Below are 121,896 nucleotides of genomic sequence, written 5' to 3' on the forward strand. Positions count from 1 at the left end.
TTATTTGTGTCCACTCGAGCCTTGTCTAAACCTTAACCAAACTCCGAGTGACAGTTTTTATGTGCCCAGAGGAAGATAAGATATGAACTGAGAAGTCTGGGATTGGAGCATCTCATTAATTGCATGGCCGTTGCTTGTTGTGTGATAACTGGGACCGCCAGTAGGTTTCATGGTTGAGAAGTCGGCCGTGAAAAATTCTTTGTAATCCAATTAATGGCACTCGTAGATGAATACTGTGATACTTAAAGAGACTCACCATCTATTTTCAGCCGTCACTGACAGCAGTACAAGGTAGTGTCCGTAACACGGACTACAGTGATATGTCTGCTGTGTACATCTGTGCAGTAGTTTACGACAAAATTGCATCCAAAGGGGTTTTCCAGGGAGAATACTATTGATGATCTATCCTTTTGATAGGTTATCAATAGTTGATCGGCTAGCCTCCGTCACTCGGGCCACGACCGATCAGCTGAGCGGGCGCATGTTGTCAGTGCCGCAAATACACAGAGGTTGGAGTGGAAGCAGCTCGCATTGATTTCAATGAGACACAGGCATGCAGTTATAAGTGCCGGCCACTAGACAGAGGTCAGAGCAGAGACTTCCGCTGCTTCCGCTCCGACCCCTGTGTAATTACAGCGCTGACAGTGACTAGCTGCTGAGAGGCACACCTCCTGTTATATAAATATATTATATATATTGTAGGCAGTTAAAGGGTGAAGTTGTGGATGGAGTATATCTCCCTCCCAGGCTCTTAGTCTGGACAGGGTGGAGATCCAGTCCATAACTTCACCCTGGTTCTCAACTCAGCTGTAGGCACTGACCCCGTTACTGGGGCATAAAAGGCTGCAGGCCTTTGGAGTCAGGGCCTGACAGCCTGAGGAGGAAACCCTCTGAGCACCCTGCGTGGTGCAGCATTTCACCTGTTATATTGCATGGACTTTTGTGTTGCTGTTTTATTGCCTGTCAAGTTGAGGAAAGAGCAACACCTCACTGCAAGGACCTGAGCACCCTGCGTGGTGCACCTGTTTTGAGAGGACTTCTCTATTTTGCTTTGCTTGGACTTTACCTTAAAATAAAACTGAAGCGAGTTTTATTCACTTTCTGGTCCATTGTGTCTTTGACACCCCCACCCCCTGGAGGACTTTCTTATATATGATGTAAGGGTACCCCGCTCCCATGACGTACCCTTACATCATGGGGAGGGAGAGGGTTAAGGAGTTAAAATTAGGGGCGGTATAACACAGCAGACCATGGGAAAGCCATAAACTAACTTAAGCTCTGCAAATATAAATAACCCCTCAAGTAACGTGTGTACAATATTATATAATATAAATGACGTACCCTTACGTCATAGGGATAGTGCGAGATCATAGCAGATCACGCGCTATCCCGCAGCGGGAGCCGGCTGTCACTAGTAGCCGGCCTCCCACTGTGACAGTGGGGGGGCATTAGAGATGCGCCCACCTACTGTTAACCCCTTTCCTGCCGCGATCTAAGTCTACTTAGATCGCGGCAGGAAAAGGGTTCACAGAGGGAGCGCTCTCTCTCTGTGATTTCAGCCGCCTATCGCGAGAGCTCGGCTGGTTGCTATGGCAACAGGATGCCAGATACTGGCGTCCTGTATTGCCATTGCCTAAGATGGCTATAATAAGCGATAAGGCATGGCAGGAGAGAAGTCCTGCCATGCCTTATCGTAGCGATCATTAGTGCTGTACACAAATGGTGTAAAAATGAAAGCAAAATAAAGTACAAAATATAAAAATGTAAAAAAGAAAATGTTAAAAAACCCTTTTATGCTTTTTCTCATATTAGCTTAAAAAGAAACCCCACATATTTGGTATCGACGCATCCGTAACGATGCGTATAATAAATTGAACATGCTCTTTATCCTGCACGGCAAAAAGCGTAAACAAAACCGCAAAAAAACTAGGCAAAAGGCTAATTTTTAGCATTTTGCATTCCAAAAAATGCAATAAAAGTGATTTTAAAAAACGTATGTACCCCAAAATGGTACCAATAAAAACTACAGCTCAGTTCAGAAACCCACATTTCCCAGCAACACTAAGGCGGCGAAATCTAGAGTTCATGCCTCTGGATACGGAGGCCAGGGTGGGGAAGATGGTGGACTCAGGGGTTTACGTCAGATGGGGGCCCTGGGGGGCAGCCGCCGGGCTCATAGATGCAATACCTACAGATACAGAGCTACTTGGGGAAAATAAAACCCAGCCAAGGATGGAACATAACGTACACCCCCTTCGAGGGACTATGTTGTGCTGTGGAAACACCCAAACATACAGTTTCACTTCTGTACAGACAGCTGTTGGAGGAAAGCCTGGAAAATCACCTACCCAGATGGATAGGTGCATGGGAGGAGGCATTGGGCCGGTCCTTCCCTGGAGAGCTCTGGGGCAGGGCGTTTCAGTTCACTCACAAAATGTCAATATCTAGCAGGCTCCAAGAGCTAAATTTTAAGCTAATGGCTCGATGGTATATGACCCCGGACAGATTGCACACCTTTCCTTTATCCTCGAATATTTGTTGGCGGTGCCATAAAGAAGTGGGCTCGATGCTCCACATCTGGTGGGAATGCTCCATGGTATCACCAATTTGGCAAAATATGAAACAACTATTCGTGAAGGTATGCAGAGAACCCCTTAACCTAACACCTGAACTGGCACTATTGTCAATTGCTCATGAGGACGACCCTCTGCTCAAAAAGGGCCTGCTGAAATTCTTCATCATAGCCACTAGGCAGGTGATACTCAGGTTTTGGAAGCAGAGCTTAAACATTCCCAGAAGTGCATGGGTGGGTACGATGGATGAGATTGAGCGGATGGAGAGACTCAGAGTAAGGGAAGGCCTGGCGGAATATGATAAGTTCTATCGTACTTGGGCAATTTGGATCGATGCGTGAAGTTCCCCCATGTTCTTGAGGTGGCTACATACAGGCACTTGCGGTTGACAGAGCAAATGTATATCTAATAATAGTAAATATGGAGAGTAACCTGGATACCTACCTTCGCCCCTCCCCCTCTCCCCCCATTACTTCCCTGTCTTAAAGACCCATTCCCCTATGTTAATGTTTTAATAAGTTACAATATAATCAAGATATTTTGTTAGTTTGATTCAAGGAGTTTTACGTTAAGGTAGAAAAGAGTGATATCTCCAATGCATCTATAATATGTACAGATTCACTAAAGAGACTCCTTTATATGTGATAATTGTACAAGCAGTGTTTACAAAATCAATAAAAACAATTTGAAAGAAAAACCCCCCCAAAAACTACAGCTCATCTTGCAAAAAATACCAAAAATCGTTTGGTCCTTCATGCCAAAATAGGCCATGTCCGTAAGGGGTTAAGGAGGCATTTTTTTAAAATGTACCATATAATGTACTGCAAAACTTTAAAAAAATTCTAAGTGGATTAAACTGGAAAAAAATTAAATTCCACTATCTTTGGAAGGGGTGGGGGTGGGGGTGTCTTGTTTTTACGGCGTACATACTGCAGCAATGACATGATAACTTTATTCTATGGGTCGGTACGATTACGATGATACAAAATTTAGATTTTTTATGTTGTACTACTTTTAAAAAATAAAATATATTTGGGAAAAAACACTTATTTTCTGCCACTGTCTTCCGTTATAACTTTTTTATTTTTCTGTCGTAGTTTTGTGGAAGCTTGTTTTTTGTGGAACGTTCTGTATTTCCTCTTGGTACCATTTCAAAGTACATACACCTTTTTGGTCATTTTTTCTTGCATGGCTTAAAATGCAATCTGCAATGACAGCCATGAAGGCCTTCAGAAGGCCCCCTAGCTGCCATGGCAACTAAACGGCACCCTGCAATCTCATTTCAGGTGTGGGTGGGGATAGGGAATTGCTGGGCCCCCGAACGTTGATTGGGGTATTTAAATGCCACTGTCAGAATTGACAGCTGTATTTAAAGGGTTAACAGTCGTGATCAGCCTGGTAAGTGCTGAGCGCAGCTGTTGTGGTGGGTGTTAGCTGTCAAAAACAGCCGGCACCCGCATTGTATGGAGCAGGATCTGTTTTTGATCCCATTTCATACAAACTCCAAACCTCCATGACGGAATTGTATGTCCAGGATCAATCAACAGATTGATAATTTACTCTTACTGTGGGAGTACTGGTGTCTAAAACTGAGCATTACATTGCCATCGTAAGACCTGTCGATATATCGCTATGGGTTTTATTGAATTTGGCTAACAGTACAGTTGATTTTCTACATGTATTTTCATGCAGATGGATAAATTGATCTTTGAACCATGGCATATCCCATTTATTACCCGGAATGGAGACCAGATTGGATGGGCGGGTTCATAGTCTCCATGTATTGTAGGGTGAGTACATAGAGATATAAAATGTCTTCATCTGACCCGCTAGGTTAGGGTTTACATGAAGGGTACACTGAATGGCCACTTTATTAGCGACATCCATTTAGTAGCATTTTGGACCTTCTTTGGCCTTCAGAATCACAGCAGTTTGTCACTACGTCCAGGTATCAGATCACCCCAGGTGTCTTAGGAAAACACTTCCCACACCACTACTGAACTGTTAGCATCTGACAAAATGGGGTTCATTGATTCATGCTGCTTGTGCCAAATTCTGACCCTCCCATCAGGAAGGTGCAACAGAAATCTGGATTCATCTGATCAGGCAATGTTTTTCCAGTGCTTAGTCATCCAATTTTTGAGCTCTTTTGCGCACTGAAGTCTCGTCTTTTTGTTTCTCTTAGGGCTTAAGCAGATGAATGTGCTTGCTGAGGTTTTTGATAAAAGGGTATTTTTCCCACTCAGAAACAGTGCCAATTTTGTCCATAGCCTGTGTTAGCTATTTCAGAGCCTTTGCTATAGTTTTGTATATTTTTCCTTGTTTGTGCAAGACTATGATCTCTTCTCTTACCTTTTTGGCCCACTCTTTTAACTTAGCCATCTTTCAAACATGCAATCATACATCACAGTCAACAAGGCCCTAGCCAGTCCAGCTATTTCACACGTTTTATCTCAAGCACACCTGATGCAACTAGTGACACCCTAGATTAGTTGCATCAGGTGTGCTTGATGCAACATGTGATTTGCAAATATGTGCTCTTATAAGCGATTCTGTTCAGAAGATTGAATAATTGCGTGATAATAGGCTGAACTGAATGTATATCTTCTTTTGACCTTACATACTATGTTAATTCTGAGACTGCAGTAGTCATTAAAAGTGGCATTTTGTGCTGCATTTGGAGAAACCACTTGTCATATTACTTGTGTTCAGCTATTTAAATTGTTCTTGTTTTTTTGCAAACGGCTGAAAATATGTAAATTTGAGAAATAAACCTAACTTGCAATGGGAGTGAATAATTTTGATCATAACTTTAGAGGAAGGAGGTTATACTACCTAGCAGAAACACAGCACAGGAAGAACACACAATCTCACTGATATGTATGCCAGCAATTGAATGGTTACACCTCTCTTGTATATGTGGGTTTAATAAGATCCCTGGTGACTTTTTGCATCACTGCAGTACATTGACTTGTGTTAATTGTGTTACCTAAGATTGTTTATTACATTACTGTGTGGAGGATGTGTTATTGCTTTCTTAATTCAGTTACAGAAATAGTGTTTATTGTTAGATTTCATTATGTTGTAGAAATAACATACTGCCCGATGTATCGCTTGATATGGAAAAATAGCGGGATGCAAGGTACCAAATGCGATGCACTGGAGAAGGACGCTGTCCTTTTGTATGCATCCCTACACTAGTTGTGTATATTTTTGGGTACCTTTTCCATACATGGATCACATGATTTTGTGAAACTATAGGATTTTTATTATTCTAATATGTCATATAGTATAATAAATTATTTTTCATATATGTTATATTCTATCTAAAACATTATTTAACAATATTCCGTTGTAGTAGACCTCACAGCATATATATACTGCAAACTTGTAAGAATTAAGACCTGTTGTAAGAAAGACTTAAAAGATTATTCCCATCTCATATATTTATGGTATATCCATAGGGCATGTAATAAATGTCTGATATAGTATGCGCGAATCCAAGAAACGGACCGTTGTCAAGAACTGGGGTTCCTCAATGCCCATCTTACCTAATCAGGTGACCATCGCATCCAGGTGGAAAATGAATGGAGAGGTGGCTGCATATGTGTGTCTCTCCATTCATTTCCAGTGGAGTTATGGAAAGAGCCGAGCAAGTATAAAAACCTATCCTAAAAAAATGTGTTGCCAATAAGGATGCGCATGCGTGAAAGGGGACAGCTGGTATGTTTGGGGCTTCCCTGGTTCTCCGGGTAGGTGTCTGTTCGGCAGTCATTGTCCCCTTGTAGTCCTGTGTGAGCACATGGCATATTTTAGTCTCATGGCTTGTTTCTGGACATACTAGTTTAGGAGAGGGTTGTATCTTCAAATAGACTCTGCTGGAGGTGCCACCATTAGACTTCACGGATGACACATGTAGGACCACAGAGACCAAATACCAGCCAAGGTAAAAGGGGTGTGGTTAGGGGCATGGCTTATCAAAATGTATGCTTTTACCTCAGTTATTCTAGTGGCCACAACTAGTAATTGTGCTCCTAATAGTGCCCCCAACAGTAATAATGCCCCCAGTTGTGGCCACAACAGTAATAGTGCCCACAGTAGTGGCTCATTTAGTAATAGAGCCCCCAGTTGTGGCCACAATAGTAACAGTGCCTGCAGTAGTGGCTCCAATATTAATAGTGCCCCAAGTAGTGGCCCAAATAGTAATTGTACATCTCCCAGTAGCCTCAAAAGTAACAATGCTTCGTGTAGTGGCCCCAATATAGTAATATTGCCTGCAGTAGTGGCCCCAATTAATAGTGTCCCTAGTAGTGGCCTCAATTAATAGTGTCCCCAGTAGTGGCCCCAATAGTAATAGTGCCCCCGGTAGTCATAATGCCCCGAGTTGTGACCAATACTAATAGTGACTTTGTTAGTTGTCTTGATAGCAATAGTGCCTCCTCCACATCCTGGACCTGCTACTCCACAGCATGTAGCATTAATATCACTGGTAAAAAAGAAATACCGGTGTAGTGGTCCAGAGTTAATGGGGCCCCTCCAGAATGTTCTATGTCTGTCTCGTGTCAGTGTCTTGTTTGTGGAGTGCATTTGATTTATGTGGATTGGATAATTGCAGGGCTGAAAGAGTTAATGTCTGGTATGTTCTGTCCTGTCTGTAAAATGTAACGTTATGTGTGTATCGTTTGGGGCCACATGATGGTGTTATGGGTATTATTGTATCTTGACGCCACCAGGAAGTCCTGGTGGAGACAAGACTGACAGCCCCCTGTACCTAATTGGCTGCAGACAACACTCCCCTGCAGGTCCTGGCAGGCCACTAATCTGCTGCTGTCCCGGCTCGCCTTGCTGATGGAAGTTGGTTGCTGCAGCCCCGATGGTGCTGTAAGTATCTGTGGCCATCTCCCGCTGCTGCCGCCATGCGTTGGGTCCCTGCTCCCGTGGTATTTGGTCCTTGTTGTCCTGGCTCCGCCCTGAAGGAAGGTCCCTGCTGCTGCAACTGTGTATGGGCTCCCTGGGGCCATGCTGTCCTCCTGCGCATACCCATACCCACACCATGAATCGGATTCCCCGCAGGAATAAGCCCCCCAACCCCGCTGTCTTTCACCGCAGAGGCTTCCCCGCCGCCGCCCCCCCCCCCCCCATGTCTGCATGTCACCTCTCAGCGTGGTGGGAAGCAGGGAGCCCACAGTGCGCAAAGCTCGACAAAAAGCTGAATGCAGGAGGACAGCGCAGCCCCGGGGGAGCCCATGCACAGTTACAGCAGCAGCGGGGACCTTCCTTCAGGGTTGGGAGCCGGGACAACAGGGACCAAATACAGCGGGAGCCTCGACAGCAGGCACCTAACGCACAGAGGTAGCAGCAGTGGCGGATGGCCACAGTGGAGCATTGTCTGCAGCCAATGAGGTACAGGGGGCGTCACCCCCCTGTCACTCTTGTCTTCACCAGAAGTTCCTGATGGCGTCAAGATACAAAAATAATAATAATAATAATCTTTATTTGTATAGCGCCAACATATTCCGCAGCGCTTACATAGACAGGGGGGAATACAGAAAGACAAAATACAAACATTACAGAACCACGGTTACATATAGTAATCAGTTGATGGAAACAATAGGGGTGCGGGTCCTGCTCCAACGAGCTTACATACTACAAGTAATGGGGTGATACAGAGGGTAAAGGGGCTGGAGATGTGCACAGTATGGCGAGGTGGAGAGTGAGCGATGCTATACACATAGACAATGGTCAGACATTTAGCCGTGTGACGGCAGAAACGGTGTGACTGCAGGAGCGGTTTATGATGGCTAGCAGGGATTGCAGTCAGTAGGTCAGGGAGCATGTTATCAGGCGGAGTACAGAGAGGTTTGTTTAGGGAATGCGGTATGCCTCCCTAAACAAACCTCTCTGTACTCCGCCTGATAACATGCTCCCTGACCTACTGACTGCAATCCCTGCTAGCCATCATAAACCGCTCCTGCAGTCACACCGTTTCTGCCGTCACACGGCTAAATGTCTGACCATTGTCTATGTGTATAATACCGTTGTTATGTATACGTATTTGCAGAATGTAAGTCTAGAGTAGTGTAGTCTGGTCTATTCAATCAGACAGTCAAGTCAGTAAATGAGCCGCACAGAGACTAGAGAGAGGTCGGTCTGTGTGTGGAGCATGGAGGAGGCCGAGCGCCTTCCTGATGCTCAGCCTGGGTCTGTTCAACCCAGGAATCCTCAGTACTTTTGCTGAGTGCTGAGAGCAGAAAACCGCTTCATAGTGAGAGGAGGAGAAAGTGTGAGTGTTTGCTGGTGGAGAGAGAGAGAAAGAGAGTACCAGGAGTAAAGAAACCCATAGATAACTTGGACTGTGGATGGTACAAATACCCCTGAGCTCCACCGAGATATCCTACTTGTAAGCTGTTATTTCTTCAACTGTTCTGCAAGTTGTTATTGACTTTATTCAAATGTTTAAGTAAATTGAAAAGATCAACCATTCCCGGTTTTGTTCCAAAATATACTCTTCTGGTGCTGGACTACTTTATTCATCTACAAGCCTGTGGCATCACTAGTGACAATTGGACTACAGGTAACCTCCGGTTACTACCCCTGTGATCTTTCCCAGCAGTAACGTGGTCAGGTCGAGCTACCCATAGTGGGAGGAGATGGTAGAGCCCCGTGACAAGGTCTTTCCCTCCCCCGCTGTCTTCTTGGCTATGGGCCTGCTCCTCGGACGCTGCACCGGCAGCAGTCTTTGGACTTAATTACCAATCGGTATGATGAGTTACCAGCTGGGCGGCAACCCTACCTATATCTAGAACACTGGAATTACTCGGTCTTCTAGGTAAAATAATTGGTCTGGTCCTGACAGTCCGCATTAGCGGTGGAATAGCAAAATGTTCATACCCGTTTACTAGTATGAACCTCAAAGAAGACAGGCGGGTATTGTTGGGAAAACGTGGGCTGAAGGAAAGTTAACTCCTAGTCCACAATTCGGTTTCCTCTTTTCTGTTCACTGGAGGCAAATCTGCCCAGAGGGCAAGTATTGTAACACCTGCTGTCTAAATCAGGAGAGACTCTTGTAACAAAACTCAGAAGCTACCACCAATATGGTTGAGTTGATTAGGCTCCATAGACTATATTAGAGCCATCATACTAAAACCGTGAACTAGCTGACTACAGATATAGCAGGCTATGGGGGGGGGGGGGGGGGGGCATTTTGTGAACAGCTCAAGGCCTATGGGGGCACTTAATTTGCCACTGTAAGCACCAGTGTGCTAGGAAGGTTTTTCAGCCACTGAATGACAACATGAATGTTTCCATTTACTGTAATTATAGATCTTAAAACCTGTGATTAATTGATACATTAAGTATATTGAAAAGTTGTATGTATTTGCATATTTCCAAATGTGATAATTATAAGATTATGGAGGAGGCTGGGAAACATGATGACGGTGTTTTTCTTTAAATATCAGAATGAGAAATTATCAGAATAAATCTTTTTTTAAAACCCATATGTATTGACTAAAAAAGAAAATATCTGGTTCATGCACAGAAATGCAAATATATGCATATTACTCATAATAAATAACAGTTGTCGGTACGCTCCAGAAATAGACATCAGACTTTGTATGAACCATAGAGGAAGATCTTTCGGTTGCTATGGGGCCCATTGAAATAGGGGGTTCATCGTTGGTTATCCTATCCATTTTACTACAAGAGAGGCAACAGCTGTGCCGAAATTCTCTTTACAGAGAAACTGCAAACAAGGGGTAGGGGAATTGACCCAAGAGTAAGGGCCCCTTCATACGAGCGTAAGCGTACCCTGTTATACTGCCACTAGCTTAGATACAAGATGTGATACAGAGGGCATGGAGGCTCTAGTACCCTGTTGTACCGTCGATAGCTTGGATACAAGATGTGATACTGGTGTGCAATGAGGCTCTAGTACCCTGTTGTACTGCCTCTAGCTTGGATACAAGATGTGCTACGGGTGGGCATGGAGGCTCTAGTACCCTGTTGTACTGCCTCTAGCTTGGATACAAGATGTGCTACGGGTGGGCATGGAGGCTCTAGTACCCTGTTATACTGCCACTAGCTTAGATACAAGATGTGATACAGAGGGCATGGAGGCTCTAGTACCCTGTTGTACCGTCGATAGCTTGGATACAAGATGTGATACTGGTGTGCAATGAGGCTCTAGTACCCTGTTGTACTGCCTCTAGCTTGGATACAAGATGTGATACAGAGGGCATGGAGGCTCTAGTACCTTGTTGTACCGTCGATAGCTTGGATACAAGATGTGATACTGGCGTGCATTGAGGCTCTAGTACCCTGTTGTACTGCCTCTAGCTTGGATATAAGATGTGATACAGGCGGGCATGGAGTTTCTAGTACCCTGTTGTACCGCCTCTAGCTTGGCTACAAGATGTGATACAGGGGGCATGGAGACTCTAGTACCCTGTTGTACTGCCTCTAGCTTGGATACAAGATGTGATACAGGTCGAGCATGGAGGCTCTAGTACCTTATTGTGCTGCCTCTAGCTTGGATACAAGATATAATACGGGCGGGTATGGAGGTATACAGGTTCCATATTTATCCTGCTGCACATCCGTCCACATTTGCTGTAACTGAGCCTATAGATTGTGTAAACTCGTAGGCTGTTGAAGTTGGCATCCCAGATGGTCCCACACGTATTCTATTGGTGATAAATTTGGTGACTGGGCAGCCATGGAGGTGTGACAATATTGTGGAGACATTCTTGTGACCCCCTTATGTGTGCAGCCCGGCATTATCCTGCTGGAAAATGCCTCTTGGAAGCCGCCATGAGAGGAACACATGTGGCTGCAGGATGTCCTGAACTTATCGCTGATCTGTCATTGTCCCTCGTACCACTACTAGGGGTGACTGACTGTCATATGCGATGAACCCCCAGACAGCAAAAACAGGATTGAGGTGCTCACCCCCAGGTCTCCAGACATGAATACGGCCATCGTCAGTACCCAAACGAAACCTGGATTTGTCTCTGAAACCACCCGGTTCCACTTCGTAGCAATCCAGTTCTGTTGTTCACACCACCACTGCAAACTGAAGCGACGATGGAAGGATGTCAAAGGCAGTACATGTTATGGGCTCCGTAAGATCAAATGTCCTTCAGCGAAGCTCCTGGAAATGGTTCTGAGAGACTTAATGACCTGTAACGATGGCGCCACCTGTCTCCGGATGATGGACAATGAAACAGTTGGAGCTGCTCATGCTTGTCGGACGATCCTCTCTACTGGTTGTCGGTCACCTTGTGTGCCCTCACAAATCCACTGGTCCCAACACCTCCTTACAGTAGAGTCACAACAGCCCAAGTAGCCGGCAATTCGTCAATCGACCATCCAGCTTCTCGCATCCCAATAATGCCTCCCTCTCAATCTCTGTTAACTGGGTGAAATCTCTTTAATTCCATCGTAGAGGCAACTAATGGTCAACAAGCTCTACACAAGTGGAAGAGGTTACTACTACTGTGTTTCCCCGAAAATAAGACAGTGTCTTATATTAATTTTTGTTCAAAAAGGTTTAACTTTTTTACATGTATGGACACTATTTAAATTGACTTTTTTAAATTAACTGTTAGCAGGGCTTAATTTTGAAGTAGGGCTTATATTTCAAGCATCCTCAAAAAGCCTGAAAAATCATTTTGCATCCTCAAACATTTTGGAAAATCATGCTATGTCTTATTTTCAGGGTATGTCTTATTTTCGGGGAAACAGGGTAACAAGGAGCCTCTGAGAGCCTTTTCATAGGCCAAGGGGGGAACCACTTTTAGGGCCTCCGGTGACAAGACCATTCATCTAATCACACCGCAACTCCAATCATTTGTATATCAGTCTGAGATGTAACTGCATGCCGAGTTTTGCAGCAAAACAATAACTTCTGAGTGCTTGATTTTTTTTGACAAATAGTGTATTTGCTATGGAGCTCCTTGACGTTTAGTATTCCACTGGTTGCTGTGTTTTTGAAGGTAATTAATGTAATGGTGTCTTGTCCCTCACTGCAGTGCCGAACACATGCAGCATTCAAGCAGATGAGATTCGTGATGTCAGCATGTTGTGATAACCTCCTTCTTGCGAGATTCTCAGGCAATTTAACTCATCAGATCTGCTGAATGTTCAACACAATAATAAGGAAAGTGATCTACTTCATTTTCAGCTTTTAGCTTCGGCCATATTGGCTAACCAAATGATTTAGGCATAGCTAGGGTTACCATCTTTGTCACCAAAAAATACTCGCTGATGTAAAAGGGGAGTGGCTTAACATGACATGTAATTTTACCTCCGTTTTCCCAGTGCCCCCTATAGTAATAGCTCCCCCTCTCAGTAGCCTCTATAGTAATAGCACCCCCTTTCAGTAGCCTCTATAGTAGTAGCAGCCAGTCTCAATGGCCCCAGTAGTAATAGTGTAGTGGCCCAGAGTTAACGGGGCCCTCCATAATGTTAAATGTTTGTCCTGTGCAGTGGTATTGTCAGTGTCTTCTATGTTGTATGCATTTGATGTGTATTGCACCTCTGCAGCACTGAATGGGTTAACGCCTGGGTTATGTCTGGGAAATGTATCTTGTTGTATGTCACGTAACTGTGTTTCATATATATGTTGGTGAGGATGCTAGTGAGAGAGTTGTTGACCCTTCAGTTTAGAGTCTGTTGGAGTCAGTCTTGCAAGTGAGCTACACAGACACTGTCTGGTCTGTGTGGTACAGAATGGAAGAGGCCGAGCGATGGTCTGAAGCCTGTCCTGGGCCCACACTACCCAGGATGTGCCAGTGCCACTACCTGTACTGGGAGTGAGAGCGAAAGAAGGAGAAGGACACCAGAAGAGTGAGTGATGACCGGTAGAGAGTAAGAGAAGAAGAGAGTTTGCTGGGAGCAGGATCTCACAGATAACTGGAACTGTGGATTGTCTGGATTACCCTGAGAAATCCTTCCTGTCACACCACCTTCTGAGCATGTAAAGTGTTTGTGAACTGTTACTGTTCCTTATTGGAATTAAGTAAATGGACATTACTGACCGTTCCCGGTTTGTCAAAAAAGTGAAGTGTGTGGACTACTTTATTTTCACTACAAGATTCACCGCAGAAGACAGAACAGTGGCGTCACGAGTGACAACGGACTGTAAGGTGACCGCTAGTTACTCTTTTCCTGTAACTGCCCCCAGTAGTGACATGGGTCACTACTGGGTCCCGAGCTACCCCCAGGGGAGGAGATGGTAGAGCCATCTTGTTCAGCTCGGACACTACAATAGTGCACCCCCTTAGTGGCCCCAATAATAAGTGTGCCACGATTAGTGGCCTCAATGGTACTAGTGTGCTCTCCTCACCCTATACAACAACTATAATGGCAAGTAGTTTACTCACTGAAGTAAGTCCAATCTGGCCACCATGCTCTGTACGCAGAGACCCTGCTTCCACTCCCATTGTCTGTGGTCCTGTATATACAGTACTCAGTGCAGACACAGGGGGAGGAACCAGGGTTTCCATGCGCAGCAGCAGTGGCAGCTAGACTGGACCTGCTTCAGTGTTACTACTTGCTGCCATGGTTTTTACCGGCCATTAGTATGGCTGGTAAAAAATAAATATATGCATCGGCCTAAGGGCGCCCACCCACTGGCGATTTTTTTCCCTGCGAAATTCGCAGCATTTTTTTCTCTGCAGGGGTCTATGGGACTTGTAATGTTAAAATCGCGATCGCGCAAAATCGCAATTTACCGCGAAATCGCGATTTTGCGCGATCGCGATTTTAACATTACAAGTCCCATAGACCCCTGCAGAGAAAAAAATGCTGCGAATTTCGCAGGGAAAAAAATCGCCAGTGGGTGGGCGCCCTTAGAACGTAGAATTACAGGTGGTTTACTGGCTGAGTGGCTACCCTAGGCCTGGCCAATACACATAAAGGTCTATAAATTTGGAAATTTGGCATCAGCTGATCACATTTAGTCTCCAATTGACTGCTGTGCCTGCTGGCATAGAGAAAAGACAATAGATCCCATTTAAAATCAAAATGGGCCCCCTATTATGGTTCTGGGTTTATCACCAGAAAAGCAGGTTGTAGTGTTTGCTTCCACCTCCAGACTCTTTTCATGACTCTTGTGCCACTTTCCCAGTGCTTGCTAACAAGGCAATTTCTCAGGAATGGCGAGTCCTGCTGAAACTCTTGCCTGTCACACTCTGGAGGTCTCCTCTGTGTATTCCAGTCACTTCCCTGCAGTGCAGCCCGCTGTAAGGCAGCATCTTGATTGTGATATTTTTGCATTTAATTTCAATCAATTCCGTGATGCATCAGACTAACATTAGTTAAGGCTACACCATTTGTGTCTGCTAGGAAGACAGTTTAATTCATTAACTTCTGTATTCACCTGAATAAGTTACAGACCATAAGTGTACATTCAGGAGGATGAGCCGTGATCTCCTCGATTATAACTATTATTATTCTCACAACAAAACATGCGGGAGAATATCAGCCATGTAAATATGACCTTAGCAATACTCTACGGCCTCATGTCCACGGGCGGGTCAGATTCCGCAGGCGGGAGCCTGCATCGGAGTCCCGCCCTGCTCACGGCCGAGGACACATAATTACCCATCCAGATCCGCTGTGGGTCTCCTGTGTCTTGGCCGGATCTATTTTCTTTTTCACTACGGATGCGTGTGGAAGCGCCGGCCGTCACGCCACCACACATGCGCAGTACTTTTATTTTCGAGCTTCTGTTTTTCAGCGGTATCCGTGGCCCATCCGCAATTAAATTGCGGACAGGCCACAGATCGAACGGCTTCTATTGACTTCAATGGAAGCCGTTTGTGCGGGATCCGCAGCAAAATGGAGCAAGCCGCGATTTGTTTTCAGACTGAAAGGTCCGCAAAACAAATCTGCATGCTTTAATGCATTTGCGAATGCCCATGTATTCCTATGGGCAGCTTGATTTGTGGATCTTCCACACAGGTCACCCGCGCGGACTCCGTAAATCAGATGCTCCCCTGAACATTGGGCCTTTACCACCTTGTTTCAGCGTAGCGCCCTGCAAGAAGTAACCACAATAATTATCATTTCCTTCTGATCTTTCATTGCAGTCTTTCATTGAACTTTGTTTGAAAGGTGAGAATGGGAGCCATCGTGCTGGACCGGCGAGGGATTGCAGGAGTGAGTATAATCTTCTATTGTTAACCCCTTGGAAGGTGTGTGTGTGTGTGTGTGGGGGGGGGGGGGGGGGGTTAGAACACCTGGGTGCACAGAGATTGGATGGAGCGGGATTGGGAGTTGATCATACTTCATACATGACTGGTGTACGCAACGGCCACAATCTGTGTTCACTGTCAATTGTGACAGCAGCATTTAAATGCCTCCATCGTCGTTCAGGGGTCCCGAACACCCTCCCTGCAATGAGATTGTGAGATGCCGTATGCGATCAAAACATCACAAGTTCGGCCTCATGTCCACTTGAAAAATACAATCCGCGCAGAATCTGCCGTGGATTTCCGCGACGGATTCCGCGCGAATTTGCTTTAAATGGTAGGTTTTTTACATGCAGATATCCGCACACATTGCTATCAATGTAATAGCAATGTTGCCGATCCGCGCGGAATCCGCAGCAGAATGGAGCATGCCGCGTTTTTTCTCCCACGCGTGAAAAACGCAATTCTTTTAAAATGCCATCCGCGGATGGCCAATTTAATGGACCGCGGATGGCCAATGATTCCCTATGGGCAAAATCCGCTGCGGAATCCACAATTCCATTTAGCTAGTGGACATGAGGCCTTCAAGTCTCTTATGGGAACTTGAAAAAAAAGTGTAAAAAAGTTTTTTCGTATTATTGTAAAAAATAAAGGATATTAACTAGAGATGAGCGAGCACCAAAATGCTCGGGTGCTCGTTACTCGGGACGAAAATTTCGCGATTCTCGAGGGTTCGTTTCGAATAACGAACCCCATTGAAGTCAATGGGCGACCCGAGCATTTTTGTATATCGCCGATGCTCGCTAAGGTTTCCATTTGTGAAAATCTGGGCAATTCAAGAAAGTGATGGGAACGACACAGCAACGGATAGGGCAGGCGAGGGGCTACATGTTGGGCTGCATCTCAAGTTCCCAGGTCCCACTATTAAGCCACAATAGCGGTAAAAGTGGGCCCCCCCCCTCCCAACAATTTTTACTTCTGAAAAGCCCTCATTAGCAATGCATACCTTAGCTAAGCACCACACTCCCTCCAACAAAGCACAATCACTGCCTGCATGACACTCCGCTGCCACTTCTCCTGGGTTACATGCTGCCCAACCCCCCCCCCGCACGACCCAGTGTCCACAGCGCACACCAAAGTGTCCCTGCGCAGCCTTCAGCTGCACTCATGCCACACGCTGGCCTCATAGCCACACCACCCTCATGTCTATTTATAAGTGCATCTGCCATGAGGAGGAACCGCAGGCACACACTGCAGAGGGTTGGCACGGCTAGGCAGCGACCCTCTTTAAAAGGGGCGGGGCGATAGCCCACAATGCTGTACAGAAGCAATGAGAAATCCAATCCTGTGCCACCTCCATCAGGAGCTGCACACGTGGGCATAGCAATGGGGAACCTATGTGGCACACACTATTCATTCTGTCAAGGTGTCTGCATGCCCCAATCAGACCGCGGTTTTTTATAAATAGTCACAGGCAGGTACAACTCCGCAATGGGAATTCCGTGTGCACCCACAGCATGGGTGGCTTCCTGGAACCCACTGGCTGTACATAAATGTATCCCATTGCAGTGCCCATCACAGCTGAGGTAATGTCATGTTAAATGCAGGTGGGCTTCGGCCCACACTGCATGCCCCAGTCTGACTGGGGTTCTTTAGAAGTGGACACATGCAGTTACAACTCCATGTGGACCGACAGTATGGGTGGGTGCCAGGAAGCCACCGGCGGTACATAAATATATCCCATTGCATTGCCCATCACAGCTGAGGTAATGTCATGTTAAATGCAGGTGGGGTTCGGCCCACACTGCATGCCCCAGTCAGACTGGGGTTCTTTAGAAGTAGACACATGCAGTTACAACTCCCTGTGGACCCACAGCATGGGTGGCTCCCTGGAACCCACTGGCGGTACATAAATATATCCCATTGCAGTGCCCATCACAGCTGAGGTAATGTCATGTTTTTTGCAGGTGGGCATCGGCCCACACTGCATGCCCCAGTCAGACTGGGGTTCTTTAGAAGTGGACACATGCAGTTACAAATCCGTGTGGACCGACAGCATGGGTGGCTCCCTGGAACCCACCGGCGGTACATAAATATATCCCATTGCATTGCCCTGCACAGCTGAGGTAACGTCAGATAAAATACAGGTGGGCTTCGGCCCACACTGCATGCCCCAGTCAGACCGGGGTTTTTAATACATAGACACAGGCAGGTACAACTCCCTAATGTGAGGTCCGTGTGGACCGACAGCATGGGTGGCTCCCTGGAACCCACTGGCGGTACAAAAATGTATCCCATTGCAGTGCCCTGGACAGCAGAGCTAACGTCTGATTAAATACAGGTGGGCTTCAGCCCAAACTGCATGCCCCAGTCAGGCTCGAGTTTTTTATAAGTATACACAGGCACGTACATCTCCCTAATGGGAAGTCCATGTGGACCGACAGCATGGGTGGGTCCCAGGAAGCCACCGGCGGTACATAAATATATCCCATTGCAGTGCCCAGCACAGCTATTGTAACGTCAGCTTTAATGCAGGTGGGCAAAAAATTAATTGGATTACACTGTAGGCGAGGGCCCAAAAAAATTGGTGTACCAACAGTACTAATGTACCTCAGAAAAATTGCCCATGTCCAACCAAGAGGGCAGGTGAAACCCATTAATCGCTTTGGTTAATGTGGCTTAATTTGTAACTAGGCCTGGAGGCAGCCCAGTTAAAATAAAAATTGGTTCAGGTGCAAGTTTCAACGCTTTAATGAGCATTGAAACGTATAAAAATTGTTTACAAAAATTATATGACTGAGCCTTGTCGGCCTAAGAAAAATTGCCCGTTCTGCGTGATTACGTGAGGGAGCAGGAGGAGGAGCAAGAGGAGGAGGATGAATAGAATACACAGATTGATGAAGCTAAAAGGTCCCCGTTTTTGATGGTGATAGAGAACGATGCTTCCATCCGCGGGTGCAGCCTACGTATTGTTTAGGTATCGCTGCTGTCCGCTGGTGGAGAAGAGAAGTCTGGGGAAATCCAGGCTTTGTTCATCTTGATGAGTGTAAGCCTGTCGGCACTGTCTGTTGACAGGCGGGTACGCTTATCCGTGATGATTCCCCCAGCCGCACTAAACACCCTCTCTGACAAGACGCTAGCCGCAGGACAAGCAAGCACCTCCAGGGCATACAGCGCGAGTTCAGGCTACGTGTCCAGCTTCGACACCCAGTAGTGTAGGGGGCAGAGGCGTCACGGAGGACGGTCGTGCGATCGGCTACGTACTCCCTCACCATCCTTTTACAGTGCTCCCGCCGACTCAGCCTTGACTGGTGAGCGGTGACACAGTCTTGCTGGGGAGTCAGGAAGCTGTCAAAGGCCTTAGAGAGTGTTCCCCTGCCTGTGCTGTACATGCTGCCTGATCTCCGCGCCTCCCCTGCTACCTGGCCCTCGGAACTGCGCCTTCGGCCACTAGCGCTGTCGGATGGGAATTTTACCATCAGTTTGTCCGCCAGGGTCCTGTGGTATAGCATCACTCTCGAACCCCTTTCCTCTTCGGGTATGAGAGTAGAAAGGTTCTCCTTATACCGTGGGTCGAGCAGTGTGTACACCCAGTAATCCGTAGTGGCCAGAATGCGTGTAACTCGAGGGTCACGAGAAAGGCATCCTAACATGAAGTCAGCCATGTGTGCCAGGGTACCTGTACGCAACACATGGCTGTCTTTACTAGGAAGATCACTTTCAGGATCCTCCTCCTCCTCCTCAGGCCATACACGTTGAAAGGATGACAGGCAAGCAGCATGGGTACCCTCAGCAGTTGGCCAAGCTGTCTCTTCCCCCTCCTCCTCATCCTCCTCATGCTCCTCCTCCTCAACGCGCTGAGATATAGACAGGAGGGTGCTCTGACTATCCAGCGACATACTGTCTTCCCCCGCCTCCGTTTCCGAGCGCAAAGCGTCTGCCTTTATGCTTTGCAGGAAACTTCTCAAGAGGCATAGCAGAGGAATGGTGATGCTAATGATTGCAGCATCGCCGCTCACCATCTGGGTAGACTCCTCAAAGTTTCCAAGGACCTGGCAGATGTCTGCCAACCAGGCCCACTCTTCTGTAAAGAATTGAGGAGGCTGACTCCCACTGCGCCGCCCATGTTGGAGTTGGTATTCCACTATAGCTCTACGCTGCTCATAGAGCCTGACCAACATGTGGAGCGTAGAGTTCCACCGTGTGGGCACGTCGCACAGCAGTCGGTGCACTGGCAGATTAAACCGATGTTGCAGAGTGCGCAGGGTGGCAGCGTCCGTGTGGGACTTGCGGAAATGTGCGCAGAGCCGGCGCACCTTTCCGAGCAGGTCTGACAAGCGTGGGTAGCTTTTCAGAAAGCGCTGAACCACCAAATTAAAGACGTGGGCCAGGCATGGCACGTGCGTGAGGCTGCCGAGCTGCAGAGCCGCCACCAGGTTACGGCCGTTGTCACACAGGACCATGCCCGGTTAGAGGCTCAGCGGCGCAAGCCAGCGGTCGGTCTGCTCTGTCAGACCCTGCAGCAGTTCGTGGGCCGTGTGCCTCTTCTCTCCTAAGCTGAGTAGTTTCAGCACGGCCTGCTGACGCTTGCCCACCGCTGTGCTGCCGTGCTGCGCGACACCGACTGCTGGCGACGTGCTGCTGCTGACACATCTTGATTGCGAGACAGAGGTTGCGTAGGAGGAGGAGGAGGAGGGTGGTTTAGTGGAGGAAGCATACACCGCCGCAGATACCACCACCGAGCTGGGGCCCGCAATTCTGGGGGTGGGTAGGACGTGAGCGGTCCCAGGCTCTGACTCTGTCCCAGCCTCCACTAAATTCACCCAATGTGCCGTCAGGGAGATATAGTGGCCCTGCCCGCCTGTGCTTGTCCACGTGTCCGTTGTTAAGCGGACCTTGGCAGTAACCGCGTTGGTGAGGGCGCGTACAATGTTGCGGGAGACGTGGTCGTGCAGGGCTGGGACGGCACATCAGGAAAAGTAGTGGCGACTGGGAACTGAGTAGCGCGGGGCCGCCACCATCATACCTTTGAAAACCTCCGTTTCCACAACCCTATACGGCAGCATCTCCAGGCTGATAAATTTGGCTATGTGCACGTTTGACGCTTGAGCGTGCGGGTGCGTGGCGGCGTACTTGCGCTTGCGCTCCAACACTTGCGCTAGCGACGGCTGGACGGTGCGCTGAGAGACATTGGTGGATGGGGCCGAGGACAGCGGAGGTGAGGGTGTGGGTGCAGGCCAGGAGACAGTAGTGCCTGTGTCCTAAGAGGGGGGGTTGGATCTCAGTGGCAGGTTGGGGCACAGGGGGAGAGGCAGCGGTGCAAACCGGAGGCGGTGAACGGCCTTCATCCCACCTTGTGGGGTGCTTGGCCATCATATGTCTGCGCATGCTGGTGGTGGTGGCTCCCCGGCTGATCTTGGCGCGACAAAGGTTGCACACCGCTGTTCGTCGGTCGTCTGCACTCTCAGTGAAAAACTGCCAGACCTTTGAGCACCTCGGCCTCTGCAGGGTGGCATGGCGCGAGGGGGCGCTTTGGGAAACAGTTGGTGGATTATTCGGTCTGGCCCTGCCTCTACCCCTGGCCACCGCACTGCCTTTTCCAACCTGCCCTGCTGCTGCACTTGCCTCCCCCTCTGAAGACCTGTCCTCAGTAGGCTTAGCAAATCAGGTGGGGTCAGTCACCTCATCGTCCTGCTGCTCTTCCTCCGAATCCTCTGTGCGCTCCTCCCTCGGACTTACTCCAATTACTACTACCTGAGTGATAGACAACTGTGTCTCATCGTCATCGTCCTCCTGACCCACTGAAAGCCCTTGAGGCAGTTGCCGGAAGTCCCCAGCCTCATCCCCCGGACCCCGGGAACTTTCCAAAGGTTGGGCATCGGTCACGACAAACTCCTCCAGTGGGAGAGGATTCGGAACCATTGCTGCCCATTCTGGGCAGGGGCCCGAGAACAGTTCCTGGGAGTCTGCCTGCTCCTCAGAATGTGTCATTGTAATGGAGTGAGGAGGCTGGGAGGAAGGAGGAGCAGCAGCCAGAGGATTCAGAGTTGCAGCAGTGGACGGCGCAGAACTCTGGGTGGTCGATAGATTGCTGGATGCACTTTCTGCCATCCACGACAGGACCTGCTCACACTGCTCATTTTCTAATAAAGGTCTACCGCGTGGACCCATTAATTGTGAGATGAATGTGGGGACGCCAGAAACATGCCTCTCTCCTAATCCCGCAGCAGTCGGCTGCAATACACCTGGATCAGGAGCTCGGCCTGTGCCCACACCCTGACTTGGGCCTCCGCGTCCTCGCCCGCGTCCATGTCCACGTCCTCTAGGCCTACCCCTACCCCTCAGCATGGGGTATTACCAGTAGTGCAGAAACAGAACGCTGTAATTAAATGTGCCGCTTATTGGCCTGTGGTTGGAGGCTGACTTCGCTTACGGAGCGCACAGCAGAGCCAGGAAAGAATTTCGCGCAAGCCTGCTGTAACACTTAGCTGGCTGCGTATTAATTAGGACTACTACCCCCAGCACAGACGCAGTACACTGAGGACGGTCACAGGCAGCCCAAATAGAAAGTTTTTTCCCAAATTTTTTTGGAAAAGCCCACTGCCTATATAGACACTATATCTCTTTCACTGTCCCTGCCTCACCACTACTGGCCCTGGACTATGTAAAATTACTGCAGACTGTTTCCCTCTGGACAGGATGACAGCGGTGATGTAACGGCCAACGCAGAGCCAGGAAAGAATTTTGCGCAAGCCTGCTGTAACACTTAGCTGGCTGCGTATTAATTAGGACAACTACCCCCAGCAGAGACGCAGTACACTCAGGACGGTCACAGGCAGCCCAAATAGAATGTTTTTTCCCAAATTTTTTTGGAAAAGCCCACTGCCTATATAGACAGTATACGTCTTTCACCTTTTTCACTGTCCCTGCCTCAGCACTACTGGCCCTATACTATGTAAAATTACTGCAGGACGCAATGCTCTGCACGGCCGATATACAAAAAAAAAAAAAAATGTGCAACACTGCAAAAAGCAGCCTCAACAGTACTGCACACGGTCAGATGTGGCCCTAAGAAGGACCGTTGGGGTTCTTGAAGCCTAAAATAACTCCTAACACTCTCCCTATAGCAACTCCAGCAAGACAGCACTTTCTCTGAACTATGTCAGAATGCATCTGTGGCGAGCCGCGGGAGGGGCCGATTTATATACTCGGGTGACACCTGATCTCGCCAGCCACTCACTGCAGGGGGGTGGTATAGGGCTTGAACGTCGCAGGGGGAAGTTGTAATGCCTTCCCTGTCTTTCTATTGGCCAGAAAAGCGCGCTAACGTCTCAGAGATGAAAGTGAAAGTAACTCGAACATCGCGTGGTGCTCGCCTCTAGTAACGAGCATCTCGAACACGCTAATACTCGAACGAGTATCAAGCTCGGACGAGTACGTTCGCTCATCTCTAATATTAACCCTTTCCAATCCAATTTGTATCCTGGTTTTCCTAGGGGGCTTACTCTTTTTCTGCCGTTATACAATGGCGCTATCTGCTGGCTAAAGCCAGTACTGCATGAGGTGACACGTTGGATAGGCTCCGACAGCAGAGAGGCTGGCAGTATACAGTAAGAGAACCCCGACGGACGTCTTCAAACATCGGAGCTGTACAGCCCTAAATCATAATGTCTTCAGAGGTCAGACAGTGGATTGGAAAGGATAAAAAGTTTAAAAAACATTTTACATATTTATAGTAAAAAAAATCAAAACAGAAAATAACATATTTGGTATTGCTACATCTGTAAAAGTCCAAGCTGTCAAAGTAATGCATTACTCATCCCGCATGGTGAATATCGCCAGGAAAAAAATGCACAACTCCAGAATTTTGGTCGCCCCAACTGCAAGAAAAAAGGCAATAAAAAGTGATCCAAAAGCCATATGCACTCCAACATCATACCAATAGAAACTACAGCATGTCCTGCAAAAAATGAGCCCTCACACAACTGCCAATAGAAAGTAAAAAAAGTTATGACAGTGGCAGAAAAAAAGTTTTTATTATATAGTATTAAATAAAAAAATTTATTTTTAAAAAGCAACGCAACAAAAACCTATAGAAGTTTGATATTGTTGTAATCGCACTGACCCTCAAAATAAAGTAATGGAGTCATCTTTGAAGTACTGCGTAAGCCTTAAAAAGAAGACACCTACCCAAAGATGGCAGATCTATACTTTTTTTTACATTTCACTCCACTAAAAGATGTTTAAAAGTTTTCCAGTAGATTATAGGACACAATAAATAGTACCACTAAAAAACACAACTCGTCCCGCAAAAAACGAGCCGTCAGACAGCTGGACTGACTGAAAAACACGACTTATGATATGATTTTTTGAAAGTTGGGAGGAAAAAAACAAAAATACAAGAAAAAGGGGCGTGCCTTTAAATGGATACTCCCATTTCACCTTCTCGTGGCCAAATGGGAAAACTTGGCCGTCTGTTCCTCACCACCCATCAGAAACAGCCCAGCGCTGTTCTGTAGCCCTATAGTAGTGAAGGGGAGCTACGGAAAGAGCGCAGCGGGCTGCGCCAATGTGGCTTCCGTAGCTCCTATTCACTTCAATGAGAGCTATGGGAAGTCCGTAGGCTCCGGCTGGTAACCATAGCAACGGTAGATGGCCATACCCCTTAAGAGCATGTTTACATGTAGCGGAAATGCATGTCACTGCACACGCGTGTCTGAGCCCGGCCGTAAGGTGTTTATAATCTGATACTTTTTAAAATTGTTTTTAGATATTATTTCTAGCTTGATCCGAAGTTATTTAAAAGAACAAAAAAGTTTTTTTTGAGGCATTTGTTCTCACTTTTTGCTGCATTTCCTCAAATAAAAGAAAAAGTGGTCTGAAAAAAATGCACGTGACTAAAAACATAAGGCATGCGAAAAAAAAACTGTTGCCAAAAAATACATGAAATTCCTGGTATGTTTTTTTTTTTTTACAAGCCTCAAAAAACACCACCCAAAAAAACTGTGTGCGAAGTAATGTGAGCACCGAGCCGCCCCTGTGCGCCACCATCACTCAGTATACACGTTGCTAAGTGGGAGGAAATCTCTGTTGCTATGGAACATCTCCAAGGGGATGCTGCACCCCCCTCCTCCTCCCCGGCAAGGGTTAAAGCGCTGCGCGTGCGCAGTGACGCCTCAAGTGCTGAGACAGCAGCCTGTCGCGGGCCAGTTCAAAAGGCACCAGGGAGTGATGGAGAGCAGTCAGCGCTGCCGCCTCTTCTAGGGGCGCCCCCTCCCGGCCTGCTCAGGAGTGGCTGCGGGCGTCAGGTGCGCAGGGGGGGACGAGATAATGGTATGACCCACACTCATGGAGGCTTCCTAGGTGCTGAGGATGCTGCCGACTGCGGGAGACGGACGTCCAGCGCCCGGACAGCGGAGGTGAGCTGCTGCCACACAGACCGAGCCACCCCATGGGGGGAATGCCAGCTTATGGAAAGTTTCTTGCCCAAGGTCACACTGCTGTGCCAGTCACTAATAGAACAGGCAATTGCTTAACTAACAATTCCCCAAGTAAAGGGCAGGGGCCTTAGCAATAGTAAGGGTTATATGAGATCCATGTCTGCTGCACTACAGGTCCCAGCAGGTTATATGAAATCCATGCTGCACTACAGGTCCCAGCAGTCCTGCATTATCCTACCAGCATCCCCCAACAGGTGCACGGCATAAAGGGGGTTAATTGCTTGCATCGCTATCACTATGTATGTCTTGGCGCCCGTATACGGAGACCGAGCCGCCCCCGTATACATTCTCGGAAGTAGGCAACGTCCGTACTGTGTACTTTCACGGACGTTTCAGTGTGCGTGTAAAAACGCGTTCATTCTAGGGCATACGTTTCCGTTTTCAAAACGCATGGCGCGCTTTTTTTGATTCGTCTTCTATATGTAACTCGTGTCCGTTTTTTTTTTGTTTTTTTTACCGTAAACTTTTTTTTTCTAACTAAAGTTTTGCAGTTCTGCACTTTTTTTTCCCCTCCGTCACAAAAACGTATAGAATTGTATTTTTGCGTCCGTTTTCCACGCACTGCAATGTTTATAGCGTACGGATCCGTGAAACGCTACGTTTTCATCCTTTTTTTGGACATGGACGACCGTATAGCAGCGCAGACGCTCCGGCGGGGTATTTTATTCTGTAGAGCAATTAATTAAATGCCCGAAGTATTCGTTAAAGTGGATACAAATGTAGCAGAGCTGAGAGCGCTGCCCGCGGTTTTGCATAGGACTGGAGTGAATGGCGCTCGTTCTGCAGCAGATTTAACCCTTTCAACTGAGTTCAAATGAAAGAGTGAAATCTGCAGCCAATCAGCTGTAAGTGACCGCTCCCTCAGGACCGACTCACACGAGCGTGTGCACATTTGCGCCACATCTTTGCACATCAGAAATTGCGTATGTGCGCGTGCAGCTGTGATTTTTATTTTTTATTTTTATGGTTCCCGTAAATTGAGATGGCTAATTAGCCTAATTAGTCCCATGTCCTATTTCACTGCACAAATGCGCAGGAAGATAGAACATGCTGTGGATTTTTTTGCGTGACGGACTTGCGCACGCAAAATACGCGTTTGCGAATGACCCCGTTAAAATGAATGAGTTCTGTTCACTGCGCACAAATACGGTCGCGTGAATTCGGCCTTAGAAGAGAGGGAAAACAAAAGACAAAACCGATCGGTTAGAAAGCGAATGATAGAAATGGTCCGTTTTTTTGGACAGACCTGTTAAAAAAAAACGGAACATTCGTTTTCCACTTAGTTGCGTTCTAATTCCGTTTTGCCATCTGCTTCATTACAAATAACGGGATCCATTAAAGGCAGGAAGCAGCGGATGAAGCGATCCCTAAACCCCCTGCGTGGATGTGATTCCCGTGCGCGATGACAAATTCGTCTCTGCTACACCATGAGAGCAGTAATCCGTCTGCTGCGTGATACTGACTGCCCAGCCTTTGTCTCTTCTTCTAGGTGCCGCCGCTGGCTCGTGGCATAGCCTGGCAGTAGGATGTGATCAGTCGCAGGGCGTCCTGTGAGCGAATGTCTAGTTTGATGTTCAAGTCCGGATTGTCGCACTTCCTACAGAAAATGAAGAAGCAGAACATCCGGACGCTGTCCCTCATCCTCTGCATGTTCTCCTACCTCTTGGTGGGTGCCGCTGTGTTTGATGCCCTGGAATCCGAATCTGAAAGTTCCAGAAAGAGGATCTTGGAGGAAAAGAGGACGGACCTGAAGAAGAAATACCACTTTACGGAGGAGGACTACCGGGAGATCGAGCGCGTGGTCCTGCAGTCCGAGCCCCACCGAGCAGGCAAGCAGTGGAAATTTGCTGGCTCCTTTTATTTTGCTATTACAGTAATTACTACAATAGGTAAGAGTTGGCGCTGCCACGTGTTTTCTTTCATTCTAGCAGGAGCGCAGCATTCAGATGTAGCAGAGCTGAATATGTCATTTAAAGGGAACCTGTTTAAAAGGAACCCGTCGCCACGGTTTTAGTAGCCGTGCAAAGGAGGGGTTGGCAAAGTGATTTTTATAGTCCAGTACCTTTCTGTTTTTCTATATGCACCATCCAAAGTTTCCCAACATATGAGTTTGGCCGGATTTAAGTCCTCCGCCTCCATGTTGGTGCGTGGATTCCCCCGGACTTTCACCTTCTGTGGCGCATGCGCTGTTTAGAGAGAAGTTTCGGGAGAACTTCGGATGTGCATACCTGACAATGGACTATGGCCAACACCTCCTAAGTTTAGGTCCTAAAACCCTGGTGATCCGTTCCCTTTAACGGATCCCTTTAAGAACTCTGATAACTCGGTATACTTACTTGCAGTCCTATGTAAATCCGCTGATAGATCCCTTGTAATAAATGTTGCATTACACCTTGAAGAGGAAAATTCCAGACTTTTCAGGCTGATTGCACACGGAATTACATAATACAGATTTTGCTTTTCGGCCTGAAAAGCTTTTTACCTGATGAAGCTTCTGAACTGAAAGCCCGTGAAATGATTGGCGACTGCAGCCGCTATACTTATTTCTGCGCTTCGCAAATCATAGAACATGCTGAATAACCTGAGGGGTTTAGCGCCAATCCCAGTAATGGACCTTTAAAATTAGGCAAGGAAATTGCTTAAATGGTAATTCCATATTAAGCTGCAGCAAATCTACCTGGTTCTCGGCACCTCTGAGGGTCACTATGAGTCTCCTGCTAACAAAATGTTATTGTGGGGGTGTGAGACTGTTGTTTAACCCTTTAACGACCAAGGGTCATTGATGCTGCTGAGTTCAGGTCACATTCTGCACTTCTGGCATTCCGGCTTTCCAAAAATCCTACCTTTTTTATTTTTCCAGTTCCGATAGAACTGTGTGAGCGCTCATTTTTGCGGGGCGACTTGTAGTTTTTATTGGCAACATTTTGGGGTTCATACAACTTTTTATATTATATTTTTTCTTGGAGGGGGTGACCAAAAAAGCGCAATTCCGGCATTGCATATTTTTATCTGACGGCGTTCACCGTGCAGGACTAGTAATGTGATGTTTTAATAAATTGAGCCTTTACCGATAGAGCAATACTAATTTTTACATGTCTTACATATTTCTGATACATCAGCTGGGAAAAGTTAGGGTTAGGTTTTTTGTTTTTTTTTTTACTTTTAATATGTTTTTGTAATAGTTAAAAATTCTTTTAGCTATTTTAACTTTTTTTTTTTTACCTTAGTTGCCTTGAACTTGTGATCATTTCATCGTTTATACAGTGCAACGCAATACCATGGTACTGCATTATACTCTACAGCAGGTTACCTATTAAATAGATGCCACAGGCACGTTTTAATGGGCAACCTAGTGATCTTATTGCCGGCTGTTCGGGACATTTAAATGCTGCTGTCAGAATTGACAGTAGTATGTAAAGGGTTAATAACTACAATTGGAGTTATCTCCAATCGCGGTTTTTGCGAACCGGTGTCAGCTGTCAAACACAGCCGATACCCACCGCTTATGGAGAGGGCTCGCCTCCCGATGCCCGCTGCATACACAGCATATGCTGTGGACATTTATACACATCCTAACTGCGTGGGATATGTGCGTTTAGAACGTGTATAGCCTTATGTGTGACAGGAAAGGGTTAAGCAGTTTTCTCATATTCTGTACCAAAGCAGCTCAAAACGTGGAGCTTTGATGTACTTTATATGCGCTGTGCAGAGCGGTCCAGACGGAGACGTCACTTGTAGCACCTGAGCCCCACGTGCCATTTATAATACTTGTCTTGTGTGGTAGAGTCGGAACTTACTAAGGCCCAAGTGCTTCCCTATAACTGCACCCCTGGTTCCATATTCAGGGAGGGTGCAAATGAGTTAAAGGGTTTCTCTAAGGTTTTTACTATTGATGACCTGTCGTTAGGATAGGTCGTCAATAGTTAAAGGGCCACTCCAGTGATTTAATTATTCATTCATTATATAGCTAGCCCTCAGTATATATAAGTGGGCTGGTGTTACCTCAGTTAGTTACTTCTTTCTGTCTGAACCTCCTGGCCTCTTTTTCCTCAGTTGGTCATGTGATCGCAGTTCTAGCCAGCTCAGATCTACTTAGAGTTATGTATTCTCAGTGTGTGATGCTGTTACATGCACCTACCACAGAAACTGCCCAGAAGAGGCACAGACTTTCCTATCACAGTTACTGATGATTATCAGACAGATACTGTAACACAGTTATAATAGAGGAGATAACAGCTCATCCTCCTGACTGTACGCTTATGGTCTGTAGCTTATTTAGGTGAATATAGAAGGTAATGATAATTGAACTACCCCCCCCCCCCCAACAGGCAAAAATGGCATAGCCTCAGCTAATAATTTGCTGATTCATCACGTGAAACTGTTATTCAGTCTCAAGATGGGGCCTGATAAGCATCAGACAGGGGTCTGCACTGCATGGAAGTGACTGCATAAACAGAGGAGACCTCCAGGGTGTGACAGGCAATCAGGTGAGGGGGGGGAGTAGGGATGGAAAAATGTGTTTTCGCCAGAGTGGCCTTTTAATCGGCGTAAGTCTGCAATTTGGGATTACCGCCAGTAGGCTAATCCCTGAGCCCGCTGTAAATGTGGACATTGCTGGAGGCAGATAGCGCTGTCAACATTGCAGTGGCCCAGTTGTATACTGCAGGCGCAGCTTCCATTGAATTTACTGGGAACTGTGCCTGCAGTACCACACCTGACAACTGCAATACACGCAGCACTGTCTCCTTCCAGTCTGTCCGTTCGGAAAGCAGCGCTGGGAATCAGCTGATTGGCAGGGATCCCAAGTGGTGTAACTCCACCAATCTAATACTGATCTGGAATTAGAGGGAAAAAAGTTCAACAATGTGCCGGGTATTGGAGAAGCAACTGAGTAGGAGTTCTTACCTGGATTCGTGGGGATTGCAGCACAGCAGACCACTGCGCCGGTCAGCAGCCGCCACCTCGGACCTTTCATAAAATGGGATGTGTATACATTGGGTGGGACGTGTGACGTCACGCCATCGTTACACGCACTTTTTCAATCCATTTAAACAAGTCACCTGTATGTTGTAATCGTGACCAGATGAAGACTTAATTCAGTGCTGAAATGCGTTGCCCAATAAAGGATTCTCTACTTCATCCCGCTAACGGCTTCATCCGTTCAGCTCGCCGGGGTTCCTCCTTGATTCTCCCTTCCTTGCAATCAACTATTGATGACCTACGCTGAGACTACATCATCCAGAGGAAAAGTCCAGGAGGGCCCCTTTAAGCTCACCGCACCCCTCTTTTCCCTGATTTTTTAAGACAGGCATTTCCATTTTGATATTAACTGTGCTGCAATACAATGCGCCAAACTTATCAAGAGGTGCACACCTCCAATTAATTAGCTGCATCTTGCAACACTCTGAGCACTAGAAATTAAATTAGAGCTGGCTTATATTTGCGCCATAATTTACACCAATTTCCGTCATAAATTATGGGAAAATTGTTGGAATGCAGGAGGCCACACCTCCTTCTGCTAAGGCCTGCCCTCTTTTTCCAAAATGGCATAACAGGAAAAAAAGCTAAAAAGTTACAAATTTTTTTTTGCGCAAAATAACACAAGCCAATATTACCACTTTGATACGTCAAAAAACCGACGAAGTGCTTTGATAATTCAGGCCTTTGGCGTCAGAAGAAGTGGAGCATGGGCTCCGTGCATTGATAAATCAGAACACGTCCTTCTTCACCATCTTGTTTTGTTCAGCAGAGGAGAAAACCTAAAAAAAAAAATCTGGGTGAAATGATGTTCACGTTTTTGCAGGATAAAATCAAGGTGACCATGGAAACAGACGGCTTCTTTAAAGTCCAATAAGCCGGCTCCTCTTATTGTAACCTCTGAAGGATGAAACATTTATGTGGTATATTTCGGTAAATGTGCGGCTTCTGAATGTTGGCCCAGTGCTGCCTGATGCTGTTTTACCAGCCTGCATCCGCATCTCTACATGTCACTATATACGTAGTATTAAAGGGGTTTTTCATGCAAATCCTATTGATGATGTATCCTCAGGGTAGGTCATAGTTAATTGCTAAGGACCCACCATTCGGGATTCCTGGCAATCAGCTGATTGTCCGGTGGACCGCTGTCAGTGCCACAAGGCTGCATGTTGTCTTCAGAGGCGGAAGTGTCATCAATGGCTTCACCCTCATTGAAATCTTTGGAGCGCTGCTTTCTATTACCCTTCTGCGTCCGACCCCAGTGTTGGATCTGGAAGTACCAGCGGTTAGTAGTAGGAGGCTTCAGCTCCCATTAATTTCAATTGGAGTGAAGGCATCTGTGACCTTTCCATCTCCTGCCCTGTTGATGACGTCAGTGCTGCAGGGCCGGACAATCAGCTGATGGTCGGGGACTTGAATGGCGGACCCCCGGTGATTATTGATGACCTATCATGAGGATAGGTCGTCAATAGGATTTGGCCAGAAAAATACTGTAACCTTTGCCTCTCTTTTTCTAGACATGTAAAAGACCATTTTGGTCATTTCTTTTTCATCCTAACCTTAGGGCCATTCTGAGGGGGTCCCTCATTCTGCAGGACTCAACTTTTCCATGCTATATTGATCTCTCTCACCCAGAAACCATGTAATGCTTCATCTTTTCTGTGGAGGCGCTGTAGAGGAATTGTGTCACGTTGCAGCCAGCACACTGTCTAGCCTCAGCCAGCATACCTTTGCTACTGTAAGTTCTATTATGACTAGCCAGGGTTAATATCTCCTGTGCTTACTAGTTCAGGTTATTTAGTCCTGAGGTGTGGCTGGTGTTGGATAGTTCTGTCAGCCAATCAGCTTCTCCCTTTTTCCTATATAACCCAGCTCTTCCTGGCTGGGAGTTGCCGGTTATTTTGCAGTGTTCCTGATCAAGCCAGCTTGCTCAGTTCTGTCTGTCTCCGGTGTTCTGGTTTGTCCTGCATTTTGTGTTCTCGTTTTTTATTTACTGTCAGTCCCCGTTGTCCCTGGTGTTCTGTACTCTGGTTCCCCTCTGACCTTGGACCTGTTCTCATGAAAGTAGTGGGGTCGTCCCTTTCGGGACGGGTGCTCTGCTGTGAGGTGCATTCTGTCAAAGGGGTTCAGAGTGCCCCGCTCTGATTGTTACCTCTCATTTCTGATCACTACCCCTTGCTCCTGCGTCTAGCCACCTGTGTAGCAAGCTAATATGCCTGTCCTGACTGCCCCAGTGCCAAATCTCCACATGGTTTTGACAGCCGTCCAGGACGAACGTAACAAACTGAACACTTTATTCTCCTGCAGATCACAGCTCATCCTTGCTAGCTTGGTGTCACAAGCCTTAATGAGGACCTCTAAGATTTCTGCATGGCACTACTCCAGATACATCTTATAAAATTGGAGAGATCTCCATATTACGCAAAGTCTCAATTCTCCGTCTTCCCTTGGAGTGAGGCTACACGCACACAAGCGAGAATCTCGCAAGAGTTTTGTGTGTTTGCACGAAACCCGTGTGAATATTAATTCCATTCTTTTGAATGGCGTTATTCACATGATTGATTTTTTTTCTTCCCCCTTACAGCGATGCTGCGAGGTTTAAAATCGCGGCATGTCCTATTTTTTGACACTTAGGCCGTGCGATGTGATGTGATGCTTCCCATTCAAATCAATAGGAAACACTTGTGATCCCCCGACGCCCGTGAACCACGTGCCTGAGGATTGCTTTTTTACAGAAGTGATGTGAGGCGTTTTTAAATGAAACCACCTCGCATCTGCGTGTAAAACGCACGTTGGCAAGCGTAATATCGGGACGCATTTCTCGGCCAGGTATCGTGCTTGCCCATGTGAATGTAGCCTAAGGGAGTATTCCCACAGCGTCTCTCACTATGCCGTAGGATGTAGTCTAGGGTTTCTGTCGCAGCTGCTGAGAACAGAATGGTGACGGAACCCCTGATTATAAATGAACTGAGCCGTTCACTGTTATTAGTGAAATGAAGGCCGCGTCAGTGTCCGTTTACAAAGGGTGCCACTTGTTTCCATTCTACAAGCCCAGCTTCACACTGTTATGAAAGCTGTCTAAAAGAAAATCTGCCCTTGTTGCCCCTAGCAACCAATCACAGCGCAGCTCTCATTTCTTCCACTGCTGAGGTAAAATAAAAGCTGCGCTGTGATTGGTTGCTATGGGCAACCAAGACAGATATTCTTTTAGACAGCTTTCATAACAGTGTGGTGCCGGGCTGTTTTTCCATGGCTGACCCTGTATTTGGTGTATAGAATAGCGTAATTGACTACGTGTGAGGCCTCGTGTGGCCTAAGGCTCACAACCTGAAGGTTGTGGGTTCAATCCCCCCATGGTTCAGGTAGCCGGCTCAAGGCTGACTCAGCCTTCCATCCTTCCGAGGTTGGTAAAATGAGCTTGGTGGGGGAAAAAAGATGACTGAGGAAGGCAATGGCAAACCACCCTGCAAAAACAGTCTGCCGAGAAAACATCACGATATGATATCACCCTAGGAGTCAGTCATGGACTTTACCTATTCTATACTCCCAATATAACGAACAAGAATGACAGCAAATGGACACCACAGCAGTCCCCGTTTCACTAATTAGAGTGATTGGTTCTTTTAGGCTACATTCATACTTGCGTTTTCCACGGTAATGCAAACTGTTCTTCATTAAAAACCGTATCGCTTCACCACTGTGAAATTGCGATCCTCATGCACATTTTTTACTGGTGTGACAGGGACGCAAGTGTTTCCCATTGACTTCGGTGGGAAACATCGCGGCCCAATGCAGTCGCGGGCACATCGCACCGAATGCAAGTGCCATGCAATGTCCCTCAAGCAATGGGCGAGGCGTTCCGGCAGAACACCCAAAAATGGAACATGCTGCAATTTCTTTGATTCTACCAGTGTTAAATCCAAGGACACATTGATGGGTTTGTGAGCAAAAGGGGCCTTAACCCATTTAGAGATGGCGGCATAAATACCTTTATATTGATATCAATGGGATTATGGACATATATAGTAAGAAAATAACACTAAAAGTGGAAAAGCCCTTTAAAGGGTTTTCTAGTTCTTTGCTCATAGTAACTTGCATTTAAAAATACGATTGCTTGAAAATTCCATGGTATACGATTGCGATACATTTTTAAACCTCACATAGAAAATAATGGGTAATTCTTGAAGAAGAATCACACAAAAATAGGACATGCAAGATTTTTCAAGCGCAGGGCGGATTCAGACGATGATAATCACGGCAGTATAACGGGACAAAATGAAGCTACTGATCTCTATAGGATTTCAGTGGTTTCACTCACCACCTCCTTTCCCAGCCAGGAAAAGATAGGTCCTGCCTTTTCTTTCCCGCTACTTCATGCGGAAAAGTTTGGGCAGCCCTGATGTCACGTGATTATTCTCAAACACCTGCCCTCTGGCGCTGAGTTTGAACTGCCAGCGAGGGAGAAGAAACTTCCCATGTTCAAGTGCAAATACACTTCGTACGGCCGAGCACAGTTGCGTCCACAACCGTGTGTTTTAGCCCTCAGACAATTAATGCAAGAGAAATATCACTTGTGTGAATTAACCCACTCAAATGAACGGGTTCTTTTCCTGTGGAAGTTCTTTACATCCCAGAATTGGACAGAACTCGCATGGGAAAATTGTTATATACACCCTTATGATAAGGTGATAAGTGTCTGGTTGGCCAGGGTTCGACCTAAGAGACCTTTACCAGGCATAAGAATGAGAGTCTCCTTATATGCGGTCATGAACACACTGGGACTCTATTCATCTCTATACGGCCGCCGGAGATAGCGGAATGCAGGACTCGACAATACACAGCAGTTCCATAGAGATGAGTGCAGCATATTGTCTACGTATGACCATCACTCCATTCATATGCAGAAAATCGGGGGCTTGGTTCTAGGTAGGGGCTCCAGATGTTGGACCCCATTGATCATACTTTTATCCCTTATGCTGTGGATGGGTGTTAAGGTTTCATGGTGGAACTGTTTTGTTCGTGTAGGCAAATAGGCACCGGGCCCACACGAACGTGACCCAAAGACATGGGTTAGGACCATGGGACCGAAAACGAACAGAGACTGGACATGCTGGCAGAATCACCAACTGGACTGAGAACTGCAAACTGCGGACTGGACTCACGGACAGCCATAACCTAGGACAAACGGCCAACACGCCAAACATCTCTGCACGCTAAAGCAGATGGAATAGCTGAAATATAAATACAAGGGATTAGTTTGTGAATTGGCCAAGACACTTAAGCCGCGAGCCCAGCGATCATGGGTCCTCGTGTTTTGAGGTCCGTACTCTAACGAGACACATGATCCAGCAGCAAGGGACACAGGTCACATTATACGCTGCAACACCAAGGTAACAGGACACAAGCCACACAGAAGGAAACATGACTGCTCACCCTGGACACCAAACAGACACTGAAAGAGGCCTGTATTTATATATATGAGCTCAGACCCTGGGCATTGGCTGGCAAGAGCAAACTACACCCAGCCAGCTAAACTATCCCTCACCTGTGAAGGTGTGCTCCTGGAACCCTGTAGAACAACAGACTCCAGTCGCACAACCTGACAGGAACAACTCCTTTAAGTTACTGCTGGTAGTTATGCACATAAGTAGCCTGAATACAGACTGTAGATCACATAGCGGTTTATGTCTTATCAATAGTTTTTGATCTTTATAGTCCATGTTCACATACAACACTGGTCGAGCCCCGTGAATCCTAGGATACGACCCTTTCCTAGTAAATTAGGTTATAACATATGATGTTTTTGGAATGGGCGTATAGATGAAATCCTCTCGTATGCACTCACAATGACTTTGTTCGGTATTATTGTTCTTTACAGTGTTTGTGTGTTTAGAGAAGAAAAGCAAGTGTGTATGTGGGGGTGGCAGAAATGTGGCGGCTGAGTGGGTTGGGGTGGAGGAGACATGTGGAGGAGGGCGCCAGCTCTTTTCTCTTGCTAAAAGACATTCATTGATTTTAAATATTGAGCTAAATCTAAAGATCACATTTTTTTTTTATAAATGCCGAGCGCATTACTGAGGCAAGGTTGTACGAGAGCCGTAGAGGAAAAACTGAAAATGTTGTTTCTACATGGAACTATACTATTTTACTGCCTCCTCCCACTCTGAAGGTCTGTTCCAATCCATCTCTAGTCCCACAAAAAAGTGCGTGAGAGCCTACCATGAGGCTGCCCATACAAAGACTTGTTCAGCCGACAGCTATCTCTCCCCTTTTTGCCCCATTTACATGCATGCTCAGCTCTCAAGAACAAAAGAATCAAGTCGTTGAAATCAAAATGACCTATTCTTATCTCTTCCTATATCTGTCATTGAGGGAGAGTCAGGAGGCCACCATGGACATTAAATGATCAGCCATTTCTACTGAAATCGGCAGGTTTGCCAAGCTCTATCTAAGGTGTATGGCCACAATAAACATATATCAGTTATCTAAAGCAGTGGTCCCCAACCTTTTTGGCACCAGGGAACGGCTTCAAGCAAGACCATTTTTACAAGGCCCTGCAGGGTTGGGCGGGACATGGGCGGGGCTTTGGTTATAGGGGGCGGGGCTATGAAGGGGGTTGGAGTTTAGTGCATTCTTATTTAATTATGACATTTAGAATGTCCTGGCAGTACACACATAGGGCAGTATAATATATCCCCCCCGCCTGGCAGCACACACATAGGGCAGTATATAATCTATCCCCCCCCTCCCCAGCACACACATAGGGCAGCATATAATTTATCTCCCCCCCCTCAGTAATAGACAGCCCCCACCTCTCAGTAATAAGCAGGTGCCCCACCCCCAGTAATAAGCAGGTGCCCCCCACCCCGTAATAAGCAGGTGCCCCCCCCCCCCATAATAAGCAGGACCCCCTCCCAGTAATAGGCAGCCCCCCCCAGTAATAGGCACCCCCTTCCCCTGTAATAAGTAGCCCCCACCCCCCCAGTAATAAGCAGCCCTCCCCAGTAAGCAATCCCCCCAGTAATAAGCAGGTCCCCTCCAGTAATAAGCAACCCCCCCCAGTAATAGGCAGCCCCTTCCCCTGTAATAAGTAGCCCCCACCCCCCCAGTAAGCATCACCCCCAGTAATAAGCAGGTCCCGCCCCCAGTAATAGGCAGCGCCCCACCCCCAGTAATAGGCACCCCCTTCCCCTGTAATAAGTAGCCCCCACCCCCCCAATAAGCAATCCCCCCAGTAATAAGCAGGTCCCCCCCAGTAATAGGCACCCCCCCAGTAATAAGCAGCCCCACCCCCAGTAATAAGCAGCCCCTTCCCCTGTAATAAGTAGCCCGCAGCCCCCCCAACCCATATACTTACACTACCGTTCAAAAGTTTGGGGTCACATTGAAATGTCCTTATTTTTGAAGGAAAAGCACTGTACTTTTCAATGAAGATAACTTTAAACTAGTCCTAACTTTAAACAAATGCACTCTATACATTGCTAATGTGGTAAATGACTATTCTAGCTGCAAATGCCTGGTTTTTTGTGCAATATCTACAAAGGTGAATAGAGGCCCATTTCCAGCAACTATCACTCCAGTGTTCTAATGGTACAATGTGTTTGCTCATTGGCTCAGAAGGCTAATTGATGATTAGAAAACCCTTGTGCAATCATGTTCACACATCTGAAAACAGTCTAGCTCGTTACAGAAGCTACAAAACTGACCTTCCTGTGAGCAGATTGAGTTTCTGGAGCATCACATTTGTGGGGTCAATTAAACGCTCAAAATGGCCAGAAAAAGAGAACTTTCATCTGAAACTCGACAGTCTATTCTTGTTCTTAGAAATGAAGGCTATTCCATGCGAGAAATTGCTAAGAAATTGAAGATTTCCTACAACGGTGTGTACTACTCCCTTCAGAGGACAGCACAAACAGGCTCTAACCAGAGTAGAAAAAGAAGTGGGAGGCCGCGTTGCACAACTAAGCAAGAAGATAAGCACATTAGAGTCTCTAGTTTGAGAAACAGACGCCTCACAGGTACCCAACTGGCATCTTCATTAAATAGTACCAGCAAAACACCAGTGTCAACATCTACAGTGAAGAGGCGGCTGCCGGATTTTGGGCTTCAGGGCAGAGTGGCAAAGAAAAAGCCATATCTGAGACTGGCCAATAAAAGAAAAAGATTAAGATAGGCAAAAGAACACAGACATTGGACAGAGGAAGACTGGAAAAAAGTGTTGTGGACGGATGAATCCAAGTTTGAGGTGTTTGGATCACAAGGAAGAACGTTTGTGAGACGCAGAACAAATGAAAAGATGCTGGAAGAATGCCTGACGCCATCTGTTAAGCATGGTGGAGGTAATGTGATGGTCTGGGGTTGCTTTGGTGCTGGTAAGGTGTGAGATTTGTACAGGGTAAAAGGGATTCTGAATAAGGAAGGCTATCACTCCATTTTGCAACGCCATGCCATACCCAGTGGACAGCGCTTGATTGGAACCAATTTCATCCTACAACAGGACAATGACCCTAAACACACCTCCAAATTGTGCAAAGTTTACCACTAGGACCTTCCAAACTAATGAAGTTAAAAAATACCTTTTATTAAATTATTTAAAAGAAAAGAAGAACAAAACACACACAAACAATCAAAAGAGGAGTTATGATATACATAGACACCTATAACTGGTGATCAAAAGAAAGTTCGAAACGTAAATTTACGCTCGACTTATAAAACAGAAGCAACTATTTTTTAACTTCATTAGTTTGGAAGGTCCTAGTGGTAAACTTTCCATAGGTCTAACTGGGACCCTACTGCCCTTGTAAATTTCCAAATTGTGCAAGAACTATTTACAGCAGAAGCAGGCAGCTGGTATTCTATCGGTAATGGAGTGGCCAGCGCAGTCACCAGATCTGAACCCCATTGAGCTGTTGTGGGAGCAGCTTGACCGTATGGTACGCCAGAAGTGCCCATCCAACCAATCCAACTTGTGGGAGATGCTTCTAGAAGCGTGGGGTGCAATTTCACAAGCTTACCTCAACAAATTAACAGCTAGAATGTCAAAGGTGTGCAATGCTGTAATTGCTGCAAAAGGAGGATTCTTTGACGAAAGCAAAGTTTGATGTAAAAACAATGTTATTTCAAATACAAATCATTATTTCTAACCTTGTCAATGTCTTGACTCTATTTTCTATTCATTTCACAACGCATGGTGGTGAATAAGTGTGACTTTTCATGGAAAACACAAAATTGTTTGGGTGACCCCAAACTTTTGAACGGTAGTGTACCTCCTCCCTGCTGTCAGCGTCGCTCTCTGTCTGCTTGCCCTGACGTCAGCCCGGAACGCTTCCTCCCCGAGTCCTCTCCTGCGGAACTAATGAGCAGGGGACTCAGGGAGGAAGCGTTCCGGGCTGCACACGTCAGTGTGCGCCGGGATCAGCGCGATTACCAGCGGGGAGCTGCGGCACCCCCGCTGGTAATCGCTTCAGTGGTGAGCCGGGTCGGCACGCCGCGGGCCACATAACACAAGGCAGCGGGCCGGATTCGGCCCGTGGGCCTTGTGTTTAGAGCAAAAGTTCCCGGCGGTGCCGCGGACCGGCGCTAAACACCCAACGGCCCGGCCCCGGTCCGCAACCCGGTGGTTGGGGACCCCTGATCTAAAGTATAGATGGTAAATCTTAAAGTTGTGTCACTTCATTTTTGGGTTCCCCGTATCTAAAACTATACTAGTAATTATTAGGAAATTATAGTAGCAATGTTTCTGATGGCGCAATGGCCACACAGCTCTGCTACATGCTACATCCATCCTGATTTTCAGACATCACACACACAGCTTTGCTACATGCATCGTGATTCCCAGACATCACACACACACACACACACACACACACAGCTGTACTACATCCATGTTGATTTCCAGACACCACACACACAGCTCTGCTACATCCATCCTGATTTTTAGACATTGCACACACAGCTGGAGTACATCCATCCTGATTCCCACGCACTACACACACAGCTCTATTAAATTAATGTTGGTGCCCAGACATTACACACATAGCGCTACTCCATTCAGCCTGATTTCCTCACATTACGCAAACAGCTCTACTACATCCATCCTGATCCCCACAAATCACACACATAGCTCTACTACATCCATCTTGATCCCCAGACATCACACACACACAGCTCTACTACATCCATCCTGATCCCTGGACATCACACACATAGTTCTACTATATTCATCCTGATCCCTAGACATCACACACACAGCTCTACTACATCCATTCTGATTCCCACACATGATACACACAGCTGTACTACATTCATTCTGATTCACACACACAGCTGTTGTACAAGCATCTTGATTTCCACACATTACACACACAGCTCTACTACATCCATTCTGATCTGCACACATGACACACGCACAGCTCTATTACATCCATCCTGATTCCCACACATTACACAAACAGCTCTACTACATCCATGGTGATGCCCAAACATCACACACACAGCTGTACTACATCCATGCTGATTCACACACATCACACACACAGCTGTACTACATTCATGCTGATTCACACACACACAGCTGTGGTACATGCATCTTGATTTCCACACATGACACACACAGCTTTACTACATCCATCCGGATTCCCACACATTACACAAACAGCTGTACTACCCCCATGGTGATGCTCAGACATCACACATTCATTCTGATTCCCACACATCAGACACACAGCTGTGGTACATCCAAATCCATCCTGATTTTTAGACATCACCAGCACAGCAGTCTCCTGGATACAGTGATCAGCCCCTGGTCATGTGATTCCTGACTCCACTCACACAGGTGATCACATGACGGTGACATCATCACAGGTCCTGGCAGTTGCTGTCGGCTTATCCAGTATACAGTACTTTCTACCAAACTGCAGAATGTCTCCTCCCACAGCAGTGACGTCACCGCAGGTCCTTCAGCCTGCCGGATTTCTGTGGTGGCGGTAGGTCGGTGTATCCTGTCAGGACCACAAAGTTGTGTGTGAGATAATAATGGCTTAGTTGTATTCTCATTTAGTTATTTTTGTCCTCGTCTTCCAAGAGCCCTAACTTTGTTTTTCTGTCGGTCAGGCTCTGTGTTTTATATATACTATAGAACCTGCAATGACTTCATCAGGGGGCGGAGCATGAGAAGCACCTACACACACACACACACATACTAACGGACAAGTGGTCGTTAGTAGTTTGATTCTGGAAATATACTCACTGGCATCATGGCATCTGACAGGTGACGTCACTGGGTCTTCTGGCCTGCTGATGTCCAGTAAACTTGTCAGGTGGGCTTCTGTTGTAGAATCCCCTGATGTCACTGATGTTACGTGTCAGTGCCTCCTATGGGATATAGCGTGGGTAAAAAAATTTACGTGACTACTGCAGCTAAAATAAACAAAAGACTGGAGGCCCAGAGCATCAACGGAAAGGTGAGCATTGTTTGTTTTTTCTATAGATTCATCCTTGTACTGCCACCAATGTGTTTATTATTTTGAAAATCCCTGAAGTACTTCTACAATGAGCAATTGTCATTCGGATAGTCGCTCACACTAGTTGCTGACTCATACGGAGGACAGTTATGTGTTTGCTCTTACATAAAGCTCTTATTGTTCAGTATTTGTTTGCCGACAAATCGTTTGTATGGCAGATCCTCATGCAAATTCGTTCACATTTCGTTCAAGTACGATCAGCTGTGACTTTACACCAGTCGACTCTTGATCATCAGGTGACTATTTTTCACTAAGCTGAAACAAATCAATTAGGGACGGGACTATGTCACCCTGTTGGTGACCTTGTTTACACATAACGACTGTCATTTGCATTTGATTATTCAGGCAATAGTCATCCCATGCCCTGTGCCAGTCATTGCACTGGCTGCCCGTCAAATTCAGAATTCAATTCAAACTCACTACCTTCATCCATAAAGCTCTCGACAGCACCGTGCCACTCTCTATTGCTTCCCTCATCTCAATCCACCACCCAGCACGTGCCCTCCACTAACAAAATCAGATTATGCCCTCTTAACTCAAACCTCTCATTCCCGCCTCCAAGACTTCTCCAGAGAAGCACCAGTCCTCTGTGACGCGCTACCCAAAACTATCCGGGCAATCCCCGACACACAAAACTCCAGGTATGCTCTAAAAACGCACCTCTTCAGGGAGGCATACCATATCTCCTAAACCAAACCCCTCTTTACTCTGTTTGATAACATGCTCCCTGCCTCTTTGACTGCAGTCCCTGCAAGCCATAATCAACCGCCCCTGCAGTCATACCGATTCAGCCACTATATGGCTTATGACTGACCATTGTTTATGTGTATAGCATCCCACACTGTCCCCCTCGTCATACCGTGCACATCTCCAACCTTATTGAAAAAATGACCAAATATGGGATTAACAAGGCAACTGTTAGGTGGATTCACAACTGGCTGAGGGATCGTACTCAAAGAGTGGTCATAAATGGCTGCACATCCAAGTGGAAGAATGTATCGAGTGGGTTACCACAAGGCTCTGTCCTGGGCCCAGTGTTGTTCAATATCTTTATAAATGATCTGGAGAAGGGAATTGATGGGAAAATTATCAAATTTGCTGACGACACAAAGCTGGGAGGGATAGCTAACACTATGGAAGAGAGAGAGAGTATTCAAAAAGATCTAGAAAAGCATGCACAGTGGGCAGCGACTAACAGAATGGTATTTAACAAGGAGAAATGCAAAGTCCTACATCTGGGCAAGAAAAATGAAAAAAGCACATACAGAATGGGAGGAATTGAGCTAAGCAACAGCATATGTGAAAAAGACTTGGGTATACTAATAGATCATAGACTGAACATGAGTCAACAATGTGATGCAGCAGCCAAAAAGGCAAACACAATTCTGGGATGTATTAAGAGAAGTCTAGATCACGTGAGGTCATTATCCCCCTCTACTCTTCCTTAGTCAGACCTCATCTGGAATACTGTGTCCAGTTCTGGGCACCCCACTTTAAGACATAGACAAACTGGAGCAAGTTCAGAGAAGAGTTACCAAGATGGTGAGCAGTCTGCAAATCATGTCCTATGAGGAATGGTTAAAGGATCTGGAATGTTTAGCTTGCAAAAAAGAAGGCTGTGAGGAGACTTAATAGCTGTCTACAAATATCTGAAGGGCTGTCACAGTGTAGAGGGATCAGCCCTATTCTCAGGTGCACAAGGAAGACTAGAAGCAATGGGATGAAACTGAAAGGGAGGAGACACAGATTAGATATTAGAAAAAACTTTGACAGGTTGCCAGGGAAGGTGGTGAGTTCTTTTTCAATGGAAGTGTAAAAAGAAAGGCTGGACAAATATCTGTCTGGGATGATTTAGTGACCCTGCACTAAGCAGGGGGTTGGATCAGATGACCCTGGAGGCGCCTTCCAACTCTACAATTCTATGACTCTAAAACTGCCTCTTCAACTAAAACATTACTGCTCCAGCTTTGCCCCCTTAAAACATCATGTATTCCACCTAACGTGCCTATGCCACAGTTGGGGATGCACGGTAACTGCCTCTTGGGCAGGAATGACGTCAGTCGAATATACATAGATATAGTGCGTTAATAGGCCAAAAATAATATGACAGGGATGAAAGGAAACCTGTCATCACCTATAGGCACGATTAACTAAGTTATGGTGATCATAGGGTGGGTTCCAAGGAGTATTGGAATTATAGTATTGCATTATACTGTATGAGGGCTTATTTACACAAGCATATATCGGACAGCGTTTTCACGGCCCGGATGATATACGCTTCCATCTAAGCAGTCCCCACCCCCCCTCCCCCCTCATGGAATCACTGTCCCAACCACTCCCATTGCTGGCTATAGACAAGGGCCGGGGAGGGCGGGAGCTTAGCTCCACCCCCATCCTGCCCACTCCCATTGCAAACTGCTCGGAGGGGAGGAGAGAAGCAGAGAGTCGGTGAGGGAAGGGAAGGAGGGAACTGCTCAGATGGAAGGGTATATCGGTCGGCTGTGAAAATGCGATATCCACTCTTGTAAATAAGCCCTTAGTGATCAGACAATAGCAGATTCAAGTGCCATATGGGGACTAATAAAAAACGGCAAAAATTAATAAAAAGATAATAAAATAATTATTGTAAAAATAAAAAATATTAAAAGTAAAAAAAACCTTTTCCAAGTCATTGCATCCAAAAAAAAGAATGGTATTACTACATCTGTAAATGTCAAGTTTATTAAAATATCACATTATTAATCCCGCATGAATAGCTGTCGGAAAAAAAAAACACATAATGGCAGAACTGCTTTTTTTTTTGGGTCACTCAGTCTACAAGAAAAAATGTAATAAAGGTTATTAACAAGTCTTATGTTTCCTTAAATGGCATTTCGCTGCGGGTTTTGAAGCGGTTCGGCTGCCTGCATTCTGTTGCGGTTTTCTCTCCCCATAGAGAGGAGTGAGGTTGCAGCGGAAAAAGAAAAAGAATTGACACGCTGCTGTCAATTCTGCACCGCATTGCAGGTTCCGCCTGGCTTTGCCGCGACGGATTGGCCGCTCCATGTGGACGAGATTTTTGCAAAATCGTGTCCACATGGCTGGCTAATCCGCACGGAATTTACGTGGCAAATCCATCCCGTGTGAACCCAGCCTTAGGCTGCATTCACACGAACGTATATCAGCTCGTTTTTCACGCCGAGCCGATATACGTCGTCCTCATCTGCAGGGGGGGGGGAGGATGGAAGAGCCAGGAGCAGGAACTGAACTCCCGCCCCCTCTCTGCCTCCTCTCCGCCCCTCTGCACTATTTGCAATGAAAGGAGGTGGGACGGGGGTGGGGCTAAGTTCTGAGAATTAGCCCTGCCCCGCCTCTCCCCATTGCAAATAGTGCAGAGGGGTGGAGAGGAGGCAGAGAGGGGGCGGGAGCTCAGTTCCTGCTCCTGGCTCTTCCATCCCCCCCCCCCCCCCCCCCTGCAGATGAGGACGACGTATATCGGCTCGGCGTGAAAACCGAGCCGATATACATTCGTGTGAATGCAGCCTCAAGGTGATACTGTGACAGTCTCTTAGCTGCATCTCCCAATATAATTTGCAGACCGGGCAGAGCGGTTGCCTCAACACTTTACGATGCCGCACTTGCAAACTTCAGAAACTGGTCTGCCCTCTGTGATGCTGTCAGCAAACAGCTTATAGATTGTTATAGTGTCACTTTAAGACCTACCCCACTAATCACTAACCTGGCGTCCGGTCCGGCATCGGGTGTGGAGTCCGCGGCGCTGCTGGTCGTGGCCTCGGCATCCAGGCTTGGAGGTCCCCTGTTAGGGGGCGCGGCCGGAAGAGGGACGGATTTCTGCATTACCGGCTGGCGTGTCACCAGGCTCCGCCCCGACCTAGGCGGGGTTTGGGGTATTTAGCTCTGCAGACACTGTCAGTCCCTGCCAGTGGTTGCTATTGTTCTCCAGCTAACACCCGCTCAGGTTGCTCGTTCCAGTCTGCTCACCCGATTTGCTGTGACCTATTTGTCTCCCTCTGGATTCCTGTATAGTTCTTTGGTGGTTTATTGACTCTCTTAGTTCTGACTTTGATTTTTGTTATTTTCTGTCTTCTGGTTAGTTGGTCTTTCCTGTCCCTGTCCCCGGGAACCCTTCAGTGCAGATTAGGGACCGCCGCCCAGTTGTCCCCCTGGGGGTTAGCCCAGGGGGGCAAGTAGGTAGGGACAGGGGAGAGGGTTGGTTGTAGGGACTTCCAGTCATTCGTTCCTTACCAGCCCTGACATTCTGTCTTTTTTTCTATTAATGAGTTACTGAATGTCGCGACACACTAAAGACATGCAAAACCTGAAAAAGTCCAGAGCGCGTTTGTACTTTCGTAGGAATGGATAAATTAGCTAGATTACATAGACATCTTCCTCGGCCCACGGTTTTATTTTTTGCCTGTAGTAATCACATCTCGCCCACTCGGCGCAGACATATTTGGGTAATATTTTACTGTAAGTCACATCTTCTATCTTGCTCGACCATTTTTCTTGCTCTCAAAATATCCTTTTATGGTCCCATCTGCTTAATTTCTTGCTGTTCTTGACATAACCTCAGAATGGCTCAGTGATGTAGAGCAATCATCCCTCTCTTCGCTATGTGGAGATGTCAGAGGGTAACGGCAGACCTATTTTTGGACATACAAAATATTGTTGAATTGCTGAAAGTATCATTTCCCTCCGATGTGCACCGTGATGCTCATAAAACAGTTATTGCTGCATTTTTTTCTGTCCCTGACCATACGAATCAACCTCTTTTGATTGCTACAAAAGATGGAAGCTAGGGACTTAGAAATGGAGAGGCAGGGAGGAGAGGCAGGACAGTCCTGTAAGTGCTCAAGCAGTTTACCAAAGGAGATCCCAGTATCCGAGGAATGAGGCAGATTGAGATATATATTGTATATGTTGCTCAGGTGATCTCCAAGTTTTGCCTAGAAACTTGCACACGTCTTCTGTATCCTGTGACCATCCTAGTGCATGCTAATTAGTGCATACCTCCCAACTTTCAAAAAACAAAAAGAGGGACAACTACTGGTCCGCACAAAGCACAGTGTGGAATTTTTTTAAATTTTAAAGTTGTCTAAGAACGTTCCATAATGGCTGCCGTCCATGCAGGCTACGGCAACACATGCTAGGATGGAAGAATGCATGACCAGAAGGGGAACAGGTGGGGGCAAAGCCTAACGCTACACTGTTAAGAACAGTTTGGCGCTTACCTCTGGCCCCTATGGTCTGCACATGCACTCTCGCGTATTGGGATGATTTGCTGTAGGCTGTATGGACAACAGCCATTTTGTGGAATTATTGGACACCCCCTTCAAGCCTTGTATGGTGCATAGTGCTAAGGCAGCAGAAATGCAATCCTAAGCTCTTGCTCATGACTGAACATTGTGGGTTCAATCCCCGCATGGTTCAGGTAGCTGGCTCAAGGTTGACTCATCCTACCGAGGTTGGTAAAATGATTACCCAGCTTGGTGGGGTGTAACAAATAAATTACTTGAAAGGGTAGCGGGATTAGTTGGCGCTACTTTAGTTATTTATTTAAACAACTTCTATAACCCCATTCAATCCTGTCAAGTCCCTGTTCTGTCTCACAAAGTAAGGTGATTTCATAGAGAGGGTATGCGCCTTTAACTTCAACTTTTGTTCAGTTTTTGCATTTGTAATGCGGGAGTCAAAAACAATAGCCCGACCGATGTCACTTCAGTGGGGGATTTTGGTCAGTGGAAATGCACCAGAGTTACCCATTAAAGTCAATGTGTGTTTGAAAAAATATTGAATGCCCGCGCTTAGTATGGAATCAATTCTGTTTGGTATTTTTTTTTTTTTTACATTTTTTTAACACACTCATTGAATGGGCAATTCTGGTTCTAGAGTCGGACCAGAATAGGAAATGCTGCATTTTTTTTTTACATGCACCATCAATCCGTGAAAAAAATTGTGCACGTACATACGTGCGTTGACTCTAACGGGTCTGAGTTCTGTCCCTTTCAAACTCGGGTGGAACGCAGACTTTAAATTTGCTTGTGTGAATAAGCCCTAGTAGTGCCCTCCTTTTCATAACACACTGTATGTAGATACCTACAGTACTGTCCCCTTACACAGTGAGGGTACCCCCAGTAGAGCTCCCTTCACACAGAAAGGATCTCCTCAGTAGTACCCACCTCTCACAGTACTGATGGCCACAGTTGTGCCCTCTCAATTGTGATTCCATTAGTAATGCCCCCCTCAAATAGTTATGTCCCCCACATAGTAAATATCCCCTCTTAAGGCCCTTTTAGATGGGACGGATGTCGGGCAAACGATGCTCGACACTCATCCCCGCACATACTAGTTCCCGTGCACCTGCATGGCTCTCAGCGGGGAGGCTGCAGATTTCTCTCTTCTCGCTCCCCCGCCCCTCTCCATTGACAGAACACAGCGGCCCTTCACTACTGAACGGTTGCTATTTACACTGAACAATGAGTGATCAACTCATCGTCCATGCAGCATAAATGATGGATGATGAGCTGATCGCTTATCGTTTAGTGTAAATAGCAGCCATTCAGTATTGAACGGCTGCTATGTTAAGTCAATGGAGAGGGGCGGGGGAGTGTGAGGAGAAAAATCTCCTGCACCCCCCCTTCCCTGCTGGCCGCTCTGCGGATCCACAGGGACAAGTGTCGCGCATCGATTCACCGAATTTCGTCTTGTGTAAATGGACCCTAAAAGCCTCCACACACAGAAAAAGTTTCTCTAGAGATAGCCCTTCACTTAATTAGCTTTGTTATGCAATGAAACTCGCCCTGGTGTTTTCAGCTGCTATCTGTCCTCCTGTCCTCAACTTGGAACCAGTCTGACTGCAGGATCGAAGAAGAGTGAAGAGTTGCTGTGAGTGGGACAATCGCTTGGATTAGCTGGGTCTAGCTGCTCCGATGACATCACCAGATGAGGGATTGGAGCTCCAGGAAGATGTGTGAATTCTGGGAAAAGTGAAGTCACTGTGAGGAGGACGATCGCTGGGTTTAGCCGGGTCTGGCTGTTTGGAGGACGTCGCCAGACCGTGCGCAAACTTTTACATTTAGTAACATCAATATAAATATCATTATGAGAATTTGTGACTATTAGTAGTTTGGAAGTTGACATCAACCGACTATGTGCAACATGGAAGAGGAGAGGAGCCTAATGGTGAGCTGCAACGTATGCTATATGTTTACAGACCTACCAGAGGAAAAGCCAAACTTCACCTGTCAGAAATACAAGCTTGTGTTTCTATTGGAGGAAGCTTTGCAGCGTCTTCAGGAGGGAATAGCTATACTGAAGCTCATTAAAGAAGATGAGGATTTCCTTGACAGAGCAGAAGTCTTGTTGAAAGAAAAGGCTTTTTCATTGTACCTGCAGAAGCCGAGGAATGGAAGCATGGGACCCAAAGAAGCAGGAGGATCAGGAGTCAGCCAGCACCCATACTGCTCCGGTACCAGGATCTCACATAGGAGAACAGTGAAGAGGTACAGCAGGATATGACTTCCCACAAAGAACAGTCTAGTAAGCACTCAGAAACCACTTGGATGGGGAAAGAGTGCTGGTTATGGGGGATGCCCTACCGAGAGGAACAGAGGCCGCTGTCTGCAGACCTGACATAACCTCACGAGAGGTGGGCTGTCTTCCAGGAGCACAAATAAAAGATGCGTCTGAAAGGCTATCAAGACTCTTCAGTCCTACAGAATACTATCCATTCCTGCTAATACAAGTATGGACAAATGACACTGCAAAAGAGGACCTTGCAACCATCTGCAAAGACTTTGAAGATCTAGGCAACAAAGTAAAGGAACTAGGAGCACAGGTGGTATTCTCATCCATCCTCCCAATAGATAGCCATGGAATAAGGAGGTGAACGTTGATTGTGCCGTCAGCAAGGATGTGGATTTCTAGATCATGGAATCGTTCAGTTTTCCACAAAAAATGATCCTTTTGCTCTGATATTGTAATGACTTACTTATATCAAGGTTACAATCAGACAGAGACAGTTTCATTTCGATTCTGATTTTTTTTTTTTGAAAATGAGTATATATTAAAAAAAATCTAAAGCAGCCTAAACCATTGCCATAATGGTAAAAAGTTTTAAAGCAAAACATCCAAAACAAAATGGAAAACCCATTTCTTACTCTATTTTAGCGCAAATATGCTAAATTTAAAAATATTAAAGACCTATATATTTTTACAAAATATATATTTTCTTCACTTTTTTTTTTTTACACATTAACCCTAATAAATTTTTTTTAAATTCTGCGAAAAAGTTATTAGAAAAAATAAAAACGCAAAAATATTTCTGCTAGCCCAAGAAAGATAATAGGGCCATAAAACCACCACATGCGTAAAATCACTAAAAAAGTGTCTAGTCTTTTAGGACTGAAACGCTCTGGTCCTAAGGGGTTAATCATGGCACAACCCTTTTAATATAAGATTAAACTACAGCTTGAGACATGCTGAATATAATTTGTATGGTTCAAGTAATGGCATAAAAATCAATTTCCTAATCTACTTCTGATACTGGAATGTCTCTCATATCTAAACGGGGTCATGGCAGGTCCTATGTCATTGACCTTTGCCTACAAGGAGACAGAATATATCATAAAACAGCCTGTGGCTCTCCCTCCGGAGGACCTCGCTTGCTTATGTATACGAATGGCACATTGATTTCTGCCGGTGTCATGTAATACTTAATTGAACCTGTAGCGTCACTGTAGGGAGTTGAGGACAAGCCGTCACTTCTCTATGACCTGTCAGAAGAAAGTATCCATGGAGGTCTGAGATCTCTACCCATTGTAATAAATTAAGGAAGGGGCTACCTGATGCTGATGCTATCTTTTCACATCTGTGTGACGTCTGAAGACACAAAATTAAAGGAATTGGCGTACCTGTAGTATCTTAATACATAACCATAGCTACACTGATGGTTCAGCCACTTGTGCGATAAGCAAATCCCCGAATGAGTCTTATGCCCTTAGTAATCAATGTGATGTCTCTGACCCCATATTAAGGTAAATCAATCAGCTGCGATTTCTTGGTTCGTCTTCTCATATGATCATCTTAATAGGGCATCACACTCTCCGTCAGTCTGCGGGATGTAACACATGTCACTTAGTATGATGTTAGCTGATCTCAAGCATAAATCCGAGGATGCGGCACCGTATTAGTGAATGACCTTTGTCAGGAGCCGGCTGCATTAGTCGGCCCTGTCATAAAATGGTGAGTCACGCTGGAAACAAATCTGGAGGTTATATTTATATTTTGTTCCGAATTTTTCTGTGCGTGGACTTCACAGAAGTGATTTCAGATGACAAGATCTACAATAATGACAAGTTCACATTCAAGCAGATGAAGTTGTCATTGTAACTGGGTCGTGACAGGAGGAGCCTAGCTGAAATAGCGGACTCATGTTTAAAAAAAAAACTGACGTAGGCAGAAAGTGAAGCAGTTGCCCATAGCTATAAGTCACAACGTTTATTTCATATTTCAACCTGCCTTAGAAAATGAGAGCTGGTATCTGATTCCAGAGTACATTTATCACCTATCCGCAGTGCTTGGCTGTGTCCACCTGTCCAATAGACTTTGGATGTACCGGCAGCGTGCATGTTCAACCGCTACTCCATTCAAACTCCTAATTGCCGCTGTCATGGATGAGGAGGAAGTTAAAGGGCATCTGGCACCTACTTTTAGCACTGCTTAGCAGTGCCGCTCAATGCTCTGCAGCTGCGGCTTCCAGCGCTGATTTCGGGGGAACGATGGGGGAGGTAAGTATAACACATCTCCGGACTCAGCGGGTCATCTCTTTGCAGACTATAAGCTTAGCTTAAAGCCATAAAAGTAGGTGACAGACTCTCTTTAAGTGCTTGACTTGGATGGGATCACCAGAGGACCCTCAGCTTGTCCCAGACTCTAACATGGTAATGAAGACTAGCTGAACCCAATCCCGTGTCAGTATCTCAGTGAAGCGGATCACTTAGGCTGGATTCCCACGGGACGGAAATCCCGCAGTTTGCCGCACTGAAAAAAAACGTGAGATTTCCGTACTGCTTCAAAACCCGCGGCAGTTTGTCGCAGGTTTCTGAGTAGTTTGGCCGCCGACATTCCGTTTTGGCTTTCTCTTCCCATAGAGAGGAGTGAGGCCACAACGGAAAAGAAAAAAAAAATTGACATGCTGCAGCTGTCAATTCCGTGCTGCAGCGTCGGCTCAGTGCAGCTTCGCTGCGAAGGATTGGCCGCCCCGTGTCAATGAGATTTTTGCCAAAATGTTATCCTCGTGGCTGGCTAATCCTGGAATTAGGAGCCCCAGGCGAAACTGCCACACAGAATTTCTGCGGCAAATTCGTCCCTTCTGAACCCAGTCTTAGGCCTCATGTTCACTGGACAAATAGATTTATGAAATCCGCGCAGGTGTCCCACATGCGTTTTCTGCGGCCATAGGGATGCATCGGATACCCGCAGGTAAGTAAATACCTGCGGATGTCAATTTTTCCTGCTGCGCGGATCGCACGTGTGGGAAAACACCCGCAGTATGCTCCATTTTCTGCGGGTCTCTCCGTCGCGGGAGAGTAGGAGTTAAAAAAAAAAAAAAAAAAAGAGTTCACGGTGCATGCGTGTGGCATGCTGCTGGCGTGCCGAGCACATCCGCCGGGCAGAGGGAAAGAAGATCCTCCGCGACGGACGGGAACCCGCAGCGTCCGGACAGGTGAGTTAAATCATTTTTCAGGCCTCATGTCCGCGGGAAAGGAGGGACCCGTTGCGGGATTCTGCATGGACAATCTACGCGGGCCCAAATTTCCTAGTGGACATGAGGTCGTAGAGTGCTATTACACAAATGCTAGCACTCATGTTTTAATGGCAATTGCTGGGCCCATCATCCATGAGCATAGGTGCCATCCACCAGTTAGCACTGTTATAGCTCATTAATTGTGCTAATTGCTAGGCGACACCTGCATTCACAGGTGCTACCCGGCAACTGTCCGCAAAATGTGAGCACTAGCAGCTAACGTTGGCACTCGTGTAATAGCGCTTTACTGCTAGGAATCCTAATTTCTTGGGTCACTCCACAAAGAAGTTAATGGCTCTTGGAGACTATGTACGCCTTTGCACTTTTTTATCTATGTGTTTTTGGAAATGAATCCAAAAAAATCTTTTTTATTATTGGTTTCATTAAAATTTTCTTATTGTTTGATTTCTATGCTTGTATTGTTTTCCAACACAGTGCAGACCGGAGAACTGAAATCTTAGCATATTGTTAGTCAGTAAAATGACTAGTTGTTTCTCATTTCCTCCTCTAGCCTGCTCCCTTGTCAGATCAGGAGAACAGAGGGCAGAGCAGATAAAACTGCTATTACAGAGGACTGTGTAACAGAATCAGGGGGGGGGGGGGGGGGGTGGAGGAGATCAGGAGCTCTTATTAACAGTGCGAGGGAATGGACCAGGAGCTACTTAGAGAGAGGATGGAAAGATAGCTGTGTGGTATTGAGTGGGTGTGGTTATGCTACATAGCTTCTGAAAGGAGAGAGGGAAGGGAGAGCTGAGCTGTGCATTCATAGGAGAGACCAACTAATCAGTGCTAGGAACACCCCCCCCCAGCCAAAACATTAATGCAGAAGGATTTGCAAACCACTTATGAGGCTTTCTAAAAGCATGGTAAGGAAAGCTCAGTGCAAAATAAAAAAAGATAAGTACATCATTTTTTTTCTGCAGGGACTTAGTAAGATATTTGTGTATTGATTTTTCATGCACAAAGGTTTCCATGGCCTTTAAGAGGGCTTGTCCCAAGAAGAAACCGTGTTCATATGCTCTAATATGGCATATGGACACCATAAAGTGGGGTTCCCCACTCAAGACCCTTCTCTGTGAGCCACAATGCAGAACAGCTCATAGAGGATGACTGGCCGCCTTGTTTTTGTTTTTACAGGGCGGCCAGTCATCCTCTACATTCCTCCTGCAGCTGATTGCCCTGGGTACTGCCTTCTGGAAGGGGCTGTGTCTGATAGGACAACCCTTTTAAATGGGTTTTACCACAATTGACATCTATAAGCGTCCCGTATTTTGGGGATCAGAGGGGGGGTCTCTGTAGTGAACCCCTCAGCAATCTGATGTTTATCACCTATCCTACAGATAGGTGATGATATTTGGCTGAGCAGCCATGTTTATTGCGATGGGCAGAGGGTTTATCTTTTATGTCAACGGAGGATTTATTCACATGGGTGTTTTTTTTTCAGTCCAGTTTTTAATAAAATTAAACTCGCAGGGAAATGGACCACATTGAATTCAGGGCTTCTGTTCACATGAGCGTTTTTTTCCTTATAGCATGCCCTATCTTGGTCGTATTCTTTGAGGGGAATTGCCTACTCAAGTCAATGCGTCCATTGAAAAAATACATTGCACTCGCACCAGGAATTTAAGAGGCTCTATGTATGCTGACCACCTTCTATGTATGCTGACCACCTTCCGTTTTTTTTTCAATGCGCAGAAAAATGGATGACACTTGTGCGTGAAAAAGAAAAAAATGCTTGAAAATCACAGAAAAAAATCGGTCCATTTTTCATGGGTGGCATTCGCGCCTGTGAATAAGGCATGCGGATGAGACCTTTTAAAACCCACCATGCTCCATTCCTCTTGGCTTCAACATCTGCTATTAGTGGTCAGTCAGGAGGCCTCCAAGATGATCAGCAGATGATCTTGCCAAAAATAGTGAAGTCTTGTCAACTTTGTACTCAAGTACCCAAACAAGTAGCATGCTAGAGATGCCACGTGTCTTCGCTGGGGGAGCTGTGCATTTCTGAGCCTCGTTATTAAGACCATTGGTGGCCCGTGCCTGACTGAGACCCTCCTGTGCTAGTATTTACTCTAGTTAATAAGGTTTTTTGCCCCATCTGTCACCCGGTGACATCAGCACAGGCCAGGAATTAACTCATCATCTCCGTGCTTGTATGAAGAGGCTGCAAATGTGCAGTTCCAGCATTAAAATAAGCGGGTGACGTCTGCAGCTGGCATCACCGTGATGAGTAATGTCTCTTTAAGCTGACACAAGTAAACCGTTTTTGGCTGTGTACATAAGGAGCTGAGAGTGTTTGTAGTTTCGACACGTAAAAGCACTTAGTCTGCTTGGCTTGTACTTGCTCATTAAAGCCGCCCACATTTCTTTTAAAGACACAGTTAAATTCTACGGTCGCTGGCGTGTTCCCTGGATGTCAGCAGCTCCGCTCTACCGGCGCTGCTGTGACATCCAGGGACAATGTTAGGGCTTGTTCTCGCTAGCTCTTTTATAGGGTGGAGCCAGGCCATGGCAAAAGTGTGACAGACCCGACAGGCGCCGGACGGAACCAGAAGACTATAATGCACAAAGTAGCGCTGCATGCTGCGTTATTTTGTCTGCGGATATCCGAGATGGACTGTTCCATACATCTAAATGGGATTTGCAAAAATTCATGCACCTGCTGCAACCAGATCCATGGGCTGATTTGAAAGGGGGTGTCCAGAGAAACTAACTTTCAAAATTTAGTGCGGCATCACTGAAAACAATAAAATAAACGCGCATTTACCCACCTTAGTCCCACCGATCCAGCGCTTCAGTCCCTCGATGCCTCCTCCTTCCCGTTTTAGCTCTTTTGGCTCTAGGTATTTCTAACCAGACAAACCCTTCAAATGCTGTTCAGCCCTATTTCTCCTTTTCTGAAAAAGTGATTAGTTACTATATCAACCAGTTAAAGCAACCCTGTGGTCCCAGACTGCAGCTAACTTGAGCAGAACGGCCAATCAAAGCCGAGTGCAGTGTCCTAGACCAGGGGTCTCCAACTCCAGTCCTCAGGGATCCCCAACAGGTCATGTTTTCAGGATCTCCTATAGTAAACACCACCTGTGGCAATGTCTGAGGCACTGATGATAATTACATCACCTGTGCAACACTGAGGAAATCCTGAAAACATGACCTGTTGGCGGTCCCAGAGGACTGGAGTTGGGGACCCCTGGTCTAGGACACTGCACTCGGCTTTGATTGGCCAGTTCTGCTCAAGTTAGCTGCAGTCTGGGACCACAGGGTTGCTTTAACTTTAGCTCTATAAGCTAAGCTCATGGGCTGAAAGTATGTGACCTCCTGAGTCTGTGGATTTAAATGTTATACTTTCCCCGGTGGCACTACATAGTAGTTTATTAGGCAGCGCTGCTAAGTAGTCCGCCAATTGTAAAGTTGGAATGGGCGGACTACTTAGTGCGCTGCTCGGTACATTGAGCGGCGGCTTTTAACAGTGACATCGGGGGAGCGATGGGGAGGTAAGCATAAGACTTAAATCTCTGTACTCGGCAGGTCTCCTACTTTCCTCCAATAATCTTAGCTGATAGAGCTAAAAGTAGATCACAGGTTCCCTTTAAGCACTACTTAACGGCTGCTATTAGACGAGCGCTAGCACCTGCCATTAGTGCTCACCTTCGCCTAACAATTGCTGGGCTGAATCTACAAGTGCCGGTGCAGCCCAGTAATAAGCGCTATTATACATGCGTGAACAGTGCTCGTGTAATAGTACCCAGAGAGGTTGTACCAAGATATAAAGTTACCCTCTATCCACAGGGTAGGGGATAAATGCATGATCAGTGGGGTCTAACTGCAATGACCTACATCGATCCTGAGAACGGAGGTCCTGATGGTCATGAAGCGGAGGATGCGTATGCGTTGCCTTACCATTCATTTCAATGGCCGTGCCGGCTCTGCTCTGGGCATGTGCGGCTGTGCACCAGCCGACACATCGCAGAGCAGAGAGAGAAGACGCTGGACAGGTAAGCGGGAGGTCAATGCCGGGGCTGGGTTGCATCCTGCTGCATGAATCTCGCAATCCGAATCTGACCCGGCCGTGGGCATGAGACCTTACTGCCAGGGGTGGCGCAACCACTTATTAGGCTTAGGGGAGGGCAATAACTTTTTCATATGCGTGATATAGGGTTTGAATAAATAAAATGATCAATTAAAAACTCTTTGTTCTTCCTTGTTTTGCCTTTACCTTATATTAACGTTAGCTGCATGATCTGAAACATTTAAAGATGACAAATTAGCAAGATTAGAAGAAATGCGGTGGGGGGGCAAATACTTTTTCAAAACATTACACAAGCGCTGCCTGGCAAAGTGCATAAAAAATAATACGCATTAGCGAGTCTAGAGCATTCATTAAAAATTAATTCTAATGTCCTTTGCTCAGTTTTCTTGTTTCTCCATTTTCCAGCGTCTCTTATAGCTGCACCGTAGAGTCCTGCGCTGGGCGTATACAGTGTGAAGCAGGCAGCACTAGGATGTATGCATTCACCTTCCTCATGAGCTACTCTTGTCACTTCTCATAAATCCTATATATTCAACCTTGCCGTTTCCTCGTCCGCCTTCCTTTTTTGTGGATTTTTATGATTCTTTCTTCGCTTGAAAGATAATACAGAAGATAAATTTGTATGCAAAGCTTGAAAATTGTTAGAGTAATGTAGATCTCAGCCACCAAGTGTTGTTTCTAAGGCGCTAAGGATGAGCGTCAATGTATTAAGAAGTATCAGTAATAATTAAAGCAGTTGTCTGGGACTTTTAATATTGATGACCTAGTACTGGGCCATCTCTAGGCTGGATACATGATGAGATACAGTCGGCATGGAGGCACACAGGCTCTAGATGATATCCTAAGGCACAGATGTTGCAACTTGGCCTCTAGATCCTGGACACTTGTAGGCTGCCAACGCTGGTAACATAGTAACGTAGGGTGTAAGGCTCAATAAAGATGTGTCCATCTACGTCATTCTATTGCCCCCCCCCAATGTTGATCCAGAGAAGGGCATAAAAAACCTCAATGAGGTAGGAGACCATTTTCGTCATTTAAGGTAAAGAAACTCCTTCCTGACTCCAAGTCTGGCAATCCGAATAATCCCCGGATCAACAACCCTTGTGAAGTAATTAGTGGCTATAACATGTAATATTGTAATGCCTCTGATTGGCCGCAGCAGTCATGTGCTTACGCCCGGCCCATCTACCCAGATGTCACCACTGCTACCAATGTCCTCCCAGGACAGGTGTGTATACCTGTTTGTTATTTTAGGCAGTGCCTAGCTTTTTAATGACGAAACCCCTTTAATAAATATATTAAAAAGAATAGGGCCGAATCCTGCCCCCTGTGGCACCCCACTAGTAACAGTGACCCAATCAGAGTGTGTACCATTTATAACCACCCTCTGCTTCCTATCACTGACCAGTTACTCACCCACTTACACACATTCTCACCCAGACCAAGCATTCTCGTTTTATATACCAACCTTTTATCTGGCACAATATCAAACGTTTTGGGAAAATCAAGATATATAAGATCCTAGGTGACAGTATTGGAGTGTTAATGGTAAGATATGTAATGGGTGCAGTGACACCAAATTTCCTTCTGCTAAGCCTGGATGTGGTCCGGGTGGAGACAGGCCTGTAATGAAGATGCTTCCTGTTGTCTGGATGGTGAACAATGAAACTGTTGGATCTGCTCGTGCTTCTTGTTGGATTAAGCGATCCCTTCTACTGGTGGTTTGTCTGGGCTGTTCGGAACTGTTGACGGTGTGTGCACGTCTTCACGTAACCACTGCTCCCAACATCTAGCAGCTGGGGCAGAATGACTTAGTTGGCAGGAAATTCATCAAAATGACCATCCCAATTTTCTCATCCCAATGATGTGCTCCTCACAAAGTCTGTTAACTGGGTAAAATGTCTTTGAGTGCGTCGTAGAGGCATCTAGTGGTCAACGAGGTCTCAACAAGAGGTCCACTACACAAAAGTAGCCATTGAGACCCTTTTTTATAGGGCAACAGGGGAAGCACCTTTATGGCCTCTGGTGGAAAGACCCGGTGTCTATTACCACCGAAGCTGTAATCATTTATATATCTGCCTGAGATATAACTGCAGCAATCCAACATTTTATCTGGGTGCATAATTTAAAAAAAAAAGAGTTTATGTATATATAATACATACAAATATACACACGTGCACGCATACAGTACATATTATTTATATACAGTGGTTTATCTTACATCCCTAATCATGCTGCAAGGGGTACAATTGTATCTTGTCTCAACCACCAGAATGGGTGGTGACCTAGTCCCAGTGTATGCCCACAAGCTGCTGATTGGCCGCAGTAACATGGAAGCATTTACAGCAAATAGTCTATGCCTTACACAGAAACTAAGCATAACCCTCCATCCCAGCAAAAAATTATCACCGACGCCCCTCCCGGCTGTAGTCAAGCTGTTACCGGGGCCGTGCAGAGAGCTTCCCCCATTTCATGGGCACCAGTGGTGAGTGGCAGGGCCTGAGAGGCCGAGGACAGCAGCGAGAATGGAGACCAGAGTGGTAAGTGGCAGGACCTGAGAGGACAGGGAATGAGCAGGGCAGGCAATCAGGAGCAGACGCGTCAACTGGCTAACAAACAGCTTTACCCTTGTCGACACCCACCACTTCTGGTGTCGACAAGGTACTATAGTACCGTTGCAAGGCCTGTTGCTGGATATTGACTCATGGGGTAGCTACCTTCCAATGGGGGATTATTGCGCCAGTCATTTACATAGTTTTTCATAGGGAGCATTTCATGGCCTTTAGGGCTCCCTACTCTCTTGTGCTGCTCTAATTACCCCCTAGACATAATTAAAATATTAAAATTTTTCATTATTGACTTAACTTACAACCATCGAGAAAGACAGGTGATGGGATGTCAAATGTAGATACTGTTACAAAGCATCTAGTTCCTATTAGACTAGAATAGGAGCCATGACTTTCCTTAAAGAGGCTGAACATGACTAGAAAAACAGCTGCTTTCTACCAAGAACTGTGCCACATCTGTCCGCAGGTGTTGTGTGGTATTGCAGCTCAGCCACATTCTGTAGAACTAAGCTGAACCAACTGATACAAAGCATGCCCTATGGACTTACCTCCTCTCAATCATCTAACTTATGCTACTGTTTTAGGTCTACAGCTTCTACACAGGCCAATGTGTCTCTATAGTTACAGATCACAAACAAACCCCACTTCCTCCGACTCCTCTTCTTACTTACCTAGACATCAGAGAGGGCAGATGGAAGAGAGTTAAGGCCGCTTCCCATAGACATTAGTGCTTAGTTGTCCAAACCCGCTAACGGTTGGGCTGAATGACTTTCAAATATATATGGCGACCGCTCAACTTTCCCCAATAGATGATGTTGAGGGAAAGCAGGATCGGGGATGTTGAATTTTCATGCCCGGTCCTTATGTTCTCCGCTTTCACAGTAACAGCTTGCAGACCATATTGCACAGAGTCCCAGGGATGCATTGTGTTCAGACTGCAGAACCTGGAAGAAAAGCCGAATTATTAGTATTTGTAGACATATTGGCTCGGCCACAAGCTAAATTTAGAAGCCAGTGAATGTGATTTCTGATATGAATTTTAGCTTTGCTTTTTTTTATGCTTTTACTGGAAAGTGCCAAGTTTCCACTCACTAATTCTGCTTATACTTTTGGCGTCAGACTTTGGTTTCTATGTGGAAATATTAATATTTGCGGAATTTTTTTTTTTTTTTCTGTAACGGGAAAGTAAATCGTAGAAGCATCTCATATGAACTAGAAGCTGAACTGCACTTTCCTCTCCTCTCCGTATCTGTCACAGCGGATTTATTTCTTTCTCAAGTTATTTTGGCTTTTAACTCCGAGCGCGGTGGATGAAGGCAGATTACTGGGAGAACCTGTCCCACTCTAGGCATTAAGGGATTGCTTAAAAAATGATAATGCAGAATTTTACCGCCTTTCGCATGCTACAAATATTCTTACCCCCATAATCAGACAAGTGCTGAACCATTTTAAAATGTGCATATGTATTAAATGTAGAAGAACCGTGAAAGATCCACCACCTTTATTAAGGTGCAACTATCACTCAACAGGTCGATATATGTTCAATCTTTTTTTATTTTGGTTTCGGTAAATAAACAAGTCAGGTATCGCAGGACCACAGAAAATCAAGAAATCTATATAAAAATAAATGACCAAAACATAACTAACTTTGTGCAAAAATAAAATTTCCTTTGCCATTCGTGTCACATGGTTTGTCTCTAACACATCAAACGACCTCCTAAGAATTTACCATATCAGCGCAGGTTTATCTTCATTGATAGATTATATTGCTCTGGGCTCCAAGACGAATGGGGAAAAAAAACACACAAGAAAAGAAAAAGAAAACCGGGTTGCTGAGGGGGAAGAGGTCCGGTATAACCATCTCATGTTCAGTCCAATGTGTCTACCACTTTGTAGACCATTCCAATCAAAGTTTATGGAACTTTATGCATGTTTATGGAATTTTATGAAAACAGCGTCTCGACCCCCGTGGAGGACACCAAGTCCAGCCAAGGCTGCCATATTATTAGGAATGTATCAGTTTCTCTATTACGTTCCGCATAGAGTTCTTCCATGCGGCATAGTTGTGCCATTTCCTGCTGCCATTCACTCATGGAAGGCACATGAGTTGTTCGCCAGTGACGTGGGATCACCACCCTTGCATCTGCCAGACAAAATCTAAGCAGTCCCCTTTTCTGAGCTCCTATCAAGCCTGGCAGGATAGAGAGAGTAACGCTATCTGTGGGGTATTTTGGATTGTCTTCCTACTTATCAAATTGTATATTGAGAACACCTTGTCCCGGAAGGGTTTCACTCGGTCACAGCTCCACCATACGTGGATCATTGTGCCCATGTCAGTCTGACAGTGCCAACATCGGTCCGACACTGAAGAGAAAATGTGGTGCAAATGAGCCGGGCATCTATACCATCTCGACAGTATCTTGAAATTTTTTTCCTGGCTGGCACATGCAATGGACAGCTTATGTGTAAACAGGCATGCCTTCTGCCAATCCCCGATGGATATTGCAGCCCACAGGTCATCTTCCCAAGCTTGCTTAAAACTAAGGTCTGCATCACAGGATTTCATCATCAATAGGCTGTATATCAGGAAAACTATATGTGCCGGAGGAGACTGCAAAGAGAACAACTTCTCAAAGGGTGTTAACGCTCTCCCTAAGGAGCCGCCAACCTTGTGCGCTGTGAGAAATGAACGCAACTGGAAGTATTCAAACCCGGAGAGGTTCAGTCTCCCAAATTTATCTCTAAGTTCCTGTAAAGTTGGCAATGACGCCCCATTGAGAATATAGTGTATCCGTGTGCTTTCCTGTTCCTCCCAACCCATGAATCTATCTCCAACATGGCCCGGTGGAAATGCCGGGTTGTGAAATAGGGGGGTGAGTGGGCTATCCTCCCCAGACAGACTTTGTTCTCGGATCGTCCGATCCCACATTCTCAATGTCCCCTGCAATAGAAAGTTAGGAGAAATGGCTTGAGCCCTGTCACCGACTCTAATCCATGGAAAAGATTTTATAGGGATTGAGTAATTCTCCTGCTCCAGTGCCACCCATTGTTTGCTAGTAGCATGGTATTGCCAGTCTAGCAGATGCATCAAGACTGTTGTTCTATGTTATTGTCTGAAGAAACCCTACCCCCCAAACAGGTCGATTTAGCTTAAAATGTGTGCTTGTTTAGCTATAGCCCCTACCCATCCATGATGAAGATGATGATGATGATGAAACTGACGATGGAGACTGGAGAAGATGCTCTGCAACTGAAATAACCAGAGAAGACTTGTCCTTAACTTTGGCTCTTTCTATGTCTTTCTCTAATCTCTTCCTAACACTCACTGTAACACCAGACATCACTGTCCCTAAGTAGCTCTTAGTTGTCCCTACTGGCAACCATTATCTAAAATACTGTCCCTGAGAACAAAAGGGTACATCGCTGGGGGGCTAGGTCCAAATCCATCTGCATAGGATTTGTATGTTTTGCCTGTGTTTGTGTGAGTTTCCTACCACACTCCAAAACATATAGATAGGTGAATATAAATTGTGAGCTCCAATTGGGACAGAACCCAATATCAAGTGATGTAAAGTGCTGCGTAATATGCATGCGCTATATAAACAAAGGTGATTATTAGTATTATAAACAAGGACTGTGCAAACAAAATCACAAGGCTAAGCAAAAAGACTGGACCAGACATAACTGTAGGAACAAGACCACACTGATTGGAACAAACTAGACTAGAACAAGGTACAAGAACTTGAATGAGGACTGCAGGACTAATTGCACATTGTTAATGCAATCACCAGCATTTCACTGCAGAAGCCAGGGCTACTTAAAGGAAAGCTAGTCAATGATAACTCCTTACTAAATGAGGTTGACTGAGCAATAATATTCATCTGATCCACTTCAATAGATCAGCTGTATGAATAGTTGCATAGTAATTGTCCCAAAATGTTAGAAAGTAGAAGATTACAAACCAGCAGGAGAATACTTGCTGGTTGTAACAAGTACTTAGATGGTGTATGTGCACTCGATTCTATATACTAAATCCTATTTACAGTTAGTAGCATGTTTAACCCCTTAAGGACCACACTGTTTTGTACATTAAAGACCGGACACTTTTTAGAGATTTTACCCATGTAGTGGTTTAACTGCCCTATTTTCTTTCCTTCAGCTACCAAAATTACTTTGCTGTTTTTTTTCAGTGACATATAGGGCTATTTTTTAATATCTTTTTCTCTCATTTTTGTTTCAGTTTTTTTTTTTAGTTTTATTGGGGGTAAAAAGCTTAAGAAATGATTCTTTTTAGAATTATTTTTTTAAATTATTATATTTACTCTAAATTTAAGTTTGAGATTGGGTTTCTAATTTTGTTTTGAACGTTTTGCTATATAATATGTATGTTTTTGGATTATAAGGCACATACGGCGACAGTTTTGGTTGGCATCAGCTCTGGGTTATTTTCTTTCTTATGTATATATTTTTATTTTACTAAATTTTTTTTACCTATATGTGCCCTCCATGACATCATATAAGACCTCTGGGGGACATTCACATGGTCTTCTTTTTTTATTTATTTTTTTTATTTGACACTTTTCCACTGTAGCTGGAGCATTCATAGGAGCCCCAGTTACAGGGAAAACATCCCCTTGTAGTGACAGTAGTCACTGGCAGAGCTGTGACAGGGAATTCCAGTAGTCACGTGAGTGCCAGCTCGCGTAGTGGAAGAAACACTTCCACTTTCACTCTTTAGTACATTGCACTCGTTGAGCGGTGTACTAGTGAAAGGAGAAGGCAGAAGGGGTTAAAACCCACTTCTCTTTCCTCCTCCGGGTTATCAGCTGTGACTAACACCTGACAATATGACCTGCTCTTGCTTGATTGCAGAAGCAGGGTCTTTAATCACCCACTGTATTTTTACGATCGGCTGGGATTAAAGCCCAGGACCAAGCACCGTTAACTTACTGTGCTTAACGGGTTAAAGGGATTTTTCAGGACTTTAAAATTGATGACCTATTCTTAAGATAGGTGATCAATATAAGATTGGTGGAGGACCGACTCCCAGTACGTCAGCTGTGGTGTTGCTGTCTCTTTTTCGTGACTGCTATGTCACATTTATCAAACACATGGCTTTTCTGCAGCTCTATTCCATTGGAGCCAATAGGACTGAGCTAGGAAATGTTATTCTGGACAAAATTAAAAATTTTCCATAAATATTTCATTTCATTCAAGAGTGTTTCTTTAACAAGTCAAATACAGCAATCTAATTGTGCAGCTTGTAAGAACTTCCTGTGTTTAACAGAGGAAAGGATCATTGAGCCGTGTCCCTATTCCCGCAGACACCGCCACTCTATGGCAGCTCCTCTTGTTTTCAGGCCTCAGAGCTGTAAAAATCCTGCAGTAATTGGCTGTTTTGGGAAGCATCTTATGTTCTGAAATTGTAGAGCCGAATACTACGTATACGCGGTTTGTAACTGAATGTAGAAATAAAGTTCTTTGATGTAGAGTCGCATAACTTTTAGCCTTGCAGGACATTTAACCCCTTAATGACATGGCCTATTGTGGTCTTTAGGATGCAATGATGTTTTGGGTATTTTTTATCTCCGCATTTTAAAAGCCACAACTTTTTGGTTTTTCCATTGACGTGGCCCAATGAGGGCTTGTTTATTGCGCGGTGAGCTGCAGTTTTTATTGGTACCATTTTTAGGTACATATAATGTATTGTATAACTTCAATTACATTTTTGGAGGGCAGAAAGAAAAAACACCTCATTCCCCCCCCCCCCCTTTTTTTTCTTTTATACAAACAAGGAGTAGTCAGCTGCACTTACCAGTCTCCCAAATGTAGGTGATCAGACCCTAATCCCAACAGAATTCAGTATATCCAGAAAGGAAAGCAGCATCAGAAGTGTAACAAAAGTCCATGTAGACAGGATTATCCAAACAGGGTTAATTTTATTCTCCCATGGTCATGGCAGTGACTTTTCGACCCAGCATACCAGCTTGAGAAAGACCCATATGCCAAGTCGAAACGGAGCTGTCCTGACCATTGGAGAATAAAATTGACCCTGTTTGGATAATCCTGTCTATGACTGCTATGATACTACATTGCAGTACTTCTATACTGCAATGCATTATCATTATTCATAAGGATCATAGGCCATGGCAGATCCGGACGCCATTGTCTGGTGTCCCACGGCCATGGCAACCCATCAGCCTTCAACGATTACATTGCAGTGGGCTGATGACGTTACAAAGGGAGCGCACTCCCTCTGTGAACCCTTTACAAGCCCACCATGGCCATGGCAACCCATCAGCCTTCCACGATTACATTGTAGTGGGCTGATGGCGTTACAGAGGGAGCGCCTTCCATCTGTGAACCCTTTACAAGCCACGATCGACATTGATTGATTGCGGCATGTAAGGGGTTAACAGCAGGGATTGGTGTGGCAGTGGGGGCTGGTTGTCCGTTATAGCTGGCTCCAACTACGGATGGCACATGCTCAAATTCTGAACCCGTGCCATCCATAGGACATAAGTTTACGTCTATTTGTGGGAAAGTGAGAAAGTAAACTTACATTGCTGCTTTCTTTCAGCGCCATTATTGCTATGGGCTGGGTGGGGTATTGGAAGAAAGCACTTGTGTTTTTGTTGCCCAAGAATAAGAAATGAAAGCTGCACTGCGATTGGTTGCAATGGGCCACAAAGACAGATTTTCTTTCAGAAGAGTGTGATGCCGCGCTACCTTTCCATCCTGTATAAACTATAGGATCCATTGTACAGAACTCCTTGTAAAGCGGTTTGTAGCACCTCACCTGAATGGGCAACATTTCAAATTTCCCCTTACCCCATGTCACTTATACAAGGGTCTAGAAAGCTGAGACATGGGGTGCTGTTTGGTGGGGGCCCTGCACTGTAGACCTGCTCTATCTGTCCATGTGTTGTGGTCAAATAGTTTTTAATACCTGACTGATAACGTTGTGGCTCTGTTGACTTCTGGGCCGTACAGAGCTGCTGTTTTGTTACTCTTGGAAGGACATTACTGACTACTTGCTACAAACAGGCAGAGTTGGAGGTAGGCTACCCTTCACCAAGGGCACAGATTCTGTTTGCTTCTCTAGCCCTATGTCTTAATTCTCTGGCTGAGGCTTGTTACCACTTTCATGGCATTAAAGGGGTATTCCCAAAATTGACTTTTATCACCTATTTAAAGGTGATAAAACGCTGATCGGTGGAAGTCTCTCTGCCTAGACCCCTTACCAATCCCAAGAATGTCCCACTCTGCACCTCACTGTGGGACTGCGACACCCCCTGCAGTGGCATGGAGACTGAATGCAGCCTTGTCTGAGCATGTGCAGGCACCACTGCATTCATTTCAATAGGGCTAACGTAGTACAAGTGCTCGGCTCTTTCCGGCGGTCCCATTGAAGATGAATAGAGTGGCACTGTGCATATTTAACCATTGCTTCATTCAATCTCATGCTTCCTGATAGGGGTGCCGTGAGTCTGCAGTCAGGAGGTGGTGGGGGGTGCACTCGTTCTCGGGACCGGTCGGGATCTCAGCGGTGAAATCCCCATTGGTCAGATTTTTATCATCTATTCTATGGATAGGTGATAGAAATAAATTTTGGAATAACCCCTTTAAAGCCAATTTTGAGCTCAGGCCAGGAGATCAAAATTGAAATGTAAGTCAGTACCTGCAGGGGAACGATTGCTATTTATTTTTCCTCAGCTCTTGCTCCTTGGCTGCTACTGTGTTTCCCCGAAAATACCTACCCCTAAAATAAGCACTACCCTGATTTTCGGGGGGCTTGAAATATAAGCCCTACCACAAAAATTGGCCCAGGCTACACTACATGAAAAGAAAAAGCAATACTTACCTAGCAGGCGCTGTCTGGGTCCCTCCCGCTAGTCTCCACAGTTCCAGCAGGCTTCCTTGCAGTTCTCAGTGCTGACAGAGAATCACTTGCTGTTAACAGTGTTTGTAAACCCCGCCTGCAGGGAGTGATTTCTCTGATTGGTTCTCTAATGCCGCGGCTCAGCCAATCACTCGCATTGAATGGCTGTGATTGGTTCATCGAGCACCGCAGTGATTGGTTGAGCCGCTGTACTTGAGAACCAATCGGAGCAATTGCTTGCTAGAGGCGGGGTTTACAAACCCCCGTTACCAGCAAGCAATCTTCTGTTGGCACTGAGAACTGCAAGGAAGCCTTCCGGAACTGCAGAGACCAGCGGAAGGGAGCCGAATGGTGCCTTCTAGGTAAGTACCGTATGATAAGATATCCTCTGAAAAAAAGACCATGTGCCTCTTTTGGGGCAAAAATTTATATAAGACAGCGTTTTATTTTCAGGGAAACACATTTTGTAGCTCAGCTCTATTAAGACAGAGCTGTGAGTTGTGACTATAGTTTAACCCCTTAGTGACCAAGCCTGTTTGCGCCTTAATGACCAGGCCAAATTTTGCAAATCTGACACGTGTGAATTTAGCATGGAAAAACACCAGAAAGGTTTTGCATATCCAAGCGATTCTGACATGGTTTTTTCGCCACATGTTGTACTTCATTTAGGCGGAAAAAAAGACCGATAGAATTTGTGTTTATTTATTAAAAGCGCCAAAATTGGGAAACTTTTGAAAAAATCGTAATTTTTTCACATTTCCAACTGCAATATCTCAAATATGTGCAAACATAATATAGACATTTTGCTAAGATATATATTACCATCCGTTTACTTTATTTTGGGCGCACATTGGAAAAACTTTCTTTTTTTTTTAACCATTTAGGAGACGTACAAATTTAACATTACTTTTCAGCATTTTGAGGAACACTTTGTTTTCCTACAGCAAGCCAAGATTGGAAAGGCTCATAGGAGTCAAAATGATAGATACCCCCACAAGTGACCCCATTTTAAAAACTACACCCCTTAACGTATTCACTGAGGGGTGTCATTAGTATTTTAACCCCACAGTTTTTTTTTTAGGAGTCAATGCAATTTTGAAGAGAAGAACTAAAATTTCATATTTTTGCAAATATGTCATTTTAAAGACAGGAATTTTTTCTATAGTACACATGAAAATGAGGATTTACACCCCAGAATGGATACCCCTGTTTGTTCCGTGCTCAGAAACATACCCATTGTAGCCCTAGTATTACGTCTGTATACACAATGGGGCCCAAAATGAAAGGAGCAACCGGTGGCTTTCGGAACAGAAATTTTGCTTGAAGGAGATTTAGGCCCTATTGCCCACTTGTAGAGCCATTGAGTAACCAAAACGATGGAGAACCCCCACAAGTGACCCCATTTTGAAAATCCCCCACAAGTGACCCCATTTTGAAAGTTAGACCCCTTAACGAATTTATCTAGGAGTACGATGACTTTTTTGATTTTATAGTTTTTGAATATGAATCTAAGCCAAACCGAAGGAAAAAAATTATGATTTTCATTTTTTTGGTAATTGTGTCAATTTAAAAACAATTTTTTTTGTCCAGTGTACATAGGAATGAAGACGTTCACCCCAAAATGGATACCCCCGTTTGTCCCTTGTTCAGAAACATACCCATTGTGGCCCTAATCTACTTAAAGGAAACATGGCTAGGCCTATAATGGAAGGAGCACCCGTTGGATTTCAGGGTTCAACGGAATAAATTCCAGGCCCCATTGCCCACTTGTAGAGCCATTGAGCGGCCAAAACGATAGAGAACCCCCACAAATGACCCCATTTTGAGAACTAGACCCCTTAACAAATTCATCTAGGGGTGTACTGCGTATTTTGACCCCACAGTATTTGAATGAATCTAAGCAAAGCAGAAGGAAAAAATTACGATTTTCATTTTTTTGGCAATTTTGTCAATTTAAAAACAGGTTTTTTTTGTACAGTGTACATAGGAATGAAGACTTTCACCCCAAAATGGATACCCCCGTTTGTCCCGTGTTCAGAAACATACCCATTGTGGCCCTAGTCTACTTACAGGACACATGGCTAGGCCCATAATGGAGGGAATGCCCGCTGGATTTCAGGGCAGAACTGAATAAATTCCAGGCCCCATTGCCCGCTTATACGGAAAAAAAATTGACTTCCTAAAAATAATCCCCCCCCCCCCCCCCCCGCCATCCCCATTTTTTGGCATTCCCTAATTATTAGATAAAGGTAATAATATAAACTGCGTTTTATGTCTGAAGACAGGGGTATTTACGGAGGCTGGTTGGAATGGGCACATGGGGCAAGAAAACCGGGTATCCCCCTCCTCTCATACTTTTTGGGGGGTATTTTGTAACCTCAGCGGCGGGGATGGGATGTAAAAAGTGGCGCTCTGTGAGGCTTTGTAATCTTGCTGAGGTGCGGTGGTCTCACAGAGAAGGCGCTCAACAAGCTGCTCCTGGAACTGCATGAAGGCGAGCGTTCCCGGGGCTTCTTGTAAATTACGGATTACAGGTAGCGGTTTGAATAACGCCGGGCTCACACGGCCATAGGTGGAATCCGCTTGCGGAGGCCCGCAGCGGATCCCAGCTGTGAGCCCGGCTGTGACCCTGCGTACGGCCACGTAATGTACTGCGCATAACTGTCTATTCACACAGGCGGTCATGCGCAGTACACCGTTGTTTGTTTTTATTTCCCGCGCCGTCGCTTAGAGATGACCCGGGTACCCGCAGCCCGTACGCAATGTGTTTGCATATGGGCTGCGGGTATATCCGTGGTCATAGAGCACAATGGGCTCTAGGTCGCGGATATCCGCGGTAAAATATAGCATGCCGTGTTCTGTTTCTGCGAGTGGATTACGTAATTCCGACCCGCTAATTGGGGGGAATTGTGTAATCCAATGCATGCGATTGATCCGTGAATTACCGCTGATCAAGCGCATGCAGAACCCATAATTCCTCTCCGGTCATGCGTGACCGGCCTAATGTTATATCGCTAATTTATCACATGACCTGGGACCGCTCAACGAGGCCACCGGTCACTGCTCCAAGCACTCAGCGACCGTTGGTCGCTGGGAGCAAGGAGATTCAAAATTTCCTGGGCTCCCCGACTCCTGCGAATGTGTCTGGCATTTTGCCGGCGGGCGCATGCGCAGCAGCCGGAAGGGTCCATGGAGGATAATCGCATCTGGATTCAAATGCGGAAGCCTCCGAGAAGATGTTTCATCTCCCCCCACCAATCGCATCGGTGAGGGGAGATGAAACTTCCACTTTTTAAAGAACTTTTACGTGATCGCCATTATGCATTGGATAACGGCGATCACGTGACCAGTAACCGCATACCGCGGCTCCCTGTGACATATCCAGGCTCTTGGCTACCTTTGGTAGCCAGCAGCAGGGAGATTTGAAATTTCTTGGGCAATATTTCACTTTTGCGCATGCGTCCGCCATCATGCTGACGGGCGCATGCGCAGAAGCTGGGGTAAGGTCCGCGGATGAACATCCCATCAGGGAACAAATCCGGGGACCTTGAGTACGTAATTTCATCCCCCCTTACGGATACGATCCGTAAGGGGAGATGAAACTTTAACTTTTTAAACTTTTAACTTTTTTTTTTTAAACTTTTTAACTTTATATGATCACCGTTATCCGATGGATAACGGTGATCATATGACTAGAAACCGCAAACAGCGGTTCCCAGTCATATCTCCCTGCACTCGGCTAACTGTGACAGCCGGGTGCAGGGAGATTTTGAATTTGCCGGGCTCGCTGGCCTTCTGCGCATGCGCGCCACATCGGCACATCGCAGAAGCCAGCGGGGGGTCCGGAGACCTGCCGGAGGACATGGAGGAAGTGGGGTGAGTATTTTCACCTCCCCTCATGGATCCGATCCATGAGGGGAGGTGAAACTGACATTTTTTTACTTTTTTAACTTTTTCGCAATCGCCGCTATCCAATGGACACCTTCTTGTTCCCGGCTACCTTCAGGAGCCGGGAGCCAGGAGATTTTACATTTCCCGCGCCGCCGGGCCTTCTGCGCATGCGGCTGACGTAATGCCGCCTGGCGTGCATGCGCAGAAGGACGGCTACGGGGCCCGGAGCATCGGGGGAGCAGGGCGGCGGACCTCGGTGAGTAATTTCAGCTGCCCTGATGGAACCGATCCATCAGGGCAGCTGAATCTTCAACTTTTTTTGCTCTTTTGTTTACTTTTTTGCGATCGGCGCTATGCCGGGGGGGGGGGGGGGGGGGGTCCCCGCAGCCCGGAATGACAGCTCCATGCTGTCAGCTACCTGCGGACACCGACAGCATGGAGCTGTCACGTCCACAGCCCGAGGGGCTTTATTCTCTGCAGGAAACATGTTTTTACGTCCTCAGAGAATAAAGCCCACTTTGGGAGGACGTAAAATCACTATGGGCTGGTCGTTAAGGGGTTAACTACAGTGTCTAATCTGAAGTAGTCTGAGCCACTCCTGCCTCCTCATTGGTTCAGGCTGCAGAGAAGGCAGACAGCGGGTGTGTTCCAGACTACTTCAGATGAGGCTAAACCATAGTTGCAGATGACATCTCCATTTTAATAGAACGGAGCTAAAGAGCAATATCTGAGGAAGACTAATAGTAGGTAATCATTCCTTGTAGATAATGAATGTTGAGTTGTGACTGGAAGGTCACTTTAAGCACCCAATAGGCATACTTTGTCACCTCTACCCCCTTCAGATATGCCCCCAGTAGTGCTACAACGTACTACAACATACAGGCTCCCATGTCGCAGCTTCATGGACTCTTGTGATTGTCATGTAAGAGGAGTGGGTGGAGTAATGGGGTTACCTGAAGTCACGTTGCAGTTTTTAGGTGTTGATCAAAGTTGGGATTTAACAGTAAGATGACACGTAGAAGGGGAAATGTTTTTTGAAGTTATTATAACCTAATCTTCATATGCTTTGACTGACTAATCCTCCTGCTCTCCTTCTGCGGTGTTTCTTTACTTTGAATGTACTTTATGATACCAGAGACTGACGCAGTAGAATGAAGATGCAGCTTTTAGCAGGTATGCCATCAAACTAATCTGATAAAGGCATCCACGACACTGTGATGGAGCCCTCGTGACTGACCAATGACCTTGACTTATAATAGGATTCAATTAGGTTCCAGCAGGGTTTCCATTTTTTAATGGCAATGATACATGCTTGTGCTATTCAAAGGGAGCGCTCCAACGGCGTTTTTTCACTAAACTGTGGGATTACGTCAGAGGGTTCAGGCACAGCTGCCCAAAACAACACTGTGATGGAACCCCCGTACAGAACAATATACAATACAGCCGGCTCCATTGAAAGCAATGGGCTGCCGGCAAGCGCTACAGTGATTTTCAGGGCAGGGCTTAAAATATAAGCTCTTCCCTGAAAAATCAATCCAAAAATGTGTAAAAAAAAAATGTATGCTCACCTCTCTGCAGCTGCCGGGGCTCAGCCGCGTCCAGCCGACTCTTCTCCTGCACTGCTCTGAGGAGTTTTCAGCTGGCGGGGATTTAAATTCCCTGCCTGCTGAAAAGGCTGCCTCTGATTGGCTGAGCACTGTGACCAATCAGAGGCAGCTCTCAGCTATTGAATGACATTGGTGAGTGCTGCCTCTGATTGGCTGAGCGCAGGGACCAATCAGAGGCATCTCTCAGCTGTCATTCAATAGCTGAGAGCTGCCCCTGATTGGTAGACTAAATAGCCATTTAAATCAGGTTATGGTAGTGTAAAAAGCACAGTAAAAAACTGCCGATACGTACAAAAAAGCCTCGTTCGTTCCACAAAAATGCAGTGCCCTTATGCAACTGCTACCTCTCCATCCCCTATAGTTACACATTGCAAGGTAGAGAGGAGTTCTGGTCTTCCATGACTTGGATGAGATGAGACTACTTTAGACCATGACCTCGGATAAAGTTGGAGTTCTGATATTTTCCCTCCATTCATGGCCTCCACCTTCATCTGCCCATTTCATTCCTAGGGTTCCAGCACCCTCAGAAATGTAGTCTGGGAACAAGGTAGTCTGTAAATAATGAATGAAGCTCTGCTCACATATTTCAGTAATATTTAACAACGGCATTCATTATGCATTAAATAGAAATGCTCTGCCAGAGATTTAGAGGAAATGTTTTCCCATTTGCATTTTAAGTAATAGGAGGTTAAAAGCAGAGATAATTTCCTCTAAACACAGGCCACTTATCTCCTCTGCTTGGCACCCACACCGAGTACTTAGAATAAAGCCAGACGAGGGCACTCACAATGTAATTCTGCGTCCCCAGAATGGTAATTAGCGCTTTGCCGCGTTCTCTCTGTGAAGAATCGTCTCTCTACAGACTACGCATAGACAGAGCACATTGTAATATTCCCCCTAGCCACACTGCCATGCATTCTTTTACACCCAAGGACGGCCATGGCGGCCAGTGATGAGGATTATGGGCCATTTGTGAAGTGGATAATGTCCTCCAAAACTTTTTTTTGCAAAACTTGAATTTATAGTATTTGCTGCAGTAATATTCTGTATCTACACTGAATGGTCCCTGTATTCAGGGCTGCCATCTTTGTCACAAAAAATCGCGACCCTGGAAAAGGGGTGTGTGGTTAGGAGCATGGCTTATCAGTGGCCCCAATAGTAATAGTATCCCTATAAGTGGCCCTAACAGCAACAGTGCCCTTAGTAGTTGTTCAAATAGTAAAACTACCCCTAGTAGTGGCTCCAATAGTAATATTGCCCTTAGTAGTGGCCCTAATACTAATAGTGGCCCCAATAGTTATAGTGCCTCCAGTAGTGGCTCCAATAGTAATTGTACACTTAGTTGTGGCCCAAATAGTAATAGTGCCCCCAGGAGTGTCCTAAGAAGTGGCCCCAATAGTAATAGTGGCCCCAACAATAATAATGCCCCCGGTAGTGGCCCCATTAGGAATTGTGCCCCACATAGTGGCCCCAACAATAATAGTGCCCTCAGTAGTGGCTCCAATTATAGTGGCCCCAACAATAATAGTGCCCTCAGTAGTGGCTCCAATCATAGTGGCTCCAACAATAATAGTGCACCCAGTTGTGGCCACAATAGTAATTGTGCCTCCAGGACTGTCCTCAAAAGTGGCTCATTTAAATGAAAATTGCTCACTCCTGCGTATTTTGCCCGTTCTGGTGTGTTTTTTGTGTGCGCAAACACACTATGTATTTGCACGTGCAAAAACGTATTGATTTAGTGTGTAAATACGCAGGTTTCCTACGTATTTGCGCACATCCATTGATTTTAATAGGCTTTTACAGTGCGTAATATTTCCATATGTACCAAGATGGGACCCACCATGTATTTTTTTACACAATCCCACATCGTGTGAAAAAATATGCTGAAGTTAAAAAAACCATTGAAACCAATGGGCTCTATTCACTGTGTTATATGCATAAAAATAGCGTGTGTAATATGCAGCATAAACACGCTTGTGTGAACGAGCTCTAACCCTCCCATCAGCATTTCTGTTTTGCTTAAACCAGGGGAGCACAACTTTTTCTGGTCTGAGGGTCACATTGCCATACTGAACCAATTCCAAGGGCCACAATTTATGGTATATGCTAAGTATATGCCATAATAAATTGAAATAAGGGGGGGTTCACACAGGGCGGATTTGCCGCGAAAATTCCGGATGGAATTTCCACGTGGCAAATCCGCACGTGGCCGCTAATCTCGGGATTAGCCAGCCATGTGGACGAGATTTCTCAGAAATCTCGTCCACACGGGACGGCCAATCCGCTGCGGTTAATCCTGTTGAAACCACGGCTGCGGCGCAGCTTTGCCGACCGCAGCCGCGGCTTTGCCGACCACAGCATGTCCATTCTTTTTTCTTTCCGCTGCGGCCGCGCTCTCCAGGGAAATCTCGCGGTTTTTGCGCGGCCAAACCGCAAGATTTCCGGCAGGAATCCGCCCAGTGGGACCCACCCTAAAGGCCCTTTTACACGGGACGACTATCGTACAAAACCCTGCGGGAACGCAAGAACCTGTAGAACCAGAACGACAATTGTCCCGTGTAAAAGGGTCCTTAAGCTCCACTTCCTGAACTCCCACCTATTGGCAGGATAGGAGTCACCTTCCCCCTCCAATCAGCACCCCAGAGAGGAGGAGACAAGTCCTATAAACTACAACAGAGAGCTGCATGTATATACGATGCCTGTAGCTCTTATATTCACTTCTGAAGTGCGGAATGAATCCAGAGACTTTAATAAATGTTTTCTAATATATAGGGGACCCAGACATGGCTACACAGTGCACCCTTAGTACTTGTCCTAATATATAGGGGACCCAGTCATGGCTACACAGTGCACCCTTAGTACTTGTCCTAATATATAGGTGACCCAGACACGACTACACAGTGCACCCTTAGTCTTTGTCCTAATATATAGGGGACCCAGACATGGCTACACAGTGCACCCTTAGTACTTGTCCTAATATATAGGGGACCCAGACATGGCTACACAGTGCACCCTTAGTACTTGTCCTAATATATAGGGGACCCAGTCATGGCTACACAGTGCACCCTTAGTACTTGTCCTAATATATAGGGGACCCAGACATGGCTACACAGTGCACCCTTAGTACTTGTCCTAATATATAGGGGACCCAGTCATGGCTACACAGTGCACCCTTAGTACTTGTCCTAATATATAGGGCACCCAAACATGGCTACACAGTGCACCCTTAGTAATTGTCCTAATATATAGGGGACCCAGACATGTCTACACAGTGCACCCTTAGTACATGTCCTAATATATAGGGGACCCAGACATGGCTACACAGTGCACCCTTAGTACATGTCCTAACATATAGGGGACCCAGACATGGCTACACAGTGCACCCTTAGTAATTGTCCTAATAGATAGGGGACCCAGACATGTCTACACAGTGCACCCTTAGTACATGTCCTAATATATAGGGGACCCAGACATGGCTACACAGTGCACCCTTAGTACTTGTCCTAATATATAGGGGACCCAGACATGGCTACACAGTGCACCCTTAGTACTTGTCCTAATATATAGGGGACCCAGACAGGACTACACAATGCACCCTTAGTACTTGTCCTAATATATAGGGGACCCAGACATGGCTACACAGTGCACCCTTAGTACTTGTCCTAATATATAGGGGACCCAGTCATGGCTACACAGTGCACCCTTAGTACTTGTCCTAATATATAGGGGACCCAGTCATGGCTACACAGTGCACCCTTAGTACTTGTCCTAATATATAGGTGACCCAGACACGACTACACAGTGCACCCTTAGTCTTTGTCCTAATATATAGGGGACCCAGACATGGCTACACAGTGCACCCTTAGTACTTGTCCTAATATATAGGGGACCCAGACATGGCTACACAGTGCACCCTTAGTACTTGTCCTAATATATAGGGGACCCAGTCATGGCTACACAGTGCACCCTTAGTACTTGTCCTAATATATAGGGGACCCAGACATGGCTACACAGTGCACCCTTAGTACTTGTCCTAATATATAGGGGACCCAGTCATGGCTACACAGTGCACCCTTAGTACTTGTCCTAATATATAGGGGACCCAGACATGGCTACACAGTGCACCCTTAGTACTTGTCCTAATATATAGGGGACCCAGACAGGACTACACAATGCACCCTTAGTACTTGTCCTAATATATAGGGGACCCAGACATGGCTACACAGTGCACCCTTAGTACTTGTCCTAATATATAGGGGACCCAGTCATGGCTACACAGTGCACCCTTAGTAATTGTCTCATTATCGTGCTATGTCCAATCTTCTTCACCCTGACATGGAAACTAAATGCGAGGAGTGTAGATATTTCTGTGTCCAGATGATTGGGGCCGCACAGAATGGCATTGTAGGCCTCATGTTGTGTACCCCTGTATGAGTCCACACTGAAACTGGTTGCCCGCTGTTATAGCCCGTGCGTGCTAGAGAACGACTGGTCGTACAGTCGGGCACGTTAGCTAGAATATCAATATTGCATATAGTTGCAGTTTGCTTGACTGTTACTGTTCGTTCACCAGAACAACTCTTTACATCCTTCTCTGACCCCTTTGGTCAGCAAGCTGTTTACATCCACAGGATCTCCTTTTGCTGGATGTTTTTTCTCGATCACACCATTTTCGGTTTACTCCCCACACCACTGCATGAGAAATCTCCACAATCTCAGCAGTGTATGACATCCCGGCCCCGGCTAGTCCAGCACCGATGACCGGGCCTCATTGAAAGTCACTCAGATCGCTGGATTTTCCCATCCAATGTGGATTCACACTGAAACTGATTCATGGAAACCTTGTCATGTGATTTTATGCTGCACTCCAGGGTAACGGGTCTAAGTTTCACACAGGGAAGCTCCAATCGTGAAAGGTTCTCTAATAAAGAGGCCATTCAGTGTAAATAGATTGTCCATGAGTAGATATGAGGATACTGGACTCATCTAATATAAATAGGCCTACATGCTTTTTCCTGCACCACACTTTGACCCCTTTGCTGTACCTTTGATGTATGATGTTGGTGTCATTAGATGACACACATGCTCACCACTGCCGTAAAATCATCAAATGTGAGTTTATTACATTCAGGGAACTGTCAGGCGGGGTGAACGTTACAATCTTATGTCTATGGGCGGCGCTGCTGTGCTTCAGATATGCGCTGGAATGAGTGAAGCGTTGCTAAGCAACACAGCATACAATGCTAAGCTGCCCCATACACTGCCCAACAAAAGAGCAAGAGAGAGAGAGTGATAGAAAGACAGAGAGAGCAATAGAGAGACAGAGTGAGAGAGCGATAGAGAGAGAGACATTAAGAGAAAGCGATAGAGAGACAATGATAGAGAGACAGACACACAGAGCAATAGAGAGACAGAGTGAGAGAGCGATAGAGAGAGACAGTGAGAGAGAGCAATAGAAACGCAGAGAGAAAGCGATAGAAAGAGAGAGAGAGATAGTGAGACAGACAGAGAGCAATACAGAGACAGACAGAGAGCGATAGAGAGACAGACACAAAGAGAGCAATAGAGAGACAGAAAGAGAGCAATAGAGAAACAGACACAGAGAGAGCGATAGAGAAACAGACAGAGAGCAGTAGAGAGGCAGACAGAAAGAGAGAACGACATAGAGACAGAGTGAGCGATAGACAGAGAGAGCAATAGATAAACAGAGAGAGCGATAGAGACCCAGAGAAAATGATAGAGAGACATAGAGAGAGCGATAGAGAGACAGAGAGAGATAGCAATAGACAGAAAGAGAGAGCAAGACAGGGACAGACAGAGAGAAACAGAAAGAGACAGATACTGAGACAGAAAGAGAGCGAGGCAGACAATGAGAGAGACAGACAAACAGAGAAAGAGATAGACAAAGAAAGACCGACAGAGACATACAGAGAAAGACAGACATACAGAGAAAGACAGACAGACAGAGAGAGACCTGTAGGCTTTTTTATATTAGATATCTGCTCCAAATACAAAGTGACGCTCTAAATAATCACCTAACCAAGAAGCTCTAGAAGTTCACAACCACCACTTTTAAAACATTTTACGTTCGCATAGCGAACTTCGGGTCAATCTAGTGTACATCAATATGGTGTCTGCAGGTGTCCATTTAAACTTGTTTAGTGTTTTGCAATATACTTGGGTCTGCATGGAAACAGTTGCGTTCTACATACCGGTAGCATTGGGGATTTTAGAAGGCCATATTCTATCTTTCACGGTTAGTCTCTCATGGCTGTCATTTTAGATGACTGTGCCATAAGTTGAAATGACGAATCACCAATCCATGTCTTCCATGATGTGTTGCTCCAGTCGGGGCTTCCAAAACCATTTACCACAGCAGATCACCTCTTCGACAGATAAGTGTATTCATCTGCAGGTGGTGTAAGGGAAGACGACGGTCATAGTCACTGGGATAACATAACCTACTAAATAGTAGGGTGATTGATGGCTTCTCAGGATAACAATGGCAACAAGACCATTACTATGAAAGCGGACTCTTCATTTACTCTTATAGGGATGACTGTCCGCCGAATCGAAAGAGCGAATTCACATGATAGTTGTTCAGTGGAAACAAAGACACCAACAGGTGACGAGCTAGAAGTCGTTATTCATTTTGTTTCAGCTTACCAAAAAATAGTCGCTAGTTGATCGAAAGTAATCTGGTGTAAAATCAGAGCTGTTCGTATTTGAATGACTTTGCATGGAGATCCCCCTATGAACGAGAACTCCGCAAACGACTAATGAACAATCATCGCTCCGTGTAACACAAACTGTTGTTTTTATGCATCAACTACTTTTTTGAGAACCATCTGAACAATAGCTGCAACGCTTCTCCTTGCATATTGCACACACATTTGCGCAGTCTCCATTGACGTCTATGGGGGTCTTTGGTACGCAGAAAGATAGAGCAGGTTCTATTTTTTTGTGTGACTGAAAGGCACACGCAAAATACGGAAATGCGAATGAACCCATTGAAATTGATGGTTTCTATTCTCTGCAATTAGATATCTCAGCAAACAACTAATGAGCATTCATCGCTTGGCATAAAACAAACGCCATAGCGCAGGAGTTTGAAAAAACTGCAGAAACATAGGTCATGCCAGTCCCGTCTTTTCTCGCCCATCTTTTCTTTGTACGAGCGAGAATACTGCTAGTGAAAACGAAACCATTGATTATCAAGGCCGTATAACAGGACAAAAACACGCCTGAGCGTTTAAGCCCTGTAGGAGTGTTATTTGCCGGTGTTCACGGCTATGCGCAGTGTTTTGCACATACCTGTGCGTACATATGTGACCATTTGTGCACCCCGGTAGACTCCTATAAGAACCTCTGGTGCGCACCAAAATAGAGCAAAATCAATGGGCTCTATTCTCTGCATATTGCGCACACAAAATTGGGTGCGCGCAAAATACGGAAATGTTAATGAACCCACTGAAATCAGTGGGTTCTTTCCCCTGAGTATTGTGCGCCCAAATCCGCCCGTGTGAAGCCGGCCTAACTTGCTGAGTGGTTTTGTGACTATCGCTATGTGTAAGTTGGGCTGGAGTCGATATCACACACCTTTCCTGTAATGAAGTACGCAGGCAGCCGTTTATGATGGAGCTCCGTAGCGATCACATACATTCAGTCTACGGGGAACCGCTTTCACACCTACCTACTAGAGCTCCAGAAATAGCTCCGACGTGACCCCCGCTAATATCACCGTCGTATCAGATGTTCGGGCACGCAGCAATGTGTAGAACTCAGTGTTCGCACATTAGTCGGCGACTTCCTTGCCAGCAGTGAGTTGGAGCTATTTCTGTGCACTCGGTGTATTTTGGGCATCTGTGATAGAGATTCTGTATTTCTCAGATGTTACCTGACAGATTACATAAAAAATGATATCCTCAATAAGTAACATAACCGCTTTGAAGACATGCCTGTTCCATTTCATAAATGATGCTTTGGGTCCTGCTAACCTAAAAGAAGAGGGCTGTTATATTAGGCCTGATGTCCATAGGTGGATCGGATTCTGTATGCGGGAGCCTGCAGTGGAATCTGACCCTGCCCGCAGTCGAGGACACTGTGTACCTGTCCGGGTCTTCTATTATTTTTTTAAACTCCTGCTTTCCCGTGGGGTCCGCCGTCCGACTGCAGTTGAATTGTGGACTAGCCAAGGATCGGATGGCTTCCATTGTCCGCACTGAAATGGAGCATGCCGCAATTTGTTTTACGGACCATAAGGTTCGCAAAACAATTCTGCATGCTTTAATTCATGTGCGGACACTCATGTTTCTCTATGGGTGGTTTGATTTGCGAATCTTCTGATCGTCCATCATGGGAGTCAATAGAATGACATTGCGGCTCGCGAGTCACCATGAACCACCGATCAGAGGAAGTCCAGGGAATTTGTATTCCTTGCGATCATTGGGTAATTTGTGAGTCGCAACGAGACCCTATTGATTTCCATTAGCTTGCAGGGTCGCTGTGTACCCCTAGCCTTACTGTCAGGAAGACAACCTCTTACCACATTCTCATTTCTATTTCATGGTTGATTAAATGGCCAGCATGTAATACTAAATTTCTCCTGCAGGGGAATCAAATAGCCAGCTGTATCTTCTGAAGCCGGACCCGTGTAGACTGACCAATCCAACAATGGACTGTCTTGATGGGAAAACAGCAAAGTGCAATGCATCTTGGGAATTTAGTTGACAGTTACATGAACATTAGCTGTAAGCAACATATCTGACAGGAGACTAGAACTAAACTGCTGACTGTTTCCAAGGGCAACCAGTAGAATTTTGAAAGGAGTTATGCATCTGAATGGTTAAAGATTAGAGATGAGCGAGCGTACTCGGAAAAGCACTACTCGCTCGAGTAATTTGCTTTATCCGAGTATCGCTGTGCTCGTCCCTGAAGATTCGGGTGCCGCTGCGGCTGACAGGTGAGTCGCAGCGGGGAGCAGGGGAGAGCGGGCGGGAGCGAGGGAGAGAAAGATCTCCCCTCCGTTCCTCCCCGCTCTCCCCTGCAGCTCCCCGCTCCGTGCCGGCACCCGAATCTTCCGACCCGAGCACAGCGATACTCGGATAAAGCAAATTACTAGAGCAAAGCCAAAATTACATAGGAAATCTTGTGCATGTGGCCGACGAGCTCAGAACAGCGCATGCACAGTTGAATGTAGTGAATCTGCCCCTTAGAAGAGCTGAGTGAACTTTGCATGCGCTGGTCCTGGATCTCCCAGCTCATGCGAAAGAATCTCAGCACTGTGTGGATGACGTCTCATACGTCCTTCATGGTACAGTGGCAGAGCAACGTGGTGTTAGGGAAAGTACAGTACTTCGGCCTGCAGAGGTATCACACAGCTCTTGTCACACAGTTCTCATAGAGGAGATCACAACTCATCCTCCTGACTGTATACTTTTGGTATGTAGCTTTTTTAGGTGAATAGGTGAATGTAGAAGATAATGATTATTAAACTGTCCCCACAGCAGGCATAAATGGCATAGCCCCTAGATAATACTATGCTGATGAATCATGATTGATTGAAAGTGAAAGCAAAATTTTTACTATCAAGATGGTGCCTGATAAATATCCAAGAGGAGGCTGCACTACATGGAAGTGACTGCAATATAGAGAGGAGACCTTCAGAGTGTTACAGGCAATCAGGTGACGGGAGCAGGGATGGATAATGTGTTTTCACTGGAGTGGCCCTTTAACAAAAATAAGTTTGAAAAAGTTCACTATAAAGTGTTTTATCGGTGTAGATGGTTTCATAGCTGATGACAGGTTTCCTTTAAAGGGGATGTATGAGATGGTAAAAAAGGCCTGCCTACTACCATAAACAACACCACTCTTATCCATAGGCTGAGTCTGGTTCGCATCCTCTTTCTGGTGAACAATCCTGATGATGTTACTTGGCTGCACTTACAGCAACAGTATATGTGCCTGCAGACATACAGGTAGAGAAGACTTATGAGTCATGTTGGTAGAATACTCTTTATATAACACTTCTGTTTTCTCTTGCAGGGTATGGTCATGCTGCCCCAGGAACTGATGCTGGGAAAGTGTTCTGTATGTTCTATGCAGTCCTCGGGATTCCTCTCACCCTGGTCATGTTCCAAAGCCTGGGAGAACGCATGAACACATTTGTCAGATACTTATTAAAGAAACTGAAAAGATGTTTCCACATGAGGAAGACTGAGGTGTCCATGGAGAATATGGTGTTGGTTGGTTTCCTATCTTGCATTGGTACACTGGGCATTGGCGCAGCTGCTTTCTCTTACTTTGAAGGTTGGACCTTCTTCCACTCTTACTATTATTGTTTCATTACGCTTACAACCATAGGGTTCGGAGACTTTGTAGCCCTTCAAAAAAATGAAGCTTTGCAGAAGAAACCACCGTATGTTGCTTTTAGCTTTATGTATATCTTGGTGGGACTGACCGTAATTGGAGCATTCCTCAACCTGGTTGTCCTTCGCTTCTTGACCATGAACTCTGAAGATGAAAGACGAGATGCCGAAGAGAGGGCTTCTCTGCGGAGGGCGCAGAATAGTATCTCTCTACAGTCCAAGATGGATGCCCATAGTCGGAGTTCAATTTATCTTCCCATTGGAGATAGGACAAGCCAGATTAACCTCATACCCATCATGCAGGATGATCCCGATAGGGGAAGACGGAGGTCTTCGAATGCAACCTCAAGAGCAGGGTCTTTTTGCACGTGCATGTGCTACCGCTCCCCTTTTTGTGACAGTCCTGCCATATCGCATCATGAGGCACTGAGCTGCCATACCAACCCGGTATATTACAACTCAATCTCTTACAAAATAGATGAAATTTCACTCAGCACTCGTGACAACACCGGCTTCTCGTCTCCTGACAGCATTTTTTCACCAGAAAATCAGCGCTACACAAATAATTTCAGAGTCAGAAGGAAATCTATTTAGAGCATGACTGGACGTGTAGCAGTGTCATTTGTTTAATACATGCGTAAGAACTCATTGACCCTATGACTTCCCAATGACCCTATAGAAGGTCTGTGAGGGTGGAATGCAAGGACTTTCATGCCTCTTGTGCGTCTTCTTTACATGTTACCTTCTGGAGAACAAGATCTATGGTTCCTCAATGACATCAGTTTGTTTGTACTGTATATTGCTTCCTTTGTATGTAGCTCCATGCAGTTCAAACCAACAGAAACTAATAGGAATTGTGTAAGACATCACTGTTAACCATGAAACTTCTTAGGACATTGGAAAAGTTATGTAGAATGAAGAATGGAAGACATGGTGTAAATAAATGGCGTTGGGGGTATTTTCAGTTGCAAAAGCTGTCATTCTTGGACAATTGGGAATATGTAGGCTGCATGATTATACAAATTCCAATATTTCCTCTTTTTGCCTCGGTCTTCTCTAAAATTCATCAAGGGTTTCCATAAAGTTTGGTCCCCTGATCAACCGCCAAGAAACAGGACTGAACAGGTCAATTATAGAGGCTCTGACAGCTCTCCTAACATGTCTGTTTTACTAAATACGTGTAGTCCCTATGAAATAACAATTCTGGAACCTCTTTTCTTCAGATATCTTTACATGTGCCGATACTCACCCGAATATGGGCTATTATTGGCTATTATGAGTGACTGTTGGCCTGTAGGTCAGAAACGCTATCTTTTCTCCTTAGGGAGAATACCTAGATGGTGAGTGAAGAGACTTAAAAGGCCATTCATGCCCCTCTGGGTAATATGTAAATAAGGGAGATAAAACAATACCTCCACAGTGCTACCTATTGGAAGGCAGCAATCCCTAAAGTCAATGTTAGACTCTTTATACTAGCCTTGTAACAATGACCAAGAATTGAAAGCAAAACCAGAACCCATGCACAGGCAGATAAGACAGAACTGATAAAACAGCCACCACAGGACTGCAGACCCCTACTCCACTGCCTATTCTGCAGCAGCTCTCAGAGACTCTGCTCAGGGAAGTTCAGAAGCAGCTTAAAGAAAGACTCGGGGTTCTTTTATACGGGATGAATCTTGGGTTCTTAAGCGTCCGACAGCTATCCCAATGATTATCGCTCAATGAAAGGGGGTGGAGCACACTGCAGATCTCTTCTGGCCGTCCGCCTCCCTTCAGAGTAAACAGGCAGTCGTTCATGGATGAAGAACTGCCTGTTTAAATGGGCCAACAGTCACTTGGTTTTTAGGTGTTTACACAGGATGCCAGCCCCCCGTAATTTGAGTGATTGCTTCGGTGACTATCGGCCCATGTAAAAGTATCCTAAGCAAAATTATCTGATTAAATATGTTACAAAATAATTTAAAATCCTACGTATAACTCAAATCTCAGAAAAAAAGTTTAGTTACTATTTAAAGGGAACCTCCCATGGAGTTTATGCTGCTTAAACCGTGGGTAATATGAACCTGGGTGTACTCACTGTGCGGTGGAGTTTCAGAAAAATGCACTGTAAAGTTCAACTCAGAACGGACCTCCGAGTCAGAGGCGAGCCGTGCTGGCCTCTCCCTCCCTACCAGTAAGTTGATTGGCAGCTCTTTCTGTATACAGACGCAGGATGAGAGCTGCCAGCCTTTATGCTGCTGGCGTGAAGAGGCCGGCGCAACGCTCCTCTTTGACCCAAAGCTCCGTTCCAAGTCAAATTTCAATGTGTGTTTATTCTGAAATGCCACAGCATTTCAGAATAAAACATACATGACGGCAATGGGCATACCCGTGGTTCGAGCAGCATGAACCAAGTGACAAGGGCGTGTTTAGTTATGACACCCAACCAAATAAAGGAGTCAAAACAATACCTCCATAGTGCGACCTATTGGAAGACAGCAATACCTAAAGTTAATGTTAGACTCTTTATACAAGCCTTGCAACAATGACCAGGAATTGAAAGCAAAGTCAGAGCCCCTGCACATACAGCTGTTTCAGGGGTTTTGCCCTTCATTAGCGTGCAGTAGGATTCTGAATTTGCTAGAGAGAGGCCTATTATGTGGGTTAGAAACGCTATCTTTTCTCCTTACGGAGAGCACCTAGAAGGTGAGTGAGGAGACTTAAACAGCAATTTACGCTCCTCTGGGTAATATGCAAATAAGGGAGATGAAACAATATCTCCACAGCGCCACCTATTGGAAGGCAGCAGTACCTAAAGTCAATGTTAGACTCTTTATACAGCCTTGCAACAATGACTGGGAATTGAAAGCAAAGTCAGAGCCCATGTACATACAGCTGTTTCAGGGTTATGCCACCCAACCAAGAACACCCCAGACCAGCCAGCCACCCTTTTTCTAGCTGGTATAGAGGAAAAAAATATAGAAATAAGAAAGCCTAATAGCAAGGATCAAGATTAGCCCCATATTAGGTTGCACAATTGGCCACCCAGAACAGAAGGCCCTGGTGTATGTTCCCACCTTAATGGCCCATAACCTTTGTGCCAACTCTTCATTCCCTTGTCTGCCAATCTTGCAGTTCCTCTGTAGAAGAGAGTCCTGTACACATGTTGGCACCTAGTAGCCAAGAGGATAGAACCAACAAAGTGTGTGCCTCCTCAATCTAAGAACCCCACACCAGCTGCATGGTGTGCCTCTGTGGTACAGTATGTGCACCCTTGGTCACACGTATGTATGTGTATATGTATGTGTGTATATGTGTATATATACACGTATGTATGTGACATCTGCAGACAGCACTGCTGGTATTATATGTCAGGCATGTGCCTTTAACCCCTCTGTGTGCCAGTAATTGATGAAAAATACATACTACATATAGTAAACTAGCTGATATACCCGGCTTCGCCCGAGTTAATTTGGTACTGGTGTTTATCTGGTGTTCACACGGAAAATCTTATGAACTCGTGGTTACTTTAGAGATACTGAGGAAAAACATATGTTCACCATTTTGCATAGTTCTCTGCGTTACCCAGGAAACACCACGTGGAGGCAACCATGCGACGTTTCTTTATATAAAATGACATCAGGAAGTGAGAGAATTCGATTACGTACATAAAATTTGGACACTAATTCTTTTGCGCTTAGAATGGAATAATCGAGTTGGGACCCATTAGCTTTTCCTATTTATGACATAATTAATGCTCGTGCCAAATTTCCCGTTTCTATGACACCGGAAAGTGAGAAAATTACATTCCGCATGTAAAATTTGGACGCTAATTCTTTTGCGCATAGAATTGAATAATGGAGTTGGGACCCATTAGCTTTTCCTATTTATGACATAATCAATGCTCGTGCCAAATTTCATGTTTCTATGACACCGGAAAGTGAGAAAATTACATTCCACACGTAAAATTTGGACGCTAATTCTTTTGCGCATAGAATTAAATAATCAAGTTGGGACCCATTAGCTTTTCTTATTTATGACATAATCAATGCTCTTGCCAAATTTCACGTTTCTATGACACAGGAAAGTGAGAAAATTAGATTCCGTACGTAAAATTTGGACGCTAATTCTTTTGCGCATAGAATTGAATAATCGAGTTGGGACCCATTAGCTTTTCCTATTTATGACATAATCAATGCTCGTGCCAAATTTCATGTTTCTATCACATTGGGAAGTGAGAGATTTAGATTATGTACGTAAAATTTGGACGCTAATTCTTTTGCACATAGAATTGAATAATGGAGTTGGGACCAATTAGCTTTTCCTATTTATGACATAATCAATGCTCGTGCCAAATTTCCCGTTTCTATGACACCGGAAAGTGAGAAAATTACATTCCGCACGTAAAATTTGGATGCTAATTCTTTTGCACATAGAATTGAATAATGGAGTTGGGACCCATTAGCTTTTCCTATTTATGACATAATCAATGCTCGTGCCAAATTTCATGTTTCTATGACACCAGAAAGTGAGAAAATTACATTCCACACGTAAAATTTGGACGCTAATTCTTTTGCACATAGAGTTGAATAATTGAGTTGGGACCCATTAGCTTTTCCTATTTATGACATAATCAATGCTCTTGCCAAATTTCACATTTCTATGACACAGGAAAGTGAGAAAATTAGATTCCGTACGTACAATTTGGACGCTAATTCTTTTGCGCATAGAATTGAATAATCGAGTTGGGACCCATTAGCTTTTCCTATTTATGACATAATCAATGCTCGTGCCAAATTTCATGTTTCTATCACATTGGGAAGTGAGAGATTTAGATTATGTACGTAAAATTTGGACGCTAATTCTTTTGCGCATAGAATTGAATAATGGAGTTGGGACCAATTAGCTTTTCCTATTTATGACATAATCAATGCTCGTGCCAAATTTCACGTTTCTATGACACCGGAAAGTGAGAAAATGACATTCCGTATGTAAAATTTGGACGCTAATTCTTTTGCGCATAGAATTGAATAATCAAGTTGGGACCCATTAGCTTTTCCTATTTATGACATATTCAATGCCCGTGCCAAATTTTAAGTTTCTATGACATTGGGAAGTGAGAGATTTAGATTGCGTACGTAAAATTTCAACGCCAATTCTTTTGCACTGGAATTGAATAATCGAATTGGGACCCAATTACTTTCCCTATTTTGGAGATAATCTATGCTTGTGCCAAAATTCATGTTTCTACGACATCGGGAAGTTGGAGAACTTTTGGCGAGTCAGTCAGTGAGTCAGTGAGGGCTTTCGTCTTTATATATATATATATAGATGATCAGCAGACGTAACTGATCGTCCGTTCCTTTGCAACACGAACAGCTTGCTGACAGCTTGCTTATTGTCTGTTTTCTTTCCTTTTAGGTGGATTTTGATGCAGATTCAGCAGCATATATCACCCTTTAAATTGAAAGGGTAAAGTCTGCTGCGGATCTGTGTCAAAATTCGTGGACATTGAAGAGGAGACATTCACAGAGAATGACGTAGATTTTGACGCAGATCTGGGTACAGAATTTCTGCTGTGGAAAATCCGCCCCAAATCTGCTATATGTGAACACTAGCTTCAAATAATTTTGCATCCAACATTTTCATACATAGCACTCTGCTGCCTTCGTAAAACCTTCTAGTATGTAATCGCTGGTGCTGCGGCTTTCATATAACGTTATGCAACAGTTGTAAACCAAGACAAAGTTAAAGGGGTATCCCCAAGATTGGCTTAAGCTGATAAAAGCCTGATCGGTGGGGGTCCAACCCTCTTTTTTTTGTTGTGGGGTCATTGTACCCCCTGCAGCGAGGAGCAGCTTGAATGTGATTGAGCATGCTTGGTGCCGCTCATGTACACCATGGGAGTTTCAATTTAACTACATTGGACGATTTGCTGCAAAATGAGCACGTTAAAGCTGTAGCAAACTTCACCGTCTGAATAAGACTATGTATTTTCTGCTATACTTTCATATACGTTGTTACTTGTCTCAGGCTAGATCACATATATCAATTGTGTCTGGACGGTGTTTTTTAACACCAGAGCTTGAGACCCCTAATGCATTTCACTTTTGTATTTTCAGTGATGGAACGCTAAGCTCTGAGAATGGCTGCAGCAGACTGTGACATCCTGCTGCTGCAGCATGTAAACAAAGTCCTTCCTTAGTCCGCTTTCTTCCCCTGATTAGATTCTTGTGTGGGTGAATGTTAATCGCAGCTTTCTTCTTCAGTAATCTTCTAATTGTCCTATTCTTCTGAACAAAATATCTGAATACGTGTGTCAAGTAAGTTAGAAAACGGAGTGGGGAACAAGATGGTGTTCAGCAAACACTATGGTTTCTCTCATACAACCACCTGCCCTGTGGAGAGGTGGTGGGTAGAGATGAGCGAACGTACTCGTTTCGAGTACTTACGCACCCGAGTACCGCCATTTTCGAGTACTTCAGTACTCGGGTGAAAAGATTCGGGGGGCGCCGGGGGGCGGGGAGAGGCGTGGCGGTGCGGGGGGTAGCAGCGGGGAACAGGGGGGAGCCCTCTCTCTCTCCCTCTCCCCCCCACTCCCCACTGCTACCCCCCGTGCCGCCACGGCACCCCCCGAATTTTTTCGTCCGAGTACGGAAGTACTCGGAAATCGCGGTATTCGGGCGAAAAAGGGTCGTGGCCGAGCACGTTCGCTCATCTCTAGTGGTGGGTGTTGGTGTCTGGACAACCCATTTATTGCTGGCTGACTGTTTTCAATGGGACCTTAACCCCTTAAGGACTAAGTGCTGTAAATTTACGGCACTTGATCCTGGGCTTTAATCCCGCCCCAATAGCAGAAATAGGGTGGGGGTTTAAAGCCCCTGTTCTGCAATCCAGCAGAAGCAGGTTCGGTTGTCAGCTGTTAGTCACAGCTGAGAACTTGGAGGAGAAGGGAGAAGCGGTTTTTAAACACTTCTGCCTGCTCCTTTCTCAAGTACATAGTGCTCAATGAGCGCTATGTACTAAAAAGTGAAAGTGGAAGTGTCACGTGACCGCTGGGTCGTCCTGTTACAGCAAAGCTACAGGGTCCCAGCAGACCCTGATTAGCTTCCCCAGTGACTATTGTCACTACAGGGGGATGTTTTTCCCAGTAACTTGGGCTCCTATGGATGCCCCTGGTACAGTGAAAAAGTGTCAAATTACAAAAAAAACCTATGTGAGTGTCCCCCACGGGTCTTATGTGACGTCATGAAGGACATAGATAGTAAAACAAATAATTACATAAATAAGTTTAAAAAAATTACAGAATAAAATAACAATATATACATAAAAAAGAAAATAACCCAAAGCCAATGCCGACCAAAACCGTCGCCGTATGCGCTATGTAATCCCAAACTACATATTACATATGAAAACGTCCGAAACAAATAGAGGAACCTGTTCCCATACTTTATTTTAGCGTAAATGTACTAAATAAAAAAAAAAACTATAAATGTTATAAAAATCTTTTTTTTAGCTTTTTGCCCTCAATAAAACTAAAAACAGGAAAAAAAGACAGTGAAAAAGATATTAAATAATAGCCCTATATGTTACGTAAAAAAAGCGCAGCAAAAATAATTTTGGTAGCTGAAGGAAAAAGAAGGGCAGTGAAAGCACCACATCGGTAAAATCCCTAAAAGGTGTCTGGTCCCTAAGGGGTTAAAAGACAGTGCATTGCAGTCGTATACTATGTGATATGCGTGCGAATGTGATGCAATGTTTCCCATTAAAAACAATAGGAAACACTTGCGATCCTCCGACACGCGTGAAAGACACGCCTGAGTATCGCAGTTGCACAGAAACTATGTGAGGCGCTTTTGAATGAACAACGCCTTGTATTGGCGTGGAAAACATGTTGGCGCACTCGCCTGTGTGAGTGTAGGTTAACGCTGACGGCGCATGGACACAAATATGAGACAAATTCTGTTGCTTTCATAAAACTTTTTGGCAGCAAGCATTAAAGCTGTAACATCTGTAACGGAAGTCGTTAAATAGTGTCGGATGTGTCGTACAGTAGTGTCGAATAGACTAATAGAATCATTAGAGTTGGAAGGGCCCTCCAGGGTCATCAGGTCCAACTCCCTGCTCAGTGCAGGATTCACTAAATCATCCCAGACAGATATTTGTCCAGCCTTTCTTTTTTTACACTTTCATTGAAGGAGAACTCACCACCTCTTGTGGTAACCTGTTCCACTCATTGATCACCCTTACTGTCAAAAAGTTTTTTCTAATATCCAATTTGTGTCTCCTCCCTTTCAGTTTCATCCCATTGCTTCTAGACTTTCCTTGTGCAAATGAGAATAGGGCTGATCCCTCTGCACCGTGACATCCCTTCAGATATTTGTTGACAACTATTAAGTCTCCTCTCAGACCTCTTTTTTGCAAGCTAAACATTCCCAGATCCTTTAACCATTCCTCATAGGACATGATTTGCAGACCGCTCACCATCTTGGTAACTCTTCTCTGATCTTGCTCCAGTTTATGTCTTTTCTAAAGTGGGGTGCCCAGAACTGGACACAGTATTCCAGATGAGGTCTGACTAAGGGAGAGTAGAGGGGGATAATTACCTCACATGATCTAGACTCTATAATTCTCTAAATACATCCCAGAATTGTGTTTGCCTTTTTGGCTGCTGCATCACATTGTTGACTCATGTTCAGTCTATGATTTATTAGTATACCCAAGTCTTTTTCACATGTGCTTCTGCTTAGCTCAATTCCTCCCATTATGTATGTGCTTTTTTCGTTTTTCTTGCCCAGATGTAGGACTTTGCATTTCTACTTGTTAAATACCATTCTGTTAGTCGCTGCCCACTGTTCAAGCTTTTCTAGATATTTTTGAATACTCCCTCTCTCTTCCCAAGTGTTAGCTATCCCTCCTAGCTTTTTGTCATCAGTAAATTTGATCAGTTTTTCATCAATTTCCTTCTCCAAATCATTTATAAAAATGCTGAACAACACTGGGCCCAGGACAGAGCCTTGTGGTATCCCACTTGATACATTCTTCCACTCGGATGTGCAGCCATTTATGACCACTCTTTAAGTACGATCACTCAGCCAGTTCTGAATCCACCTAACAGTTGCCTTGTGAATCCCATATTTGGTCATTTTTTCAATAAGTATAGTATGAGATACTTTGTCAAATGCTTTACTAAGGTCAAGATAAACTTTTTCCACTGCATTTCCCTAATCAACCCAGTCAGTAATACTATCATAGAAGGAAATTCGATTAGTCTGGCATGACTTGTTTGTTAAAAACCCATGCTGGCTCTGGTTAATTACTCCATTTTCATCCAAATACTTGCATACATGCTGTTTAATAATTTGTTCAAAGATCTTTCCCGGTATAGACGTCAGGCTCACAGGCCTGTAGTTTCCTAGATCCACCTTCTTCCCTTTTTTGAAGATAAAGACAACATTTGCCCTTTTCCAATCTTCTGGCACTTTTCCTGTTCTCCAGGAATTTTCAAAAATAATGGCGAGTGGTTCAGCAATTACCTCCGCTGCTTCCTTTAGCATCCTAGGATGTAATTTATCTGGACCTTGAGACTTGAATTCATTTAAGTTAGCTAAGTGTTCCCTCACTATCTCTCTGTTTACAGATAGCCTGCATTCTTTTATTCCTCCAATAGCACAGGGAAGATCCGTTGATGTTCCATCTACTTTCTGAGAGAAAACAGATAAAAAATAGGAATTTAAAAGTTCGGCCTTTTCAACATCACTCTTAACCAATTCACAATTTTCTTCTTGTAAGCATCGAATAGCATCTTTGACTTTTCTTTTGCTTTTGACATACCCCAAGAATCCTTTTTTATTGCTTTTGGCCTCTGTTGCAAGCCTCAATTCATTATTCTCTCTAGCTTTCCTGACACTTGCCCTACAGTTTCTGCAGACCGCCTTATAATCTTCTTTAGATATTTCCCCCTCTTTCCATTTGATAAACATATTTTTCTTCCTTTTTAACATGTGTGCAAGTTCTGCGTTCATTCATCCTGGTTTCTTTAAATGCTTCCAATTCTTCCTTCTTTTAGGGATTGTTAACGATTGTGCTTTGAGAATCTCATTTCGCAATATTTTCCAACCTCCTTGGACATTTCTGTCCTTAAGAACATCCAGCCATTGGATTCTTCCTACCCTCTTTTCTGAATTCATTGAAATCTGCCTTTCTGAAATCCAACCATGAGGTCTGAGTTTTCTCAGGTCTTCCTCCCCTTTTAATCCAAAATTCAAGGATAGCATGATCACTGCCTCCTAAGGACCCAGTCACCCTTACTTCCTCAACCATTTCCTCCCTGTTGGTAAGAATTAGGTCCAAGATAGCAGATCCCCTTGTTTTCTCTTCTACCTTTTGGAAGATAAAGTCAGCAAGAGCCAATAAGAATTTGTTTGATCCATTACTTTTACTTGAGAGAGATTCCCAACAAATGTCTGGATAGTTAAAATCTCCCATAATCACTATATCATGCTTTTTAGAGAGCTTGGCCATCTGATGTAGACAGAGTTCATCAATATCTTCTGCTTGTCCAGGCAGCCTATAGTAAATGGTTACAATGGTGTCCTTTCTGTTGTTCTCTTCTTGTATTCTTACCCAAATAGTTTCTACAGAACTCCCATGCTCTGAAGCTTGAATCTCTGTGGAGATGAATGTTTTCCTAACATACAATGTAACACCTGCTCCCCTTTTTTTTGTCTGTTGTATCTGTAAGTTGTATCCTTCAAACCTTGTATTCCAATCATGTGTATCATTCCACCAAGTTTCTGTGATGCCTATGACATCATACTTCTCTTCCTGCGTTAGGAGCTCCAATTCTCCTTGTTTGTTTCCCATGCTCTGTGCATTTGTGTAAAAACTTTTTAGTTTGTGATCGGTGTCTCTTGCTCCTCTACCTTCCTTCTGAATTTTTGGTCTTTGTTCTTTCTTTCCACTTCTAATAGCGATGGTCTCAAATGTATTAATTATCTGTATATTTTTACCTGGCTTTTCACTTCCCTTCCCATATTGTTCTAGTTTAAAGCTCTCCTAATGAATGAAGCAAGGCGCCCACCAAAAATGTGCTTAACTGTTTTTATAAGGTGCAACCCGTCTCTAGCAAGCAGTTCATCATATAGGTAATTCACTCCATCGTCTAGGAATCCAAATCTGCTGACGGCACCATCGACGCAGCCAGGTGTTCACCTCTAGAATCCTGTTCCATCTACTTATTCCATGGCCATCCACTGGGAAGATGGATGAGAAGACCACCTGTGCTCCTAGTTCCTTCACCTTCTTTCCGAGGTCTTCAAAGTCTCGGCAAAAAAGGACCTAGCAACTATCTGCAGTGTCATTTGTCCCCACATGTATTAGTAGGAATGGATGGTGTTCTGTAGGGCTGAACAATCTTGACAGCCTATCTGACACATCTTTGATTTGTGCACCTGGAAGACAGCACACCTCTCGTGAGGTTATGTCAGGTCTACAGACAGCGGCTTCTGTTCCTCTCAATAGGGAATCCCCTACAACCAGCACTCTCCTCTTCTTCTTTACAACAGTACTTCTTTTTCTCCATTCAGGTGGACACTGTGTACTTCCTACACCACAATGGACTCCATTATGTGAAGGTTTGTCGCACTATCCTGGTTATGGAAAGTGATGGAACGCCGCAGCGCGATGTCTGAGCAGCGCTAGTTGTCTTTGTTTTATAGCCTCTTAAAATAGTTCCCAGACTATTTGGTATTTTTAGGCCTCCGACTTTCAGCTCTCACAAATCCTCCATCTCCTCTGTGATGTTGCATCTACAGGCTGCAGCAGCCTGCAAACACTACAACAGAGGGGAGACCCGTTGCAGCAGCGCTGGACACAACAGGGAGCCAGGAGAGGTGGGGATCAGCTGGTCTGCACAGAGAGTTTCACTAAGGCTAATTTTACCAACGTGCGATTTTCCCTACAATTTTGTGTTAAAAAATCACTTTGGGAAAATAGTGATCCTCCACCACAGCTTTTAGCTGCGGCGGAGGATTGTGGAGTGCTTCCCATTATTTTCAATGGGAAACCTCACATTGCACTCAAAAGAATAGGGTTCATATTCATTGAAGGTTTGTGTGTCTCGCAACACTCAAATCTTGTGCGATTTTCACGGTAGTGTAAAAGCAACCTAAGTGTGGTTTGAGGGTGTCTTCACACTGGCAAGAAAGTCGGGCGATTTTTGCGCACTGCGAGAGTGATTGAAAACACATGATTATGAAACCAATGAATTTCAGTGGTTTCATTCTCATTTGTGAAGTTTTCACTCCTGCGATGCTGTTTGAAAAAAATAAAATCTCCTCATGCTCATTCGTTTTGCGATATCGCCCATTGTTTCCAATGGGGTGGGGGCAGCAGTGCTGGCCCCATTGAAAGCAATGGAAGACGATCACAGCAGCAGGGGAATTCCCACAGCTGCAGCAGGGGAATCCTTAAGCCCCGCAGGGGTGTGAGGCTGTCACATCCAGGGGTTTAAACCTGTTCTCAATGGCAGCGGCAGGGGATTCCTTCATCCCCACGGGGAGTCCTCTCATCACTGAACACTGTTGAAAGCAATGGGTTGAGAGGATTCTCCGCAGTAATGCGAGGCTGTTTTCACATGAAAACGCCTCGCATCCAGGGGTTGCATGTGGATTGCGAGGGCGATATTGGGCCGTAAATCATGGCCCAATATCGCTCTTGCCAGTGTGCAGGAGCCCTCACACGGGTGAGAAATAGCGCGATTTTTGCACGATTTTCGCCTGATGCGAGAGTCAGTAAAAAAGCAGTTTATGAAACCAATGATTTACAACAGTTTCCTTCCCATTAGCGATGTTTTCACTGATGCGATGATGAGTAAACAAAAAATCACGGCATGCTCTATCTTTCTGCGATGTGCAACTTTTCTTAGCTCCCATGTTTCACTATGGAGCAAAATAAAAAAGAAATAAAAAATAGCCCGCGCTACATACGGAAAAAATTCCAAGGGATGGTTGTTACCATGGATAGAAAATATCTTCCTTTATTGAGTGCAACGCGTTTCGTCACTTTATGCGACTTTATCAAGCACCTTGATAAACCATCCCTTGGAATTTTCTCCGTAAGTAGCGCGGGCTATTTTTTATTTTGCTGCATATGGATCTATTGGGTCCCACAAGGCAGTGGGACACATAAGCCCAGCAGCTCTCCGGGTTAAGCCCATCAGGATTTTTTGGAAACCGAGGGAATACCGATTAAGGATTAAATATTGAGGCATACTTGGATGTGGAGGTGATAGTGGAGCTCCCTAAAAAGAGCCCCACTATACACCGGGTGAGTCCAGATTTGATGTTACCCATTTGGGTTATTACATCGCCAGAAGGAGCGCTACCCTAATACTTTCTGAATTTCTATGTTTCTCTATGGAGGCTTCATTTTATCGCATCGCAATGTAACAAACGTGCGATGCAGTGTGATTTTAACATTAGAAAGTCCCTTTGACATTCGTGTTACGTAAACGCGCAATTTCAACACAGGCGACAGCGATGTGAGATTATTCTAAAGAAAAGCAGCGCTGACGCTTAAAAATCGCAGGACCAAAGATGCTATTTTACCGTGATTTTCTCACAGCAAAATCGCGATCGCCTATGTGAAACTAGTCTATGTCGGACAACCCCTTTAATGTAAGCACAAATGAACCAATTCCTGAAAGCAGACAGAGATAGAAGAAATCTGCAGAACGGTTTTTCCGCGCTGCTTAAGCTTTATTTACATACTCTGGAAAAACCCTTTGAAGTCCTTCCAGCAATTATTTTTTTGCTAAAAGCAGCAGATTGTATTTATGCATGATCACACCCTTTCTGCGAAATTAAACGGCTATTTAGCCCAGTGAAGTCCAAATGTATTCTTTTTTTTTTTTGCGGTTTTGCGCAGTGTTTCACACATCCCCTTGAGAACCTCCCATAGACTTCTATGGAGGCCTTTGCTGCACAAAACGCAGCAAGATAGAGCAGGTCCTACTTTTTTACATGCGTGCAAAACATGCTCAGCAGCCGAATACATTGAAATCAATAGTTTCTATTCTCTGCTCAAATAAGGTCGTGTGAAGAAGCCCAAAGGCCAGAGATGCGCGTGCAAAAGACGGAAATGCGAATAAACCCACTGAAATCCTCTGCGCAGATTTTGATGTTGATTTTAATGCAGATTTTGGTTCGGAATTCACCTACCATTTGACAAGGTGGAATCCACACTGCAAATCTGCTGCAGCTCATTGACATTCTGCACCGCATATCAATTTCCGCATGGATTTTGGGCGTATTGCACATCCATATTTCAATGGATTCAGGCCTCTGCCGCACGGGCGATAGCGATACCGCATCTGTGTTGTGTGCAATATCGCTTTGTTCAAAAACGCGGCACTCAAGAACCAATCATAGCCAACGCTTGATGAATCAATCACAGCCACTCAATGCAAAGATTTGCCGTCATCGAGTCCCGATCTTTGTTCGCATATTTTCAGCCATTCACACAGGGCGCTGCTGCATATATGCAAAAAAAAACCTGCAGAAGCGATGAAATTCAGCAATTGCTGTAAAAACCTGGGAATGACAATTAATGCCTAATTAGGGCAGCTATCTTCTTTCCCAGCGTGGTGCACTGGGTAACTCCCTCCCCCTCACTTTTTTGCTGCTGTCATAGAAGTCTATGACAGTTTGCTGAGTATCACGACAAAACATAGGGCAAGAACTAACTTTTTCATGCGCCGTATAAAACCAGCAACCGAAAACGGTTGTGAATATGTGTTATTTTTCCCGGCGCGATTAGTTTGTGTTTGCACATATTTGCTTGGCCATTCATTCAGGTGCTGCCTGTGATTGGCTGAGTGCTGTGACCAATCACAGGCAGCACTTAGTTGTCATTCAATGAATGGCTCAGAGCTGCCTGTGATTGGCTGAGCTTCAGAGTAGTGCAGGGAGAAGACAGGCTATACGCGTCTGAGTCCCAGCAGCTGAGGAGAGGTGAGTATAATTTTTTTTTATTTTTAACACATTCTAGGGATGATTTTCAGGGAAAATCTTATATTTAAAGCCCTTCCCTTAAAATCTCTGCAGGGCTTGCCAGCAGCCCATTGCTTTCAATGGGATTGCAGAAGTGCCGGTCCCATTGAAAGCAATGGGAGAACATCGCGATCCTCTGCTACAGCTGTCATAGTTGTGGAAGGGGGTTCTTTACTCCCCGCAGGGAGTCCCCTTGTCACTGAACACTGTGACAGTGCTGTCACAGTATTCAGTGACAAGGGGTCTCCCTGCTGGGGAATATTGATGCGCACCACGGACCTATTGTGCATGCATGTCCTATGTTTTGCAGGTACTTGTATTTGTACGCCTCTAAAACACGCACATGTGAACACTCCATAGGGAATCAATGTTTCTAATTGGAGCGTGTTTTTGTGTGCACAACTGTACGCACATAAACACGCTCGTGTGAAGCCACCCTTAGTGACAGAGCCAAATTTTGGAAATCTGACAGGTCACTTTAACATAGAATAACACCGTAAAGGCTCTGCATATCCAAGTGATTCTGACATTGTTTTTTCGCCACATATTGTATCATTTAGGAGGTAAAAATAGACCGATAGAATTTGTGAACATTTATTAAAAGTGCCAAAATTGGGAAAATTTCTTTTTTCACATTTTCAACTGTAATATCTCAGATATGTGCAAACATACTGTACAAATTTTTGCTCAGATATATATATTTCCATCTTTTTACTTTATTCTGGAAGCACATTTGAAAAACTTTTTTCTTTTTTTTACCATTTAGGAGACGTACAAATTTAACATGCTTATCAACATTTTGAGGAACACTTTGTTTTCCTGCACCAAGACAAGATTGAAAAGGCTCATAGGTATCAGAATGATAGATACCCCCACAAATGACCCCATTTTAAAAACTACACCCCTTAATGTATTCACTAAGGGGTGTCAGGAGTATTTTGACCCCACAGTTTTTTTTCAGGAATTAATGCAATTTAGAGGAGAAAAAATAAAATTTGATATTTTGGCAAATATGTCATTTCAAAGATATATATTTTTTCTATTGTGCACATGAAAATTAGGATTTACGCCCCAAAATGGATACTCCTGTTTGTCCAGTGTTCAGAGACATACCCGTTGTGGCCCTAATCTCATGCCTGTATGCACAACGGGGCCCAAACCGAAAGGAGCAGCCGGTGGCTTTCAGAACAGAAATTTAGCTTGGAGGTGCTTCAGGCCCCATCGCACACTTGTAGAGCCCTTGAACGGCGAAACGACAGATAACTCCCACAAATTCCCCCATTTTGAAAACTAGACCTCTAGGGGTGTGCTGTGTATTTTGACCCCATCGTTTTTGAATGAATCAAAGCAAAGCAGAAGAAAAAAATTACAATTTTCATTCTTTTGGCAAGTGTCATTTTAAAAACAGTTTTATTTGTACAGCACACAGAAGAATGAAGACTTTCACCCCAAAGTGGATACCCCTGTTTGTCCCGTGTTCAGAAACATACTCATTGTGGCCCTAATCTTCTGTCTGGCTGCACAACGAGGCCCAATCCGACAGGAGCATTCAAGTTCAACTGTTTGTAACTTTTACGTGATTGCCATTATGAGTCTGCGGGCCCACCTTCCATTTATATAGAATATGTGCACATCCAAATGTAATTTATCCTTATATACAGAGACTATATTAACCCCTTAAGGACCACACACAGTAAATTTATGGCGCTTGGTCCTGGGCTTTAATCCCGGTCGATAGTAAAAATATGACGCGGGATTAAAGCTCCTGCAATCAAGCAGTAGTAGGTTAGGCCCCTGGCTGTTAGTCACACCGGAGTACTTGGATGAGAAGGCAGAAGCAACTGACAGTTTTCAACTGCTTCTGCCTTCTCCTTTACAAAATACATAGCGCTCAATTAGCATTGTTTAGTGCAGAGAGAAAGTGGAAGTGTTACTTCCGTTATTTGAACGCATAACCGCTGGGTGCCTCCTGCGAAGGCAGAGCTGCAGGGTCCTAGCAGACCCAGATCAGCTTTGTTAGTGATTACTGTCACTACAGGGGGATGTTCTCCTCTGTAACTGGAGCTCCTATTGATGCTGCTTCTATGGATGCCCCAGCTACAGTGGAAAAGTGTGAAATAAAAAAAAGACGTCACGGGGGGACATAAATGTTAAAAAAAAACCAAGAAAAACTATTACAAAAATAAGTTAAAAAAATACAGAAAAATATATATATAAAAAAGAAAACAACTCACTACCACTTATGCCAACCAAAACCACATGAATATACTAGTTTTAAAAATTAACTAACAAGTTTAAACCAGATAAAGCAAAAAAACGGGAAAAAAGTCAATGAAAAAAAGATATGAAAAATAACCCTATATGTCATGGGGAAAAAACAGCAAACAAGAAAAAAGCTGAAGAAAAAAATAGGTCAGCAATACCACCACATAGGTAAGATCCCTAAAAATCTCTGGTCCTTTTAGGGGTTAATAAAGTGTAATAGGTTATTCATGAATCAACATGTAAGAGATGTAAAGCCTAGTGACAAGCCATTGGCTCCAAAGTCACCTCTAAATTGGGTTGTCTTCTGCAGGTCCATTCCTGTATGACAGCTTGAGCCCCCCCTGGAGGATCTGTTCCAGGAGGGTAGGTCAGTATATATGGCGGTGCGGTGAGCGCGGACCCCCTGTCCTCCAGTCTGACAGCATTAATAGGCAGCGGCTCCTGTTATACTCTGCTGACATCTACAGACCAGTCTATAGCCAGTTCTAGTAGGAGGGGTGATGGGTAAGGTGCACGCTCTGGAGGAGACTTAATTTAGGGACCTTTCACACGGGGCAGAATATTCCGGCTAACTGCGGATTTTAATGTACAACTGCCGGCAGATTTCTGCTACTTTCAGTCCTGCATGTTGATAGTCCATATTTTGGTGCTGAGTATTCTGCAGGAGGGCGTATTCAATAACACTGAATATTCGGAATATCCCATAGGGCTCCTTCATACAAGCGTATGTGCATTTACGCATGCTACACTTTTGCTGAACGAAGGATGCTTGTTTGCGCATGTTCATTTGCGCTCGGGACACAAAGACCCACTGATTGGAATGGCTAATTCTTCTGAGTTCCAGATGTGCTCTTTTTCCAGTGCAGTCACGCCGTGTTTCACGCATCCCCTTGCATATTGCGTGCTGATTTGCGCACACTCCCATTGGCTTCTATGGGGGCCTCTGGTGCGCAAATACGCAGAATAATAGAACACATTCCATTTTTTTTTGCCCCGCGAAATGTATGCACAAAATACGCAAATGTCTACATACCCAGAGCAATCTTTATACCCTGCATATTGTGAGCTAATTTTGCTTGTACAAATACGCCCATGTGAAGCTGGCCTTAGTCTTTCCGCAACCATTTTTTGACAGATACCTGTGCTTTTAGGGGTTCGTTTTAGTTAAAAATGCATTTTCCAGGACCCAAAAAATGCAGGAAAATCCACCACAAAACCAGGTGGTTTTTACATATGTAAATATGAGATGTAGAGGCCAAATGTGGAGAACGGTTTCACCTGCCCGATATGTTCACGCACCGGGTTTTGTGACGGTTTTTCATCCATTTTTCTAGCCAAGCCCAGAACTGAATCCAAAAGTAAAGGGAAGTACGAAGACGAACGTCTACTACTCCTTCCTGCTGATCCGCTCCTGGATTTAGCAAACTGCAGAGGTGTTTTTTCCAAAAACGCTGCCATTTCCGGGCCGTCCGTGAAAAAGGGAGAGACACCACTTGTAGACCCTCTATATGATTGGGGGCCCCTCTGTTATCACAGGACTCCCCAGGACATCTGCAAGTGGGCTTTCTAAACCAGATAACAATTTTAATGATTATATAATAAAATGTCAGGTTTGGCCAGATTTACACGATTTGCGCTACATTGGGCGTTTTATAGAACTGGAGTACATAATATTTAGTTCTTGCAGGAATGCTTCAACTGGTTGCATTGAATGGGATACAATCAAGTACAAAGTACCTGGCACGCTGCTGCCCCCTGCAGTCAGGGCTCTCGTCTCATTGATGCTCCTCTTATCAGCATCGTCTCAGCAGAGACCAACATTCATGCAGAAGGAAAATCCCCTTTAATGGAGAAGGAGAATGACCACCAATATGGCCATCATTACAACTTCTACAAGGATTGTCACCCACATCCTGAACATCAAGTGTGCTTAGTTATCTAATTAGGGTAGATGGAACAATACCTCTGCAGCGCCACCTATTGAAAGGCAGAATTCCTGCAAGTCGATGTGTTAGTCTCTTTATCCAAGCTTTATAACAATGATTGGGAATTGCAAGCCAAGCCAAAATCCATGCACAGGCAGCTGTTTCGGGGTGTTTGCCCCTCATCAGTATGCAGTAGAATTCTGGCTTGGCTAGTGAGAGGCCTATAGATGTGGGTCAGGAAAGATATCATCTCTACTTAAGGAGAGCACCAAGAGGGTGAGTGAGGAGAATTATAAGACCATCTATGCTCCTCTGGGAAATATGCAAATAAGGAAAATGGAACAATATCTCTGCAGCACCACCTATTGGAAGGCAGCATTCCTGCAAGTCAATGTCAGATCTTTTACAGGCCTTGTAACAGTGATCGGGACAGTTATGTAATGACGCTGTAATGTATAGAGTTAGTTATGTAGATGTACCATTATAGTGAAATGATTAGCCCCTCCTACTACGTCATGCACTAAACATAAAGTAAACCATGTTTTAAGAAGGTTCAGAATCTTGGGTCACATTATCATTTTTTTTCTGCAGAATAGGTCTCCAAGTGACAAACACCTGAAGTGCATTTACTCACTAGTACTATAATAGGAACTATAAGGGCTCAGTCAGACAAGCCTTTTTTTTGTGCACCTATGTGTGCAAAAAAAAAGTGCTCCACGCATGTTAAAAGTATGCGTGACTGTAGCTCCATGCCCATTGCTTTTAATGGGGCCGGTGCCAGCAGTGCTGGCCCCATTGAAAACATATGGAGAAGATCGCGATCATCTGCCACAGCTATGGCAGGGAATTTCTTCATCACCAAGGGAATGAAGGAATCCCCTGCCACAGCTGTCACAGCTGTGGCAGAGGACCACGATCTTCTCCCATTGCTTTCAATGGGGCCTGCGCAGCAGCCGCCCCATTGAAAGTAATGGGATGCAGGCGACTCCTGCCACTGTCGGGGCTCCGGTGCATCTTCGCGATTGGTCCCCAACACTGCTCTGAAGCACTTTCTGCTGCCCGGGGATTTAAAAAAAACGCTCGACTGACTTTGCCCTCAGGCCTCCTTCCCACGAACGGATTTCCGCCGCGTAATTCGCGGCGAAAATCCGCTGCGTTGCCCGCAGCTATTAGGTTCTATTGAACCTAATAGCACAATGCTCACGATGCGTAATTCCACCGCGGAATTACGCACCGCGATTTCTCCCGTCCTCACCCGCAGCATGCTCTATTTTCTGCGGGTGAGGACGGGCTGTACGCACTGACGGCTTCCATTGCAGTCAATGGAAGCCGTCCATTCACGCTATCTCCCGCTGTAACCAGCGGGAGATAGCGTGAAAAAACGCTTTCCCGCCCACCGCCGAGCGTCATATGACGCCAAATGACGCGGTCCGGCCGCGTCACGTGACACGGCCGGCCGTGCACGTGACACGGCTGGTGACGCGAGGGCGGTGGGCGGTGACGGGCGGTGACGCGCGGCGGTGGGCGGGGAAGCGATTTCACGCTATCTCCCGCAGGTAAGTATAGGGGCTCTGGGGGGCGCCGTGACGGGCTTCGCAGCGGAATATTACGCTGCGGAGCCCGTCACGCTCGTGGGAAGGAGGCCTAAGGCTGCGTTCACACAAGGCAGATTTTGCTGTGGATTTTGCCACTGATACGCAGCAGATTTCACGCTTTCAACTGAAAGCCTGCTGTGTATCTGAATCTAACTCTGCATGTGAACACACCCTTTAAAACCAACAGAAATTTGAGGACATTCATACGTTTGTGGCAGTTTTGCCACAATTTTCACAAAAATGCATAAAAATTTGTGGCAAAATTCTGATAATTAAGGTAATTAGATTTTTTTCTGCAAACATGGTAAAACTGTAGCAAAAATGCATGTGCGACTTTTTTTTACTGCATCCAAATCACCTTGTGTGAATACACGCCAATACCATCAGTAATCAGTGTGACAAGGCTGCAGATAAACCATGAGAATGGTGAAGAAAAGTCTTTGCATTTTCTGTGCGATGTATAGTTTATGGAATGAATTGCAAGCCTGCCATCTAGTGGACATGGTGGGATATTGCACATGGGAAAAATACTATGTGCAATGATGTATGCAGATAGGGGATGGAAAAGTACCTCCACAGCACCACCTATTGGAAGTTGGCTTCCGTATGCATTAGTGCGCAACAATGTGAAGTAAGTAAATCAGTTAAAGGGAACGTGTCGGGTCTTCTAATCTGCCCGGGCTGCTGACAGCAGGATATAGTGACAGACACACTAATTTCAGCAGTCTGTCATTTACAGCAATAAGTTAGCGGTTTTGCAAATCTTACTTTTGAAGCTTTGCAGGGCTGGACTGGAGATAAGTCCAGTGAAGCTCATGTATATTCATATATGCACCCTCCCTCCAGATACTGATTGGCAGGTCCTTCTGTCTTACTGTGCATAAGGAGGGACCTGATAAAGGAGGAGGGAAGGATACCAATTGTACATTGCGATTACACTGCAGTTCATTCAAATGATCACAGGCAGACGTCAGCATACCCAAATGTTCTTTTATTGCCCCAAATTGCGTATAAAGTACAAGGTTTCAGCTCAATGAGCTTTTTCCAAGCATTCAAATAGCCACAATACCCCACCATATGTATACATAGCACTCACCATGAACCATGTGATTAGTCATGCCTAATTAAAATCAGCAGAGCAGAGCCCAATCAGAAATATATCACATTTAACAGAAATGCAGAGTTGACAATTTTTTCCAGCAGAGGAGAGGCACAGCGATGGGGTCCAATGTGGCCCCTATGTATGCTAACATCTTCATGGCCTCCTTTAAGGGCATGTTCGTGTACAGTGGGGATGTTATGGAGCACACCCTGTGCTGGTGGAGCTTCAACATTTGTGTTATTTGGAAGGATATTTTGGGCGATCTGGAGCGATTTCATATCTATTTAAATGACCAGATATCTAATTTGCCGTTTACAAAGGTGGTCTCTGAACAGTCTTTACAATTTCTGGACACATTGATATATGTAGTGAATACAATTATAGCAAATAGAGTCCAGTACTAATCCAAAGGTTTTTTTGTTTTTGTTATCAATCCTTTACTGAAAACTGCATAAAAAGTCCAATGATCACATGACTATAAATGCACCAATGCATTTGGGCTAACACAAAGCCTTATTCATAGCCTACATTGTATCAAACAGTCAATAAATAGCCAAACAAAGATATGATGTAAGCATGCATATGTATGCGCCTCCCAAAGATATGCAAATAGCAATCAGACCAATTATTGCCAGCAATGGTTCTCTGTTGGAGAGGCTCTCTAGTTGATTGTATGATCTATTGCAGCCTCTTGTTACTCCTGTGCCAGGACATATTAAGGACACTAAGTATTACAAATTATGGAGAAAATTAGGTGGGCCAATGATTTTTCCTGGGTCACTAGTGTGCAATCATTATATTCTATGATACCACATGATAAGGCATTTGATATGCTTGGACATCATCTAAGCCAGTGGTTCTCAACATGGGCATTATGCCCACTGGGGGGTGTTTTTACTTCTCAAAGGGGCAGTGGAACGAAAAGTGGCGGCAGGGGGGTGTTGGAATATCAAGTGTGTGGGGGGAGGGGGCGTTCTGTGTTTGCTTTGTTGATTTTTTTTTTGTCTAGTAACTACATTTTTCTAAAAATTAGTAATGATACCTTGGTTTTTGTCGACAATCCGTCCAAAAACAATCAGTGAAATCCGAAACCAACGAAAACCGAGGCAATTATTTCCATATGAATCACTTTAAATGTAACGGGAGTTGTGTGCAGCCTGCGTGCCTCTATTATATAATGTATGACTTTTATAACTCCATGACTGCTAAAGAACAGCCACACTTCATAACACTGGATAACCTGCAGCACAACCTAACCTGCTGTATTCTATAATGCCACTGATTGGCTGGAACCACTTCAAACGTTCACTTGTGTGAGTTTCTGGGAGTAGTAGTCTTAGTGGACGCCAAGTGTCTTTTCAGAACACTGATATAAACTACAACCCCCAGAGACCCACACAATTGAAAGATCCAGCCAATCAGCGGCATTATAGAATATAGCGGGTTAGGTTGTTCTTTAGGTTATCCAATGTGATTGATCTGTAGTGGAGTCATGAAGTTATAAAAGTCATACTTCATTATATGATAGAGCGACATAAGCAGTGCATTCTTGAAGCATACTTTATAAAAATGGCTGAGTAGAGGAAATTCCATCAATATTCAAATAAATACTTGAAATACGGATTCATCCCTTCTCCTACAAACGGACAGCTTCCCTTGTGCCTCGTTTGTGAAAAGGCATTTTTGAATGAAGTTATGAAACCTTTGAGACAGTGATCACCTTGCAAAAATGCAATCAGATAAAGTGGGTAAGCCTATTTCATTTTTCCAAGAATTAAAGTCAAAGTTTGAGAACCGCAGCACTGTAGGCAAGATATTTGGAAAATCTGCTCTCCATGCTGACAAAGGCTTCCTTGCTTCCTATAAAGTCTCTTTATTAATAGCACAATGTGGCAAATTGCATACTATTGGGGAAACACTTGTGTTACCCGTTAAAGAGATTGTCAGTACTATGCTGGGGCCTGACGCATGTGCCATGGTGAAATCAATTCCTTTGAGTAATGACACCGTTCTAAGAAAAATTGACAAGATGGCTGCTGATGTGGAAGAAATGCTTTTGGACGTGTTAAAGAACACAGAATTTGTAATGCAACTTGACGAGTCAACGGTTAGAGACAATGAAGCACTGCTGCTAGCTTACATTCATTTCATTAATTATAATGAAGAAATAGTGGAGGATCTGTTGTTTACCAGAAATTTAACCACCGACATGAAAGGCTCCTCTATATATAAAAGAGTGGAAGAATTTTTCCAAGAAAAAAACATCCCTTTAACAAATGTACTTGTTTGTGCAACCGACTTAACTGCATCCATGATTGGTCGATATTGCAGATTTATAGCCCATTTAAAATCTGCTATACCTTAATGGCAGTCCATTATGTGATTCGTCAGCAGCACCTTGTTGTTAATCATTTATGTGAGAGATTGCATGATTCTCTGCTATGTAATTAATGCTGTCAAGATAAAAGCGCACTCTTTGAATCAACATCTTTTCCACAAGCTCTGTCAAGACCATTACGAAGAATTCGAATGTCTACTCCTACACACCGAAGTGAGGTGGCTGTCAAGAGGAAAGTGCTTACAACGCTTCTTGACACCATAGTCGAGTTTCTTCGGCCGACTGACCCAAGCCTTTGTGATGCAATTGAACTACGACATCTTGACATCGCCTATCTCGCAGACATATTTGACAAACTCAACGAGGTCAACACAAAGCTGCAAGGAGACAAAATAAATTTAATTAAGGCTAAAGGTATAATCTCTTCCTTCAATGCACCTACATTTTAGCAGCTGGCCACCATCCCAATACCTAAAGCGGGCGCTGGGCTGAAAAAGGTTGAGAACCACTGATCTAAACAAGTAAAGCAACTATTCTGCTGAGTTGAAGGAGCAGATTCTTTCGGCTACTCTATTTTTGCTAACCCATATATATTTTTTTTAATTTAATGATTGCTTTATTTGCAGGTCTGTGGTTGCCCAATGGGCTCCTACTTTTCTCCTTTGTTAACTAATATTTATATGGTGTGCTGGGAGAAGCATCATCTATATACCTCTTATAACCCATTTTTTTGACTCATATTGGGTGGTATGGGAGGTATATAGATGACTTCCTCCTAATCTGGAAGTCACCATCTGTATCAATTTTAGATTTTTCTAAATATATTAATGACAATGATGATAATAATTTTTTTTCCTTGAACATCATAAGGGGTCTACCTCCTTTTTGGATGTTTGGCTTTCAGATAATATTAAGAATGGAAAAGTAGAATATAAATTATTAAGGAAGCCAAGTGCTGGCAATACCTTTACTGCTTGCCACAAGTTGCCATCCTCATCATCTGGTTATGAATTTACCTGTAAGTGAATTTGTAGGAGCGAACTCATTCCATCTAGGTTTAGGGAAAGGGGATATTCTAAGGAGATTATAAATGGGGCAAAGTCCATCACAGATGGCAGATGAAGATTCTATTATTTGTCTGACAGATGTAACCATCTGGAAGCTCATTTGTTTTCTACACGCCCAATAGTGTTAATGTTTCCACTATCTCTAAAAGTATACAGAATAGTTTGCCCACACTGCGTTACTGATTCTTTGGCTCGCATTCTGGACTCCGGTGTGAGATATGTTGCCAGAAGGGCTCGTACTATTACCGTAGTAACAAAGTTTCTTGCAGTTTATATACATTCTCCTCCATGGTTGCAGTCGGTGTGATGGAAACAAATTCAATGTACGCTTCAGAGTGATACAAACAAAAGATTTTCAATCTTTTAATAATTCCACATGCCGTCCCATATAGTCGTGTATTGAAAACTAAAAACACACATAGTGGAGCATATTTCGTCCATTTAGGTATGATAGAAATTCAAATAAATGCGTTCACTCTGGGACAATCCCCAATTTTCTTGACATCCATGCTGCGGATACCTCATCTCATACGTTTTTAAAGAAAAACAATTGAATCTTCCCAATTCTAAGACCCCTAGCATTTTTATTTTTCCAGCAACTGAGCTGTGTGAGGGCTTGTCTTTTGTAGAAAGAGTTGTAGTTTTTACTGGTCCCATTTTGAGGAATATTTGACTTTTGGATTGTTTTTAATTATGTTTTTTGAAGACAAACAAAAGAAAAATAGCGATACGGGCATTATGTTTTAAAATGGTTTTCCTGGTGTTCACCATACATGATAAATAACAAATATTTTCATTGTACTGTGATATAACTGTGTTTATTATCTCCTGTACTGTGACATCACTCTGTTTATTATCCCTCTATTGTGACATCATTATGGTTATTATCCCTGTGTAGAGGGATTTCATTGTGCTTTATCATCCCTGTACGGTGACATCACTGTGTTTATCATCCCTGTATGGTGACATCATTGTGCTTTATCATCCCTGTACGGTGACATCACTGTGTTTATCATCCCTGTACGGTGACATCACTGTGTTTATCATCCCTGTATGGTGACATCATTGTGCTTTATCATCCCTGTACGGTGACATCACTGTGTTTATCATCCCTGTACGGTGACATCGCCGTGTTTATTATTCCTGTTCTGTGGCATTACTGTGTTTAGGTATCACTGCATTGTGACATCACTGTGTTTAGTATTGCCTACTGTGACCTCACTCTCTATTATCCCTGTACTGTGACATCACTGTGCACATTATTCACATAGTTGCCAACTTAATTTCTTCTGGGCCACTTAATCAAAAATCCTAGTTAAACAGCACTTTTATGGATGAACTGGAAAACCATAATGAAACATAAAAATTACAATTGATATATGTCCATAGATCAGAATACTGATGAAAGTCAGCAATTACTGCAACCTGTAAAATGATGCTAATTACAATATTCTGTACAAGCTCCTCCAGCATCAAAAATAATAACGGATACATCAACATCTTTTATGGACACTAGCAGAAAGGACTATCCAGGGACTTAATGAATGGCTGGCAACACTCACTATTCCTGTGCATAAAGGGACCAAAATAATCAAACTTTTCATGCTCTGAATTTGCCGCTGAGAAGTAGTCATGGTGGACTGAGGTCCCATTATAAAATTTGTTATGGGAACACTGTGGTTACTTTATAAGCCCCTGTGAGTAGGTAAATAAGGGAACCCCACTATTAAAATTAGTTTACTAAATTCCTACTGTGCCTGTTGGTGTGTGTTATGGCTCACCACAGTGTGAGGGCTCCCTAAGAAGAGCATTCATAGGAAGTCTAAGGTTGGAAGGGGTATCATCTCTCCTCAAGGAGAGAACTTAGAATGTGTATGAAGAGACTTATAAGGCCATCCATGCTCCCTTGGGAAATATTTGCAAATAAGGAAGATGGAACATTACCTCTGCAGCGCCACCTATTGGATGGATAGCAGCATTCCTGCAAATTGAAAACCAAGCCATAATCTATACACAAACAGCTGTTTTGAGTTTTTTGCTCCTCATCAGTGTGCAGTAGGATTCTGGGTTGGCTAGTGAGAGGCACCTTTTCAGTGCCACCTATTGGATGGCAGCCTTCCTGCATTTCAATTATAAAGACCCGTATAAAGGGTCAAACATTAATTTGCAGGAAAGCTGCCATCCAATAGGTGGCGCTGCAGAGGTATTGTTCCATCTTCCTTATTTGTATATATTTCCCAGAGGAGCATGCATGACCTTATAAGTCTCCTCACTTACTTTCTGGGTGCTCTCCTTCAGGAGAGACAATACCCCTCGTGACCCATGTCATAGGCCTCTCACTAGCCAAGCCAGAATCCTACTACATACTGATGAAGGTAAAAAAAACCCAAAACAGCTGTATGTGTATGAATTATAGTTGGTTATCAATTCCCAATCATTGTTATAAAGACTTGTATAAAGGGTCGGACATTGATTTGCAGGAAGACTGCCATCCAATAGGTGGTGCCGCACAGGTATTGCTCCATCTTTGTTATTTGCATATAGGAAGTCTAAGACACGCCCATTCTCCTTTACTACCCATTGATGGACCAGTATCATCTTCTGCAGGTCTCCTCACAGGCTTCATCATCAGAGACAGTATGGAGGGAGTGTAGGTGGAGAGTGTCTCAGACTTTCTAAAAGTGCTGTGCATTGGAAAGACATTGACTGTGGAGACCGTTTAATGAAGATACAAATAGGGGATCAGAACATATGAAGAGCAGCAGATAGTGTTAGTGATGGTACACCTTTCACTTGCTGTCAGAGTCCATGCACTCTTAGCTCCTGTTGGCCTAGTTGTGGATCAGTGATTGGGACACCAAACAGCCCCAGAGCTTGAGGAGGTGAGTAAACCACTGGACACCAGTACTTGACTCAGAAATATGCCCACTCATTACCATAGACCTGAAGCAGGTCGTGGGTGGGCGCCAGAGTTGCACGTTACATGATAGCGCAGCAGATGATAAATGGAGATGAAGTCAGCATTTACTAAACAATAACAGAAAAAAACATTACTTCTACCCATTGGAGGGCATGAACATTAGATTGTGTTTTACATAACATGGCATAACACATTAGCACTTACATCATCGGTACATCCTCTCCGGCTAGCAACAGCAAAGGACTTGTCTTACTGGCCTTTTTCCAACCATATCCGACACCTTTTACACTATCACAACAGCCAACCATCTGTGTTCCGTAAGAGCTGCGTCCATTACACATAGGCAGTGGCACCCCATCTATGAGGCAAGTTGGTAACTCTACCTCAGGTGGCACCCCTCCCTACTGCAGAGGGAGGCAGCTATTTAACCACAGCCTGCTTGGGCTCAGCGGGCTGCCAGCATGATCTGCTAAACATCTATGGCAAAATTAGAAGTTAATTGTATCTGCGCCCTTAAGATGTGGATACAGTTGGCAGCCCCAGTGCCGAAAGCCACACTGGGCTTCCAACACCTTTTATGTGATGCTGGCGGCATGATGAATGTCATTGCATCGCATGTGCTGTTCTGCAGGACATCAGGCAGAAGAAGCCCAGTGAGTTGCACTGTTATACAGATTTAGGGAACCATGTGTGGCCCTATTAAAAGTTTATCTTAATACAGAGATTACAGATATGAAAAAACAAAGAACCAAAGACATCGGTGTGACAACCTATGAAGAGGCAAATTGTGCCCCAGAGATCTAAAGTTTGTGCGCCTGTTCAGACGGCGCAGGCCCGGCGCATATACGCCGAGGCCACAATGCTTTTGGGTGCGGGGAGACAGTTTAGCTCTGCTAAGCTGTCTCCTTCTTCCCTTCCACTAGCTGGCTCACCTCCTCTCTCCTCCCCATCTGGCACTTGGCAATGGGAAGGGGGGGGGGGCTAAGCTCCTGCCCCCTCCCCACCCCTTGTCCACAGCCAGCAATGGGAAGGAGTGTCCAGCCCCCTCCCATTGCAAACAGCCAGAGGGGAGGAGAGAAGGGGGAGGGAATTTAGCAGTCACGCTGCTAAACTTCCACCCTTCTACAGCCGTTGTCATTGGCTCCCATAAGAGTCTATGCAGCCCCTGACGTATACCGGGCAGAAAGATAGTTCCAGGACAATGCATCAGATGGTAGCGTATATAGGCTGGCCGTGAAAATGATGGCCGATATACGCTCGTGTGAATAAGCCCTCACTGTCAAAAAGTTTTTTCTAATATCTAATTTGTGTGTCCTCCCTTTCAGTTTCATCCCATTGCTTCTTGTCTTTCCTTGTGCAATTGAAAATAGGGCTGATCCCTCTGCACTGTGACAACCCTTCAGATATTTGTTGACAACTATTAAGTCTCTCAGCCTTCTTTTTTACAAGCTGAACACTCGCAGATCCTTTAACCATTCCTCATAGGACATGATTTGCAGACCGCTCACCATCTTGGTAACTCTTCTCTGATCTTGCTCCAGTTTATGTCTTTTCTAAAGTGGGGTGCCCAGAACTGGACACAGTATTCCAGATGAGGTCTGACTAAGGGAGAGTAGAAGGGGATAATTACCTCACATGATCTAGACTCTATAATTCTCTAAATACATCCCAGAATTGTGTTTGCCTTTTTGGCTGCTGCATCACATTGTTGACTCATGTTCAGTCTATGATCTACTACTATACCCAAGTCTTTTTCACATGTGCTGTTGCTTAGCCCAATTCCTCCCATTCTGTATGTGCTTTTCTTGCCCAGATGTAGGACTTTGCATTTCTACTTGTTAAATACCATTCTGTTAGTTGCCACCCACTGTTTAAGATTTTCTAGATCTTTTTGAATACTCTCTCTCTCTTCCATAGTGTTAGCTATCCTTCCTAGCTTGGTGTTGTATGCAAATTTGATCAGTTTCCCATCAATTACCTCCTCCAGATCATTTATAAAAATGATGAACAACAATGGGCCCAGGACAGAGCCTTGTGGTACCCCACTTGATACATTTTTCCACTTGGATGTGCAGCCATTTATGACCACTCTTTGAGTACGATCACTCAGCCAGTTGTGAATCCACCTAACAGTTCCCTTGTCAATCCCATATTGTATCCCAAAGATCTGTATTTTAATTGTCTATATCTGTGAAGGGTCTTAGTTATATAGTCATATAGACATTGACTGCCTCAGTGAAAAGTCAATCCCATATTTGGTCATTTTTTAAATAAGTATGGTATGAGATGCTTTACTAAAGTCAAGATATCCTATATCCACCGCATTTCCACGATCAACCCAGTCAGTGATTTTGTCTTAGAAGGAAATTAGACTCGTCTGGTATGACTTGTTTGTTACAAACCCATGCTGGCTCTGGTTAATTTTTCCATTTTTATCCAATTACTTACATACATGCTGTTTAATAATTTGTTCAAAGATTTTTCCCGGTAATGAAGTCAGGCTCACAGGCCTATAGTTTCCTGGATCCACCTTCTTCCATTTTTTGAAGATAGGGACAGCATTTGCCCTTTTCCAGTCTTCTCGGACTTCTGTTCTCCAGGAATTTTTAAAGATTATGGCGAGTGGTTCAGCAATTACCTCCGCAGCTTTCTTTAGTATCCTAGTATGTAATTCATCTGTACGTTGAGACTTGAATGAATTTAAGTTAGCTAAGTGTTCCCCTTACCATCTCTCTGCTTATAGATAGTCTGCATTTTTTTATTCCTCCAATAGCACAGGGAAGATCAGTTGACGTTACATCTACTTTCTGAGAGAAAACAGATACAAAATAGGAATTTAAAGTAATGATGAGTTGTGGGCATTCTTGTTTGTGAACTGACGGCTTCCATCACAGTTTACCATTGTTTAGGTCATATTAGGAAGCACAAAATTAAATAGAAGGAGCTGGCTTGATTTTACAGTTTATCATTTTATTCATGTTGCTTCTGGGGCTGTATTTATGTAATGATCAAAGTGCTAATGACCACTTGTCCGTAAGTGTGTGAGTGCTTCACATGCTCCACCCTTGTTCACATGACAGTGACGTCATTACAGGTCCTAAAGCATAAAACATGCAGAGACTGAGCAGCTGTGTGTTCACATGACCTGTGATGATGTCACTGTCATGTGATCAGTCACCTGGCCTCTGACCTCCACCCTGATCACTTTACGCTGACATCATCACAGGTGCTTCACTTTATTAAAAATCTGCAGAGCCGAACAGCAGCCATGAGCTGACAGGACTTGTGGTGACATCATCACAGATCCTAAATTAGTAGAGGCCGATGAAGAATGTATGTGGTACAGCTGTGTGCAACTATAATGTAGCAGAGCTTTGTGTGTGGTGTCTGTGAAATGTGCATGTAATGTAGCAGGGCTGTGTGTGTCTATCACACGTGCATGTAATGTAGCAAAGCTGTGTTTCTCTGTGACAACCGCATGTAGCAGAGCTCTTTGTGTATGTCACATGCGTATGTAATGTAGCAGAGCTGTGTGTGTGTGATGCACATGTAGCAGAGCTGTTTTTGTCTGTGACACGCGCATGTAGCAGAGCTGTGTGTGTCTGTGACACGTGCATGTAGCAGAGCTGTGTGTGTCTGTGACACGCGCATGTAGCAGAGCTGTGTGTGTCTGTGACACGTGCATGTAACAGAGCTATGTGTGGTGTGTGTAACGCGAATGTAGCACAGCTGTGTGGGGCATGTAACACGCGCATGTAGCACAGCTCTGTGTGTGACGTGTGACACACGCATGTAGCAGAGCTGTGTTGTTCTGGATCCGAATTTCTCCAGCAGGATCTGAGGTATTCTGTAGCTTCCTAATTGTATAGCGTGATGTGCACATCAAAAGAACTCAAACTGACACACTTATCAGTAAGAAATATTAACCAGCTCTGGCCCGTTACAATGGCAGTGCTTCTTTTATTAAAACCCATAATACCTGCCCTTTATGGGTGTATAACATATGACACACATGGTTCATGAGCATGATTATTGGTTCTTCAGGTAACTGAGTCCCTTCCCTCCTTCTCCTCCCCCCTTCCCAGCACCTGTCTTTGTAAGACCATGAGGTCTTTGTCTACAGTTGTGCCCTGAGCATAGAATTCTCTCTTTGTTCCAGGGATTGAGAAGGGAGAAGGTGAAAGGAATGTGGCCAATGTTTGGTTCCCAGTTAGCTAAATGCATATATAATTTGACCCTACACAGACTGCATCCTCAAAACATACGGAATCTACTGAACTCATTAGGCTGATAATGTAGCACACATCCCCATCACGTCATTGTCCAGCAAATATCATGATGAAAGTTGATGCCACAAGTCTCTGCAGAGTCAAATCCCTATAACTGTGTAATACATCTAGTTTATACAAATCAATAGACATTTTACATTAATTAATCATCATTTTCCCCTATCACCTTACAGACACCCCCCCTTCTCAGCTAACATCATATCTAAGGCCATTCTTTTTTGAAAAGTCATAATCGAGGTAGGTCCTAATTGGTCGGTTAGTCCTGTAAGGCATCTCTGATATAATTTATAAACCACAGCTATTTATAATAGATATAATTAATCCAGTCAACATTTTTATTTACCATAAGGATTGGAAAAATGGACTCCAACCCAGCTTTAACTTGGTCTCTAGCTTTGAACTCGTCAGGTACCCCCCTTGGCTGTCCAATGACATCAATGTACATGTGTAGATCAAAACTACTGCCAGGAGCCTCTCTTCTTGCTCTATGGTAACTATTGGGGGTAACCTCATTATCTTCAACGTTGTCTGACAGGATATGGAGGGGCATAAGAACATAACAATGCGTAAGGGAAGCGCTTCACTGGGCACTTGGGAGCAATGGAAAAGTAAATAAAATACAACCAATGTGGGAATAGTAATAAATGGTAGGACTCACCCGGTGTGTAGAGAGAACCCCTGGATAGGAGCTCCACTAACACCTCCAAATCCAAGTGGGCTTATAAGATCACGTGGATGTTACAGTAGTACTTGTCAGTCCCTCTGGTCAATGGAGTCAGCTGCAGAGCTTTTGTGTCCAATTGTAAGGTCGGACCCACACGTTGAAATGGAATGTAGATAAGATAAAATGCCCGCGCTCGTCTCAACAATTCACCAGGGTAGGGTCTGTTCTTCACATAAGTTTATTAGAATATGTACAATGCGTTTCGTCGCTACGTGGCGACTTTTTCAAGCACATACAAATAGCAAAACTTCTCTTCTTTATATAGAAATACACTTACATGTAATCATGGCAGAGTATGAATGGCATTTCCGGAGTCATCATGGCAGTATGACGCTGGCCTCACGTGACTAAGGGTGTCGCGGTAGCGTGACGTGTAAGTCACGTGATCCGAATCAATGCAGTGACATCTGTATCACATGGTTTAGAAGATAGTGGTGACGCGGCCCGAATGACACGTGGTCCGAGTCCAGGCTGCGTGACTGGCACGATTACGTCAGAACTAGCCCGTCCGAGGTGTGGAGGGCAGGCTTGAGAACGTGAGGTGTACGTCATGGCGTCATTTTGTAGATCGTCACGCCCTATTCTAATTTAGATGTATAGTCCAGCTGTAGAAATTATTGGATAATGCATACTATTTAGCATTTTTAAAAGATCATATGATCAAAAGGTAATGGGTCATATTAAATAAAAAATAATAAAAACAAACATGCAACTAAATCTATTTTTAGACATGGTAGATAGAAACCAATGTATACTTACATAAAACGGAGCCATGAAAAGAAAATTAATTCTGCCGAAATATAAGATAAAAAGTAAAACGACTATGCAGTGTATTTCGATTGTAAATTCCTCTCTCATGATTGTCGCTCGAGATCCGCCCCCCCCCCTCACTTGCCCCAACAAGAGTAATGTCCACAGCATGACTAAGCCTGGTCTCCCGGATCTGAGGCTTTCTTACAGTGTGAAGCGTGGATACAAGTGGGTCTTCCGGCCAGTTTCACTGCTGTGTCAGTAGTCAGAAGCACCTGGTAGGGACCATCAAATTGAGGCTCAAGAGGGTGCTTCCTAAGGAACTTCTTGACATACACCCAACCCCCAGACCTTAAAGTATGTGTCTCGGTGTCCGTCTCTGGATCTGGAATGGAAGAGAACACCTGTGCATGGACCTTGGTTAGTTCTTTGGCAAGGGAAGTCACATACTTAGTCAATACATCAGATTGCAATTGTAACTGCTGAGGATAGTAGCAACCTAGCCTTGGGGCTGACCAAAACAGGATCTCGGAGGGAGATAGGTATATACTCAGGGGGATCATGCACTAACACTGAATAGGGCTATTGGGAGACAGTCTGGCCAGGGTAGCTCTGTTTCCTGCGTCATTTTAAGTATCTTGCTTTTCAGCGTACCATTGAGTCTCTCCCCCTTTCCCCTACTCTATGGATGGTAGGGTGTGTCATAGGCCTGGGATATACACAGAGCATACATGATGCGTTGCATTATTTCACCTGCGAAGTGTATACCTCTGTCTGACTCAATCACTTCTGGTACCCCGCATGTGCAGATTACCTCATCCCTGAGCTTCCTTGTGGTTACCTACGTGTTTACCTTGGTAACAGGGTGGGCCTCCAACCTGAAAAGACCTCAACAACAACAATCACATATTCATACTTCCCAACAAGTGGGAGCTGAATGTAGTCAATTTGCAATCCCTGAAATGGGTAGAGTGGTCTAGGCAAGTGTTTTTTGGGCACTTTACCTTCTGTCTTGAGTTGCCTATGTCCTGCATGACAGATCATGCAAGTTTGGACAAATGATGCAACAGTTACAGAGAACCCAGGAGTCACCTGCCCTTGTTCAAGCATCAATGTCATTGCTGCTTTTGCTGGGTGCATCTTTCTATGCATCAGCTGAGCCATCGTGGGATACAGGAACTGTGGTAGGCAAGTGTTGTTGACTGTATTCCATACGCCGTCCTGTTCTGCTGCTCCCATTTTTAGTCCATTTATCCCTTGCTCGCTTGTAACTGTAAAGTCCTTAGCATATCAATGTCCAAATTTTTGTTAATGTCCAAGCTTTTGCCACTGACTCATGCTGTCAGTATCTTCTTTTCTTCTTTCTTCCATGGCTTGAGTGCTGCTGCCTTTGTTCCTTATCAGGTAGAAGTAGGGCCTCCATGAGACTCTGCACCGCTGCACCATTCTTACTTGGTTGTCCTGCTGAGGTAAGAAACTGTCTGACCTTCCATATTGGGCCGTAATCATGAGCTATGCCAAATGCATACTGGGAATCAGTGTAAGTATTTGTCGTCTTACCTTTCGCAACTCTACATGCCTTAGTGATGGCCTTCAATTCAACACAAACAACACAGTGGAGACGTGTTGTGTAATATACTGGGGTTAAGGAAAATCCATTACCAGCCACCCAGTCGAATGGTATTTCAGGGAATTACACTGTTTAACTTTGATTACTCTGTCTGAATAATATTATAGTTTCAGTGAAAACTGACACTAAAATATACAAAGACATAAGGAAAAAAACTAAAGCATGCGGATGAATTGACATCCTACTCTGAGCAATTAAGTCCCTCTTTCTCACATAAAAAACAAGACTACTTTTGCAAATTGCGTGAAAAAGTTTTCTGGATGACCTTAGGGATATTATTCCATCTGTAAGAGCCTTCCTTAACATCATCTGTCTGAACATCCACTGGAGAAGCAGGTAGTAAAAAGCAGAGAGACCCTGGGAAACTACACCATGAGAGAGCATCCCCTACTCATGGTTCCAAGGCTTCTGTCCTTCATGCATCAACTCCAACCTTCTATACACAATAAACCAGCTTAGTCATCTACTATGTCCTAAGCTGCATCTTTGCAAAGAACACAGGTTTGTTTCCCTGAACTTATCACACATCCAGAGTGGCCACATTTAGAGTGTAACAAAGTCTGGTCAAACAAGACCTTACTTCAGACAATGATAATGTTAGCACTGGATACAGTAGTGTCGAGGAATTTAGGCCTCCTGAGTTTAGCAAGATGGCCGCTGGAGGAGGAAAGGGGCTGGGCTTAGTCCTGCAGGCCTTCCGGGTGAGGTAAGACGACCGTCAGAGGAGGAAAGGGCTGAGCTTGGTCCTGTCCCAGATGGGGAGGGGCCAGAAGTGATGTCATGGACCCTGGAAGTGAGCAGATGGGAGGAAGTGACTTCAGGATGAGGACGGGGCTCCCCACAATTGCTGCAGACATCACATCATGTGGGATTTTGGACACTGCGGACGTGGAAAGTCCAGCAGGGGCAGCCACCATCATTTGGGCAAGGAGGCGCAGTGGACAACACAAAGGCATTACATTGTTCATGATACAGGTAATACGCATCCCCTACTATCCTATACCACCCCTCAGCAGCCTGAAGCACCTCCTTGTCTGCCAAAGCCCCCTTCTTATCTCATAAAACTTTTCTCCATTCTCTGTCTGCAACCCAACCACCCCCTCCATTATTTTAATTTCCCAACATACTCTGTTCCTTTTTTTCAGCAACTAAATCACATGCTCTATGCCCCTTATCTTTCCAATCTGCCCAACTCTATCCTGCCTGCTAATTCAATCCAGTTCTGAATTGCTGGGTACAGTAGTACTCCTTTAATAAATTCCACCTTCCTCAATTCTTCCCAGTAGAATCCCTCCTTTGCCCGCAAATCACAATGCACATTAACTCTATAACACAAAACAAAAGGGACAGACTGGTTTACTGGGGAATACCCACAGTGGCTTATTGTGTATGTCTCATCCATCTTTGCAACAGCCCACTCCATATTAGTAATCCCTAGTAGCAAACCCTGCACACACATTGGACAAAACATTTGACTATACACAAAGACTGCGGATTATATTCGATACTGACCAAGACCTCAACAATATTTGGAGGATCCAGCCGTCAAGCAGCACGGCCATAATCCCCGCGTTTCCCTTTAAATATGAGAACATATTGTGATCGATCATACGAATGAATATGCGTATTTTAAATTTTTCTGGCCCTGCTCTCCAAGTGTATTAGGGCAAATCCTGCACTATTACATAGGAGAGTATGCCCCCTGGTGTGCTCCCTCAAAGAAACTAAAAGTGTCCTCCGTGACTGCTAAGGGGGCAAACCAATTTAGAAAGTCTGTGGTATCCCTAATATACGATTCTGCCTTTTCTGCAAAGCTCTGTAGGAGTTTATCCAAAAAGCGGGCTATACTGCAGAAGAGGGAATTCTGTCCGGACACGATGGGCCTGCCCGGGGGGGTTCTATAGATCCTTATGAATTTTAGGAAGGATGTACAGTGTGGGGACAACCGGATTTTGTATGTCCAGGAATTTCAACATATTGGTATAAATGATGCCCTGTATTAGGACATCGTAGTATGCGTGAAGTGCATGTAGCAGAGCTGTGTGTGTGACGCGCATGTAGCAGAGCTGTTTGTGGTGTGTTACGCATGTGACGCGCATGTAGCACAGTTGTGTGTGGTGTGTTTGACGCGCATATAGCAGAACTATGTGTGGCGTCTGTGACATGTGTATGTAGCAGAGCTGTGTATGTCTGTGACACTCGCATGTAGCAAAGCTGTGTGTGTCTGTGACACTCGCATGTAGCAAAGCTGTGTGTGTCTATGACATGCATGTAGCAGAGCTGTGTGTGGTGTGTATGACATGCATGTACCACAGCTGTGTGTGTGATGTGCATGTAGCTCTGCTACAGACACCACGCACAACTGTGCTACATGTGCGTCGCACACACCACACACAGCTCTGCTATATGCTCGTGTCACAGACACCACACACAACTGTGCTACATGTGTGTCACACACACCACACAGAGCTCTGCTACATGTGCATCACACACAGCTCTGCTACACACACTAATCTGTTCTAGTATTAATGACTACAATAATATATATTTGATTTTAAATGTTTTGTTGGATTATTAGTTTAGAAATAATCATATATACATACGCTCTTTTTTTCTTTGTCATAAGTGAAGTAATGATTTTTTTTAGGAGGGAAGGGGGGCATTTTGCCATTCGCCTAAGGTAGCAGAAAAGCTAAGGCGTCCCTGCACACAGGACACCCAACGTCATTTGCTTAATATATCTCCAGAGGTCTTTCTCTCACAATAACTTGCTACTTTACTCCCGTATCACATACACATCCCAAATATTCAACACTACCCTTTCCATCAGGTGCCATGCTGCCCCAATAACATTACACATAACACTTACATCTGGGTTAAATGATACTGCAACTATTAACTTTGTGAGACCTCACACTACACTGTGGCATCATTACTTTACTCCGCACACTAATATCTCAGCGTCCTTTAAAGGAGATACTCCCCCTGTTCACATTCCCCAAACCGTGGTCAGAGATTTATGCCTAATGTCCCAGTGCAATTTGTACATTCACTATCACTAGCGTGCTGTTCTCACAGTCCGGTCAAATTTCGGTGTGCAGCATTGACGGGGATGGAGACACCCTCTCCTCCCATGTGCTCCAGGGTTCTTTGCCCCAATGATCTCTCTGCGCACTCTTGGCTGCTCCTCTTCAGCTCTCAGGTCATCAGGGTGCTCCGTTTCACCAGTCACTCAGCATTCTGGCAGCCCTCACTCTCTGGCCCCTCGGTCCTCAGGGCCCATCAGTGCTCCCATGCACTGCTCCACAGCATGGCAACAACGCTGCACCTGCAGCCAGCT

General features: G+C 44.9%; 1 protein-coding gene and 1 pseudogene across 1 annotated transcript; both read left to right on the forward strand.

Annotated features, from left to right (window-relative positions):
- Window positions 1-24,999: 24,999 nt before the first annotated feature.
- Window positions 25,000-83,735, forward strand: LOC136587548 (potassium channel subfamily K member 9-like). The gene is made up of 3 exons (XM_066586200.1): window positions 25,000-25,188; window positions 26,759-27,158; window positions 82,597-83,735. Exons 2-3 carry the CDS (start codon window positions 26,828-26,830, stop codon window positions 83,511-83,513), a joined length of 1,248 nt encoding a protein of 415 aa, XP_066442297.1. The 5' UTR covers window positions 25,000-25,188; window positions 26,759-26,827; the 3' UTR covers window positions 83,514-83,735.
- A 12,181-nt stretch (window positions 83,736-95,916) lies between these two features.
- On the forward strand, window positions 95,917-115,381 carry LOC136587359 (zinc finger MYM-type protein 6-like; annotated as a pseudogene).
- Window positions 115,382-121,896: the final 6,515 nt, after the last annotated feature.

The sequence above is a fragment of the Eleutherodactylus coqui genome, chromosome 13, assembly GCF_035609145.1.
Source record: "Eleutherodactylus coqui strain aEleCoq1 chromosome 13, aEleCoq1.hap1, whole genome shotgun sequence".
NCBI lineage: Eukaryota > Metazoa > Chordata > Amphibia > Anura > Eleutherodactylidae > Eleutherodactylus > Eleutherodactylus coqui.

Excerpts from the sequence above, each read along its gene's own strand:
- LOC136587548 (XM_066586200.1), top strand. The coding sequence starts at position 26,828 with ATGTCTAGTTTGATGTTCAAGTCCGGATTGTCGCACTTCCTACAGAAA. Across the intron at positions 27,159-82,596 it reads TACAGTAATTACTACAATAG|GGTATGGTCATGCTGCCCCA; the intron begins GTAAGAGTTGGC and ends TTTCTCTTGCAG.